The 105,544-nt window shown below is 54.2% G+C and overlaps 1 protein-coding gene and 1 long non-coding RNA gene across 3 annotated transcripts; both read right to left on the bottom strand.

Annotated features, from left to right (window-relative positions):
• Positions 1–1,537: 1,537 nt before the first annotated feature.
• LOC118553546 (uncharacterized) lies at positions 1,538–2,462 on the bottom strand. The gene is made up of 2 exons (XR_004926091.2): positions 2,398–2,462; positions 1,538–2,006 (listed from the first exon to the last, which is right to left on the bottom strand). It is a non-coding gene; the product is annotated as an uncharacterized LOC118553546 (long non-coding RNA).
• A 20,329-nt stretch (positions 2,463–22,791) lies between these two features.
• FBLN1 (fibulin 1) lies at positions 22,792–105,324 on the bottom strand. 2 transcript variants are annotated; one of them, XM_036120572.2, is made up of 17 exons: positions 105,130–105,324; positions 88,127–88,232; positions 83,179–83,314; positions 81,015–81,186; positions 76,825–76,884; positions 75,315–75,416; positions 74,568–74,705; positions 73,289–73,426; positions 69,032–69,175; positions 68,094–68,222; positions 67,237–67,362; positions 64,289–64,408; positions 63,366–63,497; positions 61,302–61,425; positions 45,713–45,855; positions 43,629–43,760; positions 22,792–23,596 (listed from the first exon to the last, which is right to left on the bottom strand). In XM_036120572.2, the coding sequence occupies exons 1-17, from the start codon at positions 105,203–105,205 to the stop codon at positions 23,457–23,459; spliced, it is 2,118 nt and encodes a 705-aa protein (XP_035976465.1). In that variant the 5' UTR covers positions 105,206–105,324; the 3' UTR covers positions 22,792–23,456. The 2 variants fall into 2 exon arrangements, with proteins under 2 accessions (XP_035976465.1, XP_035976466.1); XM_036120573.2 differs by lacking the exons at positions 22,792–23,596; positions 43,629–43,760; positions 45,713–45,855 and adding an exon at positions 53,649–54,101.
• Positions 105,325–105,544: the final 220 nt, after the last annotated feature.

The following is a 105,544-nucleotide window of genomic DNA, read 5'->3' as shown; positions in this document are numbered from 1 at the left end:
GGTCTGTGTAACAACCACCTTATCCAGGCCCTGCAGCTGTGATGTGCACTGCTCATCTGATCACTGCCAAGTTAAGGGGCATTCCGCCAGGTCTGCAGGACCAAGGGCCGAGGGCATCCAGGCCCGTGTGTCGCTCATGGACAATGCCATGTTTTTCCTTCCTCCATCCTTTGTCTGCTGCACAAATCCCCCCAGCGCTTCCTCGAGGACAGACCATGTGTGGTTCCTCCTAATTGCAATTTACCTCATTTGCATGTGGTTTTTTCATTATAATTCCCTGAACCCAAGCAGCCATGTGGCTAGGGCAACTGAGAGCACACTTTCCAGCCTGCTCACTGCTGTCTGGGGGACCCCTGGCACAGCGTGGTCCGGCTCCAGCTGTGCTCTCGGCCCCGCTGCCCTGCCCCCCCCCCGCCCCAAGAAGGCACGGTCTGCAGAAGCCTCCTGCCTGTTTTGTCTGTCTCTCCACAGGGGCTCCATGACCTTTATGCGTGCCCAGACTCACGCATCCCCTCCCCAGCCTGGAGCCTGCGTCCCTCCCCCAAACAGCGAGCCCTGTTCCCATCGGTGCCAGCTGGGCTCACCTCTGGGGGTCTCGTGATGCCCAATGTCATGATGTGCGTGAAGCACAGAGCACATGGAATCCTGGGGACCCGTGATGACAGTTACCTGTTGTCACGCTCCAGTGGGTCTCCGTGCCACACTGGGAACTCAACCCACGTGTGTTGTCTCGCCGAGCTCTGTGCGCCCCCCTTCCTGCATGGGCCCCCCAGCCCCTCCATCTGCTCTCGCTCCAGCTACCAGCCACCTGCATCTGTCCTCGGGCAGCAAATGCTTCCTCCCCTTAAAACAGCGTTTAAATTAGAACTCAGGTGAATCTAATTGAACTACAGCTTAATTACAGCCCTTGGTTCCCAGCACGCTCTGCCGAGGGAACCAGTGAATGAATGAATGAGTGAGCCTCCACCCTGTTCCCACCCCTACAATCTACTTCAGGGATGTGAATTTTAGGGCCACTTCACAGTTTAATTGAGATAATCGGTGACGAAGGGCGAGGGCCAGATGCAGTGAACCAGCCCATATAGAAGCTCGAGCCACTTTGAGCCACGACTTCCACACTTTTCCCTACAGCTATTAAGTGGCCCAAAAGGCCGAACTTGCCCCGCAGACCCCCCCCCCCCCCGGAGGAGGAATAACTGTGCTGTGAGATTCACAGAGGGAGGACGAGGTGGGCGGGGGAGTCATCTATGAGGGAGTAATGTGAGGTCAGGTGCCTAAACTAGCTAACTCTTACCCAGCTAGACTAGTTAGCGGTGGCCCGCCTGACCACGGCATGTGGCCGGCCCCAGGATCGTCCTCATTTCTGACAGAGGAGCGAGGGGAGGGGCGGCCGGGGGGAGGAAAGCCCGACAATAACTCTCCACATGACAGACTGAGTATAAAAGGTCGCATTTCTAGAAGCTGAGCTCATTAACACTTTTATGGGGGCTGGGGGCAGGGGAGGGCGTGTTAAGCGACAAAGAAAGGAGAAAAAAGAGAAATTCTGCATTTTAATTCCAGCTCAGCATCTGACCAGCTTTGTGACCTCGGCCAAGTCATTCACGTGCCCTCCGATGTCATTTTCTCACCCCTTGCCCAGAATCTAGCAGGTTCTCAGTAGAAATTGTGGCCGAGACCCGCATCCGTTGTTCAGGTAGGGAGAGCGTATGACAAATTACAGGGGCCGTGACTGCTCATGAGGACGGCCAGCTCGCAGGGAGGACTCGGCGCGGGACTAGGTACTGCTCACGGAGCAACCACAGCGCGGGGCGTGCGTGAGTGCTCCCACGTCCGCCACCAGGAAATAGAGAGCTGAGAGGACGTGTCCAGACCCAACAGATGTCAGGTAAGAGGCTGCACGTCTCTGGGTTTTTCCAGAGGTTGCTTGCTTGGAGCCATTTTCAAACGCCGTACCTTGTATCTCCCTGAAGAGATGTGATGCTTTCTGCTGGATAGGCCTCTGACGGCTATCGTAGCATCACCAAAAAAAGAGAGAGAGAGAAGGAAGGGTTCTTTTTAAGGGTGCATGATGTGCTGGAGGGGGCCCCAGAAAGGCTCTTGCTGCAACGTCAGGGCCGCCACAAGTCACACTATTTTTATTTGTATTTTTTTTTCACTAAGTGTATTCCTCCTGCCAGAAAGTATGATCGCTGAGCTTGAAGCAGCCACAGATCTGTCTTGCCGAAGTCAGTGAGTTTACCTTTAAGTCTGTCCAGAGCGGTTCCCAGTGATTTCCAGGTTGGCTCCATCGAGGAGACAGACGCAGAGAGCCATCCCCACCGGGGCCCCGCCCCAGTCACTCGGATCAGAAGCATCCTGGGTTTCTAGAAACCTTTTACAGAAGTGAACATGCCTTACCGCGGCGTTTCCATTGATTTGTTGTGTCCCGTTTCGTTAGAGGTTTGGGGGTTTGTTTTGCTTCACACAGTCCCCGAAAAGGAATCCAGGGCGAGACCTACCCAGCAGATAAGCGTCGCCGCAGAGGCCGCTCCCTTGCCACGAAATGTGTGTGGCCCAGGCCCTTGCAGATAAGCCAGCTGTGCCAGGGGAGCTCGGGCTGGAAACACACAGCGCAGACCTGGCCTCGCCCCGTCCCGCCAGCGAGCCCCAGGGCTCTGCAAGAAGGGCGCAGACTTTGCAAATGTTACATCTCAATATCGTCAGTAATTGCTTTCAATGGCATCAGAGGCTGTTTGCTGTTTTGTTTCTTTCGCCCCTGTTTACCCCTCCGCTCTAGATCCAGAGGCGTGGGCTGTGCTCAGAACAGTAACCGTGCCGATGCTTCTTGAAAAAGAAACCCACTTCACATTCGGCACATGAGCTCCTCAACCCTGGTACTCTCCAGGCTTCTTTCCCTGGCGTCCACGCCCGCCTCCCTCGACTGACTTTCAAGAGGGGTGGGCGTGCCACACAAGAGCTATTTCTCGCACACATGTTCCATCCTGGAGCCTGGCAGGCTTTGCCAAAGATGACTCAGGTAAACATGTTATCAAGCCGAGCTGCCAGGAGCCCTGCGATGATCCGGCCAGTACAATCACGCCAGGCAGCCACCTCTACGCACCTGCGCAGCTCCCAGAAATTCCCTGGCTTGTCTGCACTAGAATCGGGAGGTGGGAGAGAAGAAGAGCAGCTGTTGGTTTACCCCCCCAACCCCCCACACCCACAGCCCGGGAGGAGGACGAGGAGAGTGTGAACGGAGCACAGAGGGAGAGGAGGAGAGCCGGTGAGCATGAGGAAAGACTCAGGGTGCCAAGTTCTTGGCCGGGGGCTGGGAGGACAGCCAGGAACAAAATAGATGTGCCCACGCCTTTGAGGAGCTCATGGTCTAAAAGAGGCAACACACATACATTACAAGATGACATAAATAACAAGAAGACTCATTATGCCATCGCAGTGTATGGCAAGTTCTAGAAAGAAAAAAAGAAGGAAATGAGAGGAGATGATGAAAGACTATAAAGGGGAACCGATTTGAATTGGGAGGGGGTCAAAATGGACAGTTTGAAAAGGAATGTTTGAAACGGAGTCCTGGGAGAGTGGAGCGAGCCAGGTGACGAGGGCCAGGGCAAGCATGCTGACTGAGGGAACAGCGCAAAGGACTCCAATGTGGGAAGGAGTTTGGGCCATCTGAGGAATGGAAAAGAGGCTGGTGGACCCAGAGTACCAAGAACATGTATACCAACATTGGAATGACGCACGTGGAAGGTGGCAAGGGTGACCTGCAGATCTGTGAAGCATTTGCATTTTTGTAATCCAGGAGACAATAGAATAACATCTTTAAATTGTTGAAAGGGAAAAAAAACACCCTGCCAATCTTTTTGTAGAAGATATTTTTTTCAGAAATGAAGGCTAAAGCAAAAATGTCTTCAAAAGCTAAGAGAATTAGTTACCAGGAAGTCAATACACAAGAAATCCCAGGAAGTCCTTCATGCTGAAGGAAAGTGACCCCAGATGGAAGCACCAAACTGTAGAAAGGAATGAAGAATCGGGTAAATATAGGGTAATATTAACTATCTAGAGAAATAATAAGTGACCAAATGCTAAAATGCATGATATCTATGGCACCAGGGAAGGGATAAATGAAATCATGGAATATGTACCAAAATAGACCATATGCTGGGCCCTAGAGCAAGTCTCAACAGATTTCAAAGGGCTGAAATCACACATTTCATTCTCTGTGCATTCTCTGACCACAGTGCAATTAAACAAGAAATTAATAACAGAAAGATAATTGTTGAATCCCCAAGTGTTTGGAAATTAAGCAACACACTTCTGAATAACTCACAGGCCAGAGGAAACATCACAATGGAAGTTAGCAAATACTTTGAACTGAATGATAATGAAAATAAACGTATTGAAACTTGTGAGAAGCCACTGAGGAAGTGCCCAAGTGAGAATTTTTAGTTTTAAATGCATGAGCTAGAAAATAAGGGGGTTGAAAGTAGGTGATCTAAGCCTCTGTCTCAGGAAAGTAGAAAAACCCAGTAAATTAAATCTAAAGAAAATGGAAGGACAATAGTAATCAAGAGTTGACATCAGTGAACTAGAGAGGAGAAGTACAACAGAAACAACAACAAAACCAAACTAGGTGTTTGAAAAGATTAACAAAATTGATAATCCCATCAAGACTGATCACGGAAAAAACCCAGAAAACATAGCCCCAGATTTTTTTCACATCAATACTGGAAATAAAAGAAGGCCATCAGTACAGAGCCTAATACATTTTAAATGGGATAACAGGATATTATGAACAACTTTATGCCAATAAAAAGGACACCCTCAAAGAAATGGACACATTCTCTAAAAACCACAATTTAGCAAAACTAATACAAGAAGAAATGGAAAATCCTAAGCATCCTATACTTATAGTTTAAAATAACCAAATCTGAAATGAAAAACCTTCTCACAAAGGAAACTCCAGAGTCAGATGGTTCCACTAGTCATTTTCCAAACACTTAAGGAAAAAATAATACCAGTCTTACACAAAGTCTTACAGAGAAAAAGAAAAAAGAACACCTCCCAACTCATTTTATAAGGCTGGCAAAACCCTGGTATTAAAAATTGACAAGGACATTACAATAAAAGAAATTTACAGGCTTATATCTCTCAGGAATGTAGATGAAAACCCTACATAAAACATTAGTAAATCAATCTAGAGATACATTAAAAGGATAATACTTCTTGGCCAAATAGTTTATTCTAGAAATACAAGATTGGTTTAACACTTGAAAATCAATCAGTGTAATTTGTAACAGTAACAGAATAAAGGATAAAAAAGTATGATCATGCCCACTGATGCAGGAAAACATCTGATGTATGTATTCATGATATAAACTGTCCATCAATTAATAATAAAAAGAAATTTCCTTGTTCTGATAAACAGCATTTTAAAAAACTCTATGGTTAATGTAAATGAAACTACTAAGCACTTTCCTCTTGCCCACTATCACCATTTCTGTTCAACACGGTACTGGAAGTCCTAGCCAGTCCAAAAAGTCAAGAAAAAGAAAGAGATATAAAGATTAGGAAGGAAGAAAGGAAAACTGTTTTTATTTTCAGAAGGCATAATTACATACTAGAAAATCCAAAAGAATCTGTAAACTACTAGAATCAATAAATGAATTTAGCCGCATCACTGGATAAAATGTCAATATATGAAATTTAGCTTATTTCTACATACTAGCCAATGACTAGACAATGAAATTAAAAACAACTTACAGTAGCATAAAAATATAGAATGCTTAGGAATGAATCTTTTGAAAGATGTGCAAAATTCACACTGAAAACTACAAAACATTTCTAAAGAGAGATTAAGGAAGGACCTAAATGATTGGTGAGATATACCACATTCATGGATTGAGAAGTACAATATTGTTATGATGTCCAGTCTCCCAAAGTGATCTACAGATTCAATGTAATTTCAATCAAAATCCCAGCCGTGTTTTTGTAATGGATATTGACAAACTGATTTATATGGAATTGCAAAAAACCTAGAATAATTGGGACAATGTTGAAGAGGAAGAACAAAGTTGGAAGACTTACCCTAGTAGATATCAAGATCTACTAAAAAGTAACCAAAATTAAGTGCTAGTAATTAAACAGTGGGATATTGCTGTTAGAATAGACAAAGGCCCATGGGATCAGATTCAGAGTTTAGAAACAGACTCACACATTTATGTCCACTTACTTTACAATAAAGGTACTTAAGCAAGAGAACGGAGGACAGGTTGTTCTTATCAATAAATGATGGTGATTTGGATATGCATGCGGAAAAGAGCAGATCCTGACCCCTACCTTGTAGCATAAACATTAATTCAAGATGAACTGTATTCCTAATGAGAAGGGTAAAACAATAAAGCTCCCAGAAGAAAACGTAGGAGAATATCATCATGGCTTTCAGATAAGCACAGATCTCTTAAATGACATAAAAGCCATTAATCATAAAACAGCTGAGTGATAAATGGGGCCTCATCGAAATTAACAATTTCAAATTAACAAATTAGCAATTAACAAATTCATTAAGAGAAAGCAGTAAGTGAGTGAGAACACAAGCTGTAGGCTGGGAGATATCTTCAGAGAAGGATTCACAACCAGGATATATAAGGAAACTTCACGAATCAATAAGAAAAAGACCAGCAACTTGATCAAAACTGGACAGAAGACTTGAGGAGCTCTCTCACTCAGGATTTTCAAATGACCAGAAAGCATAATTGAAGGGGCTCAGCCTCATTAGCCATCACAAAAAAAATTTCAAGTTAAAACCACAATGAGATATGAATTGGTTAAGAAAGTACTTGAAGTCATACGGCCAACCGGAACGGCTAAAATGAAAGTGTCAGCAATTCTAGCGTTGGCGAGGCTATGGAATGAGTGAGCCTCCCATGCGATACTGTAAATTGTATACCCATCAGAAATGGGAGCCTGCGTCCACTAAAAGACACAGACGAGGAAGTACATGGCAACTCTGTGATAAATAAATTGTAGTTCATTCACACAGTGGAATACTACACAGTGATCAAGAAGAATGAGACATAATATTGAACCAAAAAAGCCAGATACAGAAGAGTACATTCTACATAATTCCATTTATATCAAGCCCAAGGCTAAGCAGAATTGTGGCAGGAGTTAGGACAGTGTTCACCACTGGGTGCTGGGCCATGGGAGCTTTCTGGATCCTGGAAATGTTCTATATTTGGGGGGGGGTGATTACGTGGGTGTATACACATATAAACATTTTTTTCTTTTTAAAGATTTTATTTATTTATTTATTCATTTGAGAGGGTGAGCGAGAGAGAGCGAGCAGGCGGAGGGTCAGAGAGAGAGGGAGAAGCAGACTCCCCACTGAGCGGGGGGCCTGATACGGGGCTCAGGCTTGATCCCAGGACTCTGGGATCATGATTTGAGCTGAAGGCAGACGCTTAACCAACTGAGCCACCCAGGGTCCCCCATTCTTTTCTTTTTTTAAGACAGAGAGAGAGTGAGAGCGTGTGGGCACATGCTAGCAGGGGGTGGGTGGGGGAAGGGCAGAGGGAGAGAATCCCAAGCAGGCTCCACGCTCAGTGTGGAGCCCAACGTGGGGCTCAATCTCACAACCCTGAGATCATGACCTGAGCCAAAATCAAGAGTCAGATGCTCAACCGACTAAGCCACCCAAGCGCCCCAAATATAAACATTCTTTAAGTTGTGTGCTTAAGATTTATACAATTCACTCTATTTACATTAAACCTCACTTCAAAACAACAAACTAAGACCCAAGTGTAGAAATCACCTTTTTACGAAATTATTGTAGTTGAACCAAAACTTCTATGCACCTCATCAAATATTTTATTAGCAATGTTGCACATATTCTTGTGGGGGAACAGCTCCGTTCTGGCTCCTGCCTGTACCCACACATGGGTCACATGGGCAAAGCTTGAAACACAGCTGGTCCAAGTCCTGGTCTTGTGGTCCTCCTGGACCATAGGAGCACGGGAGGCTTAGGGGGAGCGGCCACCACACCCTTTGTCACTCTCTTCCCTGTCCACCAAGGAGGCTGTCATGAGACAGTTAGTGAAGCAATGTGATATCCTGTTTCTCACCCCGTCCTGAGTTCTGATGAGGTATGAGACTTCCTGCCTTGACCCCCCAGGGTACAACTGCACGATATGAAACCACTTTGGGCAGTCCAGAGTCAGCTCCCTGTTGCTGGCACCAGGGGTTACTCTCCCTTTCGCTGTCTACGTAAGTAACAAACCGTGTAAATCCAATAAGGCTCATTGTTCTTTACTGCTGGTTCCATCAGGCCTTGGCCTCGCCTTGCCTTGTGATTGCCAATTCTTACATATGGAAAGTGGATCGTTCTATTCTAGGGGCTATAAAGGGAGCTGGTATTTACTGCAAGCTAACTGTGCGGCGAACACCGCACTAGGCTTTACGCCTGTAACTGAATTTCCTCGTTACAGATTTGCCTTCAGCTCTTTTGGACCACGATCACGCTCTCTGTTTATCTAATACTTTGTTGGCATCGCGATCATTTCTGCCTGTTTTGTGGGTTTGCATCCCGCAGAGACTAGGTGGGCAGAACATCCAAGTCAAGCCCTTAGGAATTAGCCCTGCTGATCTGCAAGACACCAGCCAGAGTAGTTCTGAGAAGGGGACGGTGATCATTGTCCCTTAGAGGCTGCCCTCCACAGATGGAGGGCAGTCCGGAGACAGGCTGAGCATGCAGGAGGGTGTCTGGAGTGACCTAAACCGACAGGACCGTATTTTTCACCGTATGCTGATGGGGAAGGTTGGGGGCAGGGCGCTGTGTGTCAGGTGCCCTGCTAGGAGCTTTCACTAGTGGAATCGGGGTCCCCGAATGAATCGCAGAGAGGTTTAACCACGTGCCCACACCACAGAGCTCACGGCGGTGGAGCCAGGACTCAAACCCAGGCCATCTGCTTCCGCGGCGGGGGTTGAGAGACTAGCTCTGTGGTGCTCCTGTCCCTCACCGGCCGCCGGGCTCTGCCCCGCTGCTCAGCTGAATGCGGGGCTGCTCCGGGGACAGGGCTCACCTCACTCATCTCACTGAGCGGGACTGTGTTAGCTGCGCCCCGTGGTCAGCGTTTGTGCTACTTTGATTCTCCTTGGAGAGCCCTAGAACACAATCAACTTTGGTAGGAGGGCACGTGCGTCCAAAGGAGGAGGCTACTACATTAGCCCTCCACCAAGAGAAAAATAGCAGAGACTGGCGTAGGGCATTTTCTAGAAGACAAACATTTCAGTGTTCATTTTCGGGTGATTTCTTTTTTTTTTTTTTAATTGTGATAACATCTACATACTATAAAATTTACCACTCTAACCATTTTTAAGTGTGCAGCTCAAGGGTGTTATTAAGGACATTCACATTGTACAACCATCACCACCATCCACCTCCAGAACGTTTTCCTCTTTCCAAACTGAAACTGCTCCCATTAAGCACTTCCTCATTCCCTGGCGCCCACCACTCTACTTCCTGTCTCTATGAACTTGACTTCTCAGGTACTTCGGGTGAGTGAAATCCCACAGTACTGTCCTCTTGTGGCTGGCTCGTTTCACTGAGCAAAATGTCTTCAAGCTTCATCCACGTTGTAGCAGGTGTCAGGATCTCCTTCCTTTTTAGGCTGAACAATATTCCATTGTGTGGATGGACCATATTTTGTTTATCCATTCAGCCACCGAAGGACATTTAGTTTGCTTTTATCTTTTTGGCTCTTGTGTCAGGTGATTTCTATTGTCATATTCTCTTCACCTTTTACAAAATAATAATTTATGCCTCATTAAAAAATAAAAAAGGTATGAGGGGTGCCCAGGTGGCTCAGTCGGTTAAGCGTCTGACTCTTGGTTTCGGCTCAGGTCATGATCTCAGGGTCCTGGGATTGAGCCCCGCACTGGGCTCAGTGCTGATTGGGGAGTCTGCCTGAGATTCTCTCTCTCCCTCTGCCCCTCCCCCTGCTCGTGCTCACGAGCTCTCTCTCTCTCAAATAAATAAATAAATCTTTAAAAAATAAGCAAAAAAGGATATGAGATGACTTCCTCTAAAAAACATGCTTTATTTAGAACAGAATAGAGTAAGATAATGGAGATCAGAAACAAGGCAGGAGGTAAAATTAAATTTTAAATGTCAGATAGGGTATTACTCAATTGGACATTAAATTTAGACTTGAGCTTCCTAGTGGCCAAAGTGAAAAGGAATATATTGAGTCTCAGGATTCTGAAAGCATATGGTGCTTTTATTAGTAAAGTCAGTGGAGTTAAATTATGACCGATTCATTGGAGGTTTCTTTGAGAATTTATTTCTCTAAATATTTGTGAAATTGAAATGAGTTCTGTCTTAAATATCCTGGCGCATAGAGGAAAAACTGACAAAAGAGATGAAAACAAAACTTAGTCCAGTAAGTTGCAAGAGACAAGTAAAGAAACTGGCTTCCCCTGGGCCTAAAAGACCCCCACACCACTACCCTGCTGGCCACTGTGCCGCATTCACTGTGCCTCCGGGCCTGGCTCTGGACCTGTGTTACTGAAGATGCACAATCAAGATTTGCTTAAAATTAAAAAAAAATAATAATGGTGCATGAAGTGACATTTACTGAGAGCCCACGAAAGAACCAGAACAGGTATTCTCTGAGCAACTCTGCCCGGCCAGACACTGGGCACGGTGGTTTACATTCACCATCTTGCTTCCTTTTTCCCAGAGCCCCATGAAGCAGCAGTGATTGGACCCATTGTTCGGATGAGAACATTGACACAAAGAAAAGTCTGAGGAGGATCTTGACACGAGCTGGAGAAAAGTGCTAGGCATTGGGTGTGGCCCTACAAGGAGAAAGGAGGAAAGGACCCCTTTCCAGGCATTCAGCACCGGAGCCGCACCTTCTGGAAGGTTTTGTGCCCGTGCACAGAGGATCCCGTCCTGCATCCATGCCTGTTGGCTTGGTTATTGTTGTGCTGTTGTTTTTATCCTAGGGATTTGCATACTAAAATTCAACTGATTTTTATCCAACGGAACTGAATGTAGTTGGTAAGGAGGAAAGACTGGCTACACAGAGTCCATCAGAGCTTAGGCGGAAGGCCGTCTCTCCTGTGTGTCTGTCTGCAGTGGAAAGAGCCTAGGAGGGCCCCAGAGGAGGAATTGCTAGGCTGGGGGAGTCCCTGAACTTCTGAGGCTCAGGTAGGTCCTCTGCCAGGTGGTATTACTGGTAAGGACCTCCCAGTGCTGCCTGGAAGTGGTGTATGGTCTTTCTCTAAAGAAACCCATCCTGGTCCAGTCGGAAGTGTCTTTTCTCTTCCAATCTCTGTTAGAAACAGACTTTGTGAGCAGCAGGTGGCTTCCATCCCAGAGCTCCGCAAGCCCGCCTCCTGCGGCCGGTGTCCTGCCTCCCCTAACCACCCCACCCCCGCCAACGACCACCCGAGGGAGCCCGGGGCGCAAACCCACCAGCCGGGCCTCACCTCCAGCTGCTTCTGTCTTCCTGTCGCATAATAAACAGAAAGCTTGGCAGGAAAGCCACAGACCGACCCCATAAACTATCTCACGCTACCCCAGGTTAGTGTTCTCCACCAAAATTTTGTGGGACAAAAAGCAAAAAAAAGTCATTTTTCCCTCCCATGGACCGGAAGAAGCCTGGAACGTGGACAGTGGCCCCTAGATCCCAGTTGGGTTAATTGTGCTGGGAATGGATTTCTTCCTGTTCACCTACAACACTAATGTTCTCAACACAGACCAGAGGCGGTTCTCTTTTGACATCAGTGCCGTTAGCACGTGGCCCAGGGATGCCGGGCGCTTTCTGGGCTATGATTTTTGGTTTGGGAGGGCGACGTGCTCAGGTTTCCAGGGTGACACTGCTGGGGGGGCTCTGGCAGTTCCTGACAGTAAAGGCTCATCGAGGGAGACAATGCAGAAATCATTTCTTTGTACAAACGCAAACTCTTCGCGCTGGGGCAGGCAGGCTCTGCTCTCTACGGCAAGAATTAAGCACCTGCAGCATGCACCGCAGTGTACTAGTCAGAGAGTAAAGGATGTCCGGGAGAGTTTCTTCTGGGATCTATCTGCCTTTGCCCACAAGGAATGCAGAGTAGGATTTCACCTCTTAGGAATGACCCCCGATCACTGGCTTCTCGACAGACAGACTGGAATAATTCACCCGTAAAGGTGCAGGATCTGGGGCAGGGGCAGGGCGTGGGACTCAGTGCTGAGAGGGAGGGTTTCATGCAATAATACAATGTCAGGGTCATAGTTGTTGGCCGATGTCACCATTATAGTTAGCTCTGGTACCTGCTTAGATTTCCCGTTTAGGACCTTGGCCCTTGGCCACTACTCTGAGAGGTCTGTTAGCAGGCTATTAGATGGCCACATTTGCTCTGTGACATTTCAATAGCTTCTGGGTCCCACCATCCAGGTAACCCCCTCTTCCTTGGTCCTATTCAATGCCCAGAGCTCTGCATGCCTGTCTCCTGCCTCCATCACCTCCCACCCCTGCTTGTCCTTCTTTGTAATAGTCTTGCCCAAAGCCAGGGCTCCTGGGCAGACTCTAGGTTCCTGTAGGGGTGTGGGGGGAGAGAGAGGTGCTGGAGGGGGGCTTCAGGCTTCCCTACAGTATGGGCTTCTGTGATATACTCTAAGGTTATCCCGGGCTCACAAGCAAGTGATTAAGGTAACCACACACAGACACCACGTACTTTGTCCCGAATTCCCGGCAAAGGGAGGGAGGTGGACATCTGCAGGGTAACGGCACAAGGGAATTATTCCACCACCCCCTCTGCAACAGCCCCGGGCCGTGCCCCCCACTCCTGGTGCTCCAGCACCGGCGGCTGCCTCGGCCCAGTTGGTGGAACAGCAAAGTGGGGAGAGGCCCTTAGAAATGTGTGCCTGCCAGATGCGGCACCAGAGGCCAGGAATTGTGGTGATGGTGCTGGAGATGGGCTTCATTCAAAGAACCAAGTCTGGTTTGGGGACCGGTTCCCTGCCTCCAGCAGCCAAAACATTTGATCCAGCGGTACCAGGGCCCCTCTGAGGACATACCTGCTCCAGATGACAGCTCTCTGAGCGATGGCCTGGCTCCCTGAAGGCCGGGGAGGGGGGACCAGAGGGCAGGGCTGCATCCGTTCCCCAGCATCGTGACTGTGGCCAGGACTCAGGGAACCAGCCCAGGCACAGGTGCGTCAGACCCTGAGCTATGTGCACCTTGGGGGGGGGGGCGGGGGTACAGGGTGGGGGGGAAGGAAGTAGAAGCTGGCTTTCTAGAAGTATCTCAGGAAACCCAAAGGGAGAATGGCCGAAGCCCCAAGGGAAGCTTTTAACTCTTTTCAGCTCCCCTGCAACTACCCTGGCAGGGCCTTGGTTCCAAGGAACAGTCTCAGACTTGACCCAACAGAACGAACAGGCAGGGCAAGGGCCACCAGGCTCCCAGGTCCAGCCGTCCTGGGATCGGTGCGTGTGCAGAAGACCCCGCTCGCCGGCGGGCAGCTCCTTCACACCGGAGACCTGGCGCAGAGGCGAGCCTGGCGACTCTCCAGGGGAGTGGGTGTCGGGCTCCCCGCTCCTAATAACCACCTTCTCTGGGTGAGTTACCTGCACACAATTAATTATGCAATTATCTAGGCTGGGTTGAGAAGAGCAACCATCAAGTTGTCAAGATAGGCCGTGGGATAAGAGTGTTTCCACTCTGCAGAGTGGAAAACATTCCTTTCTAATTTCTAAACCCCATATGGCTGGCCGCAGTTAAAGCAACATCTAGTGCTTTGGGGTTATAGCCCCGCTTAGGCATGTATGTATCATTTTTAAAACCTAAACCGTAGTTACGGAGGTATCTAGCGCTTTTTATCACTGTGACTACTTCTCCCCCTGAAAGTTGGCAGTATTAACACAATATGGCAAATATAGAATTTGAAGGGGAGAAGGTGGTCCTGGTGCAGACCGGAGGCTGGAGGCTGGAGGCTGGGGGGCGAGGCAGGCGGAGGAAGCTGACGCGGCTCCTGGTCTTTGCCAACCCTGACCTGCCGACACAGGCTCCACTTCGGAGAGGACACTCGGCAGAGGGCACAGAGGATCCTGGGGGTGAGACCAAGGCCTCAGGCCTGGTTCGGGGCAGATGTGAGGTTGGGTCTTGCCCCTGTGGGTGTTGGGCCTTTTCAATGAACGGCCTCTTTTCTGGTGAGACTGAAGTTATGGTATGGGGGAAAAGAGGAGGTTGAGAAGGGTGGATTTAGGTTGGATCACAGAAAGAAGTCCCGCCATGAGACCCTAGACTATCTCGATTCTTGAGAGACCAGGAAGCGCCCCCCGAGACTGGCCCTTCTTTAACTCCCACCGCCAGCAGCGCCCACTGGCCACGGAGCTGTCACGGGTCATCAGATGGCTTGATGGGCCTGTGTGTCCGTGGCGTGTCACGGCATGGTTGCTGCACCAGACACGGCAGACGGAGGCTTTCCCTTTCATTCATTCCTTGCAGTTCTGGAGGCTGCAATGCAAGATCAAGGTGCCAAGAAATTTGGTTCCCGGGGAGTCTCTCTTCTGGCTTGTAAACAGCTACCTTCTCATTGTGTCCCTATGATGTCCATATGAGATCTCTGGGGTCTTTTCTTCTGACCCTATTAGTTCCGGGCCCCTCCCTGATTACACTGAATCACTCCCATAAAGGCCCCATCTTCAAAGAGTCACACCGGAAAGTAGGGTTTTAACATACGAAGTTGGAGGGGGGACCAATTCAGTCCACAGTACGGTGGTTTTAAATTTCCCATCCAATAAACATGTGCCGAGAGCCTATTCTGTGCCTGACACTGTGACAGGGAAACCCAGAACAAGGATGAGTCCCCGCCCTCCGGGTGCTGGCTCTCCGGCAGGGGACAGGCACTCGAATGGGCATTTAAAGTACAGTTCAGCAAGCAGGTCCCACTGGAGGATCCCAAATGCACAGAGGAGGGAAGAACTGATCACACCTGGGAAATTAAGGGAGGCATCTCAGAGTAACTGGCATTTCATTTTTAGAGTTAAAAAAAAAATGAGGGCCGCCTGGCTGACTCAGTCGGTAGAGCGTGCAACTCTTGATCTCGGGGTTGTGAGTTCGAGCCCCATGCTGGGTAGAGAGAGTGCTTAAAAAAATCTTTCAAAAATTATGGTAAAATACACATAGCATGGCAGTTATCATTTTCGTCATTCTTAAGTGTGCAATTCAGTGATACCAAAGACATTCACGATGTTGTTGTCCCTACACCTTCTCTACCTCAATGTTTTTCATCCTCCCCAACAAGAACTCTGTGCCCCTCGAACACTGGCTCCCTAAAACATGCCCTTGGCCCCTGGAAACCTCTGCTCTACCTTCTGTTTCTATGTAGTTTTCCTCTTCTAGGTACCTACCTCTTAGAAGTAGAACCATATAATAGTTGTCCTTCTATGTCTGGCTTATTTCCTTCTTTTTTATGGATGAATCATATTCCATTGTATGGATAGACCATGCTTGTTTGTGCAGGCATCTGTTGACGGACTCTTGGGCTGTCTCCATCTTTTGGTTGTTGTGAACAATGCTGCTCTGAACATGTATGTACAAATACCTGTTCTAGTCCCTGCTTTCAGTCCTTCTGGATGTGCACCTACAACGGTTGGCATTCCGCACTCAGTCTTGTAGGGTCAGGAGAAGTTCACCAGGCAGAGAAGGTGGAAAGGGTGTTATTCGAGGTGGAGGGATCTGTGTGTGCGAGTAAGTTCCATGTGTCTGGACCCTGCGTAGAGTGGGTGGGGGGAGTGGTGGGGAGTAAGTGGAGGGCCAGTGTGAAGGGTCCTGTAGCCACACCAGGAGGTTGGTGTGGGAGCCCCTGAAGGATCTGGGACCAGGGGGAGCTCCATCCGATCTGGGTTTTGGAAGAATAGCCTAGCAGCTGTGGGATGACTCAGGTGGAATGAGTCACCAGTGGGTGGGGGCGAAGTGAGGCGAATGAATGAACGAATGAACTAAAGAGAGTAGATGAAGGAATGGGACCAGGTGGGGCTGGGATCCAGGGTTCTCTGCTCTAAAGGAGCAAGTTACCAGGGAGCAGCAGGACCTGGAGGTCTGAGAGTGTCTAGGATGGCTCAGGGACTGGCTCCAGGTGGAAGAGACCTGTGCTTATTTCACGGGGCACCAAATACACCATGTGCAAGACTGCTCAGAGGGCGATAGCACCGGACTCTGAGTCCCTGCAGAAAGTCAACAGGAACAAGCCAGGGTGACATTAACCTGCAGGGAGACCAAGTCCAGGCGGTTTTAATGATTCGAAGTAATCACTTCACTTTGACTCGTACTGTTGACCCTTTCCCGTACATAGTTTTATGCGTGATTAAAGTACCGTGGCCTACATGACCCCGAGTCATGCAGATGCCACAGACACGAATACACCAGCTGTGTTAAAAATGGACCCCTCGTCACCACGCGCCAAAACCTTCTAATGCCCCCTAATGTTGAATAATTAAATCGTGGCACCTTGAACTTGGGGTGGCCACGGGGAATCACCACTAAATTCTCCAAATGGAAGGCAGCTGCACTTTGTCTGCCGCTTGCTATCACTCAGGATGCTTGTTTTCACTGAAGCAGTCGTGTTGAGGTGGATGATTCCCTGTGCTCTGTGCCCCCCCCACGCCCCCGGCAGCAATTCCCAGGGAAACAGGTGCCTCGATGGAGTTGCTCTCCCCAGGACTGAGACCAAAGGGACGTGCAAGGCGCATGCACCCACACTCAGGTGTGCCTCGTTTTTGCAAAACATGAGGAAATAACAGTATTAATTCCTTATCTATGATGTCCAAGATACTCCATCTATGATGTAAGCCAAAAGATGTACTATGGAGCAGGAATTTTAAAAATATACATGCACATGTATGTACACACACACACACACACACACACCACCATATCATTTTCCCATGGCTGCGGCAACAAATTCCTGCAAACCGAGGAGTCGCTGACACAGTAGATATGTACGCTCCCCCACAGCCAGGAATCGAGGTGTTGGCAGCGTTCGCTCCTTCCGGAGGCTCTGAGGGAAGATTCTTCCCGGGACTCTCCCAGCTTCTGGAGGTTGCTGGCAATCTTTGGCTTGTGGGTGCGTCACTGACCTCTGTGTCCCTTTCCACATGGCCATACCCTTTGGGTCTGCATGTTGAGTCTCTCTCTCTTTTCTTCTATCATCACACCTGTCATTGGATTTAAAACCCACCATAAATCCGGGATGGGCTCACCCAGAGATCCCCCACTTGATCACATCTGCAAAGACCCTGTTTCCAAGTAAGGTCGCACTCATAGGTGCTTGGGATCAGGACTTAAACCTATCTTTTGCGGGGAGACTATTTAACTGCCTACACATAGATAATTAGTACCTTCTAACTTTGAACTTTATTTCATTTACCGAACAGAGGCTGAGGGGATGTCGTTCTAGCCCCCTCGCCTCACCTCAGTCCCCCTGCCCTACTCCAACAAGACTTGGGAGCAGGTGCACAGGGGGTCCTGCTCACACCCTTCCCCTTCCCTTGCCTCCCCAGCCTCTAGTTCCTGGCTCTGATCACTTGGCCTCTCAGTGGCCAGAGCCCCGCCCGGAAGCAGGTGACCATGCCTGGGACTCCAGGTCAGACAGTCCCGGGATTATGCAGGATACACGCTTCAAACACGTGTTGTATGAAGGGAAGTCTGTGCCCTGCATGGTGGGGATCCAGGAGAAGCCTCAACTCCGGGAGACACGTTTGGGCTGAGGTTTGGAGCATAAAGTGGAGACTAAAGCAAGTCCATTTGTTGTAAGCCATGAACACAAGGTGGAAGCTGGTTTTGTAGAACAGTCCCAAGGTGAATCCTTTGGTAAATGAAAAGTTCCTTTTGTTAAGGAAATAATTGCCTTGTCTTTTGCTCCCCATCCCCCCATCCCAGGGATCAGGTGTTTTTTATCTTTGTATCCTCACCACCCTCCCCCCCCCCCCCGCCCCTGCCCCTGCCCCACCCAGCAGGGTCCTTCTACCTATCTTGCTAAGTGCTTGTTGAGTTGAATTAGAAATACCATAAGCCACTTATTAGAAATAATTAAGGAATCATCGTTACTATGGTTTGGTGTAACAGGTATGGTGGTCATGTTTTTAAAAGCCCTCATCATTAGAAATGTATATGAAAAAAGTGTTTAAAGTATTTAAACATGAAATAACTTGATGTCTGGGATTTGCCTTAAAATATTCCTGCACTCTGCTCTCAAGATGGTGGAGAATAAGTTCTCATCCCTGAATAAGTCCCCGGCTGTGCATAATGTCTTCCTTCCAAAGAGGACAGAATGGACACAGGGACAGAGTGACTTCAAGTGGAGAAGCTTGACAGACGCACCTCACCTAGGTGATGACACTGACAATGATCAGCCCTGTGGATGGCAGGTGCCCCGATAGGAGGGGCTGGGAAGGGCACTTCCCTTCTGTGGTCATCCCAAACCCATAACCCAGTCTAACCATGAGAAAACCATCAGACAAATCCCAGTTGAGTGGCATCCTACAAATATCTGCCCAGTACTCCTCAAAACTGCCAAGGTCATCAAAAACAGGGAAAGTCTGAGAAACTGTCCCAGCCCAGAGGAGCTAAGGAGACATGACAACCGAATGTAACATGGGATCCTGGATGGGGTCCTGGGACAACAAGAGGATATTTGGTACAAACCAAGGGAGCCAGAATAAAGTACATGTTTTAGTTAACAATGACATATCGATATGGGTTCATTAATTATAACAAGTGTACCAGACTAATACAAAATCTTAACAACGGAGAAACTGGGGGCCAGGTGTATGTGAACTCTGTCCTATCTTGACAACTCTTCTGTGAATCTAAAACAGTTCTAAAAAATAAAGTTTATTGAAAAAAATGTTCCTATAACATAAAGGAGCCAGGGGGAGGGGAGAGATGAAAGAAGACTGGCAAAAAGTTGGTAATTATTGAAGCTGGGTGATGGGTATGAGAGGTTTCGTAGACTCTTTGCTGTACTTTAATGCATTTTTGAAGTTCTACAATAGCAAGTTTTGAGAAAGTAAAGTCACAGATCCAGTATGTTGGGGACAGCAGCATTGTGGATTTGGGCTAGTATATCAAGAGCACAGGACAGGCGGTGACACTGTGAATTGACACCGTGAATTCTGTAGTGATGGGAGTGGAGGATCATCCCAGGGATGCGACAGGTGTCTTCTTGGGAGAAGATAGCCCTGAGCTGGCCTGGCAGAGGGGCTGAGGATGAAGTCTGTGCGCACGCATGCGTGTATGTGTGTGTGTGTGTGTGTGAGTGTGCGTGTGTGTGTGAGCGTGCATGTGTGTGCATGCGTGCGTGCGTTTGGGGGGACAGTTACAGAGGTGTTCCTGACACATAACAGGTGTTGTACAAAATGTAATGTGATTATTCGGGGTCATGGTGACTGTCCCCACACTCCCTAAGGGCCATATTATACAAGCTCTGCTGCACTCTACTTCTCCCTTGAGACTTCACAAGTCACTCAAGAGTCACTCTCCGTCTCATACCACTTCCAGGAGGATGGTGAGCAGCCCCTAGGAGCCCATCTCTTTGGCATGAATGATGCTGGGAAGTGTGACAGGAGATGAGGAATTGTTGCCAACACCCAGACCCAGACGTCATCCGGGCAAGCAGAGTGCAGCCAGGAACGGGGGCACCATATGCGAACTGGCCCAGGGGGACAGTCCAGCTGTGATCCAGGAAGTGACCCGAGGACAAGTGGGCATGACCTCTAGCTGCTGGTGTCCCCAGTGGAAGGAGCAAGGAGTCTGCGGTGGCAGCCAGCTCACACGAAGCCCCTTTAGGTGACTCTCTCATAAACTCCTCTGGAGTCTTGCTGTGTCCACGGCTTGTCCACACGAGACTAACCGAATAAAGAATGCCTTCTTCAACTCTATTTGTAATGATAGCGCTATTTCCTGGGGACCTGATGTGTGGTGGTCCTTGTGCTGTTTATGTAATCAGATCATTTTGTCCTTACTGCCACTCCCATGAAGTACAGGGAATTAACTTTCATTCTGTAGCAGAGAGAACTGAGGATGTGAGACACGAAGCAATGTGCCCAAGGCCACACAGTTTGTGAGTGGCAGGATCTGACCTTGAGCCTGCAAAACCCACAGAGCTTTTTTTTTTAATGTGAAATTTAATATCATCAAATCATATTTCTTTGAAACGCAAACTGATCTTGTAAAATGTTAATGGTAGGATCTAGGTGGTGGGTACCCTGGCCTTCACTGTTGAATCCTTTCACCTCTGCTGTATGTTTGGAAATTTTCATGATAAAATATTGGTAACGAGAAAATGTAGCATGATTTCCAGGTGTCTTTTTTCACCTGAACGAACTTGAGGACCTTGATGGGACTTAGGAAAGCTAACCTCCTTGGGCTCTAGGTGACCGGGTGGTCACCACCTTAACACTGGTCCCTCCAGGACGCCAGGCGACCTAGGCCCTCCTGCCACCACGCTGCAGTGCTCCTCTGAACATTAGTGTAGGTTCCCTTCATTCAAAACAGACACAGCCTTCCGGCAGAACATGACAACAAAGACCTTCTGGAACCTTCCCTCCAACTTTCTTCTGCTACCAAATCAGCAAAGAGAGTTCGGTCTAATGTCTGTGGGCCTTTGCCTTCTCATCCTGCTTATAAACTTGCTTTCCCTTTAGTGACTCCCCTCGATTATTTTGTCCTAAGGCTGCAATTAAAAAGAGATCACTGTGGTCTGGGGCCCAGAGGCCCTGCTGGTTCCCATTAGCTGGGCCCCTAATGTAGCCGAAGCTGGGCCCTGGAAGTAATTACTTGGCAAGAATAATGGGACACTTATTGCTCCATCCGGTGCCCAACCCAGAGCATGATATCAAATACGCAAAGTTGGGCTCTTGTGTAATCTACACAACTGTGTCCCCAGTCTCTCACGGGTGGCTAAGAAAAGGAAATGCAGAGCGCACTGGTGTGGCCTGACTGACAGAGGCCATCGCTATCCTCCTCCTCCTCCTCCTCCTCGTCCTCCTCATCACTTTGGACGATGAGTGCATTAAGATCGGGCACAGGTACGCAGCACTTGAAGATGCAGAGCCCTTCTGTGCTCCTCGTCTCCGGCGCCGCGGGCTGCCATCGAGGGGGGGCGGCCGGGCAGGGATCACTGCCTCCACTTTGCAGGTGCAGAAACCGAGGCTGGGCGGATGGCGGTGGCCCGCGCTGCTGGCCCCTGCCAAGGTGAGGTCTGACTCGGCCTCTCTGGCTCTCTGAGTCGCGCGGGGCAAGGGCCCGGCTCACGCTCTTCCCCTCTGCTTTTCCTCCTGGCAGCTCCCCGCCCTCTGCGCTTTCCCTCTGCCCGCGCCCACGCCCCCCGCCCACCCTCAGGAAGGTTGATTGGCCAACGCGGGTCACATGTTCTCCCGAGAGCCAATCAAAGACGGGAGGCGTGGCTCTGTCCGCCAATGGCAGCTCCCACCCTAACCCCTATAAAGAGAGTGGGAAGGCCTTTTGCAGGGGTCCTTGCTTCTGTCCTCCCACTCGGCCCCACGCAGGAATCCCGGAGCAGGAGAAACCTCCCTCTCTCTGAGGGCGTGGGCCCCAACTGTCTGGCCCTTGCAGACTTGTCCCCCAAATTGCAGGCAGGAAACCAGAACCCCAAGCGGCCTTCTCACTTCCTGCCCATCACCTTGAGGCTTCCATTCCTGTGATCGGACCCCAGGTCCCCCCTTCCCTGCCAAGACCCCAATTCACTGGCATTCAGAGCTTCTCGGATGGCTCCTTGGATTGTTCCCGTTCTTCCCCTTCCCACGACTTCAAGATGCCCAGGCCCCGCAGGTCTTGTGCCTGGCTGGCCCTGGCCTGGCTTTGACAGACCAATGCCCAGAATGAGTGACCTCAGAAACACAGGGAGTTCCCAAAGGCGGCTACAGACTACATTCTGCAGTTGGAGCAGTGCTCATTTCAAAGACCAGAACACCAGCCACGTTGAAATCCCAAGGGTGACATCCCATGTGGGGTTGAGCTCTCAGCCAGTGCCAGGGTCCAGTCTGCTGAGATGAGCTGGCACATGGGAGAAGAGAGGCTCTGAGCCACAAGTGGGGTCCCTGCCTAAGAAGATGGGATAAACCCGGGGAGGATCCAGAGGAGAGGCATGTGTGGAAGTGAGGGGCCCTGGTGCTGAATCCCTGTGGGTCCCAGTGTGCTGCAGAGCTTAGGCTGAGGGTGTTGGGACACCCTATAAACCCAGTCTATCCACCTCTCTTCTGACCCAGGGCTTCACAGAGGGATGGAGTTTGGCACCTGATAAACTGAATTTGAATCCCGTGTCCCTAAAAAGCTGTGTGACTTGGGCAGTGGAGTTCCTCTCTCTGAGTCCTCTTTGCTCATCTTGAAATTGTGTCTGATCATGCACACCTTGCTGGGTTCTGGGAGCAATGAATGAAGCACTACAGGCCAAGTGCATGGGAACTCACTGCACCCGGTGGTCTCTCTTTCCTGCTGAAGGGAATCGTTATTTCCCCCCGGTGATTTCTAGAAGGGACCAGGATCCCATACGGAATACTATCTTGCCTAGCAGGGCTGGACGTGGGGCATGGAGTGGGCTTGAGCCACACCTGTCAGAGGGCAGCATGGTATCAGAAACGACATGGGTGGGAAGCTCTTCCTATACACGGGCCGGGTCCCACCCCAGAGCTTCCCAGGGGGCAGGAGGGTCTCTAAGAAGGCGTGAAGGGGCATTCCCAGGTGCTTTGCTAGAGGAGAGCCCCCTTCTTGAAAGACTCTCATGCACAGGCCATCAGGAGGATCACAAAACTGTTTATTTTCCCACCTCTGATAAGAAAAGATGGATGCAGGGTGCAGAGAAAACCCAGCCACTCCCTTGCTGACCGCACAGGGTCCACACACAAACCTAACAGGCTCTGTCTTTCTTTCCCGAAGAATTTTTCCTGCTTTAACAGAACCATAATGCACCTTCTAAGTGCGCCCCGAGGCATCGCGTCATGCTGCTTCTGGGCAGAACTGGTCATACCTGCTACTCGACAGCAACCGTGTCATTGGACATACAGCATCCAATTGGCAAAAAATGTACCAAATGTCAAATTTCATATGATCAGTGCAAGAACTGGTTTTCTCTTGGCATCTAGACTGGCTGCCCCGTGAAAAATGTCTTTCTTTCCTTGGTCCTTAGCAATGCTTAGCCCCCGGGCAGAGAAAGGGAGCAAACTTTAACCTTTGCGTTCAAAAATAAGCAAGGTTTTCAACAAACAGTTGAGTAATTGGACTCATTATTTAAATACCAAAATACATCAGATGAACTTATTCATCTGGCCCAGCTTAATACATGTTGGCCTAACACTAAAACAAATACATCAGTTTAAGAAATGTCACGAGGGATAGGCATGGTTGGTGTGGCAATGACTTGGCCTGGAGGCACAGGCGTGCTGCGCCATGGACAGGCCCTCAGAACCAGTACTCAGAGACAAAGATGTGCACGTTGACCACGTTTCGGTGGGACACCACACCCCCGACCACGTAGTTCATCTCCAGCTTCAGGACGGCATGGAATGGGCCCACAATGGGCCGCACCTGGCGCACGACACCTGGAGAGAAACAGAAGGCGTCTTAGACCCCCTCAAGTCCCATGCTGAGCCAGATGTTTGAGTCCCCTGTCTAGCATCCACCTCCCAGTGGTCACCCCTGGGCTCTGCTTCCACCTCCAGGGGACAAATGACAGTGAGCTCACTCTGGCCATCTACCCGACAGAGGATTTGGAAGAGCCTAGAAGCAGGCCTGGTGTGGAGTGGATGCCCAATAGACGCTCGTCCCCCTCCTTCCTACCCACCGTGCCCAGTTCTGACCCTGGGGAAGAAGCAAAGCAGATGTGATCCTGTCTCCTGTGATACTGAAGATCACAGCGGGGTCCTGGAAACCCTTTATCCAAGCAGAGCTGTCTCCACGGGACATGCCCCTGGACCCCTCGCTGTCCATGCCTCTGTGGAGGGTGACACCTGAGCTCAGCAGTGTTGCTGGTGACCAATGAGCGAGAGGCAGCTCTGCCCACAGAGCCTCAGAGCAGGTCCAGCCTGAGCAGCGGAGCTTGGCCAGGGCCATCAGCAGGAGGACAGGTGGTGGAGGGACCACACAGAGGCCACGACTGGCGGCCTCCTCCGCCGGGGCTCAGAGTACAGGGCACAGACAAAGCTCAGCTCGGAAGAGGGAACAACTCGAGGCAGATTTGCAGGGGAGCAGGACTGGGGGGAAAGAGTGGATTCCATAACTGTCTCCAAACCCGTGCCTGGCCATCTCCCTGTCTCCAGGCCAGGCTTTGCTAGCCCAACCTTGCCTCCGCAGGACACCCAGAGGCTCAGAGCGAACTCTCCTGCCCTCTGGGATGAGATGGATGGGGCTAGGGTGGGCGTTACCCTGGCCGGACTGTGGAGACGCTGCTGCCCTTTCTGGGCCTCGGCTTTTTCAGTGAACAAATGATACCATGTGACCCTGTGTTTCTGCACCGCACGATCCAGATGACCCAGCACAGCAACTGCCCAAAGGATGAGCTGCGGGTGTGCAGGGCCGCCTCCCCGCCAGACTGAGGGCTCAACCTTCACCTCCACCTGCATCCATACATTCCTCCATAGGCCCCCGGAGCCGTTCTCAGTGATACAGAGAAAATAACAGAATCCTGGTTTCAAAGCCCGTGAAGGATCTAAGTTAAGTGCCGTGTTCTCATAGAAGTCCAGCAGAGGAGAATGGAGGAGACGGAGTCTGACAGAGTCAGGGAAGGCCTCTTGGAGGAGGGGCTCCCCCCTGCCGAGGAAGCAACACAAGCAAAGTCTGCAGGTTGATGGATTCCCGGTGCTTGCGGCCGACCAGGTGCCACCAAGAGCTGTTGACATTTAGGGATGAACGACGTCCGAAGTCCTTTCTCCGTCCCGCCTGCTCTGATATTAGGACCTGCCCCGAGGGGTGGCTCTCCCGCTGGACTGTACAATTTCCGTGGCTGATTTTAAGCCGCGGAGGCGAGGTCACTGAGGGCGGGGGTGGGAAGCGTGGACCGGCGCCCCTCAGCCGGCCGTCGAGGTGCCCCACAGCAGCGTGCGGGCAGGGGGCAAGCTCGGGCCGGCGGCTCCGCAACCGCGTGCTGAGAAATCGCCGCTGATGGTTTGCTGCTCCACAGTGCTGACTCCCTGCCGCAGACCTGGGACCCAAGCAAGCACGGGGCAGCGCCGTCGGGACCCAAGCACGGGGCAGCGCCGACGGGACCCAAGCACGGGGCAGCGCCGTCAGGCCCCGGGGGCCGCCCCTGCCCGCGTCAGAGGCTCGGGGGACACTGCAGGCTGGCGAAGGCCTTCTGCAGTGGCGCCAAGTTCATGCTCAGAAGGGGAATTTCGGCGTGCCATCCCCCCTTTCCGTCTCTGGGCTTATGTCTCAAAAGTGAAATGCCCAGCAGCCGGGGTGGAATTCCAGGCTATTCTAAGTAAACAAGGGCTTTCGCTCTGATGGAGAGAGATTCTGCAGGCTGTCAGCACCCTTTCTCTGGCCCTGCCCGACGGTGACATTGTAGCTTTGTCCCGGGTGAATGCCCGTGAACATCTTCAGCTCGCTGCTAAAGACGCGGGCTTGTCAGCAGCCCTCCGTTTGCCAGTGGCCCCTGACGGCCCGGCCGCTCCCGCCCACGAACCCCCCCACAGAATCTGGGCCGGGTCGGTGGGGGCTCCCCAGTGGGCCCCCTCCATGTCAGCTTCTCCTCTCCCCAGGCCTGAGGCCCACGGTGCTGCCCACCAGACTCAGTGGTCCGGGTTACCTCCTGACTTCACCCACCCTCGGGGCAGAAGTTACTACTCTGCTTCCAGTGCTCAGAGAAGTTTCCGGGTCTTCAAGGAAGAGGTGAGAGGCTGGGGGAGCCTGAGAACTATTTTGGGACAGAGGAGCAGTGGAGTGGAGAGTACATTTCTGCAAGCTACGATCGGATATGTATTTATTTCTATTTATCATTATTCTCTTTATATAGCATATAATTAATGTGATATAGATTATAAATAATTTAAATTATGTTATTATTATAATGCCAATATATAACTAGATACTATGAAATATTTAAATATACTTATTTAAATATATATTAAAATCTTATATATAAATATTAATATAAAAATGTATAATTATATATTTTAAATGTATGTAAACTTTTATATATATATTTATATATATAAATGTGTTTATATAAATTTATGAATATTGTATAGAAATATAAAATGTGCTTATACATTTATATGTAAAATATAAATATTATAAAATTATTATACACACACATTTGAATAGCATGAACGGTTCAGAGCCACAGAAGTTTCTGGGCATTGTGTATGTGTGCCAAACACTGTGCTAAGTAAGTACATAAAGGCAACGTTGGGCTGTCCTCGTGGCTCAGCATGGGGACAGGGAAGAGCAGTATGACCCCAGAAGAGTTTGTTAACCTTCCTGCATTTTAATTTGCTCTTCTGTGAAACGGGGATTAAAAATAACAACCTTCAAGATCAGAAACAAAACAAGCATGAGGACATCCTCCTCCTTCACCCTCAGAAATGACTACTGGACAGCAAAAAAAGCATTTTGCAATTCCAAATTAAATGTGATCTGATTTTCAAAGTATGGCTGAATTCTTGGATAATGGAAAAACAGAGCAAGTGTTGAGTATTTTTACGGGATTGATTTTAAAATTGTACTAAAAGGAAAGCCCCGAATGTGTAGAAAGCGTTTGCATCTAAATCCATCATGTTGGGCACTTTTCGAGGTTTGGTCTCTGCCATGCGATGGCTCATTGTTCGGCTGCAGCTGAGTGTTGAGACAAAAGAGGCGTGGAAGGAAGCCAGGGGCTGCATGAGTGAAAGGGGCACTGGGAAGGGCCAGGGGGGAGGTGGGCCTGACTTCTGATGCAGGTCACTCTCAGAGCCGAGATTTCTGCAGGGTATTTGCATTTAACAAGAAAAATGACTAAGGCAGGACAAATATGCGTGCTGCAAGTGTGAAACAAGAAATCATGAGTGCACATAGCAGAGCTCAGAAGTGTGTCCCCTGCCTGCCCCCCTGCTCCCCCCCAACCTCACCAGAAGGAGCTTCTCTACCCCTTCCCTCTGACCTGAAGTCAGCACTGAATCCCCACCTCTAACCATAATCCCAGCTAACCCAGGGCTCCCTTTCCAGGCCACACCCATTCTGTGGACCTGACCACTACTTCTGCTTAGTCACACTTCCCCTGGAGCTCTGGTTTGGGTGAACATGTTCCCTCCTTTCCCAGGATAGTCTGAGCTTGAGTTCCACCTCCTAGTCCTCCCTTTGACCAAGCCCAGGCTTTCTCCTGATATCACTTCTTTCTTTACAGCTTTCTTACCCATCCATCCACCAATCCATCCATCCACCCAATCATCTATCCACTCATCAATCCATCTACCCACCCATCCATCCATTTATCCATCCACCCACCCATCTATACATCTACTACCCACCTATCCATCCATCCAGCCATCCATCCACCCATCCATCCATCCACCTACCGAGCTATCCATCCATCCATCCACCCATCCATCCATTAGAGGACATTCTACACAGGGCAGGTTTAATGAAGATTCTACAGACATTTAAATTGGATTTTGAAGAATAATTATGAACCTAGGAAGCAGGAAGGACTTGGGCAAATCCCAAAAGTATGATGGTTCAGGCCAGTTCTCAGAACGGTGTCAATCCTGGGAAGAGAAAGGCAGATGAGGCTGAGGAGGTGGTCACAGCCTGCTCCCAGGACCTCACACCTCGTCAGTCTCACAGAACCAGGAGTCTAGGTCTGCAGTCTCCTGGCTTCCTCCCCACCGTGGATTCTAGACCAGTGTTCATTCAGAACCAGTACCAACCTTCCTGCAGCAGGGAAACGGGGGGGGGGGGGAGGAAGAGAGACACGTGCTCCCATCTGTGGCCCTGCAGAGATCGAAAAGTCTCCCCCGCGGCCCAACTCTCCCCTCAACTTGATCCTACAGATATGATATTGGTATCTGTTGCGTGCCAGGCACTGGGGACCAGCTGGACCGCTTAGGTCCTCTTTCATGAAGCCTCCCCAGCCCTGGGGTACCTGATACCTCATCCCCCTCAGCTCTGACGCTGCACCTGCCCATGGCTGGGAAGCAACAGTCGGCTCCCCCTTCGAGGGGCAACATCTGCAACTCATTCTTCCCACTGTCCCCAGCACAGAGCACCATCATGATGACTGAGTGGGATAAAGGCGGAGGACGAAAGAAGGCCAGAGGAAAGAAGGGACAGGAGTCCTTGAGGCCCCCCACAATCTAGGAAGGAAGACAAAACTCTGTGCTGTAGGAAAGAGGAGCCACGGAAGACTCTGAAGGACACTAGTTAATGACCAGTCTAGCAGCAAAATGCAGGCCCAAGGGAGAGGTGCATTTCCATCAAGCCTGGCGTGTGCATCTGACCTGCTGGGGTGTTTACCTCCTCAGCTTTCCAGAGCCCCAGGAAAAAAAAAAAAAAAAAACCACCATGGTGCCGAGTTCAACTGTGTTAATCTTCCAAATCCTCGTCCTTGGCATTTCTGCTTCGGGTCTCAGACGCTGCTAGTATTCCTTGGCGTGTCGACGTGTCTGTGCCTCTTAAAGATATAATTAAGCCTTTTTTTTCCCTTTGAAAAATGTAGGCCCCTCGGGCACTTCACCTTCACGTCTCGTCTCTGCTTTGTAAATTGCAGCTGATGTGCTGGGATCCAGGAGCCCGACATGAAGCACAAAGGTCCAACGGGGATCTTGGTCATCCCGTGGGGTCTGTGGCCGGCCCTCCTGGCCCTTGAAGCCACCCCCCAGTGTCTGCTACTTGGCGTGGCACCCAAGTGTCCGTCTGTTGTTTGGAAGGATGGAAAGGAGCCGTGGAGCTCTCGGCACGGGTCTTGTCTCTCACACGAGACGCTGATCCATAAAGAGACCCGTGATCACAGACTTGGGTTCCGGCTCTGGCTCCACAGGGACCAGAGGTGTGACCTTGTGCAAGTCACCATGCGTTCTCAAGGTCAGCCTTCAACCCAGAAGTCCTGTGATTCTAAATGACAAAGTATAACGGCGTGAACGGGGTTGTCAGAGAGGATTTTAACAGGCCAGGTGATGCATCAGGAGACTTCGTGTTGATCTCATGTCAGTGGAAATTAACCGTGCTTTTAAGAGAGATCCGGCTTAGGAAAGACAGAGGTAAGAAAGTCACGTGCCGGCATAATAAAAAGAGGGAGAAGCTATCACTCCGTGAAACCCGGTTATAGAACCACTTGCTCTCTTGGGAGTCATCAGTCTCCCCGTGGCTGTGTAATTCCGGAGGCCAACGGCACCGTCTTTCCGGCCACTCTTGTGTCTCTGGCATGTGTCACAGAGCAGGTTCTTTGTCCTGCTTTGCACTTGACACACAGGAGGTCCTCAGCCCACATTTACTGAATGAATGAGTGAACGAACTGAACATCAAAGCATTAAGCACAGTTTACAAAGTGGAAAATTATCACCCGGAAAGGAGAGCGTGGGGAGAGGGAGAATGCACAGTTGTCGAAGGTCGGTGAGTTTCCTGGCTTAGGTGGAAAGGGGACAAGGAAGAGCAAGACCTCACTGTCTGGCCTCGGTGGCCGCCACGCAGGGCCACAAGCAAGGAGGAAGGCGGAGTGCCGGCCGAGGTGCTGGGACCCAGGTGCTGGGACCGAGAACAGGGAGGTCGGAGGAGACCCGCGTGGTCATGACAAACACAGACATGACGGGCAATCGGGAAGGGGCACATCATCACCCACATCTCAGTGAAGTCTCCTTGGGACAAATAATGAACCCTGCAGACGAGGATTAAGAGCACAGATCAACGGCAAAGAGGAAAACCCAAGAAAATGAAGATATACTGTGGGTACATACAAAACACAACACTAGATGGGGCGCCCGGCTCAGTCAGGAGCGTGCGACTCTTGCTCTTGGGGTCGTGAGTTTGAGCCCCACATCGGGCCTAGATATTACTTAAAACAAAACAAAACTAGAGCATGGATGGGCTCAGAGAGGGACACACAGCAGGCGAAGGGGAAGGGAAACGGGTGGACCTCACGGGCCCGTGGCTTCTTCGGTCCTCACCACAGTGCTATCGGGAACAGACTGTCCCCTCACTTCCCTGGGGGAGTAGAGTGGCCTTGGAGGGCCGGATGCCCCGGGTCCCACAGCGCACAGCTCCGGATGCCATCCAGCTGAGACTGACCCCAAAGCCCAGCTCTTCCCAACCCCCTGCGTCTCCTCCCTCTTCACAGTGCCACGTGACATGGAGGAAACTTCCAGAATGTGCTGCCCTTGGCTGAGTCATACATATAGGGCAAGCATGGCAGAAAGGAACGAGGAAGCAATCACATCTGTAATCGGCAGTGGAGGAACTGAGCTCCCGAAACCCCGTCTTCTCTTCTCCCCCTGAGAAACACCCAGGCAGGAGCTTGGAAGGAAGGGGGACAGGAGTCTGGCTGCATATTTAAAATACCAAATGGCACTCAACATGTCTTCACAGAACTCGCCATCCGCACTTCTCAATTGTTCTAAGTGTGCTCCCCCCGCCAGCCTCCCGGGAGCTAAAGCAGCCTGGATGGGACAGCTGCAGGCGCGAGAGGCAGCCCCCAGAGACCACCCTTCCCCTCCGGGAGAAATGTGGAAAGCTAGACCTTTCAGCCTTCCTCCCTGATGTGGAAGCTGAGTTTCTACCGCGCTTTGTCCTTGGGAAGCCCACTCCCGTCTACTGTCTGGTCCTCCTCCTGTCAACCGCATTGTCTGTGCTCCTGGAGGAGGAACCGGCTCAGGGCGGGGAAGTGAGCATCAGGGAGCCCACCCTGGGCCACCGCCCCTTCCACCGAGCAGTGTGGCTCGCCAGAGGAAGAGGAGGCCGGGCACTTTTCTGGAAGGGATTCACCATCTAAGGCACCGACTTTAACAGAGTTAGCCAAAAATGTGCCCATGAGGAGCAGGATGAGAAATCATTTGCTGCCCCCACCCCTGCCTGCTGGGGTCCTTCCGCCCCAGACCCAAGCTCACCAGCCGCTCAGATCTCCCCAGATGTTCCCTTCCCCCAAACCCGCTGCTCTTCTCCAGTCTCCAGAGAACTTGGACCCATCCTCAGCAGGCCGCCTGGCTTCCATCCCTCCCGCTCAGTCACCACGGACGCAGAGGAATTCCATCGGCAAGAGTGTCCACACCCTCCTGTCTGCTCTGGCCCCAACCCCGCCTCAGGTCAGGCCTGACCTTACAACACCTTCCTCCTCACCGCCAACGCACTGCCCCCGCTGCGGCCACAGCCAGCCTTCTAGAACACAGGTCGGATCCTGGGGTTGAGGTGTGCCTCAGCCAAAAATCACATCTCCCCCACCCCAGCCCCCAGCTCACAGCAGGTGGAGCTCATCTTGCTCAGGTCCCCCGCGTTCTCAGCACTCTGCCCCCGCCGCACTGAACCCCTCACAGTCCCCCCAGGATGTGCAAAGACCACGGAAAGGCAGGTGTGCACAGTCTTGCCAACTGGACTTAGAATTAGAGACTCGGGAGTACCAGAGTGAGCCAAGTCCTGACCTCTGCGACATTTCCTCCTTCTTCAGAGGCAACCAAGGCCCCGAGGAATTAAGACGCCGGCCCGGTGTGCAGCTGCTGAGTGCAGAGTAGGGACCCCGAGCCCCCACTTCTGGTTGCAACACGGCGCCCTCTCTTCTCTTTCCTTTGGCAAGCATGGAGCCCGTGCTCTGGGCACGCACCGTGCTGGGTGCCACGGGTATAAACACTGCCCAGCGCTGGTGAGGGTCCTCATGGAGCTCTCGGCCCCCTGGGGGAGTCAGACGTAGATGGCAGGTCCGCAGAGCCTGGGAAAGTGAGGAAAGAGGCTTCGGGGGAGCCCGGGAGAAGTGCTCACCCCAGACCGGGCCCTGGCAGCCCATGGAAGCTTCGCCAAGGAATTAGTCTCGGCTGAACTTTGAAGGACAAGTCGGCCTGGCAAGAACAGTCTGGGGGGTATGCTCGGAAATGCAGATGCAGAGGAATTTCAGGACTGGGCTGGACCCCGAAGAGTCGGACTTCACCCTGCCCAAGGTCGCCCTGGAGGGTCATGGCCCAAGAACCCCACATGGAGTCCCGACACCCCGTGTGCTCTCCTGACTCACGCTCCCTGAGCCCGAACGTGCTGTGTGCCTCAGTTTCCCCCTCCGCGGATGGGGAGGAAAGTAAGTAGCATCTCCACCGTGCTGGAAGAGTGGCTGGCACACAGCAAGGTCCCCAGGGGGTTGGCTATTAGTCTGACGACAGTGATAACTAGGACGCTACTTGGGGTCCCCAGTCTCAGCCACGGAGCAGATGTTCCTCGCAGAGTCCGTCCAGAAACGCCCAACATCGAGGCTGCGGGAAACACTCCTCCTGATAATGGGTGACGGTGGGCATCTGGGTCCTTTGCACATTTATGGTTGTGAGGTGAGGCAGCTGGAAGATTCGGATCATCATCCAACTTTTCTTTCCTAAGTTTCCACAACGTGCCTCTACTGCTGTTTGGCTAAAACACTTTAGTTTATTTATTTATTTTTTAATAAAGAACGATTTATGAGTGTGCCTGGTGATATCAAAGGCTTTTCCAAAGGTGCATGATAGCAGCAGGAGGAGGCTCACAAATCATTCTGCTGGACACAGATGGTCCCCGGGAGGACCTTGGGGGACGCTAAGAGTCTGCTCTGAGCTCGCTTTAACCCCGTGGTGACTCTGGAAGTCAGCAGGCGTGTGTGGTCTCACAGCCGGCCGGGCGCCGGGCCTGGGTGACCTCCTGGTGCGTGTGGCAGGTGCGTGCACACACGTGTGTGCGAGAAAGACAAACGAACAGGGAGATGGAGGGGGGCGTTGCACAGATGAGCCCCTCGTAGGTCCTTGCCTCCAGGAATTCATAATTGTTGGAAGAGCAAGACCAGCAAGAACTCATGGGGCCGTGAGCACCGCGCCCCTGCCGCGGGCGCGGGCATTTCTGTGCTCCCATTCCAGAAGGATTCTCCAGTGATCCTGCTCCGAGCGTCTCCCCTCCACCCTGTGCACCGGGAGGGCCTTGCCAAGGTCGCCAGTGGCCTGGGCGTCACCTAATCCAATGGGTGTGCCCTCCGGGAAATGCCTTCCCCTCTTCCAGGACATCTCGGCTCCAGGCTCGCTGGCTCACCCCGACCTTGAGCACGAGGGCTGCGGCGCCCCATCTTGGCCTCTTCTCTGTGTCTACACTCGCTCCCTCGGGGAGCTCATGGGGTCACGGGCTCTGACCACCATCCCCACGCTAACATCTCCCAAGCTCATCTGTTTCAGTGCTCACCACCACGGGGCCATGGCGTCTTGATCCTCATGTCCAAACTGAACTTCCGGCCTCCCCAAAGCTGCAGTGTCTCGGCCTTCTCGTCTCAGCAGACCGCAATGCCAGTCTTCCCGTTTTCGGGCCAAAATCTGTGGGGTTATCCAGCCTACCTCCAACTCATAGCAAAATGTGGCACTCCCTTCTAATGACACCCCGAATCTGTCTCCCTCTCATGCCTTCTGCTGGACCCGCATGGGGGGGTCCCACCATCGCCTCAGCCCAGCCGGCTGTGGGAGCCTCGGCCCCGCACCCAGAGTCAGCCTTTAAAGCCTTAGGTCATCTCTCCCCACCTCAAGACCTTCACCTGGCTCCTACCTCACTCAGCGGAAAAGCCAGTGGACTCACAACAGCCTCAAGACCCCGCCTCACCAGCCACCAGCTCATGCCTCTGCTCAGCCACATTGGCCTCCTTGCTGTGGTTCAAAGACACCAGGCTTGCCTCTGTCTGCCTCAGGGACTTTGCACGTGCTCTCTTCCTCACATCTCCGTGGGGCTCATTGCCTCAGACAACTGTCTCCGACTACCAGATTTAAAGTTGTTCCTCTGCCCCACCCACACCTTCCCCCTCCTCCTCTCCAGCCCTCTGCATCGCACTCACCACCCCCTGACCGTGACCATATTCTACTCGTTTCTTGTCAGCTCCCACCCTCTGCAATAAAATGAATATGTGGCAGGGATGCATGTCTGTCTGTCTTGGTTGCTGCTGTGTCCCCTGGACCAGGACCTGCCTCTGCAGGGCATAGACAGTGTTTGCTGAAAGAAGGGATATGAGAAGAGTCCCAAAAGAGGCCCATCCAGGCTGCTGTGGAACATAGGGGAGCAGCCGAATACTCAGCCTGTGGGGGTGCAGAAGGTGGGCAAGAGGAGAATTTGACACTGACCTGGGCTTTGAGGGATGGATAGGAGTTTACCCAGAGGAGGAAGAGGAGAATGTCCTAGCTAATGTCCAGAAGAGGGGAGAGGCCACGGATGTCTGGGGTCTGAGGCACGGGCTGGGGGGCTGGAGCACAGTGGACAGAGAGAAGGGACAAGAGTGCTGAGCGCCGAGGAGGACAAGGACAGGCCTAGGCGGAGGACGTCTCTCTGGCCGGGCAGCAGGGGTTTAAAAGCTGGTAGTCCCGGCAGCAGCTGGTTGTGGGGGTGTAAGGGGAGCCACTGAGGGGGTGTAGAGGGTCCCTGGCTCCTGGCTTTAGGAACCGAGGGGCTAGGGCACATTTTGCCGTGACACGGAAGCACATTGCTGAGAGAGGAGGGATGCGTTGGCCAGGCTCAGCGGGTCCAGCTCGGGCCACTGGGGCAGTCTGGGCAGGAGCAGGGTGCCCTGCGTGCCTCACTCGGGTGGACTCCAAAGCCCTGAGCCCCACCGAGCCCTCGGAAGGTCCAGCACAAGTCTGGGAGGCTGCCTGGGGGCATCGTCAGCTGTGTGAGGGGTGACCTCTGAGAGTCTGTGTCGGTGAAACTGGCAGCCGAGAGCCCTCCTTCGAGGGTTTTGGGGGCATAAAGCTGACATTTGAGCATGGTTATGAGGTCAGGTGCAGCACTGGGCCCCATGCCCTCCACTCCATCTCTGCTCCATGGGATCCCAGCACAGGGGGCACAAGAAGTGTTTGTCCCTCTCATCTCCATCCCGTCCCCTTCAAGAGACCCTCCCACGTACCCTCCACCTCCCACCACCCTCAGTGACGCTGCCAGCCTCAGGGTGAAGACGGGCCACAGCCCATCCTGGGCCCCGAGGCTGCTGGGCCATCACCCCAGGAAACATGCTGGCTGCTGGCCAGGGTGTGGCCCGGGGTGACGGGCAGGCTGCGTCTCCGGGAGCAGAGAGAGCGCCTAATCCCCAGGATTTGCCGTGAAAGCCGGGACAGGGCCAATCACTCGTCACCCGGCAGGGACAGCCGCACTGTTGTTTTTAGGTGGAATTTCTGAATGTCATCTGTAATGTGTACTGATCCTGGGCCAAGCTTTCTGAATCAGGCTGCAGGACAGGGTCAGCAGCACATGTTTAACCCCTTGGGGTAATGATTTTAAAGAGGTGATCTGCGCCCCGCTGGTTGGGACAGCCGAAGGTGACCTGAAGCCAGATGGTTGGGCAAGCAAGCGCTTTGCTCTGAAAGAGGCCTCCCTCGGCGGGCGGCAGAGGTGCCGTGAGCTTGGGATCTTCGCTCACGAGCTCTTGTACCCGGGCTGCTGTGTGCTAGCCCGTATGTTGTGCACTGCACATGGAAGAGGCTGAAAACCCTGGGGTTTTGCAGTACACAACATATTCAGCTGGACGGGGCAGCCCTGCCACACCCCACTTCTCTCTCCCTCTGAGACATTAACAGGTCCGGGGCCTACAGGAGCTCAGACGGCAGGATACTAGGGAAGCTAGGAGGCAGCTTCATGAAAGAAAGCTCTGTGGCTTGGGTGTAAGTTTGCTGCCCAGCACCCAGCCCGGGGCTTGGCCTAGAGTAGGAACCCGGGATGTTCTTGTCGAATGAGCAAGATAATTCAAGGATGGCAGAACTTGGACGGCACGGCCGCCACCATCCTGCTTCTGGCTGGGCCTGCCTCGCCCACCCAGGCCACGAGGATGGCTCCCAGGCAGCTGGAGCTGCTTTGGGGTGAACACTCTCAGCCCCGTCGTCCCCTCAAAGGGCACCAAGCTGTCACCCACCGCAGCTTCAAACAGCTCCTCACCTCAGCTCATTTATCCCCGAACAACCCACCCAGCTGTGTTCGAATACGCACATCCAGTCCTCCCAGCAGGCGGTTATCAACCCAGCAAGGCAAGTATTATGGCAATTTTGCTGAGGTGAAAACTGAGACTCAGAGAGGTTATGCAAACTGCCTGAGGTCACACACCTAGAAACAGGGAAGCAAGAATCAAGCCCAGAACGTCTTACCCCGAGTCCAGTGTTCAGATTGTGGCCACAGAGACTCAATCACGTTTTGCCCCAGAAGGGCCACCCCAACTACGATCATTTTCAACCAGTAAACTTGCAATAGAGTAATAATCCCTATACTCACAGATGAAATTCAGAATGCTATTTCAAAGCGAAGATGTTTTTAGTTTGCTTCAAGAGGAATACTGTACGACGGTGCCCACGCCCTGGTCGGCACACATCACGCTTCAGCAGACAGCGGGGCAAGTGGAGGCTGTCAACCCCTTTCCATGGAGAAGGCTCAGGTCCCACTAGGACTGACTTTCTGCACACTCATTGCGTGCCAGGCACTGCTAGGAGCTTTCACATAATCATTTCATCTAATTGCATTAATGGGCGTCTATAATTAGGGCATATCCCTTCTACACCTAACATTGGGAACCATCTCTAAGGTGAGTGGGACAATCACATGATCCTCCATTCATTCTGACTTTACCGAGCACAGGACTAGCTGCCACGGTGCCAGGGGCAAGAACAGGAGCCCATCAGTTTCTCGGGGGGACCCAGGGGCCCTCAGAGCCGCCCATGAGGCTAGGGAGCTCGGGGCAGACCGAGCACGGAGCGGCAGACAAGCTTTCCAGCTGCAGCTCTGCCTCACTGGCTGCAGGACCCAGGGCCGGCCCTTCAGTCTTTTCTTATAGAAACAGCGACGCCAGCCCACAAGGCAGCACGAGGAGTGTTTTGCTCACAAGTGCTGAGCGTGTAAAGGGTGCTGCACACGGGAATGAGTGAACATACACAGGGGCACCAGGTGACCTCTCCACTCCCAGGCAAAACCGTGAGCAAAACCTCCAGATCCTGGCCCTGGGCCCAGGGTGGCTTTGCACTGGGGACATGAGGCTGAGCCTTGATATTATCGGGTCACCCTTCTCCAAGCCAGCAAGCATCACACATCTCAGAAATCAAACCCTGTGTGCATACACACGCTCATCTGCATCCTCCTACAGACCTAGACACTTAGCCACACCCATGCCTACACACATCCGTATACACTCACCCGTAAACTCACACCCACCCACACACGTACCCCCCCCACACACACACACTGTCAGACCAGAGGGCTTTTCCAGAAACAAAGGCACAAATAGAGTGGGATCTGAATTTCTCTCCAGATTTGTAGGTTATAATTAAAGCATGTTTCCAGCCAGAGTCCTACCCAGCCTACAAACAATCCCCCTAAGTTGCAAGTACCCATAGGGGGTGTGGCTTGGCCCAGGCTGAGCAGCTCCCCACTGCAGCCCTGGACCCCCCTACCAGCCTCCTGCGGGCAGATGGGGAAGAGGCAGGCCCGAGGGTCCCAAGCAGCAGCCCCCCCCAACCATGGCCACCTGTGGGAACAAGAATGAGTTCGCACTGGTCAGGTGAAGAATCAGAGAAGGCTGTTCCAGGACCCTGCTCCCTCCCCAGCGTGGTGGTGTTTAAACCTCATCTCTTGACCATGTGGGCTTGGAGGGGCTCTTTATTCACAGGAACACAAGACCCCATGGCTGGGAGCACTGTGGCTACTCGAAAGGAAATGCTTCACTACCTAGCCCCTCTGACTGCTGCTGACAGATGCCAGGGGTATAGATGTGAGCCGGTGTAGACCAGAGGGAAACAGGGCGCACCACGAGGGCCATGGGGGTGGGAGGCTCTGGAGACAGGTGGCCCAGGTCCAACTTCCGTGCTCAAATGCTCCCCAGCTGAGAGGCCCTGGCAAGCAGCTTAGTTCCCCTGGCCTCAGTCTTTTGATCTGCGAAGTGGGGACAACCACCACCTCGGGCTGCAGGAGGCTGCAGGAGGCTGCAGAAGGATCTAGAAGCACCTTGGGCAGTGCAGGTCTCCCAAGGAGCGTCACGGACCTCCAGTGGCTCCCTGTGGGCCGCGGAAGTCTACAGAGGCCCGGCCCTGTGCCCCCTCCCAGCCTCTCTTCTCGCCCTTGCTCTGGTAGCACCAAACTGCGTGGGGTGCCTTCCCACCCACTGCCTCTCGTCATGCCGCCCCTGGGCCAGGAATAGTGCCTCCTTCAAACTGATATGGTCAAGATGTTCAAAACACCACCACGCTGAGGGCGGGGGGACCGAGGTCCGGGAACAGCCTTGTCTGATTCTTCACCTGGCCAGGGCGGAGCCATCCAGGCACCGCCTCCTCCTGGCAGCACGCGACAGTCTGCCCAGGCAGGGGCACCGCGGTGCTCTCCTGTCCCACTCCGGGGACTGTCAGCCTCCCCACAGGCAGAGACTGCATGCTCCTCACCCAGCACAGGAAGCACTGTGGCATGCGCAAGCCGGTTAATCGATCAGTCCTGGCGGCCCCGACGCCCACTGCCAACTGCCCACGGGGGACCAGGGAGCCGCGTTAGTGCAGCCACCATCGGATCCTTGCAGACCGCCACGATTTAATCAGAACGCGAAGGGGGAGCGGCTGCTCGGAGGGACACGGGGGCAGCTCAGGGGAGCAGCCTGCCCCGGAAGCTACGATTCATACCCGTGTGAAACCTCTACGCAATAGTTTATTTCCAGGATCTCTGCAGCCGGAATGCAGGGACGGTCACATCAGAGTTCAAGTGGAAAGACTAGTGCAGATCTCACGAGGCCCAAGGCTAACAGCGCGGGTGACGCTGACACTGATCTGTTCTTTTGTGTTCCTGCTCGTTTTAGTAAAATTAGAGCCCTCCCATTAATTATGCAAAGACTGGAAAAACGAAACTCCCCACTCCACCAGGCAAGAACAATTAGCAAGTCCATCTCTTTTATTTCAGCCTATTTTGGGGCTGGGAGAGCTCACTAACTAGTAGTTTTAGGGCTGTTCTTACCTTAATTATTGTCATTATTTATAAGGGACGTCCGCGAATACAGTCAAATTTCATGAACCTCACCTCACACACCAGGGGCCAGGCGTGAAGGATTCCACTAAAAACAGGAAACGTGAGCTGTAGTCACGGCTCCATCCCAGTCCGGTGGCCCTTTCTTGCCAGGGTGGGGGGAGTGCCTCGGGAGGCTGTGACCCTTGGAGGCTGTGTGAGCCGGGGCGCTCCTGTCCCTCCAGCGTGGCCTTGGGTAAATATTCGATCGCCTACTGTATGTCCATGCCTGATGGGGAACCAGGGTCCCGGCCTGCATAGAGCTCACGCCCCACGTGGCTGACGTGCTGTCCCGAGGCTCCCCGAGCACCCTCCAGCTCACGAAACGGGTATGTGGCAGGAGGGGCTGACTGGCAAAAAGCCACTAAATCTCCCGTCCGCGTGCCCACTGGCCAAGGATCAGGCGGGCCTATACAAAATCGAAAGGTGGGTCTAAAAAGCCACTCAAGCTACGAACTGTCTAGCTCCTCTTGGCTTTGGGGAGGTTTTCACAGAAATGTTGGCAAAGCTGATCCTCAGGATAGACCGATTTTATTCTCCTGTCCTTGGAAAAAGAGTTGAAAAGAAGCAGGGAGGAGTGAGGGTGGCGGGGAGGGCTGAGGCTAGCCGGGGCCCAGCGGCCCGGGGAGGGGGCGGCCCCCCGCGGCAGGGGGGCTGACAGGACCCAGCCCCCCGCAAGTCCCCCATCCCGAGCTAGTACCAGAAGGAACCCCTTCTTGGCACAGCCCTTGACCGCAGCCAATAGCCCGAAGAGCGAAGCCTGAATCCGGGGCTGGGTGAGGAAGGCTTTGTCGTGGCCCGAGAATACCTCAGGCATTAAGAGGGCATTTTTGCACAGGCTAAAAATGCTTTCTTCATTTTTCACTGACAGCTGGTTAAGGAAGAATGCAACAGGATGTCTGCTCAGGCTTTGGGCCGACAGCAGGCTCAGCCCCGCTGCAGAGCCGCCTTTATCCCCGCTAAGAACGGGCTTTTAAAGGATACATTAGGGGAAGGCCTGGCCCTTTCAGGTTCTGAGTGGACTTGGGGCACTTTCTTCTTCTGTTATTTGGGGGAAGAAGGAGCTCCGTGGCCTCAGGGTCCTGGCAGCTTATACATGCGTATTTCTCTGGGACCCAAACCCTCAGTCGCTTTGCCCCAGTCGGCCCCAGCCATCAGTGGGCTCCGGCCCCGGGCGTTTGGGGAGCACCGGGCTCTCGCTCTCTCTGGCCCTTGCTCCCTCACCTGGGAATAACGATAGTCCCACCATGTCACAGGGGTGTGGCGAGGAGGAAACGCCTGCTCCTGCTACTCACTAGGTGTCAGTCACTCCTTCACATGTGTCGAGACTCAGCTCAGACCACCTCCTCCAGGAAGCCTTCCAGACCCCGGTGTCCAGTGTCCGAACAGGGCGTGGCCTAAAGCGGCAGGTGTTCAGCCAACACCTGTGAGCAGGTCCGTGTCTCTTCCAGGTGCTATAGGCGGCCGGGGCTGCACACTGGTTCTCACTGGGCCCAGCTAGGAGCCCCACCACAGCCCGCTGGACGCTGCAGACAGGAGGCGTGAGTGGCCCCAGAAAACAATTTCTTCCTTTCCACTGACATACAGGGTTTCTAAGACGTTGCTTGAAATGAGAACTACGCCCCTAAAAACAAGTTTGCAAACACCCAGGCCCCATAGGGTTTCAGATGCCCGGTCCCAGGTGGTTATTTAACTCAGTTCCCTCCTTCGCCCGAGGGAGACGATCACACCCGTCCCTGAAGGTGTTTGTGAGAACCGAGCTGGGTGCGGGGTAGACAAGCTGGGCTGCGACTTGCGGGTGGCTCAGACTTGGGCTCGGGTCCAGCAGCAAACCATCCACCGCAGGCGGACAGGCCTGGAGCTGCAGCGTTGTGCCCGTGTCCAGGGCCAGCATGCACCAGCACGGCCACCCCCGGCGGCCCAGAGCTCCCGGGGTGCACAGGAGTTATTTGGGATAGAGGGGGAGAGGGGAAGAGGTGGGGTTAAGGAAGTCCAGGGAAGAGACCCAAGCAGAGAAATAAGGCAGCGACGGGTGGGCATAGAGATGAGGGTCCAACCCGACATACAGTCCGGGTCCTACCCCAGTGGGACCTTGCCATCTGGACTCCCCTGGCCTCAGTCCTCTACCCAGGAGATGACACTGGCGCGAGGACCCCGGCATGGGGTCCTGGCCAGATGGATGCCCTGCAATCAGAGCGAGGAGCGGAGGAGGCCGGGCCCACCGGAAGCAGGACGAATTTTCCGGGGCCAGCCTGGGCCCTCCTCCACGCAGCCCCAGCCCGGATTCCAAAGACCAGGGCACGCGTGACCAAGCGCAGTGAGGGACAGCCGCTCTGTCTTTGTGACCTGATCCACATTCCATTCCCAGGGGCTCCGTTCTGTTCCCCACTCTGCCCCGAGGCACTGGGAGAAGCCTGGCACACCCTCACGCCTCTCTGGGCCTCGGTTTCCCCCTCTACAAAGGAGTTGGAAAGAGATGGTCTCCAGGAGCCTCCAGGCTTCGACACGCCAAGATTTTCTGCCCCAGTGGATGGGAAGCCGAGAAACAGAGGCTCCCAGGTCGATTTTGTCTGGCGTACAGATGCGGCTAGAAAAATGCGCTGGTGGGCACTGGATCTGGGCCCAGCCGCTGCCCAACCCCCGGGCTCAGGTCACCCAGGAGGGATTTAGCTGGGAACGCAAGGCGAAAACGCAGCAAGGAGCCACCCCCAAGAGGTTTCTCTTGGGGCCACAGAGGCTTGTCAGTCTCTGGAGTGTCAGATTTTGATGATCTGTTTGTGGGGCCATCTCTCTTCCCCACCGGACGGCAAAGCCCCCGAGGGCAGGGTCTGCATGGTGTTTATTCACCTGTCGCTGCAGTGTCCAGCCCAGGGCCCGGTACAGATGAGGGCTCGGGAAAGGAGCAGAAGGGCAAGAGTAAGTGAGTGAAGCTGAAGGCTCTGAGTCCAGTTCCTATGGTTCCGAAGCTGTGACTTCCCCCGCGAGGCCGAGCTTTACCCCCGCGAGGCCGTGTTGCAGCCGCGCCCGCCGGCCTCGCATCAAGCACAGGGCTGCTAGGAGGGGGGCTTCTGGACGCCAGTGTCTCGAATAGCTCACCACCACCCCACCCAAGCGGGACGAAGCCTGACCTCCCTCCTCCCGTCTGCCCTCATCCCTGGGGCCCTGCAGGGCTTCTTCATCTAACATGGGGGAAACTGAGGCCCAGGGTGGGCAGTGACTCAAGGGCAAGTAGCAAGTTTTATGACGGCTGACAGCCAAACTGCATGCCCTCCCCTTGGGATCCCAGCTAGGACTAATGTACCATTAATTGTAATTAACTAATTATTCCTGCTGCCAACTAGCGGAGGAGGCGGCTGGGGGTGGGGAGCCCCTAAATGACTCAGTCATGTTTACAACATGCAAACCCATTTAAGAGCTTGTAAAGTCGCTATAAACGGCTCTTTGGCAACAGGGGAATAACGATCCCCTGTCTCCAGCTGCCAGTTTAACAACGGTTGGGGTTGGCAGCGGGTGTCCGGGCGCAGGGACCAGGGTTCTGAGATCCAACAGCGCCACCTAGAGACCTTGTTCCAAAACTCGGCTGAAGGGTCACCCGCTCGGACGCTCCTTCTGGTCAACACCTCACAGAATCCACGACCCAGGACACCACAAAGCCCGTGCCCCCCCATTCGCAATGGAGAAACTGAGGCCCACGCGAGGACAGGGCCTGGCCTTCGGCTGCTCATCTGCTTTGAACATACTCAGAGTCTAAATCTAAGTCCAAAATGGTAGCTGGGATGGTTTCCATTCCCCATGAACTTGAGGTCTCTAAAACTCAACAGTTCAGGAGAGGTTTACGAGCCGGTTCCCCAGACTCACCTGCTTCCCGCCTCCGCTGGCGTCCCTCCCCTCCCTGTCCGCCCCAGCCCTCCTCCGTGCTCCCGCGGCGCTGAACCTCGGTGGAAGGCGCCAGCAGGCTTCTCGCTCAAGGGCTGTGCGCATGACCTGCCGGGCAGGACACCGACTGGACACACGGCAAGGCAAGCGGTCCGGGGCCGAGGCCAGAGCACGGGCTCAGACCCCCCGTTTGCTATTCCTTCTGTCGTGCCACAAGGATAAACCTCCCATCAGGTCCCACTGACCTGGAGATGGTCCGAGCCCTGAGACATGCAAGTCACCTGTGTGATATCGTCAGTTCATGGTCGTGAGACAGAGATCTAGTTAATCCACCCATTCACAGGCGGGAGACGGAGGCCCACAGGGGTCGTCCCCGGAGACCTGGAGCCCAGCCAGGAGCAGAGCCCACTCCTTGCCTGTGATTGCCTTGGGAGGGGGCAGGAGGGGGTTCCAGCTGGCCCTGAAGAATAGGAGGGATTTAGGAGCGGGACTCAGATGGGACCTCGGCTGGTCCAGAGAGGTTTTCCCAGCAGCCTGGCACCACGGGCCTCCACGAGGCCACTGGCTGGGAGGACCTGAATGTCTCCAGCCACTCACCCACAGTCATGCCATCCATGTAGCGCTTGATGATATCAAAGGAGTCCCGCAGGTTCCCTTCGGTGATGTCGAAGATGATGTCGGCGTGGTTGGCAGGATACACGGGCATGATGGCCCGGAGAAAGATGATCTCTGCGGGAGGGAAGCACATCATGGAGCCCCCGGAGACGCACCCTCGGGTCCCAAGAACCCAGGGCCGGCAAGCCCTGCACCGAGAAGGCGGAGGAGGGGTCCTGAGGGCTCACAGGTCATCACCTATCCCCCTTGTGATCAGCGGGGAAACTGAGGCCTGGAGAAGCTTTGGATCTTCCCTGAGGTCCTGCGGCTAATGGGCAGCAGTGGCAAGGCTGAGGGGTACTTGGTAATTAGTTGTAAATCTTCATGAAGTTGGGAAGAAGGGGAAGGGCGGTGGATGCGGGGACAAATGGAGAGAGGTCAGCAAGGGCAAGAGAGCAGGCTGGTCTCCTGCCCCGTGGTGACGTGGGCCAAAAAAGCCACTTCTTGGGGTGGGCTGGGCATTTTGGTGGTTGTGTCCATCTCCTCGGCCACCCCGTGTAAAGCGGGCCAACCACCCTGGGTTGGGAGCACAAGGCCCCGATTCTACCCTGGCTCTGGGTGATCTGGAGGCGTCTTCCCTCTGGGCCTCCGTTTCGTCATCTGTAGAGTGAAGGAGGCAGACCGCCAGTGCCCACTGAGGGTCCTTTCAGCACTAAAGGTCAAGGTCAGGATTTCCTGGGCCCCAGATGTTAATAGGCATCCCCAGCCACGCTCAACTCCCTATAGAATCAACTTCCAGACCAGCAGTGCTCAAGAGGCCACAAAACCGGCCGTTAGGGGTTTGGGAAGGATTTGTATGTGGTTTGGTGGAACCGGTCATTTGGCGCAAGGCAAACACCAGTCAGTGGATTTTCTCGTCCAAGTCTATGCCATCCTGCGGAGATTCTGTGCCTCTCCTTTTCTAGAAGAACGAGTCAGTGGGGAGGGGAGCAGGGGGCCACCCGCTCTTTCAGGTGACCATGTCCTTGGGGAGCATCTCCTGCCCTCGTCACCCCCACGCCCCCCACAACCAGGTGTTATGTTCTGGCGTGTGCCCCTGTGTCACCCCGTGGGATGCTATCACAGTGTGTAAACGTGAGCTTTAGTCCCACTGGCTCAACTGCACATCTCCCTTCGGAGTTTCAGGGAGCTCTTCCTTACCGTTGCGCCCCAGAGCCTGGCCCTGGGCCTCACACCCAGGAGGCTCCATAAATGTTTGCTGCGCGAATCAATCACGCGGCAAGGCCAGGGTTGAAGACCCCACAGAGGAAGGGGTGGCCTCAGCATGGGGGCTGCACACCCAGAAGCAAGGTGTACAGCTGCCAGGAGGGTGGGGTGCCCCAGGTCCCACCCCAGCGGAAAGGGTGCTATGATGGCAGGTCTAGACAGCAGGCCAGGAGCCGCCGGGGCCCCTACTTCACTCCTGGGCCCCCTGGATCCAGTCTAGGCCCTCGGTCTCCAGGGTGACATTTCTACGCAAATAGTACCAGGCACAGCCCTGGGATGGCTCCCAAAAGCCTTGCAGTGGAAGCCCCAACCCCAAGTCAAGGCTTATCTTCCCAGCCCGTCTCTTGCCAAGCCTCTCCCACTCCAGCCAGAAAAACTTGGCTTCGTTCCTCAAATACCCACCGCCCCCTAAACTTACCTCCAGACCTTCCAGATGAGTTCTGCTCCACTTGGCACCCTCCTCTCTCCCTGCTCCCCACTTTTACTACTTACATCCTACTGACCATCTGGGCCCCAGCGTGGAAGTCACTTCCTCCCAGAAGCCCTCCCTGACGCCCCAGCGCTTGGCACAGAGCCAACGCTCAACACCCAGAAGAAGCATCCTCCTGAGCTGAGAGCCAGGAACGGGCCGGCATGGTGCTGTGTGCTCTGGGCACACTGGGAGACGCAGAGGCAAATCCACGGCTTTCCCAGGGAGTAGCTCCTTGGGGCCAAGCTCTGGGCTCAAGCACTGGGAAGCCCCAGAGGAGGCTGCCTCGCAGGGACGTTTCTCCAGCCTTGGGGTCCCCGCGCCAATTCCAGCCGTGGGAGTCGCCACTCACCTTCAGGGCGGGTGAACTCTCGGAAGGTGGGCAGCGACACGACGGTGTGGGAGATGGTGTGCACTGGGTCCAGCATGCAGGTGACGTCGTTGGGGCGGCAGGACTTGATGCAGCGGACAGTGTCTGTCTTCTCCTGGCGGAGCCTGAGGGGAACCACAGCACAAGAGGAGGATGGGAAAGTCGGAACTGCCACTCCCACAGAGACCCAGGTTCCAGGAGGAGCCGCAGGTGGCCCGGCGGGGAGCGCCCGTCCCAGAGATGGCCCCACCAGAGAAGCGCAGCGGCCTCCACAGCCGAGCTGCTCGCCTGGGATGCCGCGTAGCCCTTCCTGCCAGCTGGACCAGGACCCACACTCCGGTCCCCATCTGCCCTGGCTGTGGATAAGCGAAGCTTTGCTATTTGCCAAACTGCATGGACTGAGCTTCGGCTTCCACAACTGCAGGCGGATTCACCCGCTTGACAAGTGTGTTTTGAAGGCCTGCTGGGTTCGAGGCACCAGGGACGCCGAAGCAAACATGGGGGACGTGGTCCCGCTTCCCCGGAGCCCCCCGGTCAGGTGGGTCGCAGGGGTAGTAAGTGAGAGACCGCGTAGGTAGCGCCCAGCTCGGTGCCCAGCACAAAGAGGTCAAACCCACAGTGTCATGCGACAGACCGGGAGGGGAGAGACGAGGGGGGAACTTGTTTGCTAGACATATTTTAAATCCTCTTTATTGTAAAATAAAACACAGATGTAAAACCTACTCGGAACAAAGATGTAGTTTAATGAATAGTATAATCACCGCTCAGGTCAAGAAAGAGATCCTCCATCTGCCATCTGAGGCCCCTTCGTGTGCCCACACCAATCTCAGTGCCTGCCTGCCCGCCCCACCCCTCCCAGGACCCCTGTCCTGATGGCCCCAGCGTCGCCTACCTGGGTTTCTTTATAGTTCCTATCACACGGGTGCATGCCTCAAGACAGTCATGAGAAAAACGTGCTGTGTCTCAAGTCCTTTTTAATCTACAGGTTTCCTCTCTATCCCTTCATTTCCCAGACAGTTGATCTGTTAAGGAACTGGAAGCCTCTGAACCATAGAGCTTCCTACATGTGGGCTCGCTGATTGCATCCTCGTGGTGCGATGCCGGCTGTCGATCTGTCCTCTGCATTTCTGGCACACTGGCCGCTGGATCCAGATCTGATCAGATGCAGGCCCAGTGCCTTTGGCAAGATGACAGTTGGTGGTGTCTCTTCCATTGGGGGGCACTTGGTGTCTGGTTGTCTCTCTCTGTGATGTCAGCAGCTGTTGATGCTCAGGGCTTAGATCCACTGATCCATCGGGGATTGCAACATGCTGGTAGTCCGATTCTATCATTTCTTTTTAGTGTGTTAGTTGGAATACTTCTGTAAAGAGCACTGCCCCTCATACGCTATCTGGTTACCAGGAGGTATCATTCACAGAAGAAAAGCAAGATCAATGCCTGATTCTTGCCTTATTTTCATAGGTTTTCAGGATCATGAACTTGCTCTCTCTCCATCATCACCCAGAGGTTACCAGTTGATTTTTTAAAATATTAGTATGAACTCATGGATTTAAACTATTTGATGGATTTCAATTCATTGCAATTATTATCCTTTGTTCGAACTCAAGCTTTCCCATCTTTGGTCAGAGGGAAGATCAGAGTGGCTCCAGGAATCTTCAGTAGGTCTCTTACTCTGTGGTCCAACAGGGTGGTCCAGCCTCATCTTGTACTTTTCCTGCCCCAGCTACTTCTCCAAGAAGTCTTGGTTTTTTGTGTTTGTTTGTTTTGGTTTTTAGTGGAAAACGGTATTTCAAGACCATACCCTAGATACCAGGTATGGTGGGTGCTTCTAGGTTGGCCATCGCTTCCAGGCCTCTTCAGTGGATTTTTAAAGGGAAAATATATCATGAGTTCCTACTGATATTTCTGATTCAAAGCAAGAACGACACAGACTTTTAATCTCTTCTATATTACAAAGGAATCTCTTTTCTTCCATAACAGAATCCTGGTTCTTAGGAACACAGGAGATGTTAGAATATCCCATAATTATTGATGTAGTTATTCTATATTCTGACACAGTAGTCTCAGAAGAGCAATACTAAAATTACCACCACTGACACAAGTACTTAAAATAATGTTTGTTTGGATATGTTCTCCCTATTCTACCTATTTTAATGGATGTGCTATATCTACATTGCTTGAACATATAGCAATTCATAGTATACCATTTCCTTATAACACTCACTTAGTTGTAGCTGGAAGAGTAACTATGCCTAATGCCAGCACGTTGATACTTTTTCGTGTTGGTAATACTTTGTGTCCTTTCTTCACACAAGTCTGTTTTGTTGGGTATATAATCCTTGGCCTATGTTTTCTTGAGGATCCTAAGTATTCACCTTCTTCTAGCATAAGTGTTGCTGTGAACAAGTCTGATGACAATATAATTTTTCCCCTTCAAAGTCGTTGCTGGTTTTGCCTAGATGCCCTCTAGATGTTTGTCTTTTCTTCAAAGTCTTGATAATTTTATGAGGCTATGTCTTCATATTTGCTGCTCTGAATAGGTATGTTCAGGTATGCTGTGTGTTCTCTCAATGTGGATTTTCAAATCCTTTTTTTTAATTTCTGGAAACTTCTTTGAGTTACCATTTTTAATACTTATTTCTTTCCTTTGTTGTGGGTTCGTTCCTCAGAGATTTCTATTATCTGTATGTTGGGTCTTCTTTGCGTGTCTTCAATGTCTGTCACTTTCTCTTCAAGCTTTTTCATCTCTTCTATTTCTTTTTTGATTTATAAAATCTGTCTTCTTCTCGGTCCCTCCTTCTCTCAAATATTTATTTCTGCAGTTGCTTTTTGCTTTAATTTTAAATTATTTCCTGCGTTCTGTCACTGTATTTCTCAATTTTTCCTAATTCTGACTTACAGTTTTCATCCATTTTTTAGCATTTTCTTAATGCTTTTACTTTGTTTTGATACAGGTTACAGTTTTGATCTGGATTCTGAGCATATCTTTCTGGTGTGTTTTCATTATGCAGAGGGATGTCATTCTGTTCCTTATTATCCTTTCTCTTACATAATTTTGTATGAGATTCAATGTTGATTCTTTTTGGTTGGTCATTTTCAAGTGTATTAATTTTCCTGAAATTTTAGAAAAGGGCATATTCACAGCAGTTTTCCTGACTTCACAGAGCTCCCTTACCTGTCATTTGGGGCAGTGTGCTTTCTGAGATTCCTCTACATTTACCTGGACTTTCTTTATCCAGAGTCTATTGTCTCTTTCCTACTTAACTCTGCATTTCTCTTCCAGCAGCTTCTCCATAGTGTGAGATCCTGATCTTAAGGCAAGCCCTGCTGGCTCAGTTCCAAGAGTTCCTAGGGGCTAGATGGCTCCATTCCCTCAACGCTTCCGTAAGCTCCTTGCACACACTGGAATGGAATGAGTAAAATGTCTCCCAGTCTCAGCTGCTGCTCCAAAATTTTTCTACTGTGTTTTCTAGGGAATACCTGTTGACTATTCTGGAGTCTCCCACTGCTTTCTTCTGCACAGGTGCCAAGACCATGCAGGTGGACATAAACTGTTATCTTGGGGCTTGTAGGGATATCATGTCACCTTGTTTAGTTGGGCATATTTTTCTGTGGATTTTCAAATTTTTTGCCCAGCCATCTTGGGTTGGGTTGGGATCTTTGGGTTTGGATCCAGAGAGCTTCAAACACTATGCTGCTGCATCTTCCCAGATTCTCTGTGCTTAGAGAGTTTGCACAAATTATCTCATTTAATCTCCACAGCTCTTCCCTCTATACCACACTGCCTCCCTCTTCAGCTAATAAAACGTCCAATTCTATACCTGGGAATTATAGAATAGGGCCCATATCCATGATTTAGGAAATGAGGCCAGAATAACAATCCGACCAGCACTGACTAATCCCAGCAATCCTGCCCTCTTCACAACATTCAAGGCAGCAGGGGGCAGGGTTTCAGAGAAGACTCCAGAGCCAGGCTGCCTGGGTTTGAATCCCAGCCCCACCTGATACCAGCTGTGAAACTTTGGGCAGGTTACTTATCTGCTCTATGTCTCCAAGGCTTCCATGTGAAATGGGGATCATAACAGTATTTTCCGCACAAGGCTGTTGGGAGGGTTAATTGAGTTAAATGCTTGGAGCAGTGCCTGGGCCTCAGTAAACAGTACACGTGTTAGCTATCATAGCTATGATTATTATCATTATAATAATGACAATCATGATTATTATCATTTGCCCTTGGGAGCTAAGGTTAGTACAGTGATCGAGTCAGAAGAGCAGAGGCCTAGGAGTTAGTCAGAAGTGATGGCAGTGACCTTGGACACATCCAAACCCTCTGAACCTTCATTCCCCATTTAATTCAAGATCCAAATGAACACTAATGTTCCTTCCAATGAATGAAGAAACCAACACTTATTGACTGCCTACTATATATACCAGATAATGCCTCATCTGCAATTGCATGTAATCTTCAAAATAATCCATGAGGGGGCCATGAAAGCTCTGAAAGGCAAATGACTTATCTATGACTTTGGATAAGTCATAAAACTAGTAAATGTCAAGGAGGACCTTCAAACTCTTGTAACTTTTGTTATGTTTCTGCCCTGCATGATCTCCACAGCACGATGTAGGACTATCACCATGTAGCCCCAAGGAACTGCCAGGCAGAGATGAGCCTTCAGGTAATGCAGATATGGCCTCACATGTGCACTCGGGCACACACAGAGACAGCAGAGATGTCCTGAAATGGAATGGGCCACCTTATGAGTTAAGGAGTTCCACAAACAAAGGAGAGTGCAAGCAAAGCTGGATGGTCAGTTGGCGGGAATGTTGTACAGGGGACTCTGGCAAACCCTGTAACGTCACTGCATGGCCTCTAAAGCCCCTGAGAGTTCTCCCCCACTTGACACTCCTATGGACATGAAGGAAAAGTGCTTCTTCCAATCTGAATGATCTGGAGCATGATGAAAGAATAATTGAATACAATAACTAGATCCCTGCTGTAACTTGCTGACTTCACAGAAGAGATGATATTTGAACTAGCCTCGAAAATACCATCCATCCATCCATCAACCATCCATCTATCTAACCATCTATCCATCCATCCATCAATCTATCCATCTGTCCATCTATCCATCCATCCATCCATCCATCCAACCATCCATCCATCATCCACCCACCCACCATCCATCCAACCATCCAACCATCCATCCATCCATCATCCACCCACCATCCATCCATCCATCCATCATCCATCTATCATCCATCCATCTATCCATCCATCCATCCATTGATCCATATATTTATTCAGATGTTTACTGAACTCCTTCTACAGGCCAAACACTCTGAAATGATAGAGAATACAGACATAATCCCTGTCCTTAAAAAGGCCCCAGTGCAGGGGCTCCTGGGTGGCTCAGATGGTTAAGCATCTGCCCTCGGCTCAGGTCATGATCCTGGGGTCCTAGGATCGAGCCCTGTATCGGGCTCCCTGCTTGGTCGGGAGCCTGCTTCTCCCTCACCCTCCTACTGTTCCCCCAGCTTGTGCTCTCTTGCTCTCTCTGTCAAATAAATAAATAAAATCTTAAAAAAAAAAAAAAAAAGCCTTTCTTAAAAAAAAAAAAACAAGGCCCCAGTGCAGTAGGGATAATAAAAAGTAACAACCGGGCGCCTGGGTGGCTCAGTTGGTTAAGCGACTGCCTTTGGCTCAGGTCATGATCCTGGAGTCCCGGGATCGAGTCCCGCATCGGGCTCCCTGCTTCTCCCTCTGACCCTCCCCCCCATGTGCTCTCTCTCTCTCAAATAAATAAATAAAATCTTAAAAAAAAAAAGTAACAACCACAAGATAACAGGAAAAATGTTCGGATGGAGTATGTCCAGGGCTATGCAAGCTCAGAATAAGGAAAGGCTTCACGGAGGAGGTGACCTCTGAGCTCACGCTTCAAGGAGAATAGCAGTTTGCAGAAGGATAGCATGGCACATGCTAAAGCCAAGGGCAGGCACATTCAGGGAAGGGCAAGCAACTCTGCGTGGCTAGAACAAAGAGGATGAGCTAGGATGGAGCTGGAAAGGTGGGCAGAGGCTTGAATACCATTCAAGAGAGTTGGACTTCATCTGCTCATAATAGAAAACCACAGAAGGTCCTAACGAGGGAGAAACATAACCAGACCGGCCCTTCAGAAGGGTCCTCTAGCTGCAGCTTGGAGAATGCATTAGAAGATAGGAGACTGGGTGCTGGTCCAGACCAGACATGATCAGATAGAGGTATGGGAGACAGATTGGAGGCTTGAGGTGACTGGCTAGAAGTGTGCATGGCTCCATGGCAACTTAACTGCTGCTTCTGTCAAAAGTACAAAGCGTAGAGTTTACTTCCCTACCAGACAGCAAGGCCAGGACACCTCCCCACCAACTTACATGTCATTGTAGAAAGGATCTTAGGATCCTGCAATATCCTTTACTTGATTCCTCTGTGGCATTCTGCCTTCCCCTCTTGTTTCTGCTCGGAAACAGCAACGGCAGTCACAGAAAATGCTACAGACATAAGCCAATGTTGACAGAGAGTCATCCACTCCCTCAACAGACATGGACAGAGCACTTAGTGTGTGTTACGCACCTCACCAGGAGCTAGGGACATGTCACTGAATGAGATGGAGCTGGTCTCTGCCATCACAGAGGCTTCTGGGTGGTGGAGAAGACAGATGTGAAACACAGACAAATGAGAAATGCAAACTGTGATAAGCATAATGTTGAAGTGTTATGAGAAAGACTGACAGAGGAGACAACGCAATGGTGTTGAGGAAGGCCTCACTGAGAAAGGAACACTTAAGCTGAGCTTTAACCAACTTTCAAGCCGAGGGTACAAAGCATGTGCAAAGGGCCTGAGGCAGCAAAGAACTCAGCAGTGTGGCTCAAGGGAAGTGATCAAGGGGAGAATAATTCGAAGTCAGGCTGGAGATGCATGCAAGGACTAAATTATACAGGGCCTGAAAGGCACCCTAGGGACTTGTGACAATGGTTTGGCTGGAATCATGGTGGGGAAGATGAAGAGAGGCGGGTGGGTCAAGGCCCACGTTGAAGGTATTGTGATAGAAAGGAATAGTCAGAGTTGTGGAGGCAGCAAGCCAGGGTTCAAATACCAGCTGTGTGATCTTGGGCAAATCACTCGCCCTCTCTGAGTCTCTATGGGGATGAGACACCTGCCTTGCATCCCCTGGAAGTAAGGATCACAAAGGACCTGAAGCACCCTCAGTGGTTCCCATGAGCGGCACATTTATTGTGTCGTCCTTCACCGCCTCCCAGCATGGGGGCAAAATCCCCAGTAGAGGCAACCACCCTCATTTAGGCAAGAGCTGCATCCAAGATTCTGCAGCTGTGTTTGGGGTTTTTCCCCACAAGTTCAGGCCTCTCATCAAGACAAACAGAACGAGAGGCTCGAATCTCAGGATAGAGTTTTTCTGACTCCATTAAATGCTCAGCTCCATGCGACAGAGCAAGGAAACCAAGGAGAGCCAGAAGACCTGGTCCCACGGCCTGGCTTTGCCACACACGGGCCACAAAACCTTGGCCGAGCCCCTTCCCTTCTCCGGGCCTCGGTTTCCACATTTGTAAAATAAGAGAGGAAGGAGCTCAATAATCTTTCAATGATCGCCTCATCCTTTGGGCTCAACACAAAACGAAGAGATCCTTCATCTGAAATGATACACGCGAGCTTCCTTCTCCCCGCCCCTGGGCTCCCTGGTGGGGTGTATGGTGACCTCCATCAACAGGGACCCCCAGATGCACGCTACTGTATGAAAAACACTTCGTCACCGCACGGGGGCGCCAGGCAGTGGCAGGTGCCTGCCCCCCTCCCCGCCCCCCCGCCTGGGGTGAGAGACAGCACAGAATCCCCACCATGCGAAATAAAACCAAGGCACGCGAGGCATGCTGTGTAGGGATCGCCTGCTAAAACTTTATTAAAATCCCGGAGGGGAGGGTTAGGAAAGCGACAAGGGGGAGCCCCCGGCGCCCCAAAGCAAGTGCTCAGAGCTCTGCGGACACAAAAATGAAAAGCTTGGCCACAAAGGAGCTGACGGTGCCGTGGCGGTAGAGGTCCATCTTGACGGTCAGGAGCAAGTCCCTGGGCTCAGGGACGGGCTTGGTGAGGGCCACCACCCCACTGTGGTGGCTCACCTTCCGGGTGGTGAAAAAGCCCTCCTCATTGCCGCCAGTGATAGCCAGCTGCATGCTGTCCCCAGGGACGGCACTGGAGGGGCCCATGCGGAAAACCACCGCGGGCACTTGGATGTTGGTGGGGAAAGAGAGGTGGTAGTAGGTTATTCTCAGAGGCAGCTTGGGGCACTCCTGATTCTCATGGCAAGGCAAGCGCTCGCAGCGGCTGCAAGAAAAGTGGACAGAGAGACAAGAAGAGGGTTAGAGCAAATTCAGCAAGCGGAGGAACAACAGAGCACGAGGGAAAGCGGGGGGCTCGCTGTGCGGGGCCTCCCGCCACCCCTCTGGCCAGTTCAGCCGACAGGAAGAGCCCCCCTCACTCACCTGCGGGAGGTGCCGTGGACCTCCGGGCCGCTGACTCAGCCACTAGCCTCTTGCAACACCCTCAGGGGGCGCTGGGTGGCTGGGGTCTAGGGCTGTGCCGGGAGCGAGGCGTGTCCCCTCTCACTGGCAGAGCCCCACCCCGGGCCACACTCACCAGGCACACCCTGCCCGCTGAGGGTCGTCCAGGCGCCTGGCCCCTCACCCAGACAGCGGTCAGGGCCATACAGGGCTCTTGGTGGGTCACGGAGATGCCCCTGGGAGTGATCACCTCCGCCACTAGCAGTCATGGCTGCTGCCATCTATCAAGTGCTTGGCCATTCGTCATCAAGCTTTCTCTAGTGGTTACAGTGGTAACCGCACTGTGACAGTGGGTTGAGTGCCATTCTTCAGGTGAGGAAACTGAGCCTGAAAGAGTCGGGGGCCTTCCCAAGGTCACAGTGAGTGAGGAAGCCAGATTTGTGTTCAGGCAGTGAGGTGTGTTTCTCAACCCCCTCGCTGAGCCTTGTGCTCCAGGCCCAGGTTCCTGTGTGTCCACAGGGACAGCCAGGGCTTGGAATGGAGAAGGAGACAGGTTCTAACTTCCTGTGACAGGATGGTGATAGTTCCTAACTTCCTGTGACAGGATGGGGAGAGGTTCTGACTTGCTGTTATAGTTCTAACTTCCTGTGACAGAATGAGGACAGCTCCTAACTTCCTGTGACAGGATGGAAAGAGCTTCTAACTTCCTGTGGCAGGTTCTAACTTCCTGTGACAGAATGATGATAGCTTCTAACTTCCTGTGATAGGATGGAAAGAAGTTCTGACTTCCTGTTATAGCTTCTAACTTCCTGTGACAAGATGGAAAGAGGTTTTAAATTCCTGTGGCAGGTTTTACCTTCCTGTGACAGGATGGGGAGAGTTTCTAACTTCCTGTTATAGGTTCTACCTTCCTGTGACAGGATAGGGAGAGGTTCTAACTTCCTGTGACAGAATGATGATAGCTCCTAACTTCCTGTGACAGAATGGAAAGAGGTTCTAACTTCCTGTGACAGGTTCTACCTTCCTGTGACAGAATGGGGAGAGGTTCTGACTTCCTGTTACAGCTTCTAACTTCCTGTGACAGAATGATGACAGCTCCTAACTTCCTGTGACAGGATGGAAAGAGGTTCTAACTTCCTGTGACAGGTTCTACCCTCCTGTGACAGGATGGGGAAAGGCTCTGACTTCCTATTATAGGTTCTAACTCCCTGTGACAGATTCTACCTTCCTGTGACAGGATGGGGAGAGGTTCTGACTTCTTGTTACAGGTTCTAACTTCCTGTGACAGGTAGGTGATAGCTCCTAACTTCCTGTGACAGGATGGAAAGAGGTTCTGACTTCCTGTTATAGGTTCTAACTTCCTGTGACAGAATGATGATAGCTTCTAACTGCCTATGGTAGGATGGAAAGAGCTTTTAGCTTCCTGTTACAGGTTCTACCTTCCGTGACAGGGTGGGAAGAGGTTCTGACTTCCTATTATAGGTTCTAACTTCCTGTGACAGGATGGAAAGAAGTTCTAACTTCCTGTTATAGTTCTAACTTCGTGTGACAGGATGATGATAGCTCCTAACTCCCTGTGATGGAGGTAGAGACAGGTTCTAACTTCCTGTGAGAGGATGGGGACATGAACTATCTTCTGCTTCCTGAATGCTACGCCTTCACACTCTGATGGGAGCTACCTTAGGAAGTGGAGCCAAAGTGCCGAGCCCTATGGGACTTGGCAGAGCATGTCCCAGTAAGTTCTGCCATCTTGACTGTGTTGGGATTCTCCAGCCAGGAACTTGTACTGTCCTAGTCTTTCATCATGTCTCCCTTTCAGCTCTTTTAAGTTCCCATGCCTCATGTTGGGTCACTTGGACTTATTTTACACTTGGCATTTACTGTCAGTGTGGTCTCTTTTTACATCCTATTTCCAGCTCTTTATCAGGACTGGTAGGAATCATTTCATTTACTTGGCCATTTACCATTCTGATCACTTAGAAAGGACATCCCTGGGCGTGAGTGCCATGGCCCTCCCTGGGCGATGATCCTCCATGGTAGGTGAGGAGTCACGCATGGGAGGGGCCCCGGACACAGAGGGGAGAGATGGGAAAGAAGGTAAGCAGAAGAAGGGTGCTGCTGAGGGGCTGCCTACTCCCAGAGACACCTAGGTCCAAGCCAAATGGGAGCGTTCCTGGTGATTTGGGAGCCACTGAGGGATGGTACCTAGCATTATGCTGGGTGCATGAGGGCTTCTCCTTCCATTAGCTCACTTCATTGTCCCACTCTGTTCTCCCGTTCTACCAGCGGGAAGATCAAACCTCAGTGAGGACCCGTCCATGACTCCATAGCGTAGTAAGTGGCAAAAACAAAATTGGCTTCATTGAAAGCCTTCGTGCGCGCATACACACACGTACCAGCTGCGTCGGGAAGGGCCTGGTGGGTCTGTCCAGCAGGTGGCACTAGAGTCTCCTTCATGTGACTTAAGCTTGCCCACTTCTGTGTGGCCTCTACCCCGTCCAAGGACAGGGTTTTGATTTGTCCGATGGAAGCATTAGCCGAGCGTGTACGGAGGGAGGGAACGTGAAGTGTGCGTGATGCTCTGGTAGAGCTCCCGTAGGCATCGCACACCAGAGAACTGGACACTCCCTCTTCAATGGGCTCCACACCGCTCCCCTGACCCGAAAGCCAGAGCACCCCACGCTCTTTCCCACACTAGGCATTTCTGAGCTCTCACCTCCCAAGAGCCGGGCGATGGCTCTTCGGTTTTATCTCCAGGACCCAGCACGTGACACCTACTATGTGCTTCGTAAATGGACACAAATAAATATGGCCCTGATTTTCCCGGTCAGTTCCAACCTCAGTGATCCTATGCTGCTCTACCCTACACTTACTGACACATCACAGAAATCGTAGCTACTGCATCTGGCAAACTGCCTGACACAAAAGTCTTCGTTAGCCAGGATGTCTGGACTGAGGAGGGGCCGCCGTCACGCAGAGAACGGCCAGGTCCCTGGGACCGCACGTCTTGGTTTCCATCTCACCGTGTACAAGAGAACAACGTGCCCTAATTTTTCAGTTCAACAAGCTGGATCAGAACACCCTATTTTCTGTGAAAATGCAGTTATTGGAAGTCGGCACACACCAAAGAAAGAAGGTCCTGCAGGCCCAATCCCTTCTTCTGGAAGGCATGGCCACTCGGGCCACCCCCCAGGCTGTCTCATGCTCACAGCCTTCCCTGCTAGCACTTCCCTGACTTCCATTCTCTTGTCATTCTAGAGAGAAGCCCCAGGAACAGGCTGAGGCAGGACTCCACCCCCTCTTGTCCACCCGCGGTACACCCTCACGTCCAGAGCCCTGCCAACCGAGGCTGCCAAGACCACGAGCCTCAGGGGTCGGCCCTGCTGAGGGGATAAAGAGGATGTTTTCAGTCCCATCCCAGGCTCTGGAACACTTTGACATTCCTCTTGTGGGTCGGAAGGAATCGTGTGGTCAGGATCTTAACAGCCTGGATGATCCACGAAGCCCAGCCCTGTGGTTTGTGGCCCAGCCTGCTGGGTCATGCTCCAGTTACCGCCCCTTGGCTGCCAGGGACACTGCCCAGAAGGAGACTGTGTGAAGAGAAAGAGAAGGCTGAGGCCCAGAGAGAGAAAGAGAGAGAGAGTATGCACGCCTTAAATCTTCCCTCTCAAGGCACCCTAAATGTTAACCTCAGAAATGCTGGCTACTGGGTCTTTCCTAAGACAGCTCTTTTAAGTTTTACAAATTGCTTTCTGAAGGTCAGATTATAAATTCTTTAAGAGGATTTTTGAGGAGGAGAAAAAGAAGCCATAAAAATGGTAAACTCCAGCCTGAGCCGTTAGCAGGGCTGAGAAGATCGGCCCCTCCTTGCTTGGAGCTCTGGCCTGCATCCTGCCCATGTTGCTTTCAACTTGTCAGAGGCTTGTCACTAGGTTCACACTAAGCTATGAGCTTCCATGGTCCCAGAGTAACTCCCCTCACTAGGAGGGGGCAACCAGGCTAAGACCCCTCCTGTGGCCACTCAACTTGGGATTCCAGCCCCAGCCCCCACTTCCTACTCTGGGCTCCTGGCCGGCCCGTGATTCTCCGCAGGGATCAGCAAAGGAGAAAATTGTAACCAGATGGATTCCTGTGTGCAGCAGTGACGGCCCCAACCACCCAGCCCTTCCAGAATCCCCGTCTCGTCTCCCATCTGAGGGCCGGGCAACTCCGTCAGCCAGACGGTCAGCAAGCAACAGAGCAAGAATGGCAAAGTGACCCCGAGGAACCTCCGCGTCGGATTTGCCGCGCCCCAAGGAAGAGAAACGGGGATGTCTAGTGATCGTTCTCCTCACCACGACTTTTTCTAAGCATGGACTAGGTGCTGGCACTGGGCTGGACGCCTGGAGCTCGTTACCGCTAATCCTCGCTAATCCTCAAGACCTTGCCAAGCAGGTGTTGCAGACGCAGAAAGGGTCCCTGGGTGGCCAAGACACTGACCTGAGGCCACAGCCCCGAGGAACAGGAGAACGAGTCTGGAAGCCTAGAATCCTGGCCCTGGTTCTTCCGCTTTCCACGCAGCCCCTCGGGCCATACCCGGACCTGGACACCAGGGGCACCACCCACCTTCCCTTCATCCATATTACACTGGCAGTGAAATACGCCTTTGGGGTGCCTACCCACACCCCACTAGGGCTGAACCCAGTGTGAGATTCATGAGGGGGCTCTGCCCCACAATCACTGCTCACCCCACGGGAACCTGGCAGGGTGACATCACCACCCCCTTCACAGCTGGAGTATGGAGGCTCTAAGAAGCTCAAGGGACCTGGAATGGACTGAGTGGGGAGGCAAACCCAAGTGAACTTGACTTCAAGCTGGCATCTTTCCAGAATGCCACAGCATCCCCACGAGGCTTGAGAATAGTCACCGGGGGCTGGTGCACCGGGTGTCAGGTCCAGACTCCGCTCCCAGCGCCTTTCTCCTCCCCGCCCACCCCCCCCCCGCTCCCACCGCTAGGTGGCGCCGGGGAGCAGGACCATGCGTTAATCTTGACCATCTTCCTAGGAGGGGCAGCTTGGAGCCTCATCCTCCCCTTCTTGCCTGTATTGTGGGTGGGGGCCCACTTCCTGTCCTTACTCACAGAAAATGACGAGCCCCCTCGTTATCTGCCCCGGTACCGGCTGATGAATCAATCCATGGGATGGGGACAGACTGAGCCTTGGAGCATCAACCCCCCAGTGAATGGAATGCGGGTCCAGGTTCCCTGCTGAACACCCCATTTCACGGCTGGAACCCCTTCGCTCCCCTGTCCACAGCTCTACTCCAGTCCTGCCCACCACCCCTTCCCTCTCTGCCTAACTCAGCTCTTACCTCCCCATTCTCTCTAGCATCGCCTACTCCAGGCAGCCCTCCGGCCCCCACCCCAGCCAGGTGGGAACCCTGCTATACTCTGTGGCCACTGCTGTTCTGGCATGTGCCCCTAGCAGGCACGGTGCAGGGGATGCGGGCCTTTGCGGGCCTCCTGTCTGCCCAGGCACCTGCACACGGTCTGCCCACTGTCCCCAAACAAGTAAAAGACTTTCTCCAGCATGTGCCAACATGCAGCAAGGAGCCAGCTCTGCTGATTTCAGCCACGACCTCGACACACAGCACCCACGTGTCAGCCCCGCGGGCTTGGGAGGCGTGCAGACCCCCACAGGGCAGCCGCCTCCTCTGGGTTTCATGGCTGGGTGTGAGAAGTCCATGCCCAGTGCCAGCCAGTCTTCCAGAGTCCTCAAACCCAGACACAGACAAAGGCCTGGGAGAACAGGCACAACACACAATGGCATCCCAGCCTCAAACTGAGGACACGGAACTTTCTTAGCGGTCAGAGGAACGTCCTCACTGCCCTCTGGACCTCCGGGTAACCCATGACGTCTCTGGAATGCCGCACACTCAAAAACCCAGCTCTGGAGGGGATCTTCCCTCACAGGGGCGCAGGGAGGACATGAGCTGTTGGGTTTCCAGGCAGACGAACATACCCGCGCTGGGGGAACAGAGCGGTCCCACGGAGGTGGGGGGGCCAGAGGATGAACGCAGACACTGGGAAGAGCCCAAAGGGCTGCGGGGGAGACGGGTTATCTGAGCATCTCTCATTCTGGCGTTCGGCAAACCGGAGGCCGGGCCAGAACCACAAGCCAGGGCAGCCGCCCCTGAGGCTGAGCAAGTGGAGACCGAGGCCCTGACCCTCCAGCGGGAGCAGCAGACTCAAGGTCAAAAGGCCGAGTCACAGTCAGCCTAGCTGTGCACTGGCTTTGAGCATTTCCAGGGGTTGGAGGGAGGGGTCACGCACCTGCGCTCCCAAATCTGGCCCCACTGGAGAGCTCTTCCTGAGACTACTGACAGGGGCACCAAATGAAACTCGCTGAATAAAATCAGGGGCAGGGTGGCAGGTAGGGAGATCAGAGGGTCCTCACGACGCCCTGAGGAAGGGGGTTTCTGGATGCTCCAGCACACATCCCAGTGGCCTGGGAGGGAAGGAGCTTCCAATGACATGGGAACACATAGCTTCAAGTCTGGGACACAGACCTTTTGTGCTGGCCCCACACTGTCACCGGGCTGAAGGGAATCTGGCTTTTAAGAAGGGGGGGGTCGCTGACTGACGACGCCCCAGCAATCACATCAGCTCACCCAGAACCAGCACTACCTTCATCTGGGTCAGAGCACGTCCTGACACCTGCATCGTGCAGATGAGAAAGCTGAGGCCCAGCAAGCTGCCCCGCGCCCTGGTCTTGCCCTCGGAAACCAGACGCCTGGGATCTCTGCCTGGCTCCACGCACAGGCTCCCCCGGGGGAGGGGGGTAGGCCCGCCCGTCTTGAAGTCACTACCTTGGCTCTCTGCGCTCTCCTGGCGTTTGGGGACTAGAGACTCAGGGGTCCTCCAGTTTCCCGGGTCACCCCCCCCCTCCGTGGGAGGGCACAGTCGGTTAACTGGCCATCCAGGCCAGGAGCCACGCCCCGCAGGAAGGCCGACGCAGACAGACCGCGGGGGGCCCGAGGGACTTACGTGTCTGCGGAGCGCCGGTAGTTCTTGGGGCACTCGAAGGCCAGGCAGCGGAATCCCCCCTGGATGTTGAAGCAGGTCTCGTTGATGGAGCAGTTGTGGATGCCAGTCACACACTCATCGATGTCTATGAGAGACCCCGAGGCAGCCCGGTGAAGCGGGGGCCGCCCGCGCTGTGGCCATCCCCAGCGGGGAGCCCAGGCCTCCCACCGCGCAGCTCCTTTACTTACAGGATAGCGGTATCTATAGAGTTTGTGCTTATTATTCACAGTTCCTGGGATGAGGGTGACAGTAACAGCTCTGGAAGTGCTTTGGGGAGTTCTGTCCCTTCTTTTTTTTTTTTTTTTTTAAATATTTTATTTATTTATTTGACAAAGAGAGAGAGAACACAAGTAGGCAGAGTGGCAGAGGCAGATGGAGAGGGAGAAGCAGACTCCCCACTGAGCAGGGAGCCGAATGTGGGGCTCGATCCCAGAACCCCAGGATCATGACCTGAGCCGAAGGCAGCCGCTTAACCGACTGAGCCACCCAGGCGCCCCGAGTTCTGTCCCTTCTAACGCTTCCATGGGCAATACCACTATTATCCTCATTTTAGGGAGGAGCTCACAGAGGTTCCATGACTCACCTAAGGTCACACGTTTTGCAAGCGGCCGAGTCGAGCTTTGAACCCACACGGGCTGGTGCCAGGGTCGGTGCACCCTTATCTCACACCTTTACCTCGTGTGGGGCTTGTGACATCCCGGCAGGGACATGGCAGAAGCTACTGGCCCTATATGGTGTAGGGGAGGAGACCCAGGCTTACAGGAATTCTAGGTTGCACCACGGGCCCGGGGTCGGTGATGCCGGGGGCATGGTCCTGAGAGGACCCTGGATGCGGGGAACTGTCCCCCTTCCCACAGCTCTCTGGAGCAGCCGCACAGTGGGGTCTGGGGGACGCCACCAAGCCTGGGAGGCATCTGTGAAGAGGGGCCAGGTGCCTGATCTTGGTGGCAAAAACAACAGTCTTAATCTCAAAGACCGAGGTTCAGGAATGTGTTTCTGCTGGTCCTGGCAGAGCACCCAGGCTGCGGTAGTCATCTCTTCCGCCAGAAAGGAGAAAACAAAGTGACTTCCATCCAGAGCTGCCGGCGAGCTGAGTGGGTGCCTCCCAGGAAAGGCCATAGAGCTCCTGCCTGCCTTTAATCAAAGCCACCTTCTTCCCGACCAGAACTGACAAGTGCAGAACCCGGGGCCTCTGGAGCCTCTGGGTCGACAGTCCTGTGGGGGGCACTCATGAGCAAGGGGCCGAGAGACCCGACCTCTGGGATTCAGCTTCTGGGGCCGTCCCTGGATCCATTCCAGGGTCCTTCATTCACAAATATCTACTCAGCACCCCCTCTCAGTTGCCAAATGGCTCAGTTCCAGAGCTCACGATGACCCCTCGAGTGTTCTTAGACGTGGGAGCTGAATACAGATGGGTGTCGCTGGCCCCCTCATTTAGCCCATGCTGGAGCCCACCCCCGGCCCCAGCAGGACCCTCGCAGCCATAGTGCTCATAACTTCAGGGACTATGCTCATAACTATGTAGGCTGTCACGCACCACAACACACCCATCCCCTCGACCGGGCAGTCATCATCAGCACCCGGGGACAGAGGCCTCCACCATCCGCTCACTGTTCTGCCCTTAACTCTTGGCAGGCTCGCATCAAGGGTTCGTCGAATGGGCGAATGCAAGATGGAGCGAGTGGCCCTGTGCTGTGGAATGGGGTCTTCTGGGCACTGAGCTCCCATTTCCTCCCTGGCTGGCATCTTCCTAAAGGCTGTCATCCCCTGTTCTGGTCCCCTTGGGGCTGTTGAGGGCCCGGCAGGAGGGTCAGAACCCCCTGAAGACAGGTGTGCCGCGTGCGGGAGACCAGGGTGCGTGTGCAGAGGCCTCCCCTCGCCCTCCCAGATGCACCCCATCTATGGTGTGGCCCCTGGGTCAGCGGAGCGCATCCCCACAGCTGGGGGCTGCCTGGCCTCAGCTCCCCAGCACCGCAGAGCCCCGCGCACAGCCTGAGCGACCCCCGAGCGTTCCACAATGCTCACCTTGGCAGTTGCGGCCGTTGGGGGCCAGCCTGTATCCAGACGACGGGCAGCTGCACTGGAAGCTTCCAGGGATGTTGATGCAGCGATAGGAGCAGATGTGGCCGCCAGTGGGCAGGGCGCACTCGTCAATGTCTGTGACGGCAAAGCCCCCCCCTCAGCATCCCGTGTGGACCCCGGCCGGGCTGCATTCCCAACAGTGGGCCAGGATGGGGCAATCTGGACACAGGAAGCCTCCGGTGCTGGGGCGGCCTCAGAAACTATTATGCCAGAAGGGGAAACTTAGGCCCAGAGAGGGGAAGGGCCTCGCCTAAGGTCACACAGCGAGTTCGTGGCGTGGAGCGTGCATATGTGGGGGAGGAGGCAGACTGGGGGCTCAGGGAGAGGACTAGCACATTATACAGGCGACCTGCAGGCCCCAGGTGCATCCTGATGCTAATGAGTACCAATGTGCTGATAAAAAACACGCCTGCCGGGAAAGGAGCAGGAATCCTAACAGCAGCTGTCCTCGGAGCACCCGCGGGGCGCCAGGCACCGGACCAAGCGCTTCCGAGTCGTCCTCCGGTTTAATCCTCTGACAGCCTGGCGGGTCTGGGCTCAGCCCTCAGGCGGCAGGGGATGCACGGCCCCGGCCAAGGAGAGGCAGAGCTTCGGGTCAGGCCTGTGGGCGGCCCCCGGGCCCCCGCCTCGCCCCTGGGTCGCCACCACCAAGCCCGGCCACGTGCGCGGTTCAAGGTCCCCGCACACGTGATGCTCACGGTCACATGTTTGCTGCTTTCTAAACCTCACTCGCAATGGCTTCTTTGTATCCAAATAAATCTCAGTTGGAGGGGGAAGAAAACCCCACACCCCCCGCCAGCCTGAAAGGGAGTTAAGCAGAAGCGGAGAGGAGGTGCTCTCCCCTCAGCCGAGCGGGGCGCCCCCACCTTCGCAGGTGACCCCGTCCACGTCGCTGAGCTGGTAGCCTCGCCGGCAGTAACACTGGTAGGAGCCGTACACGTTGGCGCATTCCTGGCTGCAAGGACTGCTGCTGCACTCGTTCACGTCTGAAAGGGACAGCGTCCCCGGAGGTCAGCGCTCGGAGCCAGCCAGCCACCCGCCTGGGCTCCCTGGCCGGGCTGTAGACACAGCACCTCCCTCAAGGTAACACAGAGGAAGGGCCAGAGCTCCCGCGGCGGTGGGGGCTGGGGACCCGCCTGGGCTCGTCCCGAGGGACAGCGGCTCCCACTCCATCCCCCACGGCCGAGGGGCCGGGAACCTCTCCTCAGGACGACAGTAAAGCCTCCGGCCTCGGCTCCTCCCAGTGGGTCCCCATCAGACTACTGCCAGGTCTGTTCTAGTCCTCAAACGGAGACCTGATCACGGCCCTCCCCGTTGCACCTCCAAGACGATGCCCTCTGCAGACAGGGAGGCCGGGGTGAACAGCCGAGAGGCCAATATTCCCAACACGCCAATGCTTGGCGCTCACCAGCCCACTCGGCAACCCTGGGCTCCTGCTTCTCGGTTCCCTTCACTGAGAGCAGGGATCAGCACACATCCGGCCCACCTCTTGGTTTTGTAAAGAAAGTTTTATTGGCACATAGCTATGCTCGCTCACTCATTTACCCCGATCTGTGGCTGCTTTTGCAACACAGCGGCAGAGGGGAGTAGCTACAACACAGATTGTATTTACTATGTGGCTTTCAGGGATAAAAAACAACTTTGCCAACCTCTGGCCTAGAAGCCTCTTCTCACATTTATTTACTGCTAACTCCTAGCAGGGCAGGAGGGGCGAGCGGCTGAGAATGTCCATTCGCCTCTCACCCCGTGTTTCGTCCTGCACTAGCCCCGTGCCCAGCCTGGCCGCCACCTGCCCACCTGCCCACCTGCTCACCTCTGCTCTCGTCACATCCTGGAGACATTCCTTGAAGGCAGGAACTGTGTTCCCGCCACACACCTTGTCAGGGGGCCTTCATAAAAGCTTAGTGGAACGACACGGCAAAGCTGGCCAGGCCCTGGTTGTCTGTCCCCAGTGTTGCTGCTAATGTAGACGTGAATATCTCCTTTCTGGTCACTTAGCAGTGATGAGGAACAGCATAAGCCATGAATGATAAGAGCAAGAACACCGGCCGTCTCCACAGATGGCACTTGGTCGCACGCAGGACACTGGGATGAGCTCTTCACGTGCTTCACCCTCATGACTCCCGATAAGGTGGGTCCTGCTACCCCCCACTTTTGCAGGTGAGGACACTGGGGCCCAGAAATGCTGAGTTACTTCTTCAAGACCATAAAATGGCAGAGCTAGGATTTGAACCCAAGCTCAAGGGACAACCGCCCCCCCCGCAATGTGTGAATGCTTTCCTTGCCAGTATACATGCATTGGGTCTGGTTCTTGGGGGCAGATCCTAACTCTTGGGGGGACCCTAGGGCCCAGGATTTTGTCACACTGTCCAGCCTCCAGTTTGAGAACTGTGCATACTGGGTGCATCTGGGCATAGCTGACTTCTGTGATCGTTCTGCTGAGGGTCCAGGGGCTGTGCTGGGCAATGGGAGGGCATCACTGAGGGCTGTCAAAGCTCTTTCCTTTGCTGACCTCAGAACCTAATCCCCATAGAAGATGCGATACCTGTTGAGCACCTACTGTGTGCCGAGCCCTGTGCTGAATGCCCTTCACGCCATCTCGGTCCGTCACCAGAACAGGCTGGTGCCGTGTGCTAACTGAAAGACGCAGCACGAACAACTCCATCCAACCCCCACCTGGTGGACGGAGAGACCTGACCACACTTTAGCATGGCTTCTACTGGCCCAAGACAGGGTACTTAGGATGACGGCCTCAGACCCTTAAAATGCCTGCCTGAGAAAGCTCAGCGCTGCCCAAAGAAGATATTCAGTATTCCAGGGCGCCTGGGTGGCTCAGTTGGTTAAGCGACTGCCTTCAGCTCAGGTCATGATCCTGGAGTCCCTGGATCGAGTCCCGCATCGGGCTCCCTGCTCGGCAGGGAGTCTGCTTCTCCCTCTGACCCTCCCCCCTCTCATGTGCTCTCTCTCTCATTCTCTCTGTCAAATAAATAAATAAAATCTTTAAAAAAAAAAAAAAATTTAAGATATTCAGTATTCCAGCCAACACCTGATGACATGCCCTGGCCTCCTTCTTCTTAGAAGTATTTACTTTAGAAAACTTGTAAATGTAAACCCTCTCTCTTGTCCCTTTGAGATGTATCCTCTGCCACCCAAGAGTCTTTCTCCAGGATGCAGGAACCACACCTTTGAGATGTGGTCATCAAAAGGGGAGGCGCCCCTCTCCCCGTCTCTGCGGGAGGGGAGGAGCCAGTTAGCAGGTCCAGGCTGACCCCCACCTAACATCCTGTGGTGCTTCTCCTTAGCATGTCCCAGCATCTCAAAAGCCTCTCGCCTTTTGTTTCTGCAGAGCTGAGATGGATTTACACTGACATCTGTCTCTCTCCGCTACTGCAAAATCTGAGTAAAACCTGTCTTTCCAATTTACTTGAAAATCTGACCTATCAACCCCATTTCTCCTGTTAGGACACGGAGGCAGGTGACATCAGCCACTCCCCACGGTCACGTGAACACAGGGTGGGTCGGATGCCTCCAAATCCCACACTCTTAGCCGTGTCCCACACAGCTTCTTCAGCTCGTTAACCCCCACGTGCGTGGCCCTGGACAGATGCCACCAGGTGCTCCAGGGCCCGGGAGGGACTGGGTGGGCAGTCATCTCTGACAAGCCACCTTTTACAGGCGGTTCCCCGACCAGCGCGTCACCTAGTACGTGCTGGGGAACCAAACTCGAGTCCGTCCCCGGGGCCTGCAGGTGGAGCGGTGGCTCTCCCCAGGAGCAGGGGCCCCGGAGCGCCCCGCCCTGCCCGCAGCGCCTCACCTTCGCACGACCGGCCGTCGGCAGAGAGCCGGAAGCCCACGGTGCAGCTGCAAAAGTAGGAGCCCGGCGTGTTCTCGCACTTGTGGCCGCACAGACGGCCGGGGTAGCGCCGACACTCGTTGATGTCTGCAACAGGGCGGACGGGGCCGGCTCAGGGCAGCGTCCGTCCCCCGTCCCCCAGCAGGCAATGCCCCCCGCCGCCTCTGCGTGCCACCTCCGTCCCCCACCGCCTGCAGCCCCATCTCTCGGATGAGAGAGGCAAAGCGACTCGTCCCAAAGCCACAGGGAGTCAGCGGGGGAGCCGGGACCACAGCCGGCCTCTGCCTGTCCGCCGGGCAAGTCTCAGGCTCCTTCCCTGACGGCCGCCCTCCTGGGGACGTGCCCACCCGCCAGTTCTCCACCCTGGAGTCCTGGAGGAGGGTCTGCTGGGGTCTGACACGGGGCTCTGGGGCTGAACGGGGCAGTTGTCAGCCTCCCCTGAGCAGCTTGGTTTGGGGGTGGCAGGTGGCAGTCAGCGGGGGTCTGTCCCCATTCCTGGCGGAGAGGTGGCCATGCCACCACGGGTTCTTCTGCCGTGATCCGTGCGCACCGCCCCGAAGCCCTGCGGGTGAGCATGGACTCTGGGAAATCACTCATGCCTCTGGACATTTGTGGAGCGGGCCGCAGTCTCCCAAACCCTTGCCGGCCTTGGGTCAAGCAGAGCACCTGGTGTACAGGCAGGGGGCCTGGCTCACACCCGGGAGTGCAGCGGCAGGTGGAACCGGATGGGGGTCACCCGACTCAGGGTCTGCTCTCTGGGGCTGCTGTACCGGGACTTTCTCAGGGGACCACCGAGGCCTGTGGGGACACCCACGTACCCACACACGTCCTGCTGATGCCGTCGAAATAGTATCCAGCCTTGCACTCACAACGGAAACTTCCGGGGGAGTTCACACACAGGTGCCCCGGCCCACAGGGCTCAGAGGGTGCCGCACACTCGTCCACATCTTGTAAAAGAGAATGACGCATTGAAAAACGTTTAGTGTGGGTTTTTTTTTTCCCCTAAGATATCAGAGAGGAAGACAAGAAAGCAGCAAACTAAAATGTATGTTGACAAAGCAACATTATTTATTCTTCAACACGATGTCACAGAGTGCCTGCTCGTGCTGCGCCCCATGCTGGGGAGACAGCGGACCCAGGTGCAGCCCCTGCCCTCAGGGGCCTCCTGCTCCGGCTGGCTAGCAAGGGCCCTAGGGAAGGCAGGAAGTGCCCAGTGACCCGGGGGAGATGCTAGGGAAGTGCTCTGGGAGTCACAGGGAGAAAGACTCCTTCCTGCTAGCAAGGATCTGGATCCAAAGGAATGTAGCAGCAGGTGGGCAGAGGGAATGATGTAAAAGCAGAAAACCACATAGAGAGGAAAGGGTAGGGCTTGTTTAGGGAGCAGCAAAACCTATTTCATCTGAATTATAAGGTTTTCGAAGTTGGGTCAACCTCAGGAGGACTGAATTGTAAGCAGGGTCACTGCCTGAACTCTGTGTCCCACCAGTGGGGATTGTGAGCAGGGAGGCACAAGGGAGCTTTCAGCTCAGGACACCCCAGACAGACTGAAAGGGACAAAGCTGGGGGCAGTGGTAGGCTGGCATCCTACTGCAATAGTCCAAGCAATCGATGCCAAAGGTCTATGCTTGGAGGTGAGCAATGAGATGGATGGACAGGTGGAAACAGCTTCACTTTGGGGATCTCCTCTCCCCTTTCAGAGAAGGGAGGGGTGTGCTGGGAGCAGACAGAAAAGTTGGTTTTCTTTTTTAATACCAACCAACACAGCGGGTTCCCTCCTCGTTGAGATGGTAGCCACGGCCACAGTTGGGCACGTTCTTCTGGCATGTGTAGGAGCCCTCCGTGTTGATGCACGTCTGCCCGACAGGGCACGGGGCACTGATACTTAAACACTCATTGATATCTGCAGCAGGGAAGACAGAGACAATGTGGTGAAACACGGAGGGCCTGCAGAAACCCAACAACCCGGTCTCCAGAAGACCCCTACTTCCCCCCCTCACTACAAAACCCCACACAGAGGTACCATGGTGCCCCCGCACCCTGGACCACACAGCAGCCTCCCAAGTGGCTCCCAGATCTGGCCAGCACATGCCACCTCGAACACCACCTGCCTGGGCCATCTCCCTGCCCCTGAACCTTCAACCCGCCCGTCTTTCCCTGCACGGCATCTGAGGCTGCCTGCCTGGCTCTCAGGTCTGCCCATGGTCACACAGCCATGTCTCTTCTGAATTTCACACGCCTAGTGAGTGCGAACCGGTAAATGCACAAGGATAACCTTTCACTCTTCTAGCTCCAATTCAGTGCAAAATCACAGAGGCTGGGGCGCGGGGGTGGCTCGGTTGGTTAAGTGTCAGACTCTTGATTTCTGCTTAGGTCATAATCTCAGGGTCGTGAGATCGAGCCTCGTGTCGGGCTCTGTGCTGAGCGTGGAGTCTGCTTAAGATTCTCTCTCTCCCTCTCCCTCTGCCCTGCACCCCACTCGCGTTCTCTCTCTCAAACAACAACAACAAACCGCACAGGCTGAACTTCTTACTAGGGGAGACTTCTAAAGGGACCGAGGTTTTTAAGAATTCCCTTTTTCAGATACTTACAAAGCATCTAGGGGACAAAGAGAAGGGAGTGATGGTAGAAGACCCCTGAGCTGAAGTCAAAAAGAGGGATTGGCTGTACTTCTCCCCTCCCGGCCACACCCCACCCTCCTTGGACAGTCAGTGACCAGCCGCATCCTCCCCCTTGAGTCGGCCTTAAGCACGGGTGCAGTACTTAACAGTTGACAAAAGCGTTTAGGTCCATACTGCCCTCACCTGCCACAGCTAGCCTCCAAGTTAGGCAGGGCCAGGATTAGTCTCTGCATTTTATAAACAAGGAAACTCCCCAAGCACGCAGCTGGGCCTAGGGCCCACTCAGCTCTAGAACCAGGGAGTCCTGCCTCCCCGCCCTCAAATCGGGGGTGGGCAAACTATAGCCTGCCAGTCTACCAACCAAATCCAGCCCCCTGCCTATTTTTGTCAATAAAGCTTTATTGGAACACGGCCATGCCCATTCTTTTACTTGTTGTCTACAGCAACAGAGACCCTAGAGTTCATGAAGCTGATACTTAGTATTTAGCCCTTTACAGAAAAAAATTCTGCATCAAGAATAAATGCAGTGTTTAGCAACAACATGGCTTCCCTCCAAGCCTTGTGCTCGCCAATCAGATCTACAGTTCCCAAACTCTGTCCCCGGACCTGTGAGCGTCCCAAGACAGAGTGGGCCAGCGTGTGGGAAGCCCTGCTCTGGTCCTCTCTAAAGCAGAAGGGAAGACGGCGCACACCAATTGGGAATCAGAAGAAACAGGGAAAAGAAAACCAACAAAAAGATGGGATCTCTCAAGGCCCTCAGCAACCAAACCTCAAGGTTCTAGAACATTCTATGCCTTATAATAAGGAAAAAGGCCTCTGCTTTCTTAGAGCATGGCCATTCTGTGCATCCCCCCTTCCCCCCTCACCCCGGGGTAGAGCTCTACAGCTGCTGGGCTGTCTGCCGGTGGCCGGAAGGGAACAGGCAGGCTTGTGGGGCACCAGGAATGCTTCCAGGAGTCCCGGGAAGATGCATTTGGCTGCCCGTGAGGTCAGAGCTTCCCACCACCTCACGCTGTTCTGGAGGGGGTGAGGGTGCCGTTGGTGGAGGTGTGCAAGCCGAAGACCAGGACACACACAGGGGAGGGGAAGCGCCCTGTCCCAGACGGCCTTGAAACTAGCATCGGATCCCGATACACTTTCTCCTTGTAGAGAAGTATTTGGGATGACGAGGTCATTTTTAAAAAGATGACATAAAGGTACTGACGTAAAATGATGTCAAAATACATCGTGAAGGGGTCGGGGTGGGGTGGGGGGAGCACATTGCAGCTCAGTCTGGCTCCATTTGTATCAGAAACAAAGAGTCTCCAGACAGCAGGAGCCCAGAAGGGCACACACACACTGCTGAGCTAGAGAGAAGCGTTTCCTTTCTGCACTTTGGGATTGGCTTGCATTTTTGTAAATAAAGATATATATATGTATAAAACTTCTGAAATTAAAAAAAAAAATTTAAAGAAAGAATCCTGAGTCTGGTTGCAAGGAGTGTGGGCACATGAAAAGGGGGGCCGCCCCAGGGCTGAGATGAGGGGCACCTCATGGTTGGTTTGCAAACCCTCCACATAACCAGGTGCTGGCGGGTGGGGCTCCTTTGGGGCTTAGCTCCACTCCCCCGGGCTCTCCCTGTGTCTAGGGGAAGACACTGAGGGGACTGTCCCCTCCCGCTACTCTCACACCTTGTCCGTGCACGGTCTGCACCCCATAGAGGGGGAAGAGGGGGCCACACTGAGACTTGCCAATGTTCCTTTGTGGAAATCGGGGCTGGTTTTGCCATGAGTCAGGGTTTCCATCCCAAACAGATGCCAGCCTCCTCGGCAGAGCCCCCTCCAAGTGCACGGCAAGTCCAGGCAGGCCCCTCCTCCCTGCTGGCCCTGGGAGGGCCGTCAGCAGCATGGTCCCCTGCACTGGGTGGAAGCTGGTGAGGGGCCAAGCCCAGCCAAGCTGAGCCCCTCCCCCGCCCCCCAGCTCCGAAGCCTCCCCACACTCCCCGCACGGGATGACAGGGGAGCTTTAAAGAAGGAGGCTGGGGCAGGGCTCCAAGGAGGCCCCTGTCCAAAGTGAGGGTCACTGTTCTATTTGTCTTTAAATATCCCAGGGTGGTAAAAAAAAAAAAGGCTAGGAGAGCTTTCAGTCCAAACTACCATTTCAAATCAAAGATCAATACAGATTTCTCTGAGAGTGGGTAAGCCAGACTGAAGACAGACACCCGCCATCCCTCACTCTCGGAGGTGTCAACCTTTCAAAGAGGGTAACGGGGCAGCCCCCAGGGAGGGTGGGCTCTAACGGGTGGCATCTGCAGCTCTCATCGGGAGAGAAGTCTTCCTATCCTCAAAGGCAGGACCCAGAAGCTTCTGCTGAGCAGAGGCCAAGGCCAGGCCGGCGGATCTGGACGCAAAGGCCAACAGCACACAGTGACCGAGCCAGGTGGTTAGCCGGGGTGAGCCCAGGAGAAAGGGGAGTCACCCCCCGTGCACAGAGCAGGTAACTGGTCCGCTCGGCTCCCTGCCCCTCCCGCACGCTGCTTCCCCGACCTGAGCCTCTCGCCAGGCCTCGTGCATTTACTAGTTTACTACGTTCCCACGGGATTTTCTTTCTCTGATAGCAACAGAGTAGTTTTGTGGGGTTTTGTGGTGAGATACGTGTGACAGAAAATATGCCGTTTTCCCTATTTTTAAGTCTACAGACAGGTGGCATCAACGACGTTCATGCTGTTGTGAAACCATCACCACCATCCAACCACGCAACTTTTTAATTTTCCCCAACTGAAACTCCCTGCCCAGTAAACACTAGCGCCCCACTCCCCTGCCCCAGGCCCTTTGCACCTCCCGTGCTCCTCTCCTCTCTCTACGAAACTGACTACTAACACACAGTATCTCTTAAAACAAATCTTTAGTACACCAGACTCTTCACAATCCTCTTCTTCGATCCTTGCCTCAAGCCTCTAAGGCAGATATTACGATTCTTCCCATTTTATAGAGGAAGAAATTGAGGGTCAGAGGAAGGAAGTCAATTACCTTAAGTCACTGAGTTCTAAACCAGGTGTCTCTGAGTCCAAAATTGAAGCCAAACCGGGGGTTTCGTCTAAACCCGGGGGTTGCTAAACTCTGGCCCTGGGGCCAACCCCTGCCCGTACCCGCTTTTGTAAATAAAGTTTTATGGGGACACAACACCGCCCATTCATCCACGTTGTCTGTGGCTGACTTCCAGCTTCAACGGCAGAGCTAAGTAGCCACAACAGAGACCGGACGGCCCACGAGGCCTCAGTGTTTGCTCCCCGTCCCTTTATAGGATGTGCCTGCCGACCTCTGCTCGGCGGCCCCTCACGTCGCAGAGACGTGGCCCGGCACTGGGGCATCGGCCCCGCCCGGGGGACCCTGCCAGCCCTGGCGACAGTGTCTTACCAATACAGTTGCCTAGAGCATCTTGTATAAAACCGCTCTTGCACTGTAGCTTGGGTCTGCAGCGGAAGGATCCCAGAGTATTCTGACAGATAAAATCGGGGAGGCAGTTATGAATACCACTCTCACACTCGTCAATATCTGGTACGTCATAAAAAAAGGAAATTGTTAGCAAGAGTCCTGCCAGAAGCATCATACAACATTTAAAAATCACAAGAAAGTTTTTTTTTTTTTTAATGCTCATTACTCAGACTACAACCCAAAACATTCCAATAGAGAGGTCACATAAAAAGGAGCCTTAGCTAGCCAAATAGTGCTCATATTGCTAAAGATTGAAAACTCTTTTTCTTCCCCCAAGGCTCTTATGAGGCAAACTTTCTGTTATATAATAAATATCCCAGGCATTTTCCTGGCAGTATGTGGGATTTTTTTTTTTTTCTTCACTTTAGGCTAAGTGCATGTTTAGTTTAGATAATAAGCAATGATCTTAGTGGCAATAAACACTGTCCCTATAAAGTTATTCATTCTGAAATCGTCATAATCTTCCAAACATGAACAATGGTGATTGTCATGATCAGACACGTTGGCTGCCCTTCCCCTGAAGTTCATGGCTGTCAAGTGTTCAAAAGTGTATACTCAGCTGGCTGGGCCCCTGGGTTCTCAGGGTCCAAACCGCCCAGCGAGGGTGGAGTGGCGTGAGCTTGCCCAAAGGCCGTCAGACGTCAGGAGGGTGTGCCTGGCTTTTGAGTTACCCTCGTAACTCAACCAAAATTTTCACACAAGTGGTTTTGTCATTCTGGAGGGCTGGAAACCCTCAGAAGAAAACTATGTTCTAATAGATCCTCATCAAAGCCTTATCTGCCAAATCACATCTATGGCTTGGCAGGGAAAGGCCAGCAGCCAAAAATGTCATGTTTTTATGCAGCGGAAGAGAATATGCTTTGAACTTCAAGGAAGCCTGGAGTCAGATGGAAGGCAGCTGTTGTACAGAAAATATTTTGGGGGGGAGTTGCGGGGAGAAAGCACATGTGAGCACCTGAAATTCACCTCTGGTCTCGTTTTGAAATGATCCTGCTCTGAGCCTTTCCAGAAATGCAAACTCACCACTGTCATTAACTCAACGTTATGGTCAAGAAGGTAAATCTTTACCAAAGACATAACCGGCCAGTGTCCCTTGGGCAGTCACGGGGAGCCCAGACCCCCGGGAGCCCGGTGCTGCTTTACCAGCACATCCTATCTAGTCCCGGGGAGCTGAGGTGTGTAGACTCGAAGCATGTTATACCTTTGCAGTCATTGTCCTCCGTGAGCTCATAGCCAGTCCCACAGCTACTGTCTCTCTGGCAGCGGAAAGAGCCCACTGTATTGACACAGGACTCTCCAAGCCGGCAGTTGTGGTTGCCCATGACGCATTCATTGATATCTAGGAGAGATGGAGGCAAAGCAGGAGTAACCAGCAGGAACCACGGACCCCCGAGCTTTATCCAAAGGAATGTCCCGGAAGGCGTGGTGCAATTGGTTCCCAGCCATCTGTCCAGTCCCCCACGCACGTGCCTAGTCGGGGTCCTGGGCACCCACCACCAAATCAAAAGCAATGGTTTCTATCCCCTGCTCAGTTTCAGATCTATTGCTCTCCCTGAGCACCCACGGAGCAGGTGTCAGGCCCTGAACCCGAGCCACGTGATCCGCAAGGCCCCTACGAGAGGCGATCACCTTGCTCCGTCTCCCCCACCTTGGACAGGAGGGGCCGAGAGAGGCTGAGGGACGTGCCCGGGGCCACTCAGCAGATCCTGGATTCAGAGCCCGGTCAGACCCCAAAGCCAACCCTCTTCCCCAACGCGGTATTTGTGCGTTCCTGCAGGAGAGCCGTGGCTGGGCGCCGTGCGCGGTAGACTCCAGGGAATGCTGTTCTTCACCTCCGAGGGGGGCCCGGGGGTGTGCAGGGTGGGCCCTGCCCGGTGCCAAGCTGAGGCTGAGGCCCCCGGGGCGGCTGCGTGCCGTCCTGCTGCGGCTGGAGCACGGCAACGGTTACCTTCACAGGAGACGCTGTCGGGCAGCAGCTGGTAGCCCACGAAGCACGAGCAGACCACCTCCTCCCCCGTGTCTCGGCACTGCTGCTTGCAGGGCCCGCCGCCTGGAACCAGAGCAGATGAGAGCGCATGTGAGCCAGGAGCCCAACACACACCAGAGGCCCTTTGGGTTCCCAGTTCTCTTTGGACTAGGCCGGAGCGAGCACCCTCAGGGTGGACAACACACAAAGGCAGTCTCCCCAGTTTGGAGCCCACCCTCTCCGGCCTAGCACCACTCCCTTCCCACGTGAGACCCCCCCAGCCCAGGATCTGGCCCTGGACAACCTTGGGGCGGCTGCCTCAGGTCCCAGCCCTGGTCCGACAAAATGGCAGCGGGCTGGGCCATCCCTGCAGGTCATAGTGGCGCCGGGAGAGGCCGGGCAGAGAAGCCAGGGATGCTGCCGCCCAGCACAGACACGGACGGGGCCGTCCCATGAGGGAGGCCAGGCCCCGCAGAGACCCCACGGGCCGCCACAGCTCACCTGGCTCCCTGACTGTCCCTGGTACTCCCCCCCCTTCCCCCTGCCCACTCCAACCACACTTCCTGCAGGCCGCTGAGTGATGCTCAAAGAGTGCCTCTCACCGGGACAAACCTCTACCAGCTAAAGATGCTTCCAAAGCTCCGACTGCTGCCCAGGGCCTGTGGGCCTCTGCCTGCTTCCCCAGCCTCTTCCTCTATCCCCCACCACACCCCTCCCCCATGCCATGGCCACCAGACTCACCCACGCCGAGTCTGGGTCCACATGTCTCCACTCCTGCTGTCCAAATCTCTGTCCAGTGGTACTTTCCTGGCTAACCCACACTCACCCCTCGCAAACCAGCTACATCCTCCCCAGGAAGGCCCTCCCACACACCCCCCAGGGAGTTTTCTGGGCTCTCTGCCCTCCCCCACCCCCGCCATCATCCCCACCCCCGCCCCTGGGCAGACTGGCACTGTGCACTGACCACATCATTCTGTGATTACACTGGCCCCCCATCAATGCTCCAGCCACAGGGCAAGCCTCCGAATGGAGCTTTGGAGCAGACTCGCCAGTCTAGACATGTGGGAATGTTCCATGAAGGAGAAATAACGTTTTATCACATGAAAAACAAACCTGCCAGGCCCCACTCACTTTTAATTTGCAAACGTCTCCCTTGCCAGACAAATGGATACAGTCCACGGCACCTTCTGGGGCTCCAGGACCCAAAGTCAAGTAACGCTCCCCCCTCCCCGGGTGTTCACCCTTCGCAGAGCCTGTGTTTAGGTGGGTGCTGTGGCTGGGGGGGGCACTTCTGATGCCTGCTTCCCACATGGCCCCCTCCCTATCAGCCCACCAGGCCCCAGCTCGAAGGGAAAGAGAAGGTGGGAGCCCAGGAGTGCGGGGAGGGCAGACAGACTTGAGCCGACTCGCAGCCAGAGGGCTCTTCCCACGTGAACCTGAGCAAAACCTGAGGTCGAACTCCCAGTGGGACTGGGAGGTAGCAGGGCCTCACCTCTGCAGCGGTCGTTCAGGTAGGGGTCCTCCTGCTCCTCCTCGATCTCTGAAATCTTGGCTGAGGGGAAAGAGAGGCAAAAAGGACATGAATACAAATGCAGCATCCCATCGTGTCTCAGCAGAAACCCTGAATACTTTTTCTCCTTTTTTAAAAAATATTCTTTTTTTTTTTTTTTCAAGATTTTATTTGTTTATTTGACAGAGAGAGAGAGAGAGAGAGAGAGCACTAGCAGGGGGAGCGTCAGGCAGAGGCAGAGGGAGAGGGAGAAGCAGGCTTCCCGCTGAGCAGGGCGCCCGATGCGGGGCTCGATCCCAGGACTCCAGGATCATGACCTGAGCCGAAGGCAGACGTTTAACAGACTGAGGCACCCGGGCACCCCACTTTATCTCCTTATAAATACCAGGCAGTCATGCCCATTTGGAGAGCTCAGGGATTGCCAAGGGACGTGAGGCACTCCACATTACTTGCCTATTTCAGCAAATGTAGTCACGGTCCTGCTCTAAACCGGGCCGTGGCCCCCAAACCTTAAACAATGCACCCGGTGAAAACTTGTTGTTGGCTGAACGGTGTCACCCCCCTCAGAAGATGTTGGAGCCCTAACCCCTAGTACCGGCAAATGTAACCTTCCTTCGGAGAAGAGTCTTTGCAGATGATCGAGTTAAGGCGAGTGAAGGCATGCCCCCAGACAGTATGTCTGCATCGTTAAAGAAAGAGGAAAGAGGACACAGAGGCAATTGATGTGAAGACACAGGGAGGGGACAGCCATCCATGTACCCAAGGCCACCAGAAGCCAGGAGAGCGGCCTGGAGCCAATTCTGCCCCACAGCCTCAGAGGGACTCAGACAGACAGCCAACACCTTGATCGGGGCGTCTGGCCTCCAGACTGGGAGACAGAACATTCCTGTTGTTTAAGCTCCCCCCCAACTCCAGTCCGTGGTGCTTTGTTAGGGCAGCCCCAGGAAATAAATAACTATACACAGTCTGCCTGCAAAACTCAATTTAGTGCGGGTCATCAATAGTCACTCACTGGGTTCATTCAGACGAGGTATCTGAGCATCTGCTCTGTGGGCCGAGCACTCGGCAGAGACAAGGCCCCTACTCTCAACAGAGATTTCAACAGGGCAAAGGGAGACAGTGGGACCAGTGGGGTCCCCTAATTTAACCTAATGGGGTAGTTTTCCACTGGTAGTTCTGGGTGAAGAGAAGAAATGGATTCGTCCCTCCAGGTTGCATAAGACAGCCAAGGGAGGGAAGGATCCCTAAAAATACCCGGAAACCACGCTCTGGGAAGTCGAGGCCCCTTCCACAAGAGAGGATAGCAGCGATCACAATTCAGGCATGAGTCGCAGCCTGGCATGACTGCGATGGGCGGGAAATAAATCCAAGCACATCCACCGCACACTCGCGCCCGTGTGCGAGAAGCCAAAAGAGACAGAGAGAAAACAAGGAAAGGAAATGTGACCTAATGGAAACAATATTTCTCTGTATCGATTTCCTCTTCCTTCTGCTTTCTGTATCTTCTAAAACGCCCACAGTGAGTGTGTAACAATACACCAGAAAAATAAGCATCATCAAGAAGAAACATATTAATAATTACTCTAAAAATTCAATACAATGTAACTCATATACACTAGGCACAAGGCAGTCTCTTTTCGGGGCTGTTAAAATATGGTCAGGGTCCCTAAGTAAACCTTTCACTTGGCCAGAAACTAAGCAAAAAGATCTTTAGAGTGTGAATCATGTCTTCTAGTTTAGGGGGCTGGGAGCGCCTTTGCTACGGTCATTCAACCTGGGGACTCTTGGCTCACTTGGGGCATTCAGTCGAGGCCAGGGCACAGGTCGGGGTGTCGGCCAGGAGAACCCGTGAGGGGCTACCTCTTGCCCGGGTAAGGAGGCCATCGAGGTTTGCATGGTGTTCTGTGGGAGCCAGCGAGCCTGGCACAGAGACACCACCATTTCCGCCAGAAAGCGAATCCCAAACCTGGGCTTCTCCAGCCTCCACCTCCCAATCTGTAGAATGGGGATAGCCAATCTATGTCCCAGCACAGTTCCTCCCAAACTCTCTGCGGTAAAGGGACAGGGCTCCTTCCCCCATCGTAGGCCAATACCTTGATAACATGTAATATAAAGTAATTACCAGAAAAATTAAGTTATGAGAACAGACAAATAGGCCCCCATTTAGATGAAACAGACATAAGTCATGCTATCAAAGGCTTATAAAAGTTTCTAAAAGCTTACTCTCAATTCATGTACTTAGTTTGTTAGAGGCCAGTAGTGGTCTGTGGACCCTCTGTGCGGCCCCGCGGCAGCACACAGTAGGCCTGGGACAAACACCCTTGGAAGGAAGGAAGACACGCCTGTATTTGCGAGGAGGAAGGGCAGGGGGTCCTCACATAGACTTTGGGGGAAAGGTCAGGGGCAAGAATTGAAGCAGATAAAAGACAGAAGAGAAATAAGACATCTGGAGCGGCAGCAAAGCTCAGAGATTGTTATGGAAACAAGACATAAATCAACAAAAATCCTCCCCAGAGACACAGGAGAAATTCTCCACAGGACGAATAGTTTGGGTTTGTTTAAAGTGAAAATGTTATCTCTGGGGTTTCAAAAGTCAAGGAGGGAGCCAGAATGTGGTTCCAGACCTTCTTTATGACGGAGATATCTGAAATCAGCCCCACGGCATCCATGAGAAATTAAAAACAGAGAGACTGGTCTGTTTGACCCAGGACCACAAAGCCACTGGGGTCATGAAGCCAGGATGATGGGCAGCCTGACTTAAGGAGCACGGGTCTGTGAGCTCCTTCTTCCTAAGGCCTTCCTGCCCTTAACCCTCCCAAGCTCCCTTGAAGCTATCCTTGGGGTCACTCACCCCCCTTTTTTTTTTTGCCGGGGACCAGGACGCATTTTATTGACCTGATAGAGCGGAGATACTCCCCCGACCCTGCCATAGAATAAAGATCTATTAGTTAAAAGAGCACAGCCAGCTAGTAATGAGTGGTAACCCTGCCCGCCTCTTGTCGACATGTCATTGGCACCAGATGGAGAGAGAAAGGGCACTGGCCAAGGGGCGGAAGGCCAGCATTCTCCCTCCCCTGTGTGTTGGTCATCTGACCTTGAGCATCAGGCCCTCCATCCGTGAAATGAGAGCAGGGTCGGCCACCATGCTGACCAGCCCAGGGCTGTTGGAGGGACTGGGAAGAATCTTGATGACGAACATTTATGGAGTCACCCCAAACACTCTATACTCATTCTCCCAAATAATCTTCCCAGAAACCTTATGAAGCAGGATTATAATTATCCCCATTTCACAGATGAGGGGACTGAGGTCTGGATACATCAGTTTACTTAAAATACATGTTAGGACAGAAACATGAACCCAGATTTGTCAGATCCGGGATCTCAAGTCTTTGGTCCCAGTCTAGGGCAGTGGCTCTCTCAGATGGGGTAATGAACACGAAACTGCTCTGACACCTAGAATCAGTCTGTGCTGAGTTAAAACAATAGCAAACAGGTGTGCCCCCCCTCCCTGTGACTGTTAATTTTACGTGTTAACTTGCTTGGGTCACAGTACCCAGAGATATGGTCAAACACCAATCTGTATTTGCTGTGACTGCATTTTATTTTATTTTTTTAAAGATTTTATTTATTTGTTTGAGAGAGAGAGAATGAGAGAGAGAGAGCACGAGAGTGGTGAGGGGCAGAGGGAGAAGCAGACCCCATGCTGAGCAGGGGTCCTGATGTGGGACTTGATCCTGGGACTTCAGGATCATGACATGAGCTAAAGGCAGATGCCCCACCAACTAAGCCACCCAGGCGCCCATGACTTTATTTTGGATGAGATTAACATTTAAATCAACAGACTTTGAGTAAAGCCGATTGCCCTCCATAATGTGGGTGGGCCTCGTCTAATCAGGCGAAGGCCTTCAGAGAAACATCGACCTCCTCCAAGCAAGAAGGAATTCTGCTAGTAGATGGCCTTTGGACTTGAGCTGCAACATCGGCTCTCTCTTGGGTCTCTGGCCTGCTGGCCAAACCTGCAGACTTCAGACTTGCCAGCCCCCACAATTGAGTGAGTCAATTCCTTAAAATAAATCTCTTTCTCATATACACACACATCCTATTGGGTTTGTTTCTTTGGATAACACTGACTAATGCACTGGCCAAAAGGGAAAAAAGGGGGGGGGGATTACCTGCTTCTTGGATGTCCCCAATGTCCCCGGGGGCGAAGTCGGCCGTCTCCTGGCCCTTGACGCAACAGGCCCGGAACACCAAGCCACACTGGTAGCCGACCATGAGGGTGTACTCGCAGCTCTGGCCCTGGGCCTGGGCCGCCCTCCCCAGCAGGCAGCAGTGGCAGCACCTCTGCAAACAAGGTGGACCCTCGGGATGGAGAAGCCGCCCAACACAGCAGAGCCCCCACGCCGCCCTGGGCCCCGTATCCACTCAGCCTGCACAGCAATGGCACTGTGGGACTTAGCTCTCTCTTCTGAACTCTGGCAGTAAGCAGCTCAGCAAGCCAAGCCTGAGGCGTTCCGCCCCCCAAATCTCCCAGGTTCCTCCGGGTTTTGAAAGGAACCTTAAAGGGGCTTGCACCCAACACGTACCCCACCACACCAGACTGTCCCCCCCAACATCCCCGCCCCGCCCCACTCACATACCTCCAGGAGGAATTAGCTATAACAGGGACCCTCTGAGGGTCACACAAGAGCTCCCCGAGGGTCCCCTCCTGGTGTGTGGTCTAAGATTTCTCTACCATGCCCGGAAAAATGAATACGCACTTGTCTCTTCCCTCCCGAATGCAGGTGATTTGGGCAGCAGGAAGCGCATCGTGCATTTGAAAAGCACGAGAACCTCCAGACAAGTCATCAAGCGAGGGACAGAATCACTGCCTGTCACCTGGACCCCAGTGTTCCTGAAAGTGACACCTGAATCCCGGGGACGGCATTCAGCCTGATATACGAAGAGCCCCATTTCAGTCCTTACTATCCTAAGAAAGGCACAGAACTTTCCAAAAGGCCCCCAGCAGGAGCCAGGAGGTGTGGCTTTGCTTGAGTTTCTGTGGGGGTTGATGGGTCTTCCATCCCGCTGGTTCTACAACCTCCTCGCCAGAAAGAGCGGGGCACCAGTTACCGCCTCCACCTTCCAGGGCATGAGTAAGCCTTCCCGGAAACACAAATCACCCATCTGCCAAAGTGGCCTGTTCCTACTCCCGTTAGAATGTTCCATGCCTTTTCCACACCTCCCTTTCTCTCTAGTCTGGGGACAAGGGCAGAGCTGTCTGCTGGGCAGACGGCGTCTGCAGGGCCCCAGCCCTGCCTGGGGAGGCGGTCGTTGGACGCCCAGGCTCCTGGCTCTGGGGGCCCCCTTGACCAGACCTCCCTACTCTGGCCCCACCCAGCTCCCTCATGCCAGAAGCCTCCTCCCATGTAGGCCCACAAAGGCTGAGGGTGGGTGGAGGACCTCCCTCCCAGAATTCAGACTCCATTCCAATTCATGCTCCTTGAAATCGCTTCCTGGCCCTCCTAACGGGGAATGGGAAATCTTTCTTCCTGGAAATGCAGCTCCAACGGGAACCCAGCTGCCCAGGTTAACTGTCCAGAGCTCCTTCTGGTCGGGCTTGTTTTTTTCTCGCAGTGGGTGGTGAGGGAGGGACAACCTAGTTAATTTGCAGTTTTCAGGCCCAGAAAGTGGTCAGGAACTCCCCCACCCCCACGGGAAAATGCAAACCTTCCACAGGGACAGAGGCCCCGGAGGGACCCGGCGCAGACCCACGATGGATGATGTCACTCGCTCAGCGCTCACCTCCCCCCAGGCCCGATGGACCTCGGGCTGCCTCTCCAGACCCCTCCCCTGCTGGTCCTGAAAGTGCCCCCTGGCCAGGCCACTTTGGAGTGGGGGCCTCTCTGAACCTCCCTCTTCTCTTCTAGGGCAGTTTGGGAGGCCGTGTGTTCTCAGAAGCCCCGGTGGGGGCCCCGTCTGAGGCCCAGGCTCCACCTCGCCCTGGTGGGCAGGAAAGCTTCAGGGCCTCCTGCTCCTGGCAGACGCGGGTGGGAGGGTCTGCCTTGAACTGTGAAGAGGGTTCTGACGGCCCCGGAGCTCAGGTAACCTCTGCTCTGATCTCTGCACTCCGGCTGGAAGCCCGGGGACTGGACGTCCGCAGGGCCAGCCTGGGTCCCTTCGTCCCTGTCTCCTCCAGGTCGTCCAGGGTTTACTGACTAAACTGCAGGGGGTGGGGGACCCGAGGTCCCCCCTGCTGCTCAGAAGGACAGGCCTGGGCAGGTGCTGCAGGCAGGAGAGCACCCAGGCCTCCCGCGGGGGACAGGGGCGGCTGCGGGTGGGAGGACGGGTCCTCACCTTCACGAACGTAGCCTCGAGGCTGGTGTTGTCACCGTGTGGCATGGCGCAGCTGTCCTGCTCGTTGGCCAGGTTGATGCCCGTGGCGCAGTGTAGCTCCTCCAGCTGGCTGTGGCAGCACTGCTCCCGGACCATCCTGTGGGCGCAGTGGCAGCCGGCCTGAGGGCAGGGCCCTGGGAGGGCGGGGGTCCCGCCTGGGGGTCCACGGGGCCTGGGAGTGGTAGCCCCTCAGGGAGGGGGGCTCTGGCCTCGTTGGGTGCCTCCCCTTCTCAACCTACTCCCATTCTCACTCACACACACACACGCACACTCACACGTGCGCACACTTACGCGCACACTCGCTTGCACACTTACCCACACATGCTCACTCGCATGCACACACTCCACCCACTCGCTTGCACACACGTGCACACGCTAACTCACACTCACGCACACGCATGCACACGCACACGTACCCCACCCACACTCGCTTGCACACGTTCATTCGCACGCACACTCGCCCCACCCGCACAGCCACACGCACACTCGCACGCACACAATAGCTGGCAGAAGGAAGGGGCTCCAGAAGCGTACAACTGGAGAGCCTGAAAGCAGAGCAGTGCCTGGGGGTGGGGTCAGGAGACCCCGTTGTGCCGCCCCAGCCCGATTCAGCTCTCTGAGCTCTGAGCGTCGTCCTACAGAATGTTCCCGCCGAGTTGAAAAACCAGGCCGGCTGACTGCTGACTCTGGACCAGGCACCCTCATCCTTCACCGCTCATCTCTCTCTTCCAGACTCAGGAAATCACTCCAGAGAAGTGGAGGAGCTTGCCCACGGCCACAGGGCGTGGGACGGTGGCCACGGTGACGCCGGGCTGGGGCGTCCCATCTCCTGGCCCTGCCGGGGGCTCCGGGAAGAAGGTCCTCGGAAACCAGAGGACAGGCGTGCGTGTCCTGTGTCGGCAGAAGGGCCAGCGGCAGCCGGAAGTGGTGCCTCAGCTCAGAGCAGGGAGGGCTGGCCTGAGGCGGGTGAGCGAGCAGGGGCTGGGTGTGAGTCACAGGTGTGGCTTCCCCCAAAATAACTTCCCCCGTGACTTCAGCCAACCCCGGCAAGGGCCGGAGGAGCCGCCCGACCTGCGCCGGTCCAGAGAGAATGGGGCCTGCTGGGCCTCCTCTGCCTGCGGAGCAGCACCCCCCAGCCCGTCCTTCCCCCCACCTCCACCCCGCGGGGCTGGAGCTCTCCGCACCTGGCTTCCCATGTGCTTCCTGAACCATCTGGAAGGATTCATCTATGCTTGTGATACTACACGTTTCACTCACACTTTCGGTGAATTTACAAATAATAGGGATTCCACTAGATTGTCAAGAACAGCAGCCAGACAGGCATCCGTCTGTCCATGCACTCGACGATGTTGGCTGCGGGAAGACAGTGTTGGTGAGGAGGTCGATGGGAAGGTTTAGGCACCGCTGGTGGACTCGCAAATGCTGCAGCAGCCGTAGGTTAGCTCCTCGAAAATTAAATATGCAACTACCATATGATCCAGCGATCCCACTCGTGGGTATACACCCAAAAGAACTGAAGGCAGGGACTCAAGAAGATAATTGCACACACAGGTTCACGGCAGCATCATTCACAGCGGCCAAAGACGGAAGCAACCCCGTGTCCACTGAGGAACGGCTAAGCAGAATGCGGTCCATCCGTACTGTGGCACGTGATTCAGCCTCAACAAGGAAGGAAGGAGATCCCGCACCCACTCTGGGCACGGATGGACCTTTCCTTTCCCATGACACAGAGCACCTTCTCACAAACCATATAGTTAACTTATTGTTTGATCATCTGTATCCTTTACAGAAGATATTTTGTCTGTTCTGTTCACTGATTTATCCCCGTCTCATCGAGAACGGTGCCTGGCACCTCGCAGGCCCTCGGGGATGTTTGTGAGATTAAGAGATGAAGGTGTCTGGGTGAGACAGGTGTGATGAAAAACGTCAGTCTTAGGTCTGGGTCCAGTGCGTATTCAAACTCCTCTGAGCAGTCCGTGGGCTTGATTCAGTCCAAGGTTTTAGTAAATTTAGATAATAAGGAACGTTGGTCCTTGGTTCGGGCTGGGGTGTGGGGTGATATGCGTCTGGGGGAAGCATCAGAGCTGCCGTCCCCTGACTGCCCCCAAATGTGTCTTGTTTAGAGGCTCTGGCGGAAGCTGAATGCACTTGGCTGCCCATGTGTGCAGAGAGGGCTCAGCTCCTCCCGCGGTCCTCTGGGGTCGCCCCCTCCCCGCCCAGGGGAGCTGGCCGCACCCAAGTCTGCCCAGGAGGCTCACCTGCTGTGTTATTCCATCCCACCTTGAGTGACACCTCTCTTTGAGCCAACAGTCCAGGCTCAGCCTCTGATCTCTGCAGACTAGGTGGGGTTCAAACCCCAATGTTAACTGAGCAAAGGGGAAAATAGGCAGGGGAGGTCTGGAGGGGGTGGCAGACTGTGACACAGTTAGAACCAGTGAGCTCGATGGCTGACTATTCACCAAGAGGCCCCGGACACACACGCAGCCCGGCCCGTGAGTTCCCCAGGACGAGCCAACTAGCCTCCTGGGGCCTCCGTGAAACAGAAGTCTGGTCACTGCCAATCAGTGGCCCGTAGGTGGTGTCCCGGGAGTTCAATGACATGTTTTGAGGACACTGTAATGTGGAAATGCGCACCCCCCAACCAGAATTTCCGCAGGTCCCTGCGATGAAGTGAGCTCCACCAGCAATACGTGGGGGGGTCAGGGGGAGCCCGGACTTGCAGCCACATTTCCCAAAGAGAGAAGAAATTCCCGCTCAGCCGTTCAGATGATATTCCTGACGTTTCAGGATATCTCTTGAGGTCTGTTCGAGACTTACCCTTGACCAAAATGCAGGTCATAAACAAAAGCCTCTTGCATAGCTAAGAAGGTATATTTTCTACGTAATCTGGGGCCCAACTGGGGATTACAGATAACTCCGGAACTTATTAGAGACTTTGGTGGGTAGAAGTCACTAACAAATTTAGTAATGACTGAAATCCAAATTCACAAGTAGGGCCCAGCGACCTCTAGGTCTCTCTGACCCGAGTCCCTCCATCTGCACGTTGAGAGGTTTGGCTGGCTGATGCCTCACTTTGAAAGTCTTTGATTTCAAGAAGTATTGATCATAGTGGCTCCCTGTTATGGGTTGAACTGTGTCTCCCCCGCCCCAAAATTCTATGTTGACATCCTCAGCCCTTGTACCTCAAATGTGACTATATTTGGAGAGAGGGTCTTTAAAGGGGTAACTAAAGTGAAATGGTCATTGGGGTGGGCGTTAATCCATTACAACTGGGATCTTTATAAGAAGAGGAGGTCAGGATAAGACGCACAGAGGGACGACCACGTGAGGACACGGGTTGAGGACAGCCGTCTGCACGCCCAGGACAGGGGCCTCGGGAGGAGCCAGCCCAGCCCACACCGTGATGCTGGACTTCTGGCCTCCGGAGCCAGGAGACCATAAACCTCTGTTCTTCAAGCCCCGGACTGTGGTGTTTGTGATGGCAGCCCAGGCAGACTCTGACATTCACACTGTCTGGCTTTGTGGTGCTGGCTTTTTCCCTCCCCTCTGTCATTTTCCCAACCCTGAAGGGATGTCATCATAATCCTCCTTTTCCACTTGGGGAAACTGAGGCTCTGAGCTGGCTCAGGTCACACAGCCAGAAATCCAGCCCCGGTCCATCCAGCTTCCCCTGGCCAGGCTACTTGTCGTGGACACAGTCTGCAAACAGAACATTCGGTGCTGACCACCCAGCTTGGCTCCGGCCCCTCTGACGTTTCTAGCCCTGAGCCACACTCGGGAGCCAAACTCTCGGCTCTCACTCCTCAGATGCCCCGCAAATCCTGACTGCGGGGCCTCCCAGTCAATTCCAACAGCCAAGCATCCTGTTTTCTCTTCCTTTGTTTGGTCTATAATGCTCTTGACTTTTCAAGAATTTCCTAAATCGAGATTTACATCGCCCGGCCGCGCTGGCAGACTGCACACGATGCTTGCTGCCAGCATAAATGCAGAAGTCCAGAACGAGGCGAGCGAGCCTTCCCTGCACATTCTTTCCGCGGCCGCTCTCCGCCCAGCTGCCCACAGCCCGAGTGTGGCTCAGCTCAGACCCGGACGGGAGGCAGAGCAGACTAAGGGAGGGAAAGTCGCCCCCGCGACATTGGCTCTCTTAGGCAAGTAGATCTGGGTTCACATCCGAACGCCATCCCCTACCAGCTGTGTGTACAGGGGAAAGCTCAGGTTCCTCATCTGTGAACCGGGATTAATAACAGTTAAATGGGGTCACGTGCCACAAAGCACAGCACAGAGGACGTGCTTCCCACAGACTTGCTACTATTTTTACTATTACTCTTACGGTGACGATCAACATTACAGATCTTTGTCATTTTCTCTAAGTGTGTATCCTCCCAAAAGTTTGAAGGACCTGGGGTTGATTTAAGGGAAGAAGAACAGCGGATCCAGGTGTCAGCTACTGCATAAGGGGGAACAGCCATCTGGGGGAGCTCTGCTCCGGACTGGCCCATCTGCATTCTCGGGGTCTGAAGGCAGCCCACACTTCGCCTGGCCAGTCACGTGATCACATCCGACCCCACAACAGACCCCTTTTTGTTAGGAGGAGCCTGACGTGGCCACAGTGCCCAGCGGCGGCAGAGAGAGCAGCAAACCCGGGTCTCCCTGCTCTGCAGCCCGGGGAAGGGGAGAGATGCCCCGGGCATCCCAGGGTGGCCCAGGAATGGTGAGCTCAGTCCCGTACGGGGACGTGGGAGCGCAAAGGAAGGAGGCCGGGGTGAGCCACCACACCTCCCGCAGCCTGCGTAGACGTGGGCCTGTGCGCCAGGCTCTGCCGGGGTCCTGGCTCACGCTGTTCCTTCCTGCCCGGCGTTCTGCTAAAGGAACACCATTCTGGGAGAGCAGTGGCCGTTGGCACACGTACCTGCATTCCTTGGATTCCGAGGCATAAGGCAGCGAGCAGTCCCTGTGCTGTGTGGCCATGCTGTGTCCGTCCGCACAGCAAGCCTCCATGAGGGTGTCCGCGGCCACTGTGCAGGGAGAGAGCAGGGTGCCTGGTCAGGGAGCGACTCCCCCCTAGCCCACGGGAGGTGCCCTCTGACATGCAGCCCCCCTCCCAGTTCCTCGGGCCCCACTACAAGTCAGGCCGGTCTGAACGGGCATGCACACACCCGTGAGTCACTCCACAAACGTGAACGGAAAACCCACCGGGTCCTGGGCTGCAACGCACACCCGCTCCTTTCTAGAAAGGCCTGACGTCTGAACTATTACCTTCCCAATCCAGTTCTTATGGGGCTGCAGCTCAGCCCCCGGGATCCACGCTCACCCAGGCTGATTCCCTGCTCCAGCCACGCGCCAGAAACTCAGACGGGGACCCTGCCCAGACAGGTTGGGAGGGCAGCCACGGCAGGAACGAGGCACGAGCCAGCTGCCGTCCAGCCCAACGGCGAGGGGGTTCAGACACTGCCAGCCTGACTCTCAGAGGGTCAGAAATGGGGGCGGCCCAGAGGTTCCCAGCAGGGCTGACACCAGACGCTGGGACAATCCGGGAAGGCTCCCCGCCGAGGACAGATCGCCTGGCCAGCAGGGAGCGTGCACCAAGGGGGAGGTGCAGCGGAAGCAAGACTCGGGGGACAGAATGGAAATGGAGTCCGCATCGCCACAAGCCCCCTCGGCGACAAGAGCCCACGTTTCTAGACCAACTTCTGGGAGCTACAGCTGTGTTCTCTGCTGTAATTTCTCTAAGCTCCTTGTTAGCGAGGCGTCAGTCCTCATCATACAGTGGCCAACAGTTCCTGCCCTCGATCTGCGCAAGACCGTGTCCTCGCCCACAAGGAGGACAGCAGAAGGGCTCATGTGGGTCAAGCAGCCGGCCGCGCACGCCCTCACAGCTGGACAATGGCCCTCCAGTCCCCAGCCTGGCTCTCTCAGCCTCACCCCAAACTGCTGCCCGGATGAGCCCCACGCCTGGCGGGAAGGAGAGGGCCCCAGTGTGCCCAAGGGAGGAGCAGCTGGGCACGGAGGTGCCCCCAGCACAGGGGACTCGCGTGGCCAGAGCATTAGCCCTGACGGCCTCCGCAGTCTGCGTGGAAGGCCACACTGTGGCAGGATGTGGCAAGATTGGGTTTTAAGAAACACCACGTTTTCTTACTGATGGCTTTCCAGCACCCAATGGGGTAAATCCTGCTGGGCTCGGCAGAATTTCTTGGCACCATCAGCCATGGGTGTTTGGTCTGGGCTCATTATTCTTCCAAGGCTGGGCCCTCAAGGTGGCCCCAGGAGGGAGGCTCACTCTCGGGCTTAGCACGAGGCCACGACTTCCTAAAACGCCAGCCCTGACAACCTGCAGTCAACGGTCACAAGCACCTCTGCGGTTCAACCGGGTGTGGGACACGCTGCCCTTGAACACCCAGTGGGCAGAAGCTACCACTGCCCACCAAGAGTAATCGCTTCCAGAAGGACACTGGGACAGTTCGTGCTTGGCCAGCCTTTCCACATGGCCAGGAGGAAGACGGGTGTCACCTGGAGGCAAGTGAGCACCACCCCTTCCCCGGGGCTCCCAGGGATCTCTGAGGCGCTCCCCCCAATGAGAGATGTGCCCTGGCCTGTTCTCACCCACACAGGGCAAAGAGTGACAGAGACCCAGTCTGCTGCCACCTGTCCACTTGGCCCCTCCCCAGCTCAGCTGTCGCCCCTCCTCATTCCCCGACAATGCCATCTGGTGAACATGGGAGATTCACCGTGGGGCCGGGGCTCAGATAAAACTGCCTGGCGTCACGGGCCTCCCAGCACCAAAACAGGACCTCTGTCCCGAGGGGAAGCCACAGAGTTACGGGGACAACGTCGAACGTTCCCATTCACACACCCCCTCGCTCATTCCTTCATTCTTACCCTGAATTTAGGAAAAGCATTCGCGAAACAGAGGATCTTATCTGTTGGAGATAAAATATGGCCTGCGGTTCACCCCGGGATGAGTGTGACCCAGCCGGGAGGCTGATCTCCCCCACGCCGCCAAGCCCAACTCCCCATCCGCCCCGGCTCCAGCTGCGCCCGCCCAGCCCTCCTGCCCACAGTCTCACGCCTCGGGCTTCTCACAGCCTCTCAGGTCTCCAGTGGCGGCCTGCCTCCCCCAACAGGGCCCCCCACTCCTGCAGCCTGCCTGGCCTGGGGGCCCCTCTGCTCGCACAGCACAGCCTGCACGTGGAGCGCAGCTCCCTGCTTCCTAATATCCTGACGGCCTCACCCTCCCACCCACAGTTAGCTTGTGAGCTGGCCTATCTCTTGTCCCTACGCTCCTCCGCACAAGGCAGCTACAGAGCTGATCAGAGCCTGAGCTCTGGGCTCACAGCTCCAGTCCCGGCTCCAGCTCTTTCTTGCTCTGTGACCCTGGGCAGGCTGCTTCACCTCTCTGAGCCACAGCTTCCTCGACGGTAAAATGGGGCTCGAAGTACCTTTGCAGAGTCGCTGAGCGGATGGATATAGCTCCAAAGTTCTGAGCAACACAGGGAGCTCTCAGTAAACAGCGCTTGATTATGTGTTAAAGGAACAAAGGAGATTGCTTGCTGTGCGTGGCCCATGAGAAATGGGGAACCATGGCCCCGGGTTGGTGTGCGGAAGCCCCCCGGGGATGAGCAGCAGCCCCAAAGCCTCCCTTCACCCCTGAGAAAGGCAAGCACGAGGGAAGCTCGGACTCCCATGACCAGCTCAGTGGGGTGAGCACTTTGTGCCCTGAGCCGTGGAAACATTTGGAAATGATTCTCTCTGGGGAACCTGAGCACTTTGAACCTTGCTCTCAGCAGGACAATAACACGTTAAGTTCTTTCCTCAATCCAGAAATTTTGGAATGTCCCTGGAATGCTCCAAGCAGCCACAGAGCTGGAACTCATGCAAAACAGAGCCGTCTGAGGGCCGGGGCTGGGTGGGATCAGCATGCAGCCCCCTGGGAGCCACAGGGACATTCCCACACAGCCCCATCAGATGGGCGATGGAAAGCCCCCCAGGGACCACAGCCAGGCCGGACGGTGACAAGGCCGAGGTGTGGGGAACAGACCCGGGCATTACTGTCCTCATTGTAACAAGCATCCCTGACACGTGATGAGCTTCTTTCAGTCACCATCTTTTGCCCCCTCAACCCCATACCTTCCTGGTTATGCCCAGGGCGCATGGCGTCACACTGTCGAGTAGAAGAGGCATCTTTTCCAACCATTCCCCCTCTCTTGGCCCCTCGGTCACTTCCTATATTTTATTCTCAAGGGATGAACAGCTCTGGATCGAACATCTCTATTTATACACCGTCATTCCGACAGTCCTGAGCATTTGCTTAGGCAGCCGAAGGAGAGGAGCTGGATCAAAGAGAAGACATTCTCGAGACTCTCCAAACAAACAGCGGACTGCTATCCCGAGAGGCGTCCCTGCTCACACAGCCCTGCCGACCCTGCAGCTGGGGCAAGGTGACCAGGGACGTGTGTAGAGCCAGCACCTGGGGCCGACGGACCTGCTGGAGGTGGGCTGACTGGCCGCAGCTCATGGGCTTCTGGTCAAGGCGGAGGCATGGACCTGGGGATGAGCTGAGAGCCCCAGCTGCAAGTCAGAGGGACCTGAGGAAGAACGCCAGCCCCTGTGTTTATCACGCTCCTCCGGAGAGCAGCAGGGCAGAGGGGAGGATGGGGTCAGCTTCGGGCAGACCTGGGTTTGAGCCCCTGGCCCATGCTCTGCAGCTCACCATCCCGGGGCAAATTCCTGAAGCTGTCTGCACCTCGGATCCGTGTCCCAATCTGTGAAATGGGGCTCGGCCCACCGAATCACAGGATTCCTGCGGGCGCCCGGCACACGGAAGGCAGCCAGGGATCTTCCTACTCCTATTCCTGCTCCATCCCCATTCGCCACTCTCTTTAAACCATATGCCATAAGTAACAGGCAACCAAACTGTCACAATTAGTGGCTGTAGGTCTGGAACCTGGACTTCAAACGTAATTACAAACGGAAGAAGCCAAATGGAGTTAAGTCCCCAAATAGTGATGTGAACATAAACACTAAGGTGTCCTCGTCCCCACCGGGACCATGCCTTGCCCTCCCGAAACCACTGGGTGGCCAGCTCTGCACAGGGGTCACTCAAAATCCCTGATGCTTTCCTGACAACCTCTCATCCCGCTGCTCCTCGGCCTGGGCTCTGGCCCCTCCAGGCTCTGGTCCTTCTCTGCCCAGCACTGTCACCTGCTCACCTCCAGAACTACCCAGTTCTGTCGAGATACTCCTCAGCACCAGGCCTCCCGAGCATCACTGCCATGGCTCAGTGAGTGCTCCTCACTGAGTGCTCACCACGTGCCAGGCACTGCACCAGCTCTTACTTGGTTCTCACAAGAACCCAGAGAGGCCAGTTCATGATGCTCCCCATTTTGCACATAAGAAAATTCCAGCTCCGAGAGGTTAAGGGACTAGCTCAAGGTCACACAGCCTGAGAGGTCGGCCAGTGAGCGGCAGAGCCATGCATGGGGCTTGGTTTTGACAGTCTCCAAAGCAGGTCTAGTCTGCCTCCTGGTGAATTAGAAACTCCTTTGGGGCAGAGATGGTATCTTTCTCCTCTCAGTGACTCTGAAGCACCCGCCCATGCCCAGCACAAACAGTGAGGCTCAGTGTTAGTTCAACAGGACAGATTGGCGACAGGCATCTTAACCAGGGGCCTGAACTGCAAGGCTGTCCTTGGAGTGTAGGGTTTGCTGCAAACACGCCTCATCACGGGGAGGGAATGACCCCCAAGGAACAATATGTGATTGGAGCCGACTACCCCGAAGAGCAGGGCTGCTTAGAATTTCCGCAAGAGCCCGGACCATGCTGGGGCACGGGTCTGAGACTCCAGAACTGCCACTCGCTTGGCCTTAGAGACAGTTGCCCCCAACCCATCAGAGCTGCGGAGAAAGGAGGAGTCTCATGGAGAGAGGGGAACGCCCTGCAGAATCCTCTGGAGTCCTGGCGCAAGATGTCAACAGAGATAACCGTCGGCAGTAGGTCGGTCTTTAACAGACTCGTGCATCCCGTCCAAGAAAAGGTCTGTTATTAACTTATGTTCTGAAACAACCACAGCAAAAAAAGCTGCCCAGCTCTTCCCAAGTGTTTCCTTTCCATGGGGCGGGACCAGGCTCTCAATGCTACTCCCACCCCTGGACACACCTCTTCCAAGACACATGCCAACTCGATAGGGGCACAGAGCTGTCTTTGCTGTTTTCATACTTGTCCCCTTTGGAGTGAGCAAGCTTTACTCTGGTGATGAAAATCACATTAGGCCAGAAAGGAGGCACAGTGACCCAGGGAAAGAGTCCGAGATAGGGAGCCTGGGCTGGCGTCCCCACCTTGTCTGCCTGGTGTTTACCAAGGGAGGTGCGGTCACTATCAATGTTTGCTGTAACCTGGACAGAGAGTATGAAAACCACTACCTACTGTGTTCAGAGGCTAGAGACCCCAACCTGCTGTTCTACTAAAACCATTACTCGCCCTCTCCCATTCCTGTAGAATAATGGCCATGCATGCATCCTTGGGTTAAAATTAACTTAAACTTCCCCACAGTTGTTTAAAAGCTGAGCACCTAATACTGAACTAAATGTTTTGTTTAAAATTTTGTTGTTGGGATGCCTGGGTGGCTCAGTGGGTTAAGTGTCTGCCTTGGGCTCAGGTCATGATCCTGGAGTCCTGAGATCCAGCTGCACGTCAGGCTCCCTGCTCAGCGGGGAGTCTGCTTCTCCCTCCTCTGCCCCTCCACCCCCACTCATGCTCTCTTTCTCTCTCTCTCAAATAAATAAATAAAATCTTAAAAAAAAAATAAAATAAAATTTTGTCGTTGAAGACATCATGCTCAGTGAAATAAACCAGTCACAAAAGGATCAACCCTGTGTGATTCCAGGTCCCTAGAGAAGCCACAGCCAGAGATGGAAAGTAGATGGTGGGCGCCAGGAGCTGCGGGAGGGGGAGATGGGGAGCTGATCCCTGGACACAGAGGTTCAGTTTTGGGAGATGAAAACATTCTGGAGACGGACAGGGGTGGTGGTTGCACAACCACAGGAATGTACGAAATGCCACTGAACGGTGCACTTAAAAATGGTTAAAATGGCTAATTTTATGTTATGCATATTTCACCACGATTAAAAAAATACATTTTAAAAAACTAAGTGTTTGCATGCCGTTTTGTACTGCTCTTCGCTCAGAAAAGGCCTAGATGTTCTGCTGATGATCTCACCTGCTGTTCTCAATCGATGTTTTAATGCACGATCACGCATACCGTAGAGAGGATTAATTTGGTAAACTATTTCAGAGCGTCCCCCCCATAGCAGTTTGGTTGTGACTGCAGTGTTTTACATAAGCAAGCTAGGTGACCTCCAAGGTGACAGGTAAAATGTTATGGAACGAATTAAAGCAGAGGGCAGCACTCACTCCCAAGCCCAAGGAGGAGCCTAGGGCAGGCTCTCAGGAGGTGACAGGGAGGCCAGGCTTCTGGAATCACTTCCCCAACCACACACAGTAAGAATTCAGTGTTGTCAGTGGAAGGGAAAGAGAGAGGGGGCTCCCAGGCAGTGACTTCACTCCGACACAGGACACACAGCTGGGCCGCGGGGCTGGGAGGGGCGCGGGGGGGAGGGAGCAAGAAAACAAGTGACACCTCCCACTGGACACCACATCTCACTGGTTCCACCAAGGATTTCACTGCAGTCGACAGTGTTGGATCAACCGGGCCAACCGGCAGCCACACTGGCTGGAAGCCCTTCCAGAAGGACATCAGTTCACAGAAATCCCATGCAGAGACCCCAGCACATCTGAACGGCCCTCAGCAACATGGAGCAAACGAGGCCACTACTGCTTCTTCTACCCCTCACTCCTGGGAGCCATGCCAGTATCGATGACGTTACTCCAGGTGACCCCACGCTGGACGCCCACCCATGCCCGTTGCGGGGCTGTAGGTGCTCTTAAGAGAGAAGTGGTCTGCAGTCTCTCAGATCACTTCCCTCGCTTCTGAGCAGAAGCTTCGATCGAGCACAGTTTTCATCTCTGGTTCCTGTAATCGGACTGTAAATTGGATCCACAAAGCATTGCACTAAATATAAATGAAGAATAAACTCTCTTGCAAGATCTTGTTAGCCTTGGACGTGGACCTTCCAAGGGAAGGCGACGGACATGTGAGTTAAAACCGCCCAGGCCCCGGACCTGCCTCCACCTCACTGAGCCTCCCTTTCTCCATCTGTCAAATGGGGTGGTAACTGGGTAGGGCGGGGAAGATCGATGTGATCATCCAGGCAAAATGCTTAAATTGGCAGCCAGCCACAGAAAGAATCTTCAAAATGGAATCGTCACAGAAGTTACCGCACCGCTGCGGGGAGGGCATTCCTCTTGAAGGGAATCACACGCTCCCCGAGACTCACACATCGCCAACACCCCCCCACCTTCCTCCGGGAAAGAGACACACCTTCCAGACGTAACTGGCGAGCATGTGGACAGAGAAGGCCTGGTTCACGGGCATCGGATACCATTTGTCACCTGAGACAGTGGCTAAAACGAAATTTCTCCCAGGTGAGTTATGCGGTCATAAAGACTACAGCGCGGATTGAGTCGTGGTGGTTTTGATGGACAAAGGCGCACCACGTGTTGGGAGCCACACCGAGGCTCACGGTCTAAAGCTGCACACATTCTCGTCGAGGGGTAAACATACAGACACATGTTCTTTCTAACACCACAGATGCCAGCTGGCAGTTGGAGGGGCTCTACTGCTCTTTGGGTAGAAGCTTCCAGAATGTCAGCCCGCCACCCGTTATCATCACAGGGGCTCTAGGCAATGTCTGACTGGCCTGTGAGCAGGTTAGCAGCAAGCCAAGTTGCTTGGTACGCCACATTGTGGTGGGACAGGAGCTCCAGAGGCCCAGGGTCTGCTTACGGCTCCGCCATCGAGGGTCCTTCCACTTGGAGCAAGGCCAGGCCTCAGTCTCCTCATCTGTAAACTGGGTGGAGAAGTTGGCCTGGAGTCAAGCGAAGGCTTGCCAAACCCCACCGTGTGTATGGACACTGGTCTGACAAAATTCCCATTGGATTGCAACAAAATGAACGAGAAAGGAAATGGCCAAGGGAGGTTTCCCACAAGTCAGCCTGATCCTGCTTAAAAGGCTTTCTCTTATTCTGAGACCCTGCCCGTCCAAACGCCCTGCGTGTACAGGAAATGGTAAGAGAGGAGGTGGTGAGCGGTTGGATCTCTGCTTTATATTTTAACATTCTCATTTGGCAAAATAAAAACTTGACAAGCTCTGTGCATAAACGAGAAGGGGGGGGAAGGTGTGTGACCAGAAGCTAGCTAGCAAGTCAATTTTCTCGTTTCCTCGTACAAGCTCAAAGCTGCAGGGGGCCTCGGGTGTTTCAGAATGGGAATGGGATCCTGGTGTGTCCTGTGGGTCCCCTGAACTTGCCACCCCGCAAGGCTCATGCTTCATCTGCTCCCCAGCAACTGGCTAAAGCTGCAGCCAAAGTTGGAGGGGGCCCCCGTGGGGTCCAGGACCCACATCACCAGGAAGCCTGAAATGCAGTGAGACACCAACGGGAAATTGTGACCAAACAGAACCCTGCAAGACTCAGCCCACCCCTGCCAGGGCCCCTCGCCTCCTGAAGCTGGGGAGCCAGCAGGAGTCCAGCCCAGGCCCCAACCCTTGGCCACGGCTCTCATGCTGTCCTAAGTCCGTCCTCTGTGCATCCAAAAAGCTCCTCTGTGGCCGGCTCGGTGCGTAGAGCACGCGATTCTTGATCTCGGGGTTGTGACTTCAAGCCGCTCGTTGGGTGGAGAAATTACTCAAAAATAAAATCGTGTAAAAAAAAAAAATCCCTCTTACAACACTTCCATGTGCAGTCTCTGGCTTGGGGCAAAGGATCCAGAGGTGAAACGGTAGGACCTGGTCCTCAAGGGGATAGCCCAGGGAGACACCAGGCAATTGTCACTGGGGTCTGGTGCGCCGGACCTCCGCACCCCTTGCGGGTCGTAAGGATAAGGGCAGCTGACCTCCCCAGGAGGAAGTGGGGTTTGCCGGAGTTTGCTCTCAGGGCTCGCACAAGAGCCGCAGGTGCCTCAAACTGCCACATACCAGCACCGGCCACGAGAGACAGGGGTCTGGGGCAGAGAACCACCTGGCCGGAGGCAGCAAGAGACAAGGACCAGGAGGCACATCTCTGGGAAGGAGAGGAGAAGCGTCTCCCAGGAGACTCCCCAGCAGTCTCCAGTCTCCTCCCTACAGCATCCCACCCTGCGGGACCCATCTCCCCCGGTTTCCCTCTGAACTCTCTGGCCACCTGTCATGTGTCCTCTGCACCTGGCCTTTAGAAGCTGGAGCTGGGTGGTCCTGGGTCCACTCCCTTCCTAGGACTGGCTCATTCACACCCACATCAGTTCAAAGGTCCTTTCCTCCAGAAGTCTTCCCTTACCCCCTCAACACACACACACACACACACACACACACACACACACACACACTCTCCATGGTCTCTTTGTACCCTGAACTTCCCGGCACCGAGCACAAATAATTAACTGCGTGTGTACTTAGCACCCGAGGGACCGGGACAAGCTCTGCACCCTGCCCCAGGCCGGCCTCAGAGCAGGCACTCAATAAATTCCTGGGAAAGAACCAATGGACAAATGATCTCATGGGATCCTAGCAACTCTAGGAAATAGGGGCTCAGGGAGAGATTAAGCAAGCTGCCCCAGGCCACAGAGCAAACACAGAGGTGGCCTTGGAGTCTGGCTCGAACTCGAAAGCTCACCACCCCCCCCCCCGTCACATGCCGAAGGAAACTGGCTTCCTCCTGAAGCTGGACTTAGCAAAATCAAGACTTTTCAGTCAGAAAGATAAATGAGGCGGGGCAGTGTCCTGCTTAAGAACATAACCTGAGGGGCGCCTGGGTGGCTCCGTCGGTCGGGTCCTGGGATTGAGCCCCGCGTCGGGCTCCTGGCTCAGCAGGGGGGCCTGCTTCTCCCTCTCCCTCTGCTTCTGCCCCTGCTCGTGCTCTCTCTCTCTCACACACATAAATAAATAAAATCCTAAAAAAAAAACAATACAGTTTGAGAGCCATGCTTCCAGGTTTCAGTCCGGGTGGACCCACTTAGCAGCTGTGTGCCCTCAGTCACACTACTTGGCCTCTCTGAGCCTTGGTGTCTTCACACCCTCCTTCGTGGATAATGGGGGACAATAACAGGAGTGGGGTTGCAGAGAGAAGCCTTATGTCAAAATCAGAAGCATATGTAGGCAGCAAAACTTACAGTACATTTTACTCCAGCAGGTGACATGATCCAAAAGGAAAAACAGGCTCAAGAAAAATACCCCATTAGAAAAAAAACACACGGGTCCCTCCCATCTCAAAACCAGTCCTGGCCATGTCCCAGCTACCACCCAGGGTTCTGGGAAGTCCCCGAGCGGGCCCGATACCTTGGAGCTTCTCCCTCCTCAAAGTGCCTGGGAGGGCTCAGTCCTGTGGCCCCTCGTCCCCCCCTTGCCATCTCCCCAGCCCATCTCCTGCAGCCTCATCCTATGGGCTGAGACTCCCATATTTCTGCCTGCAGCCTGGTGGTGCCTCCAACCCCAGGCTCCACCAGATGCCCAGCAGGAAGCTTACGGGGTCCACTAGGAACTTGGACTCTTCTACTGCCCCCCGGCCCCACCCCATCCAGCCTTCTCCAGCTCAGTCATTAGCAATCGCCATCCATCCAGCTGCTTGCACCACAATAACGGGGTCAGCCTGAATTATTCCTTCTCCCTCACCTTCTCTCTCCCATCCCAGGGCAAGTCCTGGCCACTCGAGCTCCCAGACACCCTAGATCTATCCACCTCCCAGTGGCCCCCTGATTACCACTCCACCCAGGGCACCTTGAGCCCTGGACCCTGCAGAAACCTCCACGCTGGCTTATTCTGCCTCCTCTCGTCTCCCCACAGTCCATTCACCATGCAGGAGTCCAGAGTGGCTTCTAGAAACCTGAGTCAAATAAAGTCACTCCTCTGCTTAAAATCTCCAGCGGCTTCCCAGTGCACTCTGGATAAAACCCACAGTCTGCACCCTAATTTTTAAGGCCCTCCTGTCTCAGCCGCCCTCTGCAGCACCCTGTGTCTCCCCTCTACTCTTCCCCAGAGGTACACACTTCCCTCCGGTCCCTCCAATACACCCGGTCCCCCCTGGGGCCTGGAGCCAGCTGCTTCATTTGTCCAAAAGCTCTTCTCAGGTCACAGATGGCTCCTCGCCACTCACACCTCAGCTAGGTGTCACCCCCCCACACCCACTTGAGAGGCACCCTTGTCTGCTGTCCCCGTCATGGCACGTCACGGTCATTGTGGCATTGATTCTTACCGATACATCCTTGTGAGGGCATCTACTAGTATATGCAGTGGCTTGAACAGTGGCCCCTAAAAAGATACATCCACGTCCTGACCCCGGAATGTGGCCTTATTTGGAATAAGGGTCTTCACAGGTGTAATTAGGGATCTCAAGATGAGATCCTCCTGGATCATCTGGGTGAGCCCTAAATCCCATGACAAGGGTCCTTAGAAGAGACATAGAAAGGAAGAAAAAGCCACGTGAAGACAGAGGCAGCCACGAGCCCAGGCGCTGGGAGAGGTGAGGACGGATCCTCCCCCAGAGCCTCCGCAGGGAGCAAAGCCCTGCAAGACACTGTGCCATCGGACTTGCGGCCTCCGGGATGGTGAGAATAGAGACCTGTTGTATTAAGCCGCTCGGTTTGCAGTAATCTGATTCGGAGCCGCAGGAGACCCACGCAGCACACAAGCTCCATGAGGCAGGGGCCTCGTCTGTCCCGTGTCCTGGGGGCCCTGCACTTGCCGAGCACAGGGATGACACGCTGACAAATGTTGGCGGCGTGACGATTAGCTCCTCTGAGGCCAGGCCAGGCTCATAAGGGAGGCTCGGGAAACGTTTGCTAACTAGAACTGAGAAACAGCCGATAAATGACACTGCGGATCACTACTTCCTCCTTCTGGGCCTCAGTTTCCCCACCTATACAAAGACTGGATCAGCTGATCTATGGTTTCCACGTCCCGATAGACAAACTATGTCTTTCCAAATTCACCTCAAGTGCCCATCATAAAACCCGTCCGGGGCCCCACCGGACCCCAAGGCTGGTTCTTTGGTTCTTATATCCTTGCTATGCCTGGGAGGTGTAGGGACCCCGGAGGGTCCAGACCCCCCTCTGTGTGGTGTCCCCTCTGAGTGGCCTGAAGCCAGCAGTGCAGGTAACAACACACATCGGAGACCCCCCACATGGAGAAAAGAAGGTTAGGAAGTCAGCAACAGGGTGGGCGGGAACCCAGCGTCCCCAGTCCCAGTGCTGGTCATGTCAGCACAGCCGTCTGGCAGGATCACTTGGCAAGGCCGGGGCCCGATCAGGCAGGAATATGACCTAAACAATTTCCAGGGCTGTCTTTTCCAGATGCTGGGCCCGCCCTGTTGTGTCTGGAACCCAGGACCCAGGCCAAGAACATTTTCCTCTACAAAGGTGCCAGGAAAGGGGCGACTTCCTACCCTGCGGACAGTTCTAGACCTCACCCATCGTCCTATGGCCAGAGGCATCCGTCCCTGAGGGCACCACCTCCCCCTGCAGCAGGAGGAGAACTGCCAGCGTAGGTTCCTGGGGGGCTCCCGAGCCCCACCCCCAGATGGCAGCAAGGAGGGCCTGGTTTGGGCCACACCCAAGGGAGAGGCAGGTCCGAGGCCAGACCCTGGGCTGGGTACCCCAGCAGACAGCCCTCCACCACCACGGCCACTGCCTCCCCAGGACAGGACGGGCTTGTCCGCAGATCTGAAACAAGACAGGTGCCATCACCTGGGGGATCCTACCAAGCCAGCCACGAGCCCCTCAAGGGTTCTGTGGTCCCCCACGAATGGGAAACACCTGTTCTTCCTCAGGACCCCCTCACATGCGCAGCAGTTGTCTATGGGGCTTAAGTCCTGTCCAACCTGCTTTTATTTCCCCTCATTAGGTTTAAGGCAAGACAGCCAAGCGGTCAGGAGCGTGGGGTTCCGTGTCCTGGCCCTCGACTCACCACTGTGTATCCCAGACAAGTTACTTAACTGCTCTGGGCCTTCGTTTATACATCTATAAAATGAAAATAAGGACAGTCCCTTCTTCATAGAATTGTTGAGAGAATTAAATTAGGGACTACATATAAAATATGTCAATTATTAAAATTTCCTAGGGCAGAGTGTGTTCTCATTCCGTACTTAAGGAAAAGGAGAGAGAGTATGGGATTGGTCACATTCAGAACTGGGACCAGTCTCCTCACCTCCTTTGAGTGCTGGCCCCCACCTGCTGATAACGTGCAGGCAGCTGGAGCAACACACACCTGACTCCCTCCTGCCTCAGAGCCTGCTGAGGACCAGCCTGAGGGCTAAGGGAGGCAGCCCCAGGGGAAGAGCACTGGTCTGCAGCACCCAGCCTCTGCCCTGCCCGCTGCGACCTCATCAGCCTCCCTGCCACACCCCCTCCTCGCCAAGCTCCCTCCAGGCTCAAGGGCCTCCGATCCCAGGAAAGTTGACAGAATGGGTGTCCCCGTTTGGTTAGGTGGCCACAAGTGAGCTCATTGCCAGGACACTGGAACCACACAGAGCCTGAACAAGCTTTTATGAATCAAATTGTTATAATGCGATGTTTTGCAAAGGAGTCTTTTATTGGATAAAATATACCAGCAAGACGACCGTGCGTGCTAGTAGACCTGTGTTCATAAAACTGTATCTGCAAGGCTGTCCCACTCGCTGCCCCCGATGCTCAGAGCCCTGCTTTCAAAGGAACAGGAGGGAAGAGGAGACATGTCCATGTTCTCTCTCGCCTTCTGGGCTCTTGCCTGTGCTGTTCCCTCTGCCCGGAGCACCGTCCTCCCAGCCACCCTCCCCAGAAACCCAGCAGCGCCTGCTGTCTGCCAGTCTACGGGCTGCATCCTTCGTCCTCGGGGATGTCGTCCCTGACTCTCCGCCTGTGGGCTTGCTTTGTAATGGTCTGTCCACTCGTCTGGCTCTCCTGGGGGGTGGGAGCCCCACAGGCAGAAGGGCCCGCCCTCGCCTCTTCCTTGCCGTACCCCCACGATTTAGAGCAGCATCCGGCACAGAGCAGATATCTAGTGTGTAGAAGACTGGGGAGGCCAGCGACGCCCCTCCGCATGACCTTTCCCAACACGGCTTTGGCTCTGGACAGCTGCGGGTTCTGAGGCCCTCCTGGGGAAATTAGTAGGACTTTCAGAGCACTCTCGGGGAAAAGGACCCTGTCTTACCCTAAGGGAGGGGGCCACACAAATAATAGGTCATACTAATCCAGCTGCCTTGGCAGGCGTGGCCCCCATGTCTTCCCGCCCCAGACCCCAAGGCACGCTAAGAAGTCGGTTTCTGCTATCTTCGTTTTACAAATGAGAAAACCACCAACCCATCCTGTGGGCTTTTCCAGCCGGATACAGGCAAAGTTGTTTTCCCGTCCCACAAAAGCTCGTGGCAGCCCGCTGGGACCCCAAGATGAGTGAGCCATGCTGTCCCTTCTCCCCCGCCCCCACACGCCACAGTCCAGCAGGGGTGGCAAATGGAGTCCTGAGCTGGGGGGCCTCAGGCAGAGCCAGGAGAAGGTGTCACCCCAAGCCGGGGGCCCCACAGGAGGCGCCGCGGCACTGCCCCCCACCCCGGGGCACCCCGAGCCTCATCTTCATGCATCCAATTCCCTCCAGCAGCCCCCCCACACCCCCCTGCCTGGGAAAGTTCCAGCAGCAGTGCAGGCCACGTGCTTCCAAGCCAAGCCCTCTCCCCTCCCGTCTTTGTTCTCCCTCCCTGAGACTTGCTCTGTAATCAGTCAGCAACGCTGCCCACAGGAGCCAGAGGCCAAGAAAGTTTGCAGAAAGCACAGTTGTCTTTCCCCAGTGCCCTCCTCCTCTCCACTCCCGCCCACCCCGCTCTCAGTAAAGCCCAACAGGACAGACGGTGGCTCGGCTCTGTCCCCTGGCACGGAAGGTCAGCGCCCTCCTGCACTGCTGTGGCCAGGCCAAGCTAGTCGCAGCAGATTAGTGACAGGGCCCACCACTGGATGGCCTTTCCCAGTGTCACTTCTAAATTACGTTTCCTGGTGCGCCCCCCGCCCCCCGCCGGCTCTCCAGAGGGTGGGCCCGTGCCACCTCAGGGAACCTGACAGCCCCCAAGCTTGCAGCCGCAGACACAAACCAGGGAGCTCCAGCTCCCTCCCCCCAAACCACACCAAACTTGCTGAAACTCAAAAGAGGGCCACCCCAAAAGAAACAGAAGGCCACGCCAACCGGGGTACGCAATGAGCAGGTCTCCTTTATCACATCCGCTTGAAGTCAGGGCCTCCTCCATGAAGACGATGTGAGCCCCTCCAGCCTGACCCTCACAGTGATGGAGGAGCGGGTACTCAGCCTCGGGAGAGTTCACCCATGCCTTCTGTCTGGGCCTGCCTCAGTTACCCCATTTGTAAAATACACAGGGGGCCTTGGGGCCCTTTCTATTTCCAACAAGAGTCTTGTGTGGCCTCCAATCAGAGCCCCCCCCCCCCCAGTCCCCGGGTTTTCACTCCAGCCACCAGTCACCTTCTGATGAATGCCCGTCTTCCCTCTGCCTGCCTGACCCGCTCCTGCCCCAGCACCATCTCTTCCAACAAGCCTCCGGTGAGCCCCTGGGGGGACCAGGATGGCTCTCGCTGCCAACCCCAAGCCCTGTGCCTCCCATGACATCTCCCCCCACGAGATGCCCCCCAGCACACGCCCGAGACAGAGCCAGAGGCCCAGGATCTGCTGCAGTCAGTGAGCAAGCCAAGAAACCTCCGCAGAGATCTGCCCTCTGCCCCCAACCTCTCCCAGGTGACCTTTTGACCAAAGAGGAGGGTGGTCATCTGAGAGTTGAAAAGAAACTAAACTAAGCCAGAGATAAAGCATCTAGGATTCTGAGGGTGGTCAGGGCTCTTGTCTGGGCCTGGCCCCAGGAAGAACAAAGCCTCCAGGCAGGCAGGCCTGACTAATGACTCATGAGTCATGGGTCAGCAGAGAGGTCAGAGGCCAGGGCTCTGCTCACCCGCAACTGCTCTAATCCACAGGGTCTAATGCTTCCCCGCGCACCCCCCACCCCAACCCAGGAGTTAGGCCTTGAGAATTAAGGGAGAAAGAAGGGCCATCCCCGTGCTGTCAGTCCTGGGCCGAGTGCTCTGGCCCAGGGGTCTGCCAGGAGAGACACATCCCCCTTGCCACAGGGTGGGTGGGTGTGGAAGTGGCCTGTCCCCAGCCCAGGCTGAGTATGTAGCCTGGCTGAGCCTCTGTCTTGGGACCCTCTATATCCCGGGAGGGCAGACAGAGGTTTCCCCATACACGGCTATCTCCTTAAAAAATCTATCTCCAGACCGCTCCCTTCTTTTCTGATTTTTCAAATCCACCCCCTAACCCATGAGTGGCTTTGTCTCCTGGACAAAGTACTGTCCCCAGTCTCAGTCTTCTCACCAACAACCTGGGTACAACAGCCCCTACCAAGAGGTGAAGGTGGGGGCAGTGGGAACAGATGGGTGCTCTGGATGCAGAGCAGGGCACCCAGGGGCTCAGCAACCATCAGCTAGGGCTTCCTCGCTAACCTCCCAACCTTGGCCCCCGTGGGAAGATGGGTGGGCACCAGGGTGGGCAGCAGGAGGGTGCGGGCGACGGTGGGGGCGGGGAGGAGGAAAAATCTTCTTTAAAACAAGTGCCCCAGGTCTTCGAGGTTAGGACCAGGGCCAGGGGTGGGGTGAGGGGAGGGCACGGCCACAGCGCACAGGACCCCAGGGCCGCCGCGGGGGCGCAGCACCCAGCCTCCCGCTACGCCTACAGCTCCAGGACTTCCGAGGAGTGCGGGGCTGGGAGGGGAGCCACCAGAGCGGGGGCCGTGGACTTGGGGCGCCCCTACCTTGGGCCGCCAGCAGCGCGAGGCCGCCGAGCAGCAGCAGCGACAGCGGGACCCTCCTCGGCGCGGCGCGCTCCATGGGGCCGGCGGGTGGCGGGTGGCGGGTGGCGGGCGGCGGGCGGCGGGCGGACAAAGGCGCGGGGCGCGGGGCGCGGCTCCTGGGTTCCACGCTCCGGCCGAGCCTCCGCAGCCAACGCTGGGCCCCGGCTGCGCCGTTCAATTATCCCGCCCCGGAGGGGGGCGCGGCGGAGGCGGGGCCGCGGGGCGCGCGGTGCCCTCCCTCCCGGGCCGCCCCCCGCCTGAGGCCCGCGCACCCTGGCTTCGAGGGGGCGCGGGCCCACGGCCCGGGGCGGGAGCGGGGACCCCAAATCTCTCCCAGGTGGGGGCCGAGAAGGGGGGGCGCGTTCGGGCGGGGGGC

Source organism: Halichoerus grypus, chromosome 6 (assembly GCF_964656455.1).
Source record: "Halichoerus grypus chromosome 6, mHalGry1.hap1.1, whole genome shotgun sequence".
NCBI lineage: Eukaryota > Metazoa > Chordata > Mammalia > Carnivora > Phocidae > Halichoerus > Halichoerus grypus.
The sequence above is the reverse complement of the archived record's forward strand: the minus strand, read 5'-3'. Positions and strand labels throughout refer to the sequence as shown.

What these genes read in the sequence shown, in the direction of transcription:
- FBLN1 (XM_036120572.2), bottom strand. Translation starts at nt 105,205, where the DNA reads ATGGAGCGCGCCGCGCCGAGGAGGGTCCCGCTGTCGCTGCTGCTGCTC. An exon ending in CCTGAACGACCGCTGCAGAG is followed by an intron (nt 75,417 to 76,824) that starts GTGAGGCCCTGC and finishes CTCTGGTTCCAG; the next exon opens with GCGGCGGGCCCTGCAAGCAG. An exon ending in GGAGGACAATGACTGCAAAG is followed by an intron (nt 73,427 to 74,567) that starts GTATAACATGCT and finishes ATGACGTACCAG; the next exon opens with ATATTGACGAGTGTGAGAGT.